This window comes from Chironomus tepperi, unplaced genomic scaffold (genome assembly GCF_022539635.2).
Source record: "Chironomus tepperi strain 1889 unplaced genomic scaffold, CSIRO-AGI_Ctep_v1 contig_68, whole genome shotgun sequence".
Lineage (NCBI taxonomy): Eukaryota > Metazoa > Arthropoda > Insecta > Diptera > Chironomidae > Chironomus > Chironomus tepperi.
The window spans coordinates 156,595-273,640 of NW_027226190.1; the positions used below are offsets into that span (position 1 = coordinate 156,595).

The following is a 117,046-nucleotide window of genomic DNA, read 5'->3' on the forward strand; positions in this document are numbered from 1 at the left end:
TTCCCTGTACTCGATCCCGGATTGTTAAATATTTAGGCCGACACTTTAACGACTGTGTCACTGTTGCTTCTTTGTTGCCTGACATTTAGCATCCAATACAGCGGGAAACAAACTTTACAATCACAAAACCCTTTGCACTTCCTTAATCACCGACGATATTGTGTATTGCCTACATCCAATAAATCAATTGCCATCACTGTGAAATCAATTGCACAAAGACTGAATGAATGAGTAAAAGTGGTTTCCTACAAGCGTCTCAAATCATAACGAGCTGTGACCAAAATCATGGGAATCGAATTTCAGCATAAACTTACAAACATTTTAACATGTATCTTGTATCTCAAACATATTTTCTCATTTAATAATCATCCCCTTAAAGGAATGTTCATGTGGAACAAATTATTGACAACGCTTGCCTCTAATGACGACTGAATATGACACTCGAAAACAAATCTTCCTACTTTCCATTCCATTTCCGTATTTTCACTTCACAGTTTGTCATGATGATCAGTGACTAATAATAATATTGATGACGATGACACAGCATAAACTCTAAAAAGTATCAATTATTTATTTATTTATTTTATCTATCCTTCATAAATCTATTTAGAAGGCATTTGGAATGTAAATTAGACCTCAACATGCGTAATAATTTAAGAATAAATTTGTTATTTTTTTTTCAGCTCGAGAGCTACATAAATATTTCAACAATACGTTTGATGAAGCAGTAATAGTGAAAATTAAATTAAAAATAAACATTTCGAGGCAGTTTGAAGATGAAAACATCAAAAGACCATTCTCTACTCTAATAACTGTGGCAGTTATGGGTACAAAAATTTCTTTTTCACATTTTTAAAGTGATTGAAAATTATTAAAATGAAAAGGAATGGAATGTCCAATGCAAAGAGAAGATTGAATTGTCAATGTTTTCTTTTGCCTACTTTAAAATAAAGTATTATAAATTCAAGTAAGTACATTTGGGTATTATTTTTGGTAACTTGTGAATTTTGACGCATTTTGTTTGGGAATCGTACCTGAGTTTTTAATATATTCTGCATTACTATATTGCCATTTTGTGTCATTACGAACCCTAATGATATTTTGCACGCAGGTGGCCAAATAACTATTGGGAAGAAGCTATTGATTGAGACATTATTGTATATAGTATTAGGAATTGGCAATAGATATTCGTCGATTAAGGGTTCACGAGATCGATATTTCGAAGATTTATCATTGATTGTAATCTCAGTCTCGGTCCTAGTCGGTCTTAGTCTCAGTCTTAGTCTCAGTCTTAGTCTTAGTCTCAGTCTTTTTCATAGTCTCAGTCTCAATCTTGGTCTTAGTCTCAGTCTTGGTCTTAGTCTCAGTCTTGGTCTCAGTCTCAGTCTCAGTCTCAGTCTCAGTATCGGTCTCGATCTAGATCACAGTCTCAGTCTCGATCTCAATCCCGTCCTGGGTACCAGACTCAGTCTTGGTCTCCGTCCCATTTTCGCCCTCAGTCTCAGTCAGAAAATTCGTCGAAACCAAAACTACAGGAAACCCAATCAGCAATAGAACCAATTTCCAACATCACCTAAGAGAGCGAGGTTCAACGAATCATGAATTTGGCCAAAACTGCAGACCTGTGCATCTAAAATACAGGAAATGCAAGTCTTCATTTTTACCAAACACCTTAAGGAAGGCCGTGGATCACAATTGAACTCTACGGACAACAGCATAAGCAAGCAAAGTTTTTTTTTTGCAACATTTGCATTTAAATTTCAGCTCAAAATCAGCCTGACAACAAAACTTTATAGCATTTGATGCTTAATACTTCTCCATTAATATTATGTGCATGCTCATGTTCTCAACAGTCACACAGTTGAGTTTACAGAATTACCATACAATTTGTATTTCAAATATGACAAGAGTGAAATTACACCCATGAGGTTCTATAGAGACAGGTGGTCTTATGGATCATTTTATGCTTCAAACTTTTCAAATTTCATCAATCAGTCGTGACTTTTAATTTTTAGTATATGTCAGGGAATAGTCCTAATAGCGGTGTTTATTGGAAACATTTGACTATTTAGAAATGATACAGAAGAGAACATGAAGTATTGAGACACATGTATATAAGGAAACTTGCTAATTCAAGAAGAAGGATAGGGAATTGTGTTGGAATTGGATTCCGTCAATGGTCTCTCAACGGTATTTCATTGAGAGATGCATAATTTATATATGGCAATTTGCCATATAGTCAAATAGCTCCCGATAGCTCAGTGGTTCGAGCATCCGACCGGAAATCGTAGGACGTGAGTTCGAGTCCCACTCGGGATCCGTTATTCGGAATTATACCTCCTCTGTGAGGATGTCGGTTCGATTCCTCATCTGAAGCCGATTCCTATTAATTGATCGGGAAAAGAGCACATCAGATTCCAGGATCACTGGAACTCCCTACCCGAATAGCACACATTAGCTAATCAATCCAAATTCCGATATAAGGCCAGCGGGACTCTAGAATGGTGCCAAATTCCAAGATTCCAAATCCAAAATCGATTCCAGCACCAAACCAAAGTTATGTCGGTTAATTCTCTCATGTGGATACATCGTGTGTGGGACAACAGGATGCAAGACAAACTGCATCCAGACTCAATTCATCTCAACCCTAAAGAGCTGCATAGAAAAATATCTGATGACAAATTTGTTTTGATGATATTTAATTGAAATAAAAAAAGTAAATTTTTTATCTCTCGAAAATGTGTGCACAGTAAGAAAGTAAAACACTCTGAAATTAAAGCATACAAACAACTTGAAAACGTAAGAAGTGGAAATGAAAAATCACTGTCTTTTTATTTATTTGTTTAAAAATTGCTTTGATAATTATAATATAAAAAAAATAATATATAGAACGACATGAAACATTATCAATGTTTATAATTTCAATTGGATCATATCACTTTACTCAACGTCATTCTGTGTAACTTGATGCATATTTACAGCTAAAATTGTAAGACTAAGAAAAAAGACATATGACACGTAAAAAATTGTTTTATCATAAATATGTCTGCGGTAGGGCATTGCAGTGACGCGCTTGTTTCTTGGTAAGCAGTTTTTTGATCCCGAGCAGTTCAATGTAGTCGGAAAGGAAGCGTGTTGGCGGTAATACATGGAAGTGTGCTGACAGCTGACTAACGACTGTCTTTAGCTCATTTTTAAAGCCGATTAATGAAATTTCGTAAGGAGTCGTTCACATATTACTCAACATTCTTAGATATATGAGGGTGGGGTGGTGTTGCGTGCTGATGCCCAAAGGCACTGATAACTCTGAGTTGACAGTTCTTATCTCACTTTTAAGAATGATTAATGAAATTTGCCAAAGGAGATCGTTCACTAATTAAGGAGCATACTTCGGAGATGAGGAGGAAGGATTGGTGTTGCGTGTTGTTGGCATGGCGTGAAGGTGTCCTAACAGCCTGTCTGATCGCTTTGTGGTTCTGACTGTTTTTAATTCACTTTTAAAGTATGTATAATGAAATTTGCAATAAAGGGTTGTCCACTTACTAAGAACGCTTTTAGATGCCTGAGGGTGTGGGGGGATTAGGGGGATTAGGGGATTGAGGGGATTGAGGGGATTGAGGGGATTGAGGGGATTGAGTGTTGTGTGTTGATGACAATATGTGAAGGCGCTCTGACAGCTTTTGTGGTGGCTATTTTTAGCTCATTTTTAGGGGCAATTAATTAAATTTGACAAATGTGGTCGTTGAGTTATTACGTATCTATCTTTGAAGGTGATAGTGAAATTTTAGTTATGCTACAACCCATGAGCTAGAGTAGGGAAGGAGGTTTCAAAAAGTCAATTTTTCGTGCTACTCGATTAGTGAACATCATCACAACATGCTGTTCGGGAAGTATTTGTAATGTAAAATTCTTGATGAGCAAAACCGGGGGAAGTAAAGGAATAAGCATAAGAAGAAGAAGAAGAAGAAGAAGAAGGATATTTATTATAACAGTGAGGCAAGAAACAAGATAATTTTTATATCATAATGAGAAAGATCTAAATGCAATGTAAATGAATGAAGAAAATGAGAAACAGCAACAGCAAAATCTCGTTGGCATCTTAATTAAGATTGAATGCTGTTTAATAACTTTATGTTGAGTTTTTTTTTGTGGTGTAATAAAAAAAACATCAGAAAAAAATCTTTTTTTTTATATTATTAAAAGGATAATGCTTGAAGAAAATCCCGAAATTGATATTAATGTAGATATTTGGTGCATAAAAATGCTCGTTATCTTTAAACTGATAAATACCATTACCATAATTAAATTGAAATAAAATGAACATCCTAACAACCCCTCGAGTCGAACGGATTCACAGTCATTAATCCCAAATTGTGAAAAATGTGAAGAAGGAACAGCAAAAAAAAAAAAGTTTTGCATCAAATTAAAAATGAGGGAGATGATAAACGAGGAGATGTATAGCAGTAAAAAAATATATATATTTTGAGGGTAATTTTCCGCTATAACACATTTACTGTGTGCTATTCAAAATAAAAATTGTAAAGAATGAATACGAATATCATAAAACATTCGTAAGTAATATGCACATTGTAAATGGGTGATAAAATAAGATCCACACCCACATCTCATTCATCCACAGATTCCTATTTAATTTATTTATGTCTGCTTTGAAATGCATTTTTTTGCTGCTGCTTCTTCTTCTTTTTTTCATATTTTGTGCTTATGAATTCATCACAATTTGTTCGAGGCAGTTATCAATGAATGAGTGAGTGAGTGAGAGAGAGAGATGAGAATTAAAATTATCATTATTGTAAAGCATAATGAATGGCATAATATAAGTGAATTGACACCATATAGAGGATTTTAATTTAGTGCATAATATTATACCTAAAGATAGGAGAATTGCGTCGTTTTGAAAAATTTTCAACCGCATTAGGAGGGTAAACAACTTGGGAAAACAGTTTAGTTATTAAATTGTTAACAGCTTATTTTTAGTTACTTATTTGGTTTATGCAAGGTTTTATGCGATCTGAATAATCCTAAGGGGTGGCAAAAATATATTCGAAAAGAAGTTAAGTCAATTTAAGAAGCAACTCCGAGCAGTACCATAGAAATGAGTCAAAATCAGCCGTCATGGTGACATAAGGGCAACTTGGCTTCTTAACGTTAATAAGGCGAAATACCGGTGCCATAGCGAACACGCTGTTCGGGATCAATTGTTCATAATGTTCATCTAAAGCTGCGTTATGGTGTTTCGCGTTTTATAATTATTTAATAAGTGAGGCACTCTCAACAACGTTTAGTAGACCAACAGCTTGTAGTGAGTATCAAAACAACCCCTTTGATGACATTACTGCCTGTAGCCTACTGGCTATAATTCACGTTTCCACTACATATCAAACGAAGTAGATAATATTTACATTTCCTCCCGTGTCTCGAACCAATGATCGTAGGGTCGGTATTATAATAATTAGGTATCGTAGTACTAACCCATTATGCCACCGGGTCACTGAGATGGACCTTAACTAAATTGTACTCAAACACTTTTGTTAGGTTACATGAACTCGGGTGAATCGCAAAAAGTTTGTGACATGTTCAAATTTACACTTTTTACCTACATTTTTCACAAAAATAGCTTTGATCCCGAACAGTACAACGTGTTTGCTAGGGTACCACTACATTCGCTAGAGTACCGTTTGCAGTGCGAACATGACCTGACGGCATCGTGATGGCTAATACGGAGAATATACAGGCCATCATTGTGTCACAGGTCATCGTTGTATTGCTAGGAGACTGCTAAGATAAGGATTTGAGTCTGCCGCGAATTATTTTTAAATAAATAGAGATAAAAGTGTGTCGCCTGCTGAAAAATTAGAAAAACAACCAACCTAAAGCAACAAAGATATGATTGCCTTGTGACGTTAATTTAATTAAATTTCCAGGATGTAAATATATCATCACAAATAATAAAATCGCAATATAAAATCTGGCTACAATTCAAAATCAAAAGCATTTTCGCCCTAAATTTTTCCCACAATTTCTTAAAACAACATTGAAATAAGCATTTCCAATGAATATCCAAGTAACTAAAAATAACAGAAAAACTTATTGATATTGTAACGTAATCTACAAATTTTTTTTACGTTATTATATATTTCGTGACTTTGTTACAAATCAAGTACTTTCAACGATGATACGACTGATTCTGTCACTTGAGCAAATAATTCAGAATTCTCATCGTCATTATTAATCGATGATTATTGTGAAAGAAGGAAGAGAAATAGCATGAAGAGATATAGAGAATGTAGCATTTTATATGATGTGCATAAGGCAGTGGTGGGCAACTTTTGTGGCGCGGTTACTGGAACCATATTTCGACTTGGAGCCTAGGTTATTGCAAATCCTTGCATCTGACTCTATTGCTGGCCACATCACAAAGCTTGTACTCAAGGTTTTGACATCTAATTGGTATTCCCGCATCAATTCCTGGATTGAATGTGTAGAATGTGCAAGAACGTTTAAATAGAAGATCTTGAAGGATAGAGCCGGCTTAAGACGCTCTCTTCGCATGACAATGGACCCGATTCATATCATTGAGATCAAGAGCTGCGCTAGGGCAGCTCGCGGTTAATGATTGTTTAATGAGTGAGGATGCTCCAGACCACTGCACTCAGTAGACCTACACAGTTAATATTAGAATCAGAACCACTCCCTTGATGACGCTATTGTCAGCTTATTGTCTTTAGACTCCAAAGGGAGGCTTTGAGTCGCGTTTCCACACTCTCCTACCGAGTCTCGAACTCATGACCGCTTAGTCGGTATCACAATAATTAGATACCAAAGTACGAAACCATTCCGCCACCGAGCCACCTCGACTCACCATTTACCGTTTGCCATTTGCAATTTTGATCAAAACTTCCCACCAAGGTGTACCGTGCACAAAAAAGTTTCCCCACCACTGCCATAACGTATTATAAAATGAAATTTCATGATGTGAGATTTATGATGAAGCAGGAAATCGATACCTAAAAGTAAAGTATAAAATAATTTTTATATTATTTGTTTGTAAATATTTTCTAAATGACATTATATTTTCAATGCATCTCATAAATCACAACATCTGTATTAGAGCATGTTTCAATATATCTATATATTGTGTGTAGAATGGAAGTAGACTCTTTTAAAAAACATCCCTCAAACAATAACTGAAAGATTGTAAATAGCAACTTTAAACAACAACAACAACAGCAGTCGATTCAACAATTTTCTGCGAACATGTTCCTTTACCATTTTTAAAATGAATTGCATTTTTTTTTCAATACGAGACATCACAATATTAACATCCTCATGTGACAAAACATATCCTAATTTATTGCTTATTTTTGGGCCACCCATTGTGCCAAAGGACCATCAAGAATTTTAAAGGCCAATATTTTTTTTTTGGGATAATAATTTTCATGTCCCTTTTCTACACCACACATTCCATATTGTTGTAAATGAAATTAAGTATAGAAGATGATTTTTTTATTGTTATTGCCTATCTATTGAGAAGCTGATTGAGCCAATATTGGATTTAATTAAGAAGCTTTTTGAGATTGTAAATCACATGTCATCTTACAGGAGGGTCCAGTCCGTAATATTGTTAACATAAACAATCACACAAAAAAAAAGTAACACAACTATTTATGATGAAAAGGAGCTTCCCTATGGATATCATCTCCATTCATCTCCATTCATTCATTCATTCTACGTTAATATAGATATATCTACATAAAAATCATTGTTATTATTTTCCTATACTTTGTATTATTCCTTCTTTCACTACTTTTTAAATATATATCAATATCGATTATTGAGATGAACTGTGCAGCATAAGCTTGTGCAAGCTGCTTGTCATACAAATATAATTTTATTTTTTTTTTTTCGACTTTTTTTGTCTTCCTTCAGCCTTTCTGAATGGCACAGTAGGTTGCTGATAGCAAATGACTTTATTTCTCCTCTGTCTGTCTCATTCCATACTCTTAATAATGTTTTGGATAAATAAGATACATAAGTATAAATATGGCTCAGTGGTGGGTAACCTGTGTGTTGTGGTACAAAAGAGCTCGAAGTAGAGACGAATGTTGTATGAAAAAATTGACTCAAGTCGACTCGACTCCATATAAAATTCGAGTTGACTTCGAGCTCTGGTGTACCGCGGCGCCAGGTTGTCCACCACTGATTCCGTAGACGACTAGTATGTCACGGCGAAAATTTTTGGAAAGTCATGAACTATATGCCGTGTTCGTATTAGATCCAGACTTACCACGGTGTGAATCGAGGTGGCTCGTTGGCGGAATGGTTTCGAACTTCGGTACCAAATTATTGGGATACCGACCACGCGGTCATGAGTTCGAGACACGGTAAAGGAAAACTTGTTCATCTATCCTTTTTCGAATCATATGCATTAGAAACGCGGTTCACAGCCTCCCTTTTAGGCTAAAATCAATAAACTGATAATAACGTCATCAAAGGAGTGGCTCTGATCCCACTTTAAACTGTAGCTCTACTGAGTCCAAAGTGGTTTGGCGCATCCTCACTCGTTAAACTATCATTAGACGCGAAACGCCCTAGCACAGCTCTGGAACTCAATGAACTGAATAGCTAAATATTGCAAGATGTGTCACGAAGAATAAAAGGTCGCCCACCCCTGTTATAGCTCAAAACTAGCAAAATTGAAATTTAAATTGCTCACATGAGTAAACCCTTCCAAAATGTATATGTATATATATTCTTTCCTAGTTCTTCATATTCACTTCACATAGCATTAAATAACAGCAAAATCCTCTCAATCAATGTTAAAATTAATTTCAGACATGACTTTATAATACCTTAATTTGCATACAAAACCATTCTAGAAAATCTGTCGAAAAATTTTCATTCTCAAGGCGTGCTGAACATCAACAACAAGAACAACAACAACAAAAAAAAATTTGATTTTGATAATTGATTAAGGCACAAAAAGACTCAAATTTGGAATGCTAATAAAATATTTCATTTTAATATATTCTATTTGGAACAAGAAGATTGGAACTACTCTTTTGAATAAAATTCACTGATTATTATCTTTATTGATTTGACTTGTGGATCTCTTTCCATTTCACTCACACACGACATCCCTTTTTGTTGCGTTGCCTTTATACCTTTTTGAATTATGAAAATATATATGAAAAAAATGAAGATTTCAAACTACACAAAATGCGATTTTTCTACATAAATATACCTATATCCAACAGATATGATGCGACCTGTATAAATTTTGTCAACAGTTAAAAATTTATTACCGTCTGAAGTCATGTATACGTACAAATTCTGAAATATATTAAATTCTTGTGTTTTTTTTTCTTCATATTATAAAACATATGTATGCGAATACATCATAGGAATCAATATAAATTGTAATTTATCATGTTATTCTTTGTTTTTTGACATTTTTTTGTTGTATAATAAGATCATAATTTTAATTCTTTGAAAGTCCGCAACATAAATTTCATCATGATGAACAGAATACGGTGGAGGGCATATGCGAAAAAGAATTGGCAATGATATAATAAAAAAAAAGAATCTGATTCTGATATATTTACGATTTTTATGCTCGATAGGCATTTATTTTTCTATATTTTTGATGATTCAATAAATTCATTGACTGCGTGGAGCATTTAACGTATTTTCTGAATTTGAAGTTTTTTATTCTCTCCATGACAATTTGTATGGTGAAATTAAATTTTTATTGAAATTGAATTAATTAGTGATTCTTAAAAGCATCTGAAGTGATCTTTAGATACTGTTTGCTTTATATTATCTTACAAATAGCTTAAAATGAGATAAATGTGTTTATAAATGCAATAAAAACCAAGTTTTTAAATTTCCAAAAATAAAAATATTCCGAGATGACAAAATTTTGAATTCGCCTTATTCACACATTTCAAAATCAAAATGACCGTTATTTTTAGAAACTTGTTTTTAAGTGTTTTATTGCTCTCATTCTCTCATGCATACAAAATAAAAATCGAAAAACCTCAGAACATGACAATAATTGATAATTATACCAAAATTAGAAGCTATTTGAAACAAAAAATACAAAAAATTCTCGTTCAAGCTGTTTTGCTATAAATTTAATTCGACTCACTATTATTGGCGATGATGAAAATGTGATTGAGTTTTTAATTTGCGTTGGAATGTAGATGTTATAATATAGCTAATGAATTTTCTGATACGAATACAAATTTTTGGAAGCACTTTTATTGTACATTTGAATATAAATTTTTCAAGGAAGGAATGTAAGGTGATGAAATATTTTATTTCTTAAAATATAAACAAAACTTTTCCTTTTTGTTTATTAAGTTTCGTTATCCCATATCAAACTGTCATTTTTCCATGTCCATAAATAAATCATTTAAGGTATCTCCCTAATATCAAAAGGTCAATAGTCAAAATGAAATTACATGGAAATACATTTTAAGGAAAAATGCTGAGGAAAAACTGTAAAAAGATGTTCATCTCTTCTTCTTAGAGCATTTTCAAAGAACGGCGCTTATATGTTCACTTTGATTGACTGGCTGGCTGGGTGGTTGGATGAGGCATCAGATCAGATTTGCAGTCTGTGTTTTGTCTTTAAAAAAAACATTGTTTGTGAACAACCAGGCATCGTAAAGAGCTCGGGTTTGAAGCATTAGCTCATTTCTATCGAGTTACTGGCTTATCGCTTGGTTTGCAAGCTTAAAACTGGTTTAATTAATGATTTTTCTGCTTTATTTGCAAATCCCTTTGAGAATTTGCCCTTCGACAACAATTTGAATTTTTTTGGACCGTTAAATTTTAAAAATAATTTAACCGTTACTTTTCATGATATTTATGTTGTGGATTCTACTGATTTGCTAACTATATACTGATTGCTGGGATGCAAAAATGCGCTTAAGTACCTCAAAGATAAGGAACACGAGAACTTTAAACATTCTTCTACTTTTTTAAGTCTTGTACATACAATACATACATTGTAAAGATTGAGAGAGAAAAAAAGGAAGCCAAAAAAAAATGAAACATCAATAATGAATATGGTCATTTATTATGATACTTATACAACATTTTGCAACATTCTGTATTACGAATGTAGCGCAAATAGAGAGATCACAGCTTTTAGGATAGAATATAAAAAATTTAAGGGTATCTAAAAGTCATTTTAATCCCCCATAGGATATTCAAAAAGGGAAGAAGTGAATAAATAGCACAAAAAAAAGACATAAAATCCGAAGATTGTTCAAAGATGTCAATACGTTATACCTCATTTTGTATTTTAATGTTCATGCTACTATAATAAAGGAACAGATTTTAGAATGCTTATTGAATGAATCGAATATATATATTATTAGCATAAAACCATTGTCCAATTAAATTTGATTCAAAGATAAAAAAAGAAGTCCTTACATTTACCTTCATTTCGTTTCCTACCACCTCAATGCAGGCATTCAATTATCTTGGCGCCATCTTAACAATTCTTAGAATGACACATCGTCGCGAAAAACAATGAAAAGCGAAACATGAGAAAAATAAAAGAAAATGTTAAACACCAAATATATATTGTAAAATAATAAAAAAAAACAGTGTGCTGCTAACTGTGCGCTGGCACTTTTTTTTATCTTTTAATACTTTTAACGAGACTTCTCAATATATAATCAATTCTGCTTCTTATTTCTTATTTTTATTTTTTGTTTCTCTCCTCCGTATATTCATGTGAATGCTTTTTTTAATGCAAGCATAATATACACAATAGTACGAATAAGAATGAATTTCGAGCCGTCATCCAAAATAAGAATTGTCGCCTTATTGTGCACCTAAAAAATTCTTATTCTCATTGTATGTTTTTTTTTCAAAATTTTTTATATAATTTTTGTCGATATGATAAGCATAAGAAGAAGTCAAGCAGCACATAAAAGTGGGAATGAAGAAGTAAAATTATGTAAAAGGACATGTGTAAGCAATTTTTAACTAAGACTTAATGAAATCTCTTTTGTAAATCGAATTTCTTATGGCTTTAACATAAGTAATACTAGCAAAGTTTTTTACAAATCATTCTAATATATCTCCTACTTCGTGTAGAAATGAAATGTCAGTGAAGTGAAAAAAAAAAAACATTTATGCAACTTTCGAAATATTAAGTCTGTATGTAGGAACAAATGTTCTTTTCTTTCTTTTTCTTATATGTATGTAATCGCACAAATACATTCAAAGATTTAATTTTTTCCCGCTGCTTTCATTGTGTTAGTGTCGTGGGGCGTGAACCAAACTTTTTTTTAAGACATAGCTAACTTCTTTTTTCGCTCTCACGATATTTTTTGCTTCACTCTCTTGATTTTTATACTCTCATTATGAAGCTTTTTTTTGTTCAGCAACAAATTGGTTAAACTGCTCAACTATAAAAATTTATGAACTTTTAGATGTAAAACGAGAAAAATTTGCCACTGAGTATAGATTTTTTTTTTGTTCAGCAACAAATTGGTTAAACTGCTCAACTATAAAAATTTATGAACTTTTAGATGTAAAACGAGAAAAATTTGCCACATTTTTTTCTGCTACTTGAGCATGAAAATTGAAGAGATAAAGATTCAAGATTTGTTTCGTTTTATGGCTGGGTTACACTTCTCGAGAGATCAGTTATGTTGGAAATAAGACACTAATTTTAAATGATTTTTGAGAAGGATGTCCTGATAAGAATATTGTTGTTACTTGTCATTCTGCAATCTGTACCATTTTACTCATTTAAAATAGTAAGGAATCCAATAAAAACATGTAAAAAAGAAGTAGAAGTGAACAGACCGTCTTTAAAGCATCAATCAGACTACCAAGCAGGATATCAACATAAAATATTCAGAAAAGCTTTCAAAAAAGAAGAAAAGTGTATTGAAAATTTTTCTACTTGGCGACTTACAAGTGCCAAAAATAACAGCATGACTCAATGTTTTGCCTCCTGGCAGCTATGCTTTTATCCTGTTAGGTAGATACTTACTTATTTTTACAGAAATCTCCACGAAATTTTACTTTTTACACGTTCCTGGAAAATAAGAATCAATGGAAAGTTGGTTTCTTATCAGAATCTGTAGATCTGCAGCTTACAGCATAAGCTTTGTGATGGAAATTGTTGAGAATATACCAACGGTTGTTTTATATTTAAATTCTATAGGACTATAAGTAGTTGTTTTTCCCTTTTCTTAGTTGTTAACCCCCTTTTAAAGTTGTTAGTCTCCTCCATATAAGCATTTAGTTGATTTCTGATCTCTGAAGAATAAACATCGTTGTTTTTAAATTAAATCCGTAAGAAGTCTTTAATTAAACTTATTAATAAGTAAGCATTGTTGATTTACACTTCAACAGAAATATTAAAAATGGAAAATTGCAATTTAGTATCCTAGGAGACAATTTGTAGTCAAGTGTAGTCATTTAAATGAGCGTGCTCATAAGTATGCTCAATACTCAATTTTGTAAGCATACTCATGAGCTTGCTATTTGTATATTCGGGGTATTACATACATTACTGTGGAGATCATTTGATAACGATTGATTTGTTCTTGAAACGTATTTTTTAATTTCAAAAACTGCCGGTCACTAATTTTTTTAAATTTTTGTTACTTTTTTCAAAAAATAACGATTTTTCTTAACTATCTTTAGAAAAAGTCAAAATTGTTTCTAAATTGAACAAGAATAGTACGCACCTACAAGCCACAAATCTTGTAACTTTTTCCTTGATGGATGTGTTAAAAATTAATTATCTAGTCAACAAAATTACGCATGCTGCATGTTCAGCCTTCGATACAACATGTTTCAGGCATCAAGAAAATTTAAATTTCATCAAAAAAGAAATTTAAATTTTTGACAAGCATAAAAAAAGTGTCACATTTTAAACCCCTCATGCTAATGATCATACTGCTGACATATTCAAGCCACTCCTGAGATTTTCTTTGCCTGAATTTCAATTAATATGCAATAAATCCAAGAGTTCCTTTTCCCGTTATCAAGCATATAGTTCAGTGAGCATATCTATCAACATAAAAGATATATATGCACAGGCTAAATAATCTGTTAAACTCGGAATTCATCTGCGGTTGAATCCTCTCACATTTTTTTAACTTAATTATATAGAACATGATTTCTCTTTGTTGAACAAGTTGCAACTAACAACTTCATTCAATTTGAAGAATTTAACACTTTAATTTCTTGTATTTCTTCAAGTTTTTTTTTCTTTCTTTTTTTTACAATTTAATTAGTTGTTTTTATGCGAAATTTTATGGGTCTATTTTGTTTCAACAAGATGCAGACTTTCGCACCTTATAATCAAAATGTCAAAAGTTAACATATGTTTTCTTAACCTCTCTCTCTCTTATGTAGCATGTAGCATACACATAATATATAAGCAAAAAAATATTGAACTATTTAACGCGATGATAGTGTGATATTTGAATGTGAAATATACATGCAAAAGTTGAGTAGTTTTCAGTCGTAAGAAGAATACGAATGAGGTAGGGGGATATAGGCTCCGATTTCATTGATTATTTGTCCAATGTTGGTGTTATTGCATATTTGATATTGAACTCAATGTTATGAATTATGTCATACCCAAACTGACAAGAAGCATGCCTACAAATTGAGCATACTCAATTATATTGATTGAAAATACTCATTTTGGTGAGTATGCTAAAGTTTGAAGTCGAATATTGTATGAAAACCCGACTGAAATTGACTCAGCTCCGTATAAAATTATGAGACGAATTTGAATTCTTGAGTATCATCTGCTCATTATCTGTTAAAGGAAGAGTGTGTCCTTTTTGTAGCATAATACAATAGTTGGAGTATATACCAGGAACCGATCTAGGTTGTGAAATATCAAAGCAAAAAATAAAATATTAAAATGTTATCAGACAAAATATCATTCCGAATAACGGAAAGCTTGTGGGACTCGAACCCACGTCCTACGATTTTTGGTCAGATGCTCTAATCACTGAGTTATCTGGGGCTTTTCTAGATTATTGCAAAGCGCCCTAGATATTTAAATTAAAGATTTTTTGCTTCTCATTTACTCCAGAATGTTGACAAGAATCTCATTATAACAAGCAGAGCTTGAAGTCGAGTGAAGTATAGTCGAATCGATTTGGTTCCTTTTCAAAGATGGTTGCACTAAAGTCAACTGAATTTAAGTGTTGTCGAGCCCATTCGGGCTGATTTAACAGTCGACTCTTGTAAATCTTATTTTTTGAATAGGGACCAAAGAATTTCATTCAATCGATTATCTAAATGCAAAGAATATGCTTTCTAGATATCGAAGTCGGAACCGGGAAGAACCTTACAAGATCGGGATTTAAGAAAAGTTTGGTAAAGGATCCTTACAAGTATTAAAGAAAATCTACATCAAGTTTTTTTAACTCCAAAAACTACCTTGTCGTGCTCATAAATTTATGATTTAAAACCATAGACGCTATAAATTAACTCCTATACCTATAATCCATATACATCCGTTTCATACAGAACTAAAAAAATAATAATTTTGATTAAGCAACTTTCCCCCGTAAAGGAGTTAAATAGCATACACAAGTAGGTTGATGTACACATTATTCGTTCCTTTATTTTCAGCAGTAAAATATGAAGTTTAACACAAGTTTTAAGCCGTTAATAACACATTGTTTCATAATTACAAATTATTATTAAAAATATTTATTTTTTTTATTTTCTTTAAAATTTTTGTGAAATAAATTTTAACACAATTATTAAAAGTAAAATGCGAAAGGGTTGGCTGTACTGTACGTCGTTGACTGTTTTAATAATAGCATTAAAAATTGATTTAAAATGTTTTGGCAGACGCGTGAAAAATTGAAACACGTATTTGAAAACAGAAACATTTCATGTTTTAAAATATAAAATAGAGGAACAACAGAAGTAACAATTGTAATATTTTGTCGTTTTCCATGTTAAGCGAACGAAGAAATCCATGAAAAATTTGGCACAACGCACGCCTAATATTTTCTAGTTTTATGTTACATTTTCACAGCAATAAAAATAAATTATTTGAGGAAAATTCCTTACTTTTTTTTGGAAAGCTCCATGAAGAATTCGTTCATTTGATATTAAGGAACAGAAGTCGAGATTACGAGTAAATGTGAACAACATAATCAGTTTTTTGAGCTGTCATGCATTTCTTTTTATTTCAATATTTAATGTTGATGTCTTTCGATTTGTTGTTGGAGGGAAGAAAGTTTTTACGAAAATCTTGAATCATGGCTTTATATTATTGATATAATGGGTTTCAATTATATTGCTTTTAGGGCGTTGATTTTTTACATCAAAAGAATCTGTTTGATTTTGTCATGAGACGTGAAAAGTAGGCAATTTTTTTGGGAAGTAAAGAAGTTCAATCGAGGAAGTAGTATTGATATTTTATGAAATTTTATAGTGTTTCTCAAACTTTTTAAAGTACGTTAAACAATTCCGAGTAGCATAAGATCAGACTAGTTTGAATCTAGAATGGAACCTGACTTAAACCGAATCCAAAAGTTAGTGGTTATGAAGCTAGGAATGTATGCAGCTTAGTAAATTCTTTAAAAAGCACTCTAGTTGGTGTAATCAAGAACATAAGCATTCTGTAAAGATTTTGAGATAATCCTATAGACAAGCCCTATAATATATTCAATTCTGGTTTCGAACCATAATTTGAGAAGCACTGAGTCTGAGACAGATAGGACGCTTCATCAAAGCAAGACTCAGACGCTTTTTGACTGTATAATTGCACAATTTTTACACTTTTCAGATGAGTGCTTGACAGAAGCGTAGCCAGCAAATTGAAGAATCTGACCAGCTTTTGCATGACCGTATCCTGGATGGTTGTTTTACGATCCACATTAAACTCAGTATAGATAGTTCGACAATTGAACAGTGTGAGTATCAAATTGATTTCTTTCAAATACTTAAAACTCACTAGAACTAGGTTGATGTCAAACAAATCTCAAAAAAACACGAATTTTCATTTAATTTTCCAAACATTAATTTGATTCCTCAAACGCCTGCATCTTCAAATGAAACAAAATCCTGGGAAAGATTTTGCCCCTTTTCTCTTCCTTCATCTCAATCTAAATATCATTAAATACAGTACAACATAAAATTCGTCTCAACTTATCCTTGCCTTAGTATCATTTTTTGTATTTGCTCTTGTGATTTTATAATACTTATTGCAATGATGGATAGAAACATTAAAGTCAAAACAGATACGTATTACTTCACACCACACTATCAAAGCTAATATTAAATGAAAATTCTTTGAGAGGTCACGTGTAACAGATTAATAAAAGCAATGTGACTTTTTCTACGTAGATATACATAATTATTCGTTCCACTCGTTCATTTCTATGCTGCATCATAATCCATAGAAAAAATATATATATAAAATTTTTATATCATGGGGTGACTTGTACTTTATTTTGCGTTATGTTCTTTCCTCTCACACAAAAATTTTCCTTTTTCGGGGGTATACAGAACAAAAACAAAAAATGCAAAAACAACCCATCAAATTTGTGTGCGAGTCAAACGTACAATGTAAACACTATAAATATCCTACACATAGTCGTATGCCTCCTTTACGTTAATAATAATATCAATGAGAATGTTCATATTCATTGCAAATCTTGTTTATTTTATGACAATACCGAAGCTTAGTTCTAATACGCGTTCCTATTTGTGCGAAAACATTCGTTCATATCTATATTACATACCTTTTTCTCGTACTGAGTTATGAAAAAAATTTATTAATAAACCAAGTAGACAATAAACTTGATCTCTCTTATTCACTTACGCTGTTTGTCTCTCTTTCTCTCCTTTTAGTGCATTTTTGAAGAAAATGATGCTTATAACTTCACTTTGATCTGCTGGCTGGCTGTAGTGACCTCTGGTTTAAACATTCATTCTGTATCACCGAGTTACTGGATTATCGCTTGATCTGGTAGCTTAAAATTATGGCTTAATACTTTAATTAAAGATTTTTTAATTTTTTGATTCCAAAAATTCACGTGTTTTAGGCCCCTTGAAATTTTAAATTTTTTTTCGACTGTTACTTTTCAAAAAAAAATTGACCGTTATTTTTCATAAAATTTTCAGTTCATTTGCAAATGCTTGTCTATTTGAATTTTATTGTGCTAATTAAATTCTCTTCACTGGACAAAAATGCGCTTAAGTCCCTCGATCAATATCACAAGGACTTTTAACATTTTTTCACTATCCATGCCCATGTACGTCTCTATCTCTGCATAATAAAGTTATTTATTACATTTTCTATCGTAATCTTTTGTTTATATTTCGCACGCTTCTGTGAAAAAAATAATACTTATCAATGGTGTGGATGAAACACAAAAAGTATCTCTAATAACTGACATTATTATGATTCATATTTGACAGTTTTTCGTAAAGCCTTGTGTGCGTTTCGTATGCAATATTTGAATGTAAATTATCATTTTACTTTGTATGTTCATGCAAACCAATTTTTTTTTTCTCTTCTGCTGCAATGTACACAGCACGTAATGTATTAAAATAAATTTAGATTAGATATTATTGTAATCAAACAATATGAAATTCATTATTATTTTTTCTGGATGTAATGAATTCAAGAGTTGGTTTACATTGTACATTGTAAGAGTGGTGCATATTACACGATAAATAAATTTAATTAAGTTTTTCTAAAGCTTATGCAGAAATTTTAATATGTTTAACTTTTGAATCAGGAGGTTTCAAAAGGTACAAGTTTGACTTTAAAACTTAGTGCCACAGCACACATATCGCCCATCACTACATTAGAGCATGGCCATGGCGGTTGAAAATTATTAAAGTACCCTAACTGCCAAAGAAACCGCTTTAAGATACCATAGTGGTATTTCTGTACCATGAAAGCATACTCTTTCCCTGCTAGGGATGCATAATTATACCTAAATGGTTACTCATTATAAGATAAATCAGTTTTGTCCAAACTGTGTTTCGTGGAGAACCCTAGCAAATTGAAGAAATTTGACCCCAAAAAGGGAGGCTGATATTCCCCTGTAATATGATGAAGTGTTAGAGTCGAGTGGAATCTAAAATATCTAGCCATTAATATGCAAATCTAATGATTTTTTTCATTTATTCCCAAAACCCCTCTCCCAGATTACGCCTCTGAGCAACAGACCGGAAATTGGTGGGTTCGATTTAGACCAGAGGGTGATTTTCCAATCATTAATTGTTGTCGATTTGAAATGGCTGTGTAATTTGCAATTATGGAAACAAGGAAAATCGAATTTTCAGAACGCATCTTCCCCTCGTCCACCTTTTTTGATTAGGAAGAACTTCTTTTGTTTAAATCGCAAACTTCCAAAATCTCCCTTTCTAAATCGCATACAAATCAACGCCATTGCATGATGTCCAATTGATAGAGAAAGTAATGTGCTTGATATTCATTACTGGAAAATTGTCATCTTCTTAGTTCAATTGATCTGCATGGTCACTGATTAATTCTTAAACAGGAAGGATTCTCAGAAGCATTTAATCAAAAAATTAGCATCTATATCCTTATACCCCAAAGTCATTAGAATTAAAGATAAGATATCACACAGCAGCGTCAAGCCAACAAAGCCAAAAAAATTCAATTGACTGACATCGTACTTATTCATTGGCTCGATAATTAGTAATTCAATAGCAAAATCTGAATTTACAGAGAGACATTTGTGGATTCAATTAGCGCTGAATATTGAATGTCATTGCCACTGTCTCCTTCAATATAAAGTTTCCGAGTAATTGTGATAAATAATTCTAAGCATTTAACCTATTTTAAGAACCGCTAGGACATTTTTTTGGTTGGAAGTTAAATTCGATGTCAGAAAGTTTTAAAACAGCAAAGGGGTTGTGGAACAAGATCCGCAATACAAGATTCTTAGCATGAATTTTTAATGTAAATCAATTGATGGAAGACATTGAAGCTACAGAACTCAGCACGAGCAGCAAAACGTGTTCGAAAGGTATCTGGATATGCTGTAGTATTAACGACAAGACGCGAAGTTACCCTGTCGACACCGTGACGGCTGATTTTGACCCTTTTTTCACAGCGAAAGATGCAGTTCACCGCGTTGTGGTGTTAGGACAGTCCTTACTTCCTTTATTGTATTGGCTGAAGTCCAAGTAGGTTCATTACCGCGTGGAGAGAATGTCTATAACCGGCTATCCTTCGAGAACTTCTCCCAGTTCGGAATGCTAAAGACTTTAGCGTCCTTTTCTACACATTCAATCCAGTCGACACTCCACAACTAAAAACTCGTGTCTAAAACACTCGCCCATGATGATTTCTATCATAGTTCATAATAAATACAAATAGCACTAATAAAGCATTCAATTAAACGTCCATAAATCAACTGACTTACTGTTGTTGTATCTTTAAATGCAGAACTATTCAAAAATATCCATAAAAATTTAATTTAATATAATAAAAATTAAAATTACTGACAAGACGATAAGTATCAAGAATATGTGCAGCATATCTAACATGCATGTTAAGTATAGGAATATTTACTTTGAGTGTTTAAATGCCTTTAGGACATAAAATAATTACATTGGAACGGTGTTTCTAAATTGGCCAAATTATCTTCGATAATTTTTCAATATTCAACCATAATTGATACTCTAAGCAACACATTATTATAGCCTGAATGTTAAAGGCTTGTGAACAAAAACAAGAAAATCAATTCTTGCACCCCAACCTAAACATGTGTATCACATTTATATCCGAACAGCAACACAAAAAAATTATCTTTTCATCTTTCAATTCTTCGTCTTCTTTATGCAAAAAAAAAACAGCCATACATACAGCACTTTGTGTCTATTTTCAATAGAATCATTTGGATAATAAAAAACAGATTTTTATTTTATAATTAATTTGTAATTTCTTGTTGTCGAAAGCAGGAGGCTGAATATTAATAATTAATGGAAATCGTCATTGTTTACGCGAATGATACTAAAAACATCAACCCCTCGCATTTACTGGATATATCTTAAACTAAACAAAATGATATTTGAACAACGTTGACACTTGTCATTGACACGTGACTTTAGAGCATTGACTTTTTCATTTTATTTGCCATTATAGCTTATGCATTGATAAAATAATGTAAAGAACGTAAAAACATTTGTTTATCATATCCCAACATGATAGAATGGTTTAATAATGTCTTTTTTTTGGGAAAAAAGGGAAATTTTTGGCAAGCAATCACTTTCGGTATGGTTGATGCACGACAATTTGTCGTCGTTACTGTCGTTGATGTTGTTAGTTTATATATTTTCATACTAATATGTATCACATACAATAATCACATGTCAAAATTTATTATTTATTTATTTAGTTCACGATGCGATACTTCTTCCTCCTTCAACTTGATCTTCAATTTCAATTGTTATTGTTAAGTATTATTTTCGGAATCGTGTATTTATTTGTTTATTTTTGAATGCCGGTGATAACTTGTCCTTAGTTTGTGCTAAAATTGACTGATATAAGAAGAACTTGTGAAGAACTTTTCTATTAATTCAACACTTCCGAATTGCACTAGTTGGTTAATCGATCAAAAATCATTCATTGAATTCGGTTTATGTCCGGTATTATGGTTGAGTCACATCGGCCTGTAGTTAAAACCGAATCCAGCACCAAGTCAGAGTTACTTCGACTTGGGACCGTATTTTTGATCAATCAACTGACTTGCTCTATTCAGGACTTATTCCTGATTTTAATGTCACGTCACGTAAGAGCGTTGAATAGCAGGGGATTTGGGGTAAATCCAACCGTCACAATAACACTCATAACACACCTCTTTATAATAACATCCATGACTAGAACTCGAAGTCAATTAAAATTTTGTACAGATCAGTCAAACAGATTTCAAGTCAGACACTGTAAAATTCAATGTATTCTAAAAACTAGTGAATCTAAAAATGTTGTTTCAAAAACCCTTTTGATCTAAACATTTATATAAGAACTATTCAGACTAAACAGTTTAATATTATCGAAGAATTTGCGATAAGTATTTTTGTGCTATGTAATAAATGGATGACCCCAAAAGTTAAAGAGTACTTTAATAGAGTAGTAATTAGGGAACGTTGCTAAATTATGTGACGCTTAAGGGGAAGATGGAGGGTTGCAATTTTGTTACGGAGCACAAATTCTGATTCATGATTTACTGTCACATGTTACAGCGAGAGGGACGTTTGTCCAAAAACGGTATTTTTACCGTTACGTAATTTCTGGATGTTTCCTCATGTTACGTAAAAAAAGCAAATATTTTTATCCACCATCCCTCCCCCACTTGTTGCATCAAATCTTCCAATCAAGAATTCTTATTTAGTTACAAAAGTGCAACAAAATCACAGACCCTCTCTCTTCGCTTAAAAAGCAACCGTAATATGTGAACAAACCCAATCCCTAACTAACTGCATTTTAAATCTAATTTTAAACAAAATTTCCCATTACTTCACCCTTTCTAAAGTGCAAACCGTTTGAAAGAAATGTGTAGCGCTGATAAATGTCGTTAAGCTGCTTATCTTATTCGACCTGAATCTACATACAAAAAATCTTTATCGTGACATAATATTTGATAAATTATATTTTCTTATAGCAACTCCCAAATTGTTAAGAATTGGAATGACCAAACAGATTCACCCCCTAAATATTGAGCATCACAATTGCATAAAGGTCACAACTTCAAAGATAAGTGCTGTTTGTCGTCAAGATTCATCCATGCAAAAATATCCATATCCATAAGTAATCATTCAAAAACCTCTTCAGACATCTCCAAAAACCCTCTTTGTTTTCAAACATGTCAAGGAATATTAATTATGAATGTAGCATAATGTTGTGAGAGCATACATAAAAACAGCTAGAAATTCATGCCAAGTAATACGTCTAAACACTTTTATTAAGTATTGATTTTTTATCCCTTATTGGTTTTTATTTACATAAATCATAGTTTTCAATTCAGATTAGAGGGTAGGAAGGAAGGAGGTTGAAGGAAATATATATTTAATTATCGAAATCCTAAGAAATCCGTTAATCTATCATTAATGAAATCATTTATAGCATCAATGAATGATGTTCTACTCTTTGGTTCCTGTATGATCGTCGTATGATTACTAATATAATCTTCTGATCTAATACAGAAATAGCTTGTTATTGGACTACGACAAATCGGACAACGATCCAGTTTAGCTGTGTAAGAAAAAAATATAAAAAGTCATGTAAATTATAAGATTAAGTAGCCATGACAATTACTCACAGAAACAAATTGCACATAATACAGTATGTCTACAAGGTAATAACGCTCTAGAAAGTGGATAGAAACGACATACAACGCACAATTGGTCGTTATTTTCTGGCATTAATGTGTCGGAGCACAATATTGGTAAGCTATCACTGGAACATGCCACTGGTTCCGCTAATGAAAGTGATCCCGTTTTAGAATATGAATACTCGCCGTCGCTATCAACAGATGACAGATAAAGTTGCTAAAAATAGGAAGAAATAAATATGAATTAATTAACAAACCAGATATAAGTATGAGATTCTCAAGATTATTTACCTTTAAGCATGATAGCTGTCCAGAAGCTTGTTTCAAATATTGAGCAAGCACCTACAGAAGGAATGTAAGAAGTAGCATTTTATACCACTTTATTCTTGTTTAATACTTACACTGGTTGGCAATGGACATTGAGTATCTCGGATATGAATGACGTTCATTAAAAGAACCTATGGAATGTTGATAATTGATAAATTAAATAAAAGAGTCACAGCATGAAGAATCGCAATTTTTAGAGTCTGTTCGCATATTACGTAGTTTGACACTTTATGTCCCACTCAATCAAGTCACTAAGACAATGCAGCATTTTTTAAGTAATGCAAGGTCAAAAGCTACTGAACATTTTGAGATTAAACACAGTCACGGAAGCACTTTTGGTTCTCATTGAACTGACAATCATTTTAAATGTCCGCAAGATTTACATAGCTTATTATGCTAGTTCTCTTAACATTGGAGGCACTAGATATTTCATAATATGCGAACACACATCCAGGTATGCTTACAGTATCGTCTAGATTTTCATTTTCACAGTCAGCTTTAATAAGGAACACCACTAACGGATATGCCTGACGCGGAGCCTTTCCGAGATTTAAGTCTCCCGAAGACTTTATCACAATAGTACGCTCTTCAGCATGTGGTTGTTGGTCACTAAAAATAGACAAATTTAAAATTCTTCAAATTATATGCCATAAATATTTTATAATTACCGCAAGTCAACTGCTAGTTGTTTACAATGTGCTGGATCGATAATGCTTTCATGCCTCGTATGTACGCTCTCTCGAATTTCATTCCAGCTTCTCCACATTGACATGTGTAATTCACGAATTGATACAGTGAAAAAGGCTTGAAGCGTGTACTTAACATTGCTCGATATAACAAACTTCACAGCTGAAACAGGCCAAAATTTTGAGAAGTGTCAAGCTTTAATAATAGACATAAAATTGTTTACTCACCTTCATCGGAATCTCTTTGAGACTCCAAGCGAAATGTGAATGGTATATGAACTTTCGTCATTTTTATTTGAGGAATTTGTACGGTAGCATTTATAGACATTGAAGATTGTCTAATCACGTCACCTTGATTCACTACTCTGTAAGTAAAGGTGAAAGAATTTTTTTGTTATGTCCACTACTTCATTTATTGCCGCGCACACACATATTTCGCGATTTCGATTTCTTACAATTGAACATAAAACTACATTCAAATGATCAGCATGGATGATGATGATGCAAGAGCCTGTTTTATGGTAAATACCTTTTCGCCAAAACTAATAGAATCAAAACAACGGTATTAATGGACGATGATGATGATAGTCCTTGAGAATATGATAATATCCATGATTGTGTCTTATCGTGAAAAGATCGCAGACAAAGAAATTGAATATTATTAAAAAACTCATTGATATATTGATGAAAATTTATATTTTCGCAAAAAGAAAGACCCAAACGGGACCAAGGGGTTTGTCCATCAATGACGTCAATCCAGAACTGGTATTTTTATGTCTTCTAAACTACTGTCACTAAGTGTTGAGTCAGAAGTATGACTCATAGTCAAACATGAAGCTATGTCTAATGCTTTGCAGTCACGGTCTTTAAGATAACAAGAGTTCATCGACTTGTTTACTTCACTGGTCTTACGGATCAATTGTTATCCACGAGCTTCTTTAGATACCAACTGAAGCTGGATCACTTACAGGCCTACTTGACTAAATGGTCACCACTCTGTGTCCATGCAAAAGCTAGTTGCTGGACGTAATTTTTAGACGTCATCACTAGTTTTACATTTTTTTTACCACAACATATGTCTTCTGCATCAATTCATGTGACCTTGATTTTTTTTTTCTTTTTTTTTTTTGTAGTTACAACACTTTATTTTTTTTTTTTTCGTTGAAATACTGACCTTATATTATATGTGTGTGGATTTATGGCAAGAAAATAGATTTTTTCTTTTATTTAATTATACTTACTTGACGAAAAACAGCAATATGAATGCAATTACAGTGATGATGAATGCAACCAAAGGAAATATTGTTGATATAGACGATGTTAATAGCACAGAATTTATCATTTTGGTCACTTGTTGTTTTCTTGTAACACTAAGAAATATTTTTTTTTTGTTTTAAACTGGATCTTAAATGTATTCAAATTCTTAGATGGTGGCTAGATCGTTGAGTCGTTTAATGCATATTAAAAACGGCACACGTTGAAAGCACCGGCAGAGCGATCGATGTCTTTGTGTCTGTCTTGTATTCAATGACGAAAACTCGAAATTTTGAAGGCTGATTAAGTGATATACACATCAATATTATTAATTTTTACAAAAATTTCGAAATGCAATATTTTAATCCGATTTAATCAACGATCGTAATATCATTGACAATTTTCACTACACGACTAAATAATTTAATTAAGGTTTAACATTTAAAATCCTATCTAAATTTAATATTTTTAATTTTTTCGTAAGTCTTTCTCAATCTTTTTTATTCTGGAAAATATTGCTCTGCTTTGTACAGTACAAAACAGACAGCAGGTGACTGACAACTTGACTAAATAGCTTCTTAATATTTTAAATTTTATTCATCAGTTACAAAAATTTTACTTTATCTTACTTCTTAGTACCTTAAATTTACTAACTTTTTTCCCTGTTTTCTCATTTTCATTAATTAATTTCACATCATCTGTTTTCCTTTCAATGACTTCACCGCAAATTAATGGAAATTTAGACAAGGAATCATAAATATCCTCATCAACGTATGCATTACTTTGAAGCTTTGGATTAACATTGTTACTATACTTATAGTTAGTTTCTTTTAGAATTGATTTTTGTTTTGGATGTTCGGAATCGATAGTATTAAGAATCTTAATGAACTCTCCTGGATGCTTAAACTTGACATCATCATCAACTCCATTATAAATGTCTGGATTAAATCTCTCATTAGAATGCTCAAAAGTTATTTGAATTGGTGGAAATGCAGTCTGTCCACTGGTTGCCTCCTCAATGATTTTTACATCTTCTAGTGACGTTGAGAACCTGACTTTCCTTCTAGACTTTTTCTTCTTTGATTCTGAATTTTCGATTGACTGATTCTCTTTATTGTTGTTTAGTTCCTGCTGTTCAACATCCTTAATAATTTCAGGCTTACTTTCTTCCACAGGAATTGCAGCATTTTGTAATTTAATTTCCTCAGATTTAATTTCTGGAACTTTAATTTCACTGGATGCTTTTTTCTCATTCAAATCCACATCATGAGCTACCCTTTTCTTGGATTCTGGTACCTTTTTTTCTCCGCTAATAAACTTTAATAAAGTATCATAATCGTAGTCTTCATTTTGTTCTAGACTTTCCAATTCACCGGTCATTTCTTCTATCAGTTCATACTGATCAAGTAAATCGTTGATTTTATTATCTGCCTGAGTTTTTCGCTCCTCAGCTTCTTCAAGTTTCTGTTTTCTTATGCTTTCTCGATGTCTTTTCCTCCATTCTGCCTCAGCTTCCTCATTATATTCCTCAATAATCTCCTGTTCAGAAAATGCGTCATTTGTTGAAACATCCAGTTTACCTCTGAATGTCAATGATTTTATATTAATTAAATTAGTTTAATATGAAAAATAATTGTCTATCTTACCTGAAAAGATCTTTCTCTGCATCCAGCTCCTTTAATTTCTGTTCACAAATCTTGTTTCTACGCTGTAAGATCTCATTAGCTTGATAATTTGATACTGCCGAAAAATAATTGCTACTATGCGAAACCAATACATCATTTGTGTGCTGAAGAGTTCCTCTGACAAAAGCTTTCTTGCCAAGTGGAACCATTACTTCCATTTTGTATGATTTAACAAATGTATTAACAGTTTTGCGGGTTTCTCCAACAGTTTGCTTGTAATCTTTCCATTTTCCCTCGTTAATTGCATTTTGATCTAATGCCTGCAAATGTGGACATCATAGTTAATATAATTAGGGATCAATCTGATTAGTTAGCTTACCTCTTTAACTTTCTCATTGTAGAAATCCATAATGTTTAACAAAATTAAGACAAAATAAACAAAAAATCGTTTTGCAGACTTGCACAATCTTTTGATCTCGATAAATTGGATCAGTGACAACAGTTCAGAGTTTAAAAGAAATAGCAAAAAATTGATAGAGACAAGATTTTTTGATGATTAGTTCTGCGTGCTTACTAAATGAAATTAAAAATTATTAATGCTTTACATACAACTGCAAAATAATGTTCAAGATTGAGAAGACCTGAAGGGGTGTTAAATTATTTTGATTAAAAATTCAAAAAAATGAAAGCCGTTAAACTCTGGAAATTTAAATACTTTTCGTATTACTCATTAATTTGATTAACAATCAAGTTTAACATACATGCAAACGTCTTTATACAACCTAATGACATTTAAGGTATTATTATTTCACCGATTACTATCGCATTAGCGAATCAAAAAACAGGATTTATGTCGTTAAAATATATTTAGACATCCTATTGTCTTATCCATTCATTTAGGTCTATTGTTAATTCCATCCATTAATGTAAAAGTCATTCGATTAGCATTTCTTTTTAATGATCTCTCGAGAGGATGAGATGAAAAAAAAATCAATTACCTATATCCGAACACAATAAGTCGATGTATAGGAACGACGACAAAAAAATGAGAAAATTTAAATAACAATAAATAATACAATGTAACATTTCTCTCAAGTTTAAGTCTAGTAAGCCTTAAGCCACGCACATAATTATTAATCAATGATCAATTTTTTCAAAGTCTCCTTAAGTCTCTCATCTGATTCCCGCACATACATAGATATATCCCCCATGTACAGTACATAAAACGTGATTTAGAGTAAAGTACATTGTGAAAAAATACATCTTTTTTTTCTTTTTAAATACTGTAGTTTTTGTTTTCTTTCTTTTAATATATGTTGTACATTCAGTTAGTTCGTTGTCTATTCTTTCTGTGGATACAGCGTACAGCGTAGAAAACGCGAATCTGTCAATAAAATATCAATTATTTGACCGTCATTGAATGTGCTTAAGAGACACTTTTTAGTCCAATTAAATTTAAATATTTTTCTCAAAAAAATTAATTAAAATACTTAAAAAGATTTTAAAGACAGTCCAGTTTAAGTCAGATAATCATTACAATTAAAAGGCTAATTTATGGAGACGACATTTCTGGAGAATATAAAAATTGCACATACTATTGTTGAAAATGATACAGTGCCGTCACTCAGGAAAAATATTACAAGCGAGGAACGAGCGAGGATGTTTAGGTAAATTGTCATTAAAACCTGTATTGATATTAAAATTGTGTCAATTGATGTCATATGATTGGTCCATTTATAGTATTTGCACTATATATTCTGTATCACATGTATCGCATGTGTTATGTGTTGCGCTACTTTATTTCAACCGTCAAAATAAATTCAAATAAAAGTTCAAATTTTGAATTTGAAAATTTATGAGACAAAATGAATGAAAGTTCCCCTATTCTAATAATAATAGAATATTACTTAATGATTAATTAAATAAATTAAAGGAATTAGGATTCCAAATGAGATAATTTCTCTTTATTTCAATAGTTTTAATGAGTGAGCATTTATAAAATGCTCATTCTAGTTCAATTGTGATTGTTAATTCCTCGAAAAGTTAATTATTATTGTTTTTTGTCGATTAATTCCTTGTTTTTTGAAAAAATGAATGAAAAGGAAGAACTTACGCCGCTAGAACAGGATTGGTGAGTACAGCGGAATCAATACATATAAATTATTAAAGCTATTCATTCAATCTGTCATGAATATTTGAAGGAAATGTGAAATTAATAGTTTTTAAGTACAATGACATGATACGTCATGTAAGAAAGAATTCCGAGAGTATTTGCGATGTACTGAAATCTGTATATTATTAATATATTTGGTGAGAAAGAAACAAAGTTATATTTTTGGGAGAGATTAACGAGTAAGCCAATATGATAACAGCAGAAATTAGTGTTGGTTATGTAGCTCATAGATTTGATAGTGAGCATTATCATGACTGTTTACATTTGACTGGCTGCTTATTTGTACATTAATTAATCACTGGATCTTAAAAGTCTGTTCAGTAAAACGTAGTTCATCTCAAGTCAGTTCAGTTTATTCAAATTTTCAAAAACCGTTAAATTTTAACATTTTATTAAAAAGCTTAAAAAGTCTTTATACTTAACTTACAAAGCAATTAAAGGCGCCTTAGTCATACAGACGAGATGATTTCCGTATTGTCTGCTCATTTATTTACTTAATGACTATACGAATCATTATAAAATATAGAATCAGTATGTGTGAGAAAGAGAGAAGCTTTATAAAATATTTAACATGCAAGCGTGTATTATCAATTTCATTTTTGAAGAAAAAAAACTACGGCAGGTTACTGTATTATAATTTAAAGTAAATTCCATATTGACACACGGTGGAAAAGAAAGAAAAAAAAATCATTATTCAGTGATCGCGCGACTGTTCATTCAAAACGTTCATTAAATTAAGCTCAGCCACTTTGCGTTTTCTTTGTTAAAGAAATAAGAGATTTTTTTTTTTGGCTGCTTGCTGTTGTGCGATCATCAAAAACAATGAAAGTTTATCGACAAGTGTATACGGATTTTTGTGCTACATAAAAGCTTTACTTTATTGTGCCAGAAATATAAAAAAAAAGTTACTAATATTACGCAAAAAGAGACTCAGCATGTCGATGTTAAATGCAAAAACCTATATTGTGCAAGAGATGTATCTAATTAAAAGTTTTTGATTGGTAGATCACTAAAAAAGAGAGAATTATATTATTATGGAAAATCCATTGGCAATTTTAGCCTTGAATACCATCAAGCATTAATCCGGAACTCCATGATTGATTTTTCAAATTAAAAGATCGTTTCGTTTTCCTGGCAAAAAAATAATAATTTTCGTCGTTTTAACATTAAATATAAGTGAAATAATAAATGCTTATTTAAGTCAGTTGTTAAGTGATAGAATACTCGTTAAGGCAGACAAGCTACCTGACAACAAAAAAAAAAAAATTAATATATAAAGTTTGTCAACACAAGACATGAGTTTATGTTATGCAACAGGTTTTGCATAAATTTATGATATTACAAAATAGTTTTTTTTACGTCTAAAAAAGAGTAAAGAGGACACGCAATGTGCTTAGTTCGTGTGACATTAACAATCCAATGAAACAAACCAAAGTGCAAATTTAATAGAAACGCTTAACATTTTGTGAAACATCTTCAAGGGAATAAGGCACGTTTTTTGCTTAAGATCCATTAGTGATAATTAGGTTGACCATAGTTCAGTGTTAATTTGGTGCTGCTCTTGACTAAAACGAAAGCGAATAATAAAAAAATATATACGTAAGAAATATACAAAATGGCATTCCGCTCCGACATTGATCTCTCAAAATTACACAAAAACAAATTGGATCAAGAGATGTCTTACGGCTTATCATGGCATTATAATAGAATGTTACTCTCACAGCAAAGTAGCATCGATAGGAATAGGAATAAAAATAATGATGATAATAATAATTTGTATACCAAAGCATCGGAACTAAATGACGATCTTTTCAATTGTCTAATGCCACATCGTGGAAAGTCGGGAACCTGGCCGTAAGTTTATCAAAATCCTAACGTACTTACTACTCGTGCGTGCTCTTATTAAAAATCAAAATAATAATAGTAATAAAAAGTTGTGGAGTGTGCTGTTAAGCTGTCTATTTCGGAATTTAAAGTGTCATTAAAATATTTATTCACTTAATTTTAAATTTAAATTTATACATGCCCTAACTATGTGGAGAGTTCACTTAATTATACTTCTATATCGCTTTTAAAAACTTTCGATCACTGTCAATTAAGCTGTACTGCAAGACACTACAATTTTTCGTTTTGTAATTATTACATACTATTTTGTAAAAATCTGCTTACTATTTCATAATTTATTCGTATATTATATATATTTTTAAATAAAATTTACGTATATCTGTAAAGTATAAAGATTTACGTATAGTTGTTTCAAGACATTATCAATATATAAGGTAAATAGACAGAGAAAAAAATTATTAATATATCAGTAGTGTAAAGTGCCTAAAAGACTCACTGTGTCAATGACTAAGGCGCAATGCTAACTGCTCAGTTCTGGAAATTCAAGAAAACTTGTTTTTGGATCATCAAATTTTAACGGTTTTTGAGAATTTGAAATTAACAAATTTAAATGAATTGAACTAGATTACTGAACGACAAATTGAAATTTTAATTAAGATTGATCAATTAACTGGCCTAATTTACTTTATTACACTATAGTTAAATCGTATACTATATTAGTGACTTTCTAATTTACAAAACCACCAGATTTTGTAGGTGAGAAAGTAACGGCTTTTTAAACAATCAAATGAACCCATCTGAATTGAACTGTATTACTGAACGGATTTTTAACGGTGGCAATTTTAACTTTCTCATTTGCAAGTCACGCAAATTTAGATTAGATCTGAATCTAAGCAGCCACGAAAAAAAAGAGCCGTAATGACGAGTCAACAATGTTAAAAATGCGATAAAAAACTGTCTAGTAAAAAAAATATTCGATGTCATTCTGCAACATGACAAATAACCTTAGACAAGTAAAATTAAGAATCATATGTGTGCATACAGACTGCAACTGCTCCATAAACATTCTCTTTTTTTCTTGACGCAAAATTGCAAGCAAAATGTATAAAATTTGTTTGATTCAAATAGAATCACTTTAAAGCAGTTTGAAACGGTGATCGGCATAGAGTACAAAGCGTTCTTGCTGTCAGATTCAAATTACGCTTAAAAATCAATTTTCAATAAAATAAATATTATCAATATAGACTCGAGATAAGAGATAAGCGTATATAGTTATCTCCAAAAAATATAGAAATATATAGGAATAGAATAAATAGAGCAGTTTGGTGTAAAAGGCTATAATAATGAATCAAAGACGAAATATTGTGCAGCATCACCACTTCCTCACACCAAATATTAACATTGAAAGTTCATATAAAGTTGATAGAAATCCACCAAGGCTGTTCGTATTTCTTATTAATCATCATGGCTGTTGTTTTCCGTTTATTTATTTATTTATTTTGAAAATGAATTAATTCACAAAAAATTGTTGATGCTTACGTAATAATTTGATGTCTCTATTTATCTACAGGAGAACGAGAAGCTTAAATGCTCCATCTCCGGTTCAGCAGTTCGGACCATGTGGACGTATAATGAAAAATTCAGCGATGGTTATGCAAATTCAGGTATGTGTGTTATTAATGGATAGGAAATTCGATATTTGACACGATTATTTTCTTTTAGGATCCAGCCAGTCAGCGATTAACATGGTATAAGCCACCACTAGCTGTATTGGTGATTAAGAAAGTTAGAGATTCAACAGTGTTATCGCCGTTTGTACAACTTGTTGATTGGCTGATAAAAGAGAAGCATATGGTCGTTTGGGTGGAATCGGCAGTTCTTGACGATCCTCTTTTAATTCAGGATAAAAAATTCCAGAACATAAAAGACAAGCTTGTTACTTTTAAGTAAGTTCAACCTCATTTATGATTACTTTCCGTGTACTAACAGAGGATCTTAATTTTTAGGGATGGACGAGACGATCTGACAGATCGAATCGACTTTATCATATGCTTGGGAGGCGATGGAACATTACTGTATGCATCACTACTGTTTCAACAATCAGTTCCTCCTGTAATGGCTTTTCATTTAGGGTCATTAGGATTTTTGACTCCATTCCAATTTCAAAATTTCCAAGATCAAGTAACAAATGTACTTGAAGGACATGCTGCGTTAACGTTACGCAGCCGATTACGTTGCATCATTGTGAGAAAGAATTACAAAGATCATAAAAACGAATCTGATAGAAACGATTTAGCTGAATGCGATAGTAGTGGTGTAAATAGTATTAATAATAGCAATACATTGCCGTCAACAAATATTCTCGTGCTCAATGAGGTAATTTCATTCAAAGAAAATCCCCTGCTGTAGACAATATTATATATTATAATATTAAGTAAATTTAAATATTCATCAATCTTATTTATCTTGAAAAAAAAGGCAATTAAGGAAAGAGTTTACCTTAATTGGCCTTAAAATCCATAAACAATTATCGCTTTACATGAATGTAAATATACTCATAATCTATTGTGTACTTTAGGTTGTTATTGATCGTGGACCATCACCTTATTTAAGCAATATTGATTTGTTTTTGGATGGAAGACATATAACATCCGTACAGGGCGATGGATTAATCGTTTCATCCCCAAGTGGTAAGTCTCAAGTTCAGTGATGGGTAACTTTTGTGACGCTAGTGTGGCACCAAAAAAATGTTGCATGTGACATGTGCCGTATGCCCACCACTGCTCTAGCTCAATATTAGTTCCTCAAATATATTATAACACATTATATTGTTATTTCCAGGAAGTACAGCTTATGCGTTAGCAGCTGGTGCCTCAATGGTACATCCAAGTGTACCTGCGATCATGATTACTCCAATTTGCCCTCATTCTCTCAGCTTCCGGCCAATTGTTGTGCCAGCAGGCGTTGAATTGAAAATATCCATTTCTCCGGATAGTCGAAATACATCTTGGGTGTCTTTTGACGGAAGGAATCGTCAGGAATTACTTCACGGTGACAGGTAAAGCTTGCTTATAAAAATTATATTCCTCTGAATCTGACGATTTATTTGTGTATTGTAGTCTCCGTGTAACAACATCGATCTATCCAGTACCAAGTATTTGCTCTCAAGATCAGATATCTGATTGGTTCGACTCTCTTGCTGAATGCTTACATTGGAATGTTAGAAAACGCCAAAAGTGTTTAGATGAACTCAGCGATCTTACAGGAAGCGGCAGTGAAGACACATTAGATGAATTGGACAGTGTTAATCAAATTTAATTTAAAAAGGATGTTTTTTACAACAATATATTAATTACTCTATGACTATGATAATAATTTTAAATGGGACATTCTATCTTTCCTCTGCTGTTGGGTTCACTAAACATTTTTTTTAATTATATTTGCAATCATATGAATAAGTTCACTTAGACATAAAACTGTAAAATGAATCGTTTTTTGTATATTTTTTAATAAAAAAAAACTTTGCCAACTTAGATTTCTTTGTTAATTAATCTCCTTTTTTCCAGCTGCTCATAACTTGCATGTATTTATTTATGTCATGAAATAACGTCATATATTTACAACAGAGTACATTGACTGATGCAAAAATGATTCATTCGATGCTAAACTTTGGAATGCTGATTAACTTTGAGGAATTAGGTACTTAAAAGCTCACAGTGTTACACAATTTCTGTATGACATGAAGGAAATCAAAGTTCAGGAATGTTCTAGTTTTATAGAAACATCCAGTAAAAAATTAATACATTCATTATCGCCTCATTAAATCACATTAAAGTATTAATTTACATTGATATCAAATGGAACTAATTACAGTACTGACTAACGTACAAAATAACTTTAAATAGCTGAATATTTTCCACACTAGAGGTCGCTCGTGGAAAATTTGTTAAAGATTTTTCATCGAGCAGAAAAAATTTAGTAAAACTAATGAACAATTAGAAGATTAATTAAACTTAGTGGTAATATTGACTTAGAACGAACTGTAAATTAGTAGTGATACAAAAAGCAATTGAAAGGAATCACTTAAGACGTAGATTAAAGTTTTCTGGTAAATGCAATAGACTAAAAAATCAATAATAAAAGGCAGAGAAGGAATTTAAGACAAGAGAATAGAAAATTGAAGATCTCAAGACTTTATTTAACTGGATACGCAATAAAAATCATTTAAAATGGCAGTGGTAAGTTACTAACATAATTAAGAAAAGAATGATTCATGATAAGCATAATATTTACAGCGAATGAAAGCAACGAAATGTCCAACAGATGAGTTGTCACTTAAAAACCGTGCAATCGTCTATCCAACTGACTTCAGTGGCAATGAAAACTATATTGATGTATCAACTGGACCTGGACAGCATTTTATATTTGCAATTGAACGAAGCCCAGACGTTCCACCACGTTCTGTTGGATTTTCCTTACTTCAACGAAAATGGGCTACACTGTCAATCAATCAAGTGAGATCATACATATGAATATTTTAAAGCAATACATTTAATGATGTAAATTTTATTCATTAAAGGAAATTGATGTCAAGCCTTTCCGTTTTGAAGGGTCTGGAAATGAACATGTCATCTGCAATGTCGTCTTAGAAGTCGACTTTCTTCAAAAGAAGACGTAAGAATCAATATATTGATTTTTATCACACAACCCAATTAATCCAATGTCATCTATTTTTAGAACTACCACCGAGCCATATGATTCTGATTTAATGGCAAAGGAATTCCTTATGCAATTTGCTGGACTTGCCGTTACGGTTGGTCAGCCATTGGTATTCAGTTTCAATGATAAGAAATTATTGGGATTGAGTATCAAGTCTATTGAAGCCATTGATGCTTCAGCATTCCGTGACAACAAAAATGCCGAGCCAAAGAAGATAGCTTTCGGACGACTTACTGCTAATGCTGTCGTCCAATTTGAGAAATGTGAAAACTCAGCACTAAATTTAGTCGGAAAGGCTAAAGGGTTAGTGTTTATCACCTTTATGGGATCATAAAAAGAAATTATTGATTTTTTTATATTACGTTTTGCAGAAAAGTTGTCAGACAGTCGATTATAAATCCAGACTGGGACTTTGGAAAGATGGGAATCGGTATGGCATGCAGACATTAACTTTTATGAATATTTAATGGCTCATAATTATTTTTATAGGTGGTTTGGACAAGGAATTCAACGCAATCTTTCGACGTGCATTTGCATCTCGAGTTTTTCCACCTGAGGTCATTGAACAACTCGGATGTAAACACGTTAAGGGCATATTACTTTATGGACCACCAGGTATGATTCTAACGTACATTTAACATTCAAACGTGATCAGTTCAAATTAAATTTAAATTTTGAACTTTAAAATCCGTTGAAAACATAAATTAAATAAATTCTGATGATCCTTTAAGGTACTGGTAAAACATTGATGGCACGACAGATTGGTAATATGTTGAATGCAAGAGAACCGAAAATTGTAAATGGTCCACAAATTTTGGACAAATATGTTGGTGAGAGTGAAGCAAATATTCGTAGACTTTTTGCCGATGCTGAGGAAGAAGAAAAGAGATTAGGTCCAAACAGCGGTCTCCATATTATCATATTCGACGAAATCGATGCTATTTGTAAATCTCGAGGTTCTGTGGCTGGAAATTCTGGCGTCCATGATACGGTTGTGAATCAATTATTGGCTAAGATTGACGGTGTTGAGCAATTAAATAATATTTTGGTTATCGGTATGACAAATCGACGTGACATGATTGACGAAGCTTTGATGCGACCTGGTAGATTAGAGGTTCAGATGGAAATTGGCTTGCCAAATGAAGCTGGAAGAGTACAAATTTTGGGCATTCATACGAGACGTATGAGAGAATTTAAGAAGATTAATCCTGATGTTGATTGTGTAGAATTGGCATCGCTCACTAAGAATTTCAGTGGTGCTGAATTGGAAGGTTTAGTACGTGCAGCACAATCTTCAGCTATGAATCGTTTGATTAAGGCAGCATCGAAAGTTGAAGTTGATCCTGAAGCAATGGAAAAGCTTCTCGTTAGTCGTGATGATTTCTTGTATGCATTGGAAAATGATGTCAAGCCAGCATTTGGAGCTGCTGCAGAAATGCTTGATAACTTCTTACAAAGAGGTATCATTAATTGGGGATCTCCAGTCAGTCAAATTTTGGAAGATGGAGCTTTATATACCGAACAAGTCCGAACCTCAGAAACATCAAGTTTAATTTCAATTTTATTGGAAGGTCCACCAAACTCTGGAAAGAGTGCTTTAGCAGCCAAAATTGCCAAGCTCTCAGATTTTCCATTTACAAAGGTTTGCTCACCAGAAGATATGGTTGCATACACTGAATCCGCCAAATGCTTACAAATCCGTAAAATCTTCGATGATGCATATCGTTCAACTTTAAGTTGTATTGTTGTCGACAACATTGAACGTTTATTGGATTATGGTCCAATTGGTCCACGTTATTCAAATATCACACTTCAAGCATTGCTTGTTCTTCTTAAGAAACAACCACCAAAAGGACGAAAATTATTGGTCATTTGTACAAGCAGTCGTCGTCAAGTACTCGAGGATATGGAAATTCTCTCTGCATTTACATCCGTCTTACATGTCTCTAACTTATCAACACCAGAGCATTTAATGTCTGTTTTGGAAGATTCCGATGTTTTTACTAAACAGGAGATTCATTCAATTTCCAAGAAAGTACAAGGATATAAGTAAGTCATTGAATAGTCTGCAAATGACATGCATACTTAACATTTATTTTGTTCAATTACAGGATATTTATCGGAATCAAAAAGTTGTTAGATTTAATTGATATGGCACGCTACACGGAACCGTCTCATCGAGTTATTAAATTTTTGACAAAGATGGAGGATGAGGGAGGTCTCGAACCGATTGCACGACATTAACTTCAAGATGTTATCAATGAATTTCAGCAATTGAAGCCATGCTTAATCGATGAGATATTTTAAATAATTCGTGACTACGCATTCATTATATTGAATATATCAAACAAAATAATACTAAGTCAATTTATTAAAGTTTTCAAAACAGTTAAATGAATAGTAAATTGAAGCACATGCAATTAAATATATGAAGTTTATGCTTAAGTGCTTATGAAATTACGATTAATATAATTTACCGATTTATTGCAATCGTTTACTCTCCGAATAGAAAGGAGATTGTTTTTCTTCTCTATAATAGAAAATATCTCATGTTGAAATCGTAGTTGAAAGATATAGATTAAATGATTCTTGTAACACGTCATTCCTTAATGTATGTAGCTGTTAATTATATTATTCTATGCGTTTTATAAGCGCATTTAAAAAATATATAAAAATATTTATTATTCACTTAAATTTTCAAATATTATGAGACACACCACACTCTGTTATAAAACATGGAATACTCTAGTCTGTTAGGGTTATTAATCAATTTGTTTCTCGCTCCCGAGATAATTATAATTAAAGGAATTTAATTAGTATGGAACTGAATGATATTCAAGATTTTGCTCTCAATGTGCTGAATATATACCCTAATCTCGATATCCTGGCTTCAAAATTTAATAAACTATCCCTAAATCATAAGATTAATTAATCTATTATACTGCTTATAATAGAATAGTACCTTAAATCAGCATAAATATTGTGCAAATCACGAAACATATACCAACGGTTTTTTTAAATTCAAATCATAAAATTTTTGTTGTCAAGTTGATATAACGACATTTTCAAATTTTAAAAAATCAATTACCGATGTCAACTTGTTCAAAAAAAATAATAATTTCAAACAAACTCTTGCAGAATCATAAAAAAATTAATTTAAGCAATCATTAATCATTATTAAAATGGAAATTTACTAAGAATAGAGTTTAAATAAATCGATGGATGTTGTGAAAATACGAAAAATAAGAGATGAATTGAGTTAAATGAGTAAAAGTGTATTGTGCAAAATATGCGTTAGTTTTTTGAATGTGTTTAACGGAATTTTTTTGAAACGTTTTGCAAAAAGGATAAAATATTAATTTAAGAAATTTAACATAATTAAGCGTATTTTAGTGTATTTATCAACATTATTTTTATCATGGAGAATGGTAATTATTCAATTTGCACTTTATTCTATCGTTTTGGCTAATAAAAAGGCCATAATTGCAAATAAATGATCTTTACTTAATGATCCTTAACAATTGACTTCCAGAAACTCAAAAATTAGGTTCTAATAAGGCAATTAATGACATATTAGACATTAAGGAACAACAAATGAAGCGTATATGTTTAGTTGGATCATTAGTTAGTGATGAAAACATTAAGAAAGTGGCTGAATCTTTCAATGTGCCGGTTATTTCATCTGAAACTGGAGTAGAATATTTAACAGACAAAGAAGTAGTCACTTACTTTATTTTAGAGGACTTTGAAGGACCAATTTTCGAAACAATCTCAAAAACAAAGCATAAGTAAGTTAACTGCTTATCATTAAGTCTTTATATCATTACTAAAGTTGACATTTATGATACTCAGGATATTAGGTCCGTTGGCACTTGTTGAATGTGAGAAAAATGGATGTGAATTACCAACTCATAATAGGCCAGTATTTAACTATAGTATGAAAGGAGTTGTGGCAGCATTTTCTGGCGTCAGGAAACGGGATGAGCTTGTAATACCAAAATATGTTTAATTAAATAATTTTGTTTACTAACATGTTTTGTTTGTTTAATAACAGACGGAACTAGTTCATCTTATACATTTTATGGGGGGTTCAATTAGAAAGGAAATGAATCATCGAGCAACTCACTTGATTTGTCCACAAGCATTTGGTGATAAATACAGATATGCATTGACATTTAGATTGAATGTAGTTAGACCGTCATGGGTTTCGGATGCTTGGAAAAAACGTCATGAAGAAGGATTTTCTGCCAAGAATGAGAAATTTTCAATTGATCATCGATTAAAAATCTTTGAGAATTGTCGAGTTGCCTTTATTGGATTTCCAGAACATGAGAGAGTAAACATGTCAAATTTATTACGATCATACAACGGAGTTGAAACAACAAGTGACGATGAAACATGTACACATAAAGTAAGTAACTCTTCCAACTAGACAAGCGTTTTAAGAAGAAATCACTGCGAAGAAGTAGTTTATGGCTAAAAAAATCTTCATATGTTCTACACCTTACTAAAATTTACTTTTATTACTAACATCCTTCATATTGCATCCTCTCATGTCCTAATTCTAACCATTTATTATGTGTTTTTTCGTCATTCTGCACCGCTTAACTTTAACATTTTCAGATTATTGCTGACTGTCCAATTTTCACAAATGAATGTGGTAATGAAAGTTTAGACAGTAGCTTATTGGACGATACCGATTGCGTCGGAAAGCAATTGAATCAGCAGACAATAAATGAGACTATTAATGACTTGCCAACTTTACACGAAGAAGATGAAAATACTAAATCACATCATTTATCAGATTGTAAGGAACTAGATGAGACTGAATTTCAAATTAATAAGAAAGATGGAGTGATATTGAAGAAGGAACAGAATAAAGAATTTTCAAATCTGACACAAATCTCGCCGATTCCAAAAGAATCAATTCGCGAGAATGCCGAAAGGACGGCTTCAAAACGTCAAAGGATTGAAGAAGATACTTTTGATAATATATCAATTGACTCAACATCTATTTCATTATCGACTAAAAAACCTAAATTAATGAGAACAGCATCACTGACTAAAAATTTACGTAAAAGTTTAAGTTTTGGAATCATGAAGACTCCAATCAACAATATGTTTGGAAAATCACGTAGAAATTCTGTTGATCAAGATATTTCTGCATCAGCTTCAATGATAAGCATGGAAAGTACATTTAATGAGACCATCACGAAGCCAATTAAGGATAAATTCCGTCGCATGCGAGATAAAGCTTCACGAATGATGAAAAGAGATCACGACACTCCAAAAAGTCTCAAGAAAGATCGATCATTTCATTTTGGAACTGATACAGCTAATGAGTCAAAAAGTTCTTATTTTATGAATAATTCAGTATCAGGTCATATTATGAAGACACCAGAAAAAGGACAAATGTTGGCTGAGCCTAAAACACCAAGATTTCTATCAGACTTTCAAATTCCAAAAGATAAAAATTTTGCATACGATATGACCGAGAAGAATACGGTAATTTTCATTCTCATACCTAGATAAATTAATCAAAATTAATGCAACTTTATATCATTCTGTCTTCATCATGTGAACTTAACTATAATTATGTCACCGTCATTTATTAGTCAGTAATAGATAAAAACACATAATGTAATGCATAATTTATAAACTTGCACTAATTTTTTTTTACCTAAAATTGCTTCATTCATGGTGATTGGATTACTAGCTTGTGGGAAGGTTTATTTTGAGTCTAAAATTACTGCCATAAGTTAGTAATATTCTTTATTTGTTGGAGAAATTCCTTATTTCTATATCGTTTCTTTTTCTTTGTTCTATTTTCAGGTAGTTGACGATGAACAAGGGAAATGCATGGAAGATACAAAGTTTTTTGTCTTAAAGGCAGAATGGTTTTGGACACGTATTGCTGAAGGTAGATTTGCATTTCTTTAAGAATTTATGCTAATGAGTTTTTTATGCTGCATTTTTATGGTCTATAAGAAATTATGCTTTCGTTTTGACTGGCTGAACAACTGTCATTATTTATTTAAAATTCAGTGTTGTTCAATTTTTGAACTTCAAAATGTGAATTATTTAAAGACGTTAAATTTTTGAATTTCAAAGGCCGTTAAAATCGAAACATAATTTCAATTACGTCCATAAAAGTGCGTCGTGAACACTTATGTTGTAACATTTTCAACCACTTTCATTAACATTTTCTTGTTTCTATTTTATTTGCATTTTCGTATTTATAGGATATGCACCTGAGGATGATTTTCTGTTTAAAGATGTAAGAAGATTATTTTATTTTTATGGCTTTCCATTGCAAAATGAAACTTAAAATTGAATGTTATTTTTAAATTCCAGTATATGAAAAGTATTAAAGATGAACATTGTTCAGAACGGCGTGATTCACTTATTAATAGTAGCTCGAAAGTTCAGAGGAAGCGTAAACGCTTATCGAGGGTTGTATTAGAGAGTACGCCAGGCAGCGCTGGCAAACGAAAATCATCGACATCTGATGCTGGAATTTTATCAGATAGCTTAATTGATTACACAGCAAGTCCTGACAAGAGTGATTGTGGAAAATTAAATGAAAATATATCCACAGAACAATCATGCAAGAAATATTCGATGAGAAGGAACCATTTCATGGATTTCTATCATACAGAATCAAATTATGTGGGTATATTGGAGACGATCATGAACTTGTTCAAGACTCCGCTGGAAAAAATGGCAGATGAAAATCCAGATCATGCTGAGTTATTGAACAAATCGGAACTGAAATCAATCTTTGGCAACTTTTATCCAATTTATGAGATTCATAAAAAGATGCTCACGAGAATCCAACAGATTAATTCAAATTGGACAGAAGAATGTTTAATTGGGGAGATATTAATGGAGAATCGTGATCGTTTGCTGAAGGCATATCCACCTTACATCAATTTCTTCGAACAAATGAAGGCAACTGTAATTCAATGTGCACAAAATAAGCCGCGCTTCCAAGCATTTTTGAAAATTAATCAATCAAAGCCTGAATGTGGTCGTCAAACATTACAAGAACTTATGATCCGTCCAGTTCAACGATTGCCAAGTATTAGTTTGCTTTTGAATGATATTCTTAAGCATACACCGAAGACCAATCCTGATCATTCGTCACTCGTTGAAGCACTTACATCAATTAAGGAAGTAATGACATATATTAATGAAGACAAGAGAAGAACAGAAAGTCAGAAGCAAATGTTTGATATTTTCAACGATATTGAAGGATGTCCACCTATGCTTGTGTCTTCTCATCGCTCACTCATTTCAAAATGTGAAGTCATTGAACTTGAAGCTTCTGATATTCTTAGTGGACGTGGTGATCATTTGATATTATTCTTGTTCTCTGATACGTTGGAAATCTGTAAGAAACGATCAAAGGCAAATAATCTGTCCAAATCTCCAAACAGCACATACACTGGAAAGCATAACGGTCCAAAACCATACAAGCATATTAAACTTATTCCATTATCATTAATTCGAACGGTAGCTGATATATCTGATAGTATGAGAGCATTTGCACTCTCGTATCGCAGCAGTGCTAATATCCATGATTCAAGTAAAGACAAAATTTGTGCTTTTAATATAGCTGACGAAGAAATTGAAAAGACAATGTATATTAAAAACTTTTGCAAGCAAATGGCTGAAAATGCATGTAAAGCAGACTCTGTAAGTCACTTCCTTATTTATATTCATTATCCATTATTAATCTGTCTATTTCTATCTAGAATGAGTTCCGGGTAACTGTGACGAGTGATGAAGTAAATATTGATACATCAGAAGTAAATTTAGGAACTTTATCGAAAGCTTTTAGACTTGCGACGCGTACAAAGCTTAAAGTGAGTAACAATTTAATTTAATTAAAGAATAAATTCTAACTTTTCAGTATATAATCATTCAATTAGGTCGGACGAGCATTTTCTTTTAATAAGACACCGTCCCGAAAACGAAATGTACCGTTATCGCCATTCGGAAGTAACATTTCTCTCACGCCGACAATATCTAATATGCATCAACTGAAGCTACAATCATCCTTGAATTTGAATGTAAGTCATTTATACTAATTTTTAATGTATGTGCTTATTAATAAAATCTGATTTTTCCCATGCAGGATATCGTGCCGTTATCGGAAAATGTGAGAAGAAATCAAAACTCAATGGACTGTGAAGACTAGCAACTTGTTAGGAACAAACGAATAGAAGACAAAATCTCAATTTTTAAACATTAATTGAATGATATTTGTTAATCTACAAATTTTAAAATAATCGAATGCTGCCCAATCAATGTATTTTGAAAGATTTATACCTAATTGTGAAGATGTTGTCTAAAAGAAACTTGTAAAAAACGAGAGAGAGAGAAAATATATATTTAATAACGAAACATATTTTATATTCTATCTGTAATATAAGAAAACTATTTTTTAAAGAAACATAAATAAACTAACTTTTAAGATCAAACGAATCTTGAATGATTGACAAAACAACTCGAAGCCTCTTACTTTATATTCTGGAACTACATTTCATTCACAGGTTGAATCAATTTAAGTCAATGTAGACTAGTGAAACAATTAAATTTGTTCTGAAAAGGAAGGTCATTAACATTTAAGAGTAATTAAGACACTGGATGTTTCTTGGAATAATGACGGATGTTAATCCTTTTCATTTAAAAGACGCATTTTTATTCCTTATTTAATAAAACAATGATGTTCATCATTTACTTTCTCTGTTGTTGCTGTTGACGAGCTGGGAAAGCACGTTGAGGTGGTGTTCTGATTCTTCTTGCTTCACGGCTTCTGTTACGGACGACTTTACTGTGAATTGCGCAAGAAACGCAATAATGTAACTTTGCGTATAATTTCGGCAACACATATGCTGAAAGGAATTAAGAGCCGGTCAGTAACTATCTATTGATCACACATTTAATGTCTACTTACAACTATAGACGCTGGCAACTGTGATATCTCTGACGGCAGCAGCTTCAACAATATTTCTGATGACAAACTTCTTGATTGCCTTATCTTTTGGAACACAACGTGCACAGTTTGTGCAACGGACAGCCTTTACGTGTCCACGGTTGTGCTTGCAGCGTCCTCCATTACGACGTTTCTTGGTCTAAAAAATAGAATTAAGAAAAAACAAATTTTAGTCAATTATCGAACATTGAGGTTAAAACATACAACTGTTAAAATGAAGTTAATTCACAAAGTTTAAGGCACTTAATGTGATTATTATAAATGCAATTTAATTAAGTAACATGATTTACTTAGTGGATTATCATTATCTTTGAGATTTATCATAATTTGCAAAACTTATGAATGGTGGACTCGCGATTTAATGTGATATTCTCTATAAATTATAAACATCTTAATTTTTCACAATAAATATCACTTATAGCCAGTTGTTAACATTTTTAATGCATGTAGATTCATCTTAACTTCATTTTAACATATTGTAATTAATCCTATAATACATTAAAACTATTTAATTTACCATTTTTCTGGATGTTGATTTCTTCAAGCGAAAAAAATTCAAGGAAAAGAACGATCTTAGTTTTGTGCCCTTTAAAATCAATTTCAACGACAGTTTTTTGAATAATTTTTGACCGTTATTTTGTGTTTGGATTTTTCTCGTTTTCTGAAAAATGTTGACACATATTTTAAATTATTTTAAGTTAATTAAATTGTATAATAGTCTGAAAACAGTTCAGTATGGTTGAACAAGAAGTTATTGAGCGAAAAAGCAAGAAGAGGGAAAGTTTTGACAGGTGAAAATTGAGGAAGCATTTTGACAGATCTAGTGACGTTTTGTTGACATTTGAAAGATCGGCTTATATTTTTAGATTTTCGTTTTCTGACGGTTTTAATTGAATTAATCTATTAAAATATCTATATTATGTATCCGTAGAATACCTTAAATATTTTAACAAATTAGGATTTGTTTAGTGCTTATGTTTAGTATAAAAAAATTAGGTAAAAACTATTGTGCAAAGGAATAAATTGAAAAATGTCAAAAACCCAAAACATTACGATAAGTAATCAATCAAGTAAGATATTTATCTACAATGCAACATCACCTGAGCCGATCAAAGATAATGAGAAGAAAAATAAGATGAACGAGACATCATCATTAATTACGATACAGTTTTCAACGCCAGAATATCATATAAGAATTAACAACAATTTTAAGGAGAAGCATTCTGACGAAAAAGACATGAAGAGTAGTGATGTAGAGGAGCATTTAGATCAATCGAATGATTCTATAAAGTCAGGAAATTTTGAAGTGGATGAGGATGTATTAATGGAAGGAACTGATGGCAAATTTTATCTCGGAACTATAATCAACTCAAAATTAGAGGAATACTTGATACGATTCGATGATAATACTGAAAAATGGTCAAATTCCTGTAAATTAAAAAAGCTCACTGCCTCTCCAACGAAAAATGGAGAAGACTCATCGTTATGTGTTATATGTAAAATTTCTAAAGAATTTGATGTTGTTGAAATATGCAGTCAGTGTAGCCGTGGATATCATCGAAATTGTTTTAAGGAACAAAGTATCCATCCATCTCGTTGGAATTGCTCTAAATGTAGTGTTGATGTTATAAGTATTAGCGATTCTGAGGAATTGGAATCAGAATTTGCGGCTGAATTGACGACAGAGGAATTTAATCAAAAACCCACATTAAAACTCCCATATGATGTAAGTTCTGACTGTTGTTATCATCTATTTGCTCAATAATTCTCATAACTTTATTTTCATGTAATCCAGTTAAGTTCACTGAAATGGGATTCAGCTCATCGCTTAAATAAAGAAAATATATACTGTTATTGTGGCCTTATTGGATCTTGGAAAGATAAAATGCTTCAATGTTGCCGTTGTAGACAATGGTTCCATAACAATTGTATTAAAAGTTGGGATGGATATTTATTACACGGTGACACATTTTTTATATTCTGTTGCTCAGTTAGTATATTTACTCATATTATTATGCCTATATAATACATTTATTTTTTTCTCTCGCAATCACATAACAAAAATCATCATATTGTAATTATTCTTTTTAGGTATGCAATGATGGAAATGAATTTATTCGGCGCTTGCAAATCACTTGGAGAGATATCATTCATTTGATATTCTATGAATTGACAATCGTTCGCTCACAAAAGTACCATAGTATTTCAAAGGATATTGTACCTTTTATTTTGCAGAATTCAGATAACTTTTATTTACCTCCAGAGGTATGTCTATAAACATGATCACATGATGATTGACTTCTCATGAAGTTTATGATCATTTAGTTTATTTATGTCCAGAAACTTATGTTTACTTTTCCATTCTCAGGTTTCAAAATTCCTAACAAAAGAATCATTAGAGAAGAAAATTTTACAAACTGTTAGAAAGATAGATATTTTTAAATGTATTAATGCAAACAAGAAGAAAGCTTGTTTATTTGGCTTGAGAAAGAAAATGCCACCACTTCATAATCACCTGCAAAAAGTCATCATTCCACCATCTGAACCTTTTTCGGATGATCTTATCAAGAAGCTGAAAATCAAGTATGTTGAATCTATACAAATTAAGGGAAAATCAAAGGAAGAACTAGACATGAAACATCCAAATATACTAACATCAACGACGACGACAACGTCAACAACTGTAATTGATGCGGAAATGTGCGATTCTTCAGATGAGACATCAAGTAAAAGTACATTGGATTTGATAATTCCACCGCCAATTAATTTTAAAGGATTTAATAATCCATTTCATATTAATTATAAATCGGATATGAAAATGAAAGTCAATGATAAATTGAATGGCTTAAAACGGAATCAAGTTTTGAACAAATTTTCTGAAGTCAGGATTGTCCGTACGATTAAGAGACGTTTAAGTGCGAAGGATCTTCTTGTTGGACCGAATCAAGAAGTAAAAAGACGTAAAATCACAAAACGTCGAAAGTCATCGGATGTTGAAGTTATAAGTGAAATAATTCAACCAATTACCTATCCATTACCTCCTCATTTTTCATATCGTCCAGATAATAATACAAATTTCATTCGATCGTCAAATAATGTTGTTCCTCTAACCAAAAATGAAAGTCAAAAGAAGCCCCAAGTAGCTAATAATAAAAAGGATGATAATATTAAAAATATATCATCCGTATCATCGCCGTCTGTCAACATTAATCTTAATGATACAGTCCTTAATTCGCCAGTTAAGAATAATTCTATAAATCTGTACTTCGGTGCCATGCATCGAATCGAGAATGGTGAAAAATTTACTATTGTCGCTAAAAGAGTTACATTCGATGGAAACGAACAATATCTCTTGGAATGGGATGGAAAAAATGAATCTGTAGTTTAAAAAATATTAAATATTATACAAATATACAAATGTCACCTGAAAATTGAACCTTTAGAATGCATTTTTGCCTGCAAACAATCAGTAAATTAATTCATTTGACTTTTTTAAAACCAAAATTTAACGAATTCTATAAATTCAAAATTTCAACGACCTTTCTAGATTTAAAATTTTAACGAATTTTTAAAGTTCAAAATTTGAACTGGAATGTATTGAACTGATTTTTTAACTGAACAACATGAGATGAACTGAAATGAACAATGGTTTACTGAACTGAAAGAAAATGAATCTAAACTAGTAAAGTCAACAACTAGCGTGGCTTGTTTGAGGGCAAAAATGCACTGATTTAGAACTGAAAGATTTTTTTTAAAATTATAAAAATCACGTCAAGAGAATGTTAAAGAAAATACATAGTAGTTTAACTTCTTTTAAATTTAAATTGAAATCTAAAATGATTTTAATTGGTTTTATTATTTATTTACAAAATATTCAACAGTTGATTAATCTGTATCTTCAAATTATTATTATTATTTTATGATTTTTTTTTTCTCCTTCGATACACATTAAATAATTTCATAGTTTTTTTTTCTTCATTTAACAATTAATTTTCTTATTCTGGAAAATAAAAATCTTAGGAAATTTTTTTGAACAAGAAAAATCTTTTGTGTTTTATTTTTTTATTTCTTTTTTTTTTCATTTATTAATTAAATTATTTTACCTGTCTAATTTGAATGTTGATAACTGCTAGATTCCTTATAATCGGATGAATTATAATGCTTGGAGCTCTTCGACTTGGACTTTTCGCGATCCTTTTCTTTATCTTTATCTTTATCCTTTTTACTCTTATGATGATGGTGACTCGATGATGAGGATGACGATGAATTATTATTATTATTATTGTTATTATTTAAATTAGTGAAGCTTCCAAACTTTTCCTTCGATATTTTTAATTTAATAGGCGCTGGCTGCGATGATTGTGATTGATTCACTTCAATTTTGCCAGCATCTTTATTGATGGGAATTTTAATTTTTAATCCACCACCATAACTTTCCGGAGAGCTTTTTGTGTCAGCTTTACTCTCCTTTGAGAAGATTATTTTAAGTGATGATGAGTCACTCTTATTATCTTCACGATCTGAAGATTTATGCTTCTTTTTATGCTTATGCTTTTCCTTCTTCTTTTTCGACTTTTTCTTATCTTTTCTACTACTCTCACCAGCAGATGAGTCCATCTTATCATCCTTAATATCTAATAAATCGTCTAATGATTCATGCTTTGTCATATTCATACTTGTTTGTTGTTGTTGTTGTTGCTGCTGCTGTGGCATAATTTGTGTCGATTGTGGTTGATTAATTTTTTGTTGTGATTTTGATGGAACTGATGATGTTGGTGTGGTAGCAAAAAGCTCATCTGGTAGCTCAGGATTCATAATATCTAATGGACTATCATACAAGTCAAATTTATTGTTTGATGAAAAGCATTCAGCAAGAAGGGATTTTACAACATCTGGATTTGTTTCAAGTGGTTGCTTTGTTGGAACCGGCATTGGCATGTCAAGCTTAACACCTCCATAAATTGAGGGTGGCTGTGACAATGATTGTGATGGAGCTTTTGATGATTGAGATGGTGTTGCTGGTAAGCTTGATGGAGCATTTGATTCCCCTTTTACCGGATCAACCTTTCTAATCTTATTCTCACGGTTATGTGTCGTATCCAATGAATCTTTAATCGATGAATATGATCGCTTCTTAATCTGAGCGTCCATCATCATTTGATCTGCCGATGATAATTGTGGAACCGACGCATTTACATTGTCAATTTTAGAGAACTTTTTACTGTCCATTTGATTTGATGTTGGTAATGGAGGATTAAGCTGCTTCTGATTTGAACCTGATTGATTTCCTAGTATACTTTTATCACGTTTCGTTGGTGTCGATTTCTTTTCCTCTTTTGGACTGTCAACTGCACTGTCATTACTTCTCTTTAAACTTCCAGTCATCATCATATATTTTGCCTTTTCATTGTTATCATGCTCGGGACTTGGTGAGAACAATGATTGTCCACGAGGAGGTGTCATCGTTTTATTGGACATTTCATTAATTTTGTCACTAAACCAAAAGTCATTTTGTGATAAGTTTTGCTGTTGTTGTTGTTGCTGCTGTTGCTGTTGTTTAGATGAATTTGATGACATTTCATTGTAAGCAGAAGATTTACTAGAAGATGTATTAAGCAGATTGGAAGCACTTTGATCTAAAATGTTTGCAGAATTTGGTATTTGTTGAAGATTCTTTTGTAAATGCGGATATTGTTTGTCTTGATTATGAGATGTTTGTAATTGTTGTTGCTGTTGTTGTTGTTGTTGGGACATAGAAGATGAAGAAGATTGTTGCTGCGGCCAAGTCGGTTTCTTTTGAGGATTATTTGGTATTTGTTGATTTAACTGTGGATTGTTTCTATTATGATAATCCGCCGAGCTTTGCTTAATATTCTTCTGATGCATATCCATGTTTTGACCAGGATAAGGTGGAGCTTGTTTTGAATTATTAACCATCATATTATGTTGTTTCTGGTCATTCATGCTATTTAGCTTCATATAGGGTTGTTGTTGCTGCTGTTGCGAAGGTGGTAAAGGTGGATTTTGTTGAGGAGGTGGTGGAGGAGGAGCTGAATTAGAACTCGTCATGTTTCGATGCTTTGAATGATCAGACATCCTTTGACTCGACGATGATGAAGAGTTATAAAATGAACCGTCTTGATGAACTAATCGTTGTTGCTGCTGATGTGATCGTTCATCCATTAGTGGAGGTTTTGGCTGATTACTATTACTACTTGCATAAGGTTGTGACTGGCTACTACTCGATGATGGTCTTTGACGATGCATATTATGATTTGAGGAGGCTGTAGGTGGTAAAGGCGGTTGAATCGACGATGACGAGTTCATTCCACTCTGAGAAGAAGGAACTTGCTTATATTGTGATGATGATGATGATGATGATGATGACGATGAATTGGGCATTTGATGCATTTGAGCTTTTGCTGATGAACTTGATGATGAGGACCTGCTGTTTCCATTCGCATTTACATTCATACTTGAACTAGCAGCACCGGCACTACTACTTGACATGCTAGCATTTTTATGATGATGATGATGATGATGTTTATCATGATGCTGATTGTTCTTATGATGCGATGTGGATGGACCGTCTGTGACACTTGGTGACTGATTCACCTGGAAAGATTTTTTCATGAGCTATGCAAAGGTTTGATCAGAAAAGGTCTCAAAATCATAATAAATAATAATAAAAATAAATGATAATAATACATACTGCAGCTTGTCCGTTGGATGTAATTGCTTTCATCTTGCTCTTGAATTTTGATGGACTACGTTCTAGTATTTGTAAGTATTCTTCAGTCAATTGTTTTAAAGTGTCTAAAGTCACTGTGTCATCAACATAACTATACCAAGCTTTTCCCTCACTTGAGTCGGGTATCTAAGAGAGAATCAAAATTTTGACAAAATTAATCATCTGTAAGTAATTTTGATAATTCTAAACATACCTCCCAACGAGACCACTTGCATGCTATATATATACAGAAGGCAGCAACAACAGTTGGACGATATTTGAGACACATAGTTGTCAAATGTAAACTATTTGAGGCCATAAAATAACAAGTTTGTCTTAATTCTCTAGAAACTATAAATGAAAGAAGAGTAGATCGTCAGCACTCTGGAATCTCGTACAATGAAGTTAGACGTTACCTGTTACAATATTAAAAAGTTGACAGGCTTTTACTACGTGGGTATGTGGATGATCAATAGCAACATCAAATCCGAGTGTTTGAAGTAATATGTTTTCATTTAACACCAATTCTTGTGCCTGCTCAGCATATGAATCTCGATTCATGTCATTCTTTTCTAAGCATATATTCAAAATTTTGATGACATGCTCCAACTTCCTAGGTTGTTCTTCCACCTTCAATAAAATTGAAAAAGAGAAATGGAACAATATAAGTCGTTATTGTTTTTAAAAATACTCGGAATCTATCTATATTCTATACATAGGTATACATTCTATAGATAGATGAATCATCCTCCTTATTTTTTTTCATTGGACATACCTTTGCAGCCAGAAAAAACGATGCAGCCGCTATACTATTTCGATGGAACATTGTGAATGAATGAAATGCATAAAATCTATGCATATAAACTATTGCAGTATTGATACATAATTGTGATCTACAAAGAAATTAATAAAAAATTGAAAATGTAAGCAAAAATCATCGTACATAAGAGGAAGTTTGTATTTTTTTCAATATGGCGATTTCATCACATAACATAATCTTGCAATCTTTGATAATTATTAAGCATAATATTCAACCGAAGAGCATTAGGAACACCTTCAATACATTAAATATATGACAATAAACTTAATGTATACTGTAGAAATGCCATAAAACTTGGTTTAATCGATAATTTGAGGATCAATATTTGCTTCGAAATCCCAATTAATTCATGAAATTTTTATCAAATTTTCATCATATTTACAGCATTATTTGCCTTATTTACGATGCATTACCATGAAATATACATTAAATAGGTATTAATTAACATACACTTGGAGTCGCTGGCCCATTTCTTGAATGAGATTTGCAGCTCTTTGTCTATACGATAATTCTAATTCTGCGTTTATTCCACATTTTCGACTTGGTGAGTTTGCAAGCTGTTCTTCCGTAAAGTACCATCTTGGATCACTCATATTCTGTTACTACTAGTAGGTTATTTGATGTTTAAAACGTATATAAAATACAAATTAATTAAATTTAAAAAAAAAACCTATTTTCATTTGAACTTCGGAAACTACACACACGATTTTACGTTCACAAATTTAAAACTTATTTAACCGTTATTTCTTGATTTTTTAAAAATTATCTAACTTTTTCAGTTTAACTTAGTATACTGTGATTTTATCTTATTTAAAATGGTCCTTATATAGAAAAAAAGAGTTTTATTGTATTTAAAACTTCTGCAGGTATATCTAGACATGAGATTTTTACAGTAGTTTAATTAATAAATAAAAATATTCTCAATTTCAGAACATTTTTCTACCTACTATTTTCTGCCTGCTTCGCTATAATTTCTTATTAAACTTATGAAGTTTAATTAATATCATGATGTAAATTTCTGTTTTCAAATATTTTCATAAGATCCAGTTGAAAGAAATACTATAATTAATGAATTTTGTTGTCTTTAGTTACAGCACAAACAAAACATTCAATTATCAGCTGAACTGATTAATCTTTCTGATGAAAATTCAAGTATTATGAACTACTCATGTCCTCAGCTAGACGTTATTGTATCACGCAGCTCTTGCGTGCAGCTCATTTCAGAATTTTAAGTCATAAATTCTATTTTCAATGTGTACCATGATTTTGGCGCTCTTTTCAAGCATGCTTTTTTGGTACATTAGAAGTGAGTCTTTTATGGTTTATTTCAGGTAAATTTTAAAATTATTTACGTTCAGAGAAGAGACTGAAATTCAAGCTATTAGCGAGAGCATTTTTCATGTCCTCATTCTTTGAATTTCAAATGTATAATGAAGAAAAATTAATATTTCACGTGTAGTCCTTATCAAAAGTACAAGTCACGCCATCTATGAATAAACGAATGTAACAGATTCTTTCTATTCTTCCGTTTCTTAGGAGATTAGTCTATATTTAAGGCGCGAAATTACTTTAATAATAAATACCATCAGTAAAGGATAATCTAAACTTAACATTATGACTTAAAAGTATGAAAATAGTTAGTGAGCTTTTCATGACACTACGAATCGGTCAATGATTTTAATTTCATAAATATTTCATGCACCATCAACGCAGTACTACACGAATGTAAATTAATTCAATCAACAATAAAGTATAGAATAAGAAAGAAGAAATTTTAAGGAAGTTAAGGAATGATTTAGGACATATTAAAAGTTTTAAAATGTAGCATGACAAATGACATCCTTTTTCTTCTTCTTCCTGAAACTTAAAATCACACACAAAAATACGAGAAAAAAAAAATATAAAAGAATCTAGTACATTCACAAGGATGCATTCATTTATCATCATTTTTCTCGTATGATATTTATTTCATTTTCACCTTACATTTGAAGTTTTGGTGTCATAAGAAACAGACAAACGCTTTCTATGTGATTGATAAAAGTGAAAATTTGCATAATTAAGAGAAATTATCAAGTGTGGATGATAATTTATATGCTATAGTTGCTTGAAATGTGCTAAAATATCGAATTGAAATAGTAAATAGTGCATAATAATTGCAATTAAAAGTTTTTTAAACGATGGGCGTAAAATCTCACTATCTACTTCCGCAGAAAAAATGAAAAATGATTTTATTGAGTGGTCGTCATCAATTTATGGTGATAATTTACGCAATTCCATCCTAATTCTTGCATAATTTTACATCTGAGTGAGTGAATGCGGACTTTTTTGTATGTTTGCAGATGATAATGATAAGAAGATATAATAACGAGGCAATTTATACCTTGCGAATTTTAATTAGATAATTATTAAATTTTTCCTCTTTAAAGAGAGGAAATCAGGTAGTCAAGCTTATTGGATAATTTATGATTTAATTCTTTTTTATTATGTTCTAATGCTTATCTACACTGCATTCCATAACGTAAAATAAATTATGAATAATATGGTATAAATATGCTCAATATATTTATTTTATATTCAGTGTGTAACGAATATAATGTATATGTGCTTTTGCAGAATTGAGACATTCATAAAATATTAAATTTTATGTTCATATATATTCAAATGAATATTTAACTCTCTCTCTCTCTTCTCCTCCTCCATCCATACCAACTCCTCGTATTTGGGAAATATGTGCCAGATATGTGCTAAAAAATAATATAATGTGTGTGTCCTTTAAAGTGGTTATTACGAGAGAGAGATTGAATGAATGAGAGAAAGCCAGCAAAATAGCTTTAAAAAGGTTCAACAAAACGGAAATAATTATCCTTGTGCAATAATTTCATTTGTGATTATTTTCCTGCTTCCAAACGACTTTTTAAAAGTGTTATTAAGCTTTTATAAATTTTTGAGAATGGCAAGAGTTTAGAAACAAGTACCAAACAGGCCATGATTGGAATACTAATTTAATCAACGAACGAGACAAAAAACAGAGGAATAAGGAATTAATCAAGCATCAATTGTTGAAAGTTTAACTTTTTTTTAAAAAAAAAAATATAAAGCATCAAGTAATAATCAATGAGCGAAGCTATAGCTTCGGATAAATCGAACAAAGTTTAACAAACTGAAAGAACTTTAAATTAATTTTTAAATAATTAATTAATTAATCACATAAAATGAGATATTTTGTCGGTGACACCAGAATAATTAATGAGCGCTTAGCAGCTTTTTTTACATTACAAATTACATGGCTTCTTGTCGGTAAGTGAACATACATTTAATTATGGGCTGATTGTGAATGATGTCCGTCATAATTTGAGATTCTCTAATCCATTATCCTTAATATGTGCTCCGAGTGACACAATACGGCGAATTGGAATTTCTGCCTTAAAAATGAGCAGAACTCGAATTCGACTCGACTTTTTACAAAATTCAAAGTTGACTTCGATTTTTGATAATTTGTTGAAATCAATTGTCAATCTAAGCTTTGAAAGATTCCCAAGATCCAGACATTCTAGGATATAATCATATATCCTATCCGTAATTTTTTTGAGTCAAATTAAATTTAAAACTTTTCAAATTAAATTTATAACTTTTCAAATCAAATTCAAAACTTTGCAAAATGGTGATTTAATTTTTGATCAAAACATTATTAAACCCCTTGGGGAATGCAATTATTATCTTCAGGGGATGTCAAGGGAACAAAAAAAAATATGATTTTAATAATAAATGTTCTAAAAATTCTTTTATTCAGTTTTGTAAAAAGTTTGCTATTTTATATTGTTCCCGAGTGGACACATCAAGTTAATGTCCATGCAAAACAACTTACTATTTGACTTGTAGAATACTACTAGACAGTGGAACTAGATTTTTGTATCGTGCATATATTTATTTATGTGACACAATCCGAAGATGTCATTGGCCTATCGTAGTTCAATTTGTAAAAGCTAGTTATCCCAGGCCGACGTGATTCTGACTTGATACCGGATTTGATTTGAATCTGGCACCATGCCAGAATCACATCGCGCTGCTGCTGATAAACAAGTAAATTTCTAGTCACTAACTAATAAACTATCTATTCCTAATAATATGTATAAATAAACGGCCTTGCCGTTCCAAATAACAAAACCTCACTTCCTCATCCTCCATAAAACGGACATCATTTAGTAAACAACCCAATATTACATCCATTTAGAAAGCAAATAATGTAAAAATTTAATCGCCTTAATCCTAATTGCTTTGAAGCAACGGAAAAATATTGAATTTACGAATTAGACAGTCAGCAGAGCATTGCAAATGAGAGTAAGCCAAAAGTTTTCACAAGCGCATAATTAAAATATGTATTCCTTTCTCCGAAAAAACACAAAATGTGGTACATGAACTTCATAAGTACATATTTTCCCAACACTTTCCTTCATTACTTTCATTTTCATTCTCGAGTGAGCGGCGGAGTGAAGGCAAAAATAAGAAAAGAAAGGAACGAAAAAAAAATGTATAGCACAGCATACCTTCTTCTTTCCTTTTTAGCGCGAAACGTTCCTCACATACATTTTCTTTCTCTTTGCTTGCTCGACTGAACTCAACGACTCCCTTCATGCTTTCTCCTCCCCTCTACTCATTTTCTTATGTCTTACGCTTAATGTGCTTTCCTTTCAACTTAATAACTTATATGATGTGAAATGTAACACGTCGCATCTTTTAAATTAATTGAAAATAATCACATGCTGTAACTTTTGATGTGTTAAGTGAGAAAAGAGATTATAACTATTTCGTTTGATTTTAGCATCTAAATATTCATACAATCTTAGTCATCGTTGTCGTCTTCCTTTTAGCTGCTTGCTTAATGTGTCTTCCTCATCCTTCTAATATTATTATTATCATTTCTCTCTCAAGTTTATTAAATGAGTTTAATTGCTATACTAAGAACACAACCAAGTAGCTAAAAGCAATTTAAATCTGCGATAGAAGATGTATGTCTGAAGTGGAGGTATTTTTGGTTTATGCCTGTGTAATTAAAAGAAGCTTTAACAGGTGAAAAATATACGGCTGTGATATGATAAGAGATTTTGTAAACTTTTATTGTATACATTATCATTTAATTACATGTTGAGTATCTTTCAAGGTTTAGATTTTTAATAAATGAAATTTAAAACATTACGAAGAGTTCCAACGAATCTACTTAATTATTAATAACAATTGTTTAACATGGAATTGACGCGTTGTAAACGAATATAATGTATACATGAATATAATAATACACTGGAGCTCAAAATGCTGTCAGTCATTGTGGATGTGAAGTTGTTGGAAAATTAGAACATGACATTTTTAAATTAATGAATACGGATTTCGAAGCAATTTGTTTTAATAGAATTACTTATGCATACGGTATCAAAATGTCATGCTTTCTGCCATTAATGAAATCTTTTTTATTTTCCTTTCTTATCATACCGTCAATCACAATTTTAAAGGCTTTACAAATGGATATACCGAGCATGATCGTGGTCCCTCATTTGTTATGGAACCGCCATCAAAATTAGAATTTTCAAATTCATCGGGTGGCTTCCTTGACTGCTCAGCGTCGGGAAATCCTCAGCCTACAATTGATTGGTTATCTATTGATGGAACATCGATTGGTGATGTCGGTGGCATTAGGAAAATATTACGAAACGGAACACTTGTACTTCAACAATTTCCTGCTGCTGCATACCGACAAGATATTCATAATACAGTTTATAGATGTGTAGCATCAAATCGCGTGGGAAGAATAATTTCAAGAGATGTTCAAATTAGAGCTGGTGAGAATTATTTTCCCTTTTGCGTATTTTTTTCATTTTCATTCTTCTTTCATATTATAATCATCATAAATAATGTTATTATGCTACCTGTGCTACATACAGGCATGCTTGGGATGTATCTAGGATGATGTTTATTGTGATCCCATACAATAAACATCGCTCATTCAAAACAAACCCGAAAACCATAAGAAATACACATCCTGGATACACTCCTGCCTAAAAACATGTTAAACGGAAAATTAAATTCCTTTTCATACATTTTGCATCTAGTTGTTGCTCAATCATATAAAGTAGAGGTTGAAACTTTGGCAGCTCCAAGAGGATGTACCGCAATTTTACGTTGCGTTATTCCAACCTTCGTCAAAGAATATGTGAGAGTTGTATCATGGGTACAAGAACCTGCATTTTTCATCTATCCATCGTTGCAAGGAGGTATGCACATATTTTATACATGAGTGAATTTACATGATTATATTCATGATATTATTACGGGGTGCTAAATAAATTGAAATTTTCTTACCTTACTTACACCTTTACACCTTACAATGTCTGCTGATGTTACTATGTAGATGGAAAATATCATTTGCTACCTAATGGCGACTTACTAATTCACAATTTAGAGCATAATGATAGATTTGCATCTTATCGATGTCGGACAATGCATAAATTAACACGCCTAGTTGTCATTAGCAATCCATCAAAAATCAGTATAAATGGTGAGAGGAAATGTGAGACTCTAATGTACACAATTATTCATTTTAATAGAATCCTTTACATACAATAGATCATAGAGGTATTGTGTCACCAAGCATTGTTGAATATACATCTTCAGTGACTGTTTCACAAGATGAGGGTGCTGTTTTAATGTGTGTTGCGCAAGGCTGTCCTTCAGTTGAGTATCGATGGTATTCAAATATTGGAGCCGAACCGTTGCCATTATTGCCAGGTCCTCGAGTACGATTAATGGGTCCCATTCTTGCTATTGAAGCCGTAACAACGGAGGATGCCGGAACTTATAAATGTATCGCATCTAATACGGGAGGCGAAGCGAGTACAGAATTAAAACTTGTCGTGACAACATCAATTCAAGTTGAAGTATCTCCAAATGTTATTAGCGTTAATATGGGACAACCAAATGAATTTACATGCCTAGTAACTTCTAATGGAATTCCAATACAAACACAACAAATTTCATGGTTTAAGGATGGAAGACAGCTAACGACTATAGGACGAAATGAGAATATTTTACGAATCTCGGCTGTCGGACGAGAAGATAAAGGAATGTATCAGTGTATTGTGCGACGGAAAGAAGGCGATACATTTCAAGCTTCTGCGGAACTTTTATTGGGAGGTATATGAAGCATATACACTGTGGATGAATATATTTTAATTTCACATAAATTTCTATTTTAAAATTTACAGATGCACCGCCTGTCTTACTTTACAGTTTTATTGAGCAAACATTACAACCCGGACCAGCCGTTTCATTAAAATGTTCTGCAACTGGAAATCCAACTCCCGAGGTAAAAAACTTTTATGATTGTTTCAAATTCAATTTTATTATGTAATTCCTTACAAAATCCAATTAAAAATAGGTATCATGGAAACTTGATGGTTTTCCACTTCCCTCAAATGGCAGGTAATGAATAAATTTATTACTTTAATTACATATATTGTATGCAATACTCAAATGATTAATAGATTCCTGATTGGGCAATATGTTACTGCACATGGAGACGTCATTTCTCATGTTAACATAACTCATGTGATGATTGAAGATGGCGGTGAATATTCATGCATTATCGAAAATCGAGCAGGTAAGCATAGATTAATATGACTTGGAATTTCTTATTAAAAAATCGTGCAAAAATGTATAGGAAAACTGGTTCATTCAGCAAGGCTCAATGTTTATGGTCTACCGTATATAAGGTTGATTCCAAAAGTGTAAGTTGTGAGATTTCCTCCTTAATTTATGAGAATAATAAAAGTCAACTTCCCTTACCTTCAATAATGTTCAGGATAATATCAGAGGGAAAACAACTTACAATCAAATGTCCAGTAGCAGGTAAATGAGGAAGAAAAAATAAAATAATCATGTTAATTTAATTTGTGTGTAAAAATTATGGTGTAATTAGGCTATCCGATTGAGGAGATTCATTGGGAGAAGGGTGGACGAGAATTGCCTGAAGATATTCGACAAAAAGTAGATGGCGATGGAACTTTGACAATTTATCCTGTACAGAAGAATGAAGACTCGGGTGTTTATACATGTTGGGCTAAAAATAAGCAAGGATTAAGTGCTAGACGAAGTGGTGAAGTCAAAGTAATCGGTAAGTCTTAAGTTACACCTTAATAATTTTTGTGTATAAAATATTTTTTTAAATGACATTGAGGTTTCAAATTTTACAAGTAATATTTTAATGGTATACACAGGCATATTAAATTTCCAAGGATGTATTTTCATCTCTTTAAGACTGCATTCAGTACAGCAGATCTAAATTTTTTTATTGATGAACTTAAAAAAATTTATAACCAAATTTTGTATTTCAGTACCTCCAAAATTAAATCCATTTCATTCACCAATTTTATCTTTAAATGTCGGAGATCGAGCTTCAATTCCATGCTCTGTAGTTAAAGGTGATCTCCCAATTTCATTAAAATGGTTAAAAAATAAGAATGCAATAGATCCTGGACTAGGGATTACTATAACCCAAGTAGATCATTATAATTCAATACTTGTTATCGAACATTTGACAGCATCGCATTCTGCAAATTATTCATGTGTTGTTAGCAATCCTGCCGCATCGATGGAAAGTACACAGATGCTATTAGTGAACGGTAAAAACGAGTTTATCGATGAACTTGCGGCGTAGTATAAAGGGAGCAAAAATAGTCTATACGTGAAAATCACATACAAGTAAAACTTTTTGTTTGGATACCTTTAAGATACTCTTAAGAACCTCAAAAAAAAAATATTCGACATTAAATTCTCTATCTCTTATACCTTCTATATCTTGATTAAATTTTTTTCAATATACTAACATTATTTTTACTTTTTAATTGTTTCATTTTCCTATATATTTGTATTAAAACTATAAAAAAAAAAATATCATACACAACACAAAATGTACATGACAATGACCAAAAAAAAAATAATAATAAATCTAAAGTTCCGCCCGTCATTGAGCCATTTTCATTTCAAACTGACTTGGCTGAAAATATGCGAACGCGTACGGTTTGTGGAGTCTCACAAGGCGACTTGCCTCTACGTTTGACATGGTTAAAAGATAATGAAAACTTATTGCCATCATTAGGAGTTAATATTTCATATCTTGACCAATATACTTCAATTCTTAGTATTACTTCCCTTTTGCAAATGCATAGTGGAAATTACACTTGTGTGGCAAGTAATCAAGCCGACGAAGTTAAATTTACTGCCACATTGCTGGTAAAAGGTAATGTAAACAAAAGCAAAGATTCATTAAGTTTGTAATTATTTATTGCTACTTACTACCTCAATATATATATTCAGTTTGCGTCAAAAATACATTTAGTAATCTCAACTTAATTTTTTGCTATATACATATTATATTATTAATCAATATATATTGTAAATGTTATGTATGCATCCGTATACATAAACCCTATCCAACTCCTGCTTATATCTTATATGTAGAACGCAGTGGGTTTGCGGCTGATTGTCAAATATAAAGTATCTATCCATATAAATATAGTTTGCAAGGTAAATTTTTTTCATTTTATCAATGCAATAGTGTTTGATTCCTCTATAAACCATCTGTATGATTTAGTTTATGGACTTTTTATTGAGTATATCATACAAATGATTCTAGATCATTAAATATTCTATATCTGACACATTCAAATTCATTCTCACTCTAGATAACTCAAAAAAATATAAATTAATATCTGATCTAAGGACTAGCCAATCTTCATGCGAATTCTAGCTAGCATATAATTAAATAGACTACAAAATTTATCGTAGACCCACAGCGGGTCTCGTATGTGCTTAATCAAATGTGTATATTTTTTAGCTTATCAAAAATATAAAATATAATGAAGAAATAATAATCCCGCATGATACATCTATAAAATTACATAAACATCATTTATTTCGAGATCAGATCTTAATAGCATTTTTGCTTTCCAATGAACTTTATTCCCAACCATTTTATAAAGTTTTCTGTATACATATATAAAGTGAGATGTCTTAATAATTTCTTGTTTAGATAGCTTATTGCTTTAAAAAATTGATTATATTTTTATATCCACCTTAAAAAGAGTAAATAAAAAACATGTATATCCAAAACGCATATTGTGAACATTTTTGAGCGCTTTCAAAGCATATCCAACATTACATTATTTTATTTTTGTTTTCGTAACTTATTTTTGTTCTGTTTTTATTTATATCTCTTTATTTATCTTTTTTACTTGTCACAAGCTTTTTAATACCCTGACGTTTTTCACACTATACTTATTATTCAGTAACCTAACCTCAATTAATAAATATATATATTTAACATAATTATCAAGAAGTGATGTATAGTATTACATATTATATATAATTAATACCTATATATTTTACACAGCTTTTATTCCGCTAAAATCCAAATGCTTTTCAAATGTACATACCTTTAAAGTTTTTTAATCCAAATGCTCCCTAGCAATACCCGCAAGAATTATTTTGTAACATATTTTCTCATTTATTACACAATCGTATTACCAAAGTTCCATTTCGGTCAAACCAAAAAGTATAAAAACAGAGACATTTTTATTATTCTCTATACCAGTGGTGCACAACCTGTGTGCTGCGACACACTAGTGTGCCGTTAAGTCATTTTGAAAATGTCATGAATCTTACATTTTTAATCGTGGCTTATCATCAATGTGGACCACAAAAAATAAAAGGTTGTCCACCACTGCCTTATACATTTTCATTTTCCACAACCTTGAAATTTTATAGTCGAAAAAAACAGTAATGACGAAATAAAACCTAAAATGAATCTCTCTTACTTAATTAAATATAGCAAGAAGAAATGTCCATTTTTTTGAAAAATTGCCTTCATCTATTTGCTTTACATTCTCTCTGGAGAAATGTTGTAGATCTGTAGATTTTATGCCATACACATTTTTTAATGCTGAGCTATGTGTGTTTTAATGTCTTAGTGACGCAGTGGTTCATTATTTTTGGAACCTTTGCATAAAGCTCTAAACAATGTTTTGTGACACAAAACTCCTTTTAGTAGACTTTAGGAAGCCAAACCCGAACAGCACAACTTGTTTGCTAGGATATCGCTACGTCACCGTATAAACCAAAGCTCGTAGGCGACTCCAATTCTTCATTCATACAAAATCCGAGTCGACTTCGAGCTTTGGTATTGACGGTAAGACGTAAAGTTGTCATGAAGGCACCGTGATGGCTGATAACAATCCATTTTGCGGCGAAAACTACGAACCCGATTAGGATAAATGGCAGTCAAATCACTGCCAAATGGCGTCTAAGTGACAATTTTTATGTTAAATGCCATAAAACTTGCAACTTGGGTGCCGCTAGCAGGGATTGTGCTGCTTGAAACACAAAATTCAGAGTCCTTTAAGATTTCAACTCCTACATTGTGTTGCTCATTAATGAACTTAGTTCGAACTCCCCATGGACTATTTAATCACATCCATTAAAGATACAGTAAACAATCTCATTCTGTAGACTTGATTGATGTCTAAGGAGTCAATGTGATCTATTGAAAATGGCAGGTCTAGATTTGAGAGTTAAGTTAGAACTCAACAAAATCTCATATTTCAAACCTTAAAAAATTCTCAGTTTTCATTTACTTAAAATATTCAGTGCGAAACGTAAAACTTTGGTATAGCGACTGTATCGACCAAAAACATCTCCAAGAAGTTTGCTTAGCTTGATTTCCGCTTAGCTTTACTTCTTTGATTTCAAAAATTATAATATTGTGACTGAATTACTAAACAAAATCTTTTACACATCCAAATCAGTTCCACCGAAATGGAAATTAGAGCCAATAGATACGAGTGTTGAGCGTAATAAACACGTATTACTTCACTGTCAAGCTGATGGAGTGCCAACACCAACTGTCATTTGGAAGAAGGCATTAGGTATGCAATACAGTCGACACGTTATCAATACTCACATTGATGTTGACGTAATAACCTTGATATACATAAAATAAATACATACTTTTTATTTTCTATGTCGATAAAAAGGTTCCAAATCAAGTGAATATGAGGAAATGCAAGAAAAGCTTTATACGAAAATTTTCCCAAACGGTACATTATTATTACAAAACGTTAAGGAAGATCGAGAGGGATTTTACATGTGTCAAGCAAATAATGGTATTGGAAATGGATTGGGAAAAGTAATTCAATTGAAAGTTAATTGTATGTGAAAGCTCTTGAATTTGTTGAAAATTTTTCATTCCTTATTGAAAAATCTTTTTCTTTAATACTATTATAGCACCGCCTTATTTTGTGGCTCCGTCGAAAATTGTAAATGTAGGTCTATATAATTTTGTTTTCTCTGTTTATGCTTCAATTTTACTGACACCGAATGTTTCTGTTTTTGAAATGTAATAAAATTTAATAGGTGAAGAAAGGCGATACAGCTATATTACATTGTGAAGTAAATGGTGATAAGCCAATCAACGTCATTTGGTTGTTGCGTGGAAAGTATGAATTGAATCCATCCTCAAACTATCGTGTATCAATTAAGCAAGACACAACGCCTGAAGGAATTCTAGCTGAAATACAGATAATGAATGTTGAAAGTTCTGATAATGGACAATACTTCTGTCAAGCTAGTAATTTATATGGACGTGATCAACAATTAGTTCAATTACTTGTTCAAGAGCCTCCACAATCACCTTCATCATTAGAAACAACAATAGTGTCAAGTCGATCTGTCAATTTAAGGTGGCACCCAAGAGGTAAATCTGGAATTACTTTTTTGATTCTTTTTTGGAGATTAAATTTAATTTTAAAGCTTATCTCGGATTAATTTAAAGATTACAAGTCTTATCATAATCATTTTGTCTCCATATAGATATCGATGCTACCGAAATTACTAAGTATATTGTGGAATACTGCTGTGAAAGTGACCAGCAATGGAAGTATTTGGACATTTCTGACCCACCACAATATAACGCTCTAATTGAGAATTTAAAACCGGCTACTAAATATATTTTCCGAGTTATTGCGGAAGGACCAACAGGAAGAAGTGCACCAAGTCAGGAACTAACAGTTAAAACTGAACCACAACGACCTAATGCACCGCCAATTAATCTATCGGCTCGTCCAGTATCGTCCACTGAAATTTTAGTGACTTGGTCACCACCACTTTACGAATTCCGTAATGGAGAAATTCAGGGCTTTAATATTGGATATAAAATTGCGTCACTTCAGTCTGTAAGCTACAATTTCACATCAGTTTCTGGCGATGGAGAAGATGGAACTGGAGAAATAATTTTATCAAATCTTATGAAATATACAAGATATTCTATAGTCGCTCAGGCTTTTAATCAAATTGGAGTTGGACCTTTATCCGAACCAGTTTCAACTCAAACTATGGAAGATGGTAAGTTTTAGACATTCACAAAATAATTGCTTTCATCCTTTATTGTCACGAAGTGTTCATGCAAATTTAAAGTGTCTCACACTTCTTTGCTTCAAATGTCATAAGTGTACAACTCCATGTCCAGAATTGTTTTCTAACAATGTCGTTTTTGTTTTTGATATCTCTATAGTGCCAAGCTCATCGCCTGAAGACATAAGATGTGCTCCACTCACTTCAACTTCATTGCAAGTATCATGGCAACCTCCTCATGAAAATTATCAAAACGGACTACTTCAAGGCTATAAAATTAATTTTGAGCCTATAGTTGATTATACAGGTATAACATAACCTCAAAAATGACTTAATTTACTTATGCTATATCTTAATTTATTCTCGCACTTAAAAGTATTCGATAATGAAGAACCTGACGTGAAAAAGACAACAGCATTAACAACAGTTTTGACATCGTTGAGAAAATTTACAAATTACAGCATTCAAATTTTGGCGTACACGAGGATGGGTGATGGTGTTTTATCGGCACCAAAATTTTGTCACACAGAAGAAGATGGTAAGATTAATAACTTAATAATTTAGATTCCGACAAGAAAGAAAAAAGTAATTTTTTTTTCCACAACAGTCCCAGAAGCACCAAACGACATCAAAGTAGTTGTAAGCTCATCAACTTCCCTCTATGTCTCATGGCTCACTCCGCAATTTACTAACGGTGTCATAATAAAGTACAATCTTTATACACGTCAAGTTAATGGAAGAGAAGAACTAAATAATGATAAGAAGAGCATTGGATCTCAACAAACTTACTATGAAGCTATGAATTTGATGCCACATGTTGAGTATCAATTTTGGGTTAGTGCATCAACAAGAGTTGGCGAAGGAAAAAGTTCGAAAGTTGTTTCGCTTTCAACATCAAATCGTGTACCTGCTAAAATAATATCTTTTGGTATATCCATAATAAAACCTTGGAAGAGTACAGTACAATTTGCTTGCATGGCAACGGGTCAACCACGACGAGAATGGTTTAAAAATGACAATTCAATAAACTCGTTTTTCAATGGACAGGTCCTTGAAAATGGAGAGTTGTCACTTTACAACATACAATCGTCTGATTCCGGCAACTATACATGTCAAGTTGACAATGGAATTGGTGTTGATAAAATTGTTTATAATTTAATTGTTCAATTGCCACCATCTCAGCCGATGCTGTATGTGACAAGTGCAACCTCTACATCAATTCTTATGCATTGGAAAAATTCGGGAAATGGAAATGCAAAAATTACATCATATACTTTACATTACAAACGATTTAATGGAAATGTAGATGAAATAAATTTATCCAAGCATGCAACCTCATTTGAATTGAAGAATTTGGTTTGTGGAAGTACATACAACATTTATTTAATTGCTCAAAATAAAATAGGATCAAGTCCACCAAGTACAACACTTCATGTCAAAACTCAAGGTAAATTCTGCCAAGTCAAGTCACTTGTTTGAACATTAAGTTCATTTTTTTCAAATCATGTTTAGGTCAAGCTCCTGGAATTCCACTTCCTGTGCAATTAATCACACCAAATTCAACATCGGTTGTTTTGCATTTACAAGCATGGCCACATAACGGATGTAATATTCAGTACTTCACGGTTCAATATAGGCCTTTGTCAACAGACAGCGACCGAGACAGATGGACATTAGTATCTAATGCATTGAAACCGCATCGACGATTCATAATATCGAATTTACAGCCATCAACATTATATCAGTTAAAAGTTGAAGCACACAACAGTGCAGGGTCAACAACTGCAGATTTCAGTTTTGTGACATTGACGATTAATGGAGGTGATTGTTATTTACACTTGATAATGATAATTTTTAAAAACAAGTTCAATTTACAGACACACCATCTATAGATTTGGACTATAAGAATTCCAAAACTCGAATATTTTATTATGATGTGCGGTTCATTACGTTGGGAATAGTTTTAATAACAATCTTAATCTGCACGATTGCTATTATGATAATATGCCTTAAATGTCGACAAAGAAGAATCCAGAAAAAGAATTCCATCGAGACATCAACAAAAAGTTCAGAAATCAAGCGTGACCGGTTTTATGGAACCATCCACAAGACACCTTTGCAAATAAGCGATAAAATTCCAGGTATTTAAAAAATGCACATAATAATCTCAATCTGATTCTATTAACTTTTGACATTAAAAATTAATATAGAGTCGTCAGAAGACATCAGTCCATATGCTACATTCCAATTAGCAGAATCAAATGCAATGATTCAATCACATCCGGGAGCTGCCAATACATTATTACATTCATTTATGTATCATGAAAGGGCTATGACTGAAGGCTGTGCATCTCCCAATCCCGCTCCAATGCTTAGAAAATTACAGTCACCATATTATAATATTGTGAGTGCATATGACATCTGGCATATCCAGAAAAATAGTTTTAAGGGCTAAAATGCCACTTCCCATGACCTTTTAAGTTCCTATGACTAATTAAATTATTTCTTTTTAAAATAGAATCCACAAAATAAGCAACGATTCTCAAAAAAGAATCATGAAAGCGAGGAGTCAGATTCTGATGACTTGGACCAATTAACATCAAGCAGGACGGATACATCAAATCAAATGGATGCTAAAGCAAAACATGGTAAGTGCCAATTATCCTTCATGAATTTAATTACATGACATTAAAAATAAAATACATTAATTCATTGGAATTAGAAGTAATTCCACCAAATGCCATTTATCATGGACAATCGTCAACATCATCTGACTTATCTCCGCCTATGTCAGATCAACATCAAAAGTCCTTATCTCGATGCATTAAGTCAAGATATCACCAGCATTTTCATAATTTAAATCTCAACACGACGCCGAGACATAAAAGCGATTCGACAAACAGCTCATTAACAACATCGCGGACTATAAATCTTCAAGATGAGACGAGCGATAGAATTTTATCGTCGCAATTTCGACCAATTCACACAACATCTTCAAGAACTATTAATTTATCAAAGGCCAATTTAAATTAAATCGCAAACAGAAATCAATTACAGAACCAATACAACACAAAAAAGAATGGAAATGCTGCAGAGGCTATTACCATCAGAATTTTTTTTCGGATGTTTTAACACAAAGGAATTTTTAAAAACTTTTCCATTACAATTGCCAATTATATATAGCATATAGTAAAATATGAACAGAACGGAAGGGATGAAAACAAAAAAAGTATTCATACACTCAAAAAATAGAACAGACGAATTTATTAATTTACAGAACATATAAATGGTAGATTTTTGTTAAAAGGTAAATTTTTAAAAAATATAAAACCTATAAAAAATGAAATAATAAGTGTGAAATATTCCATTAAGAATGGAATCGACATAAAATGTTAAAATTACGTATCAACAAAAAAAAAGTGACACAAAAATGATACATACTTTAAATGAATGAATGAGTACAGTAATAATGAATAGATAGGTGACCATCCCGAACAGACAATGAGTATGCTACTACAATTGAGTATACTGCATGCTCTATTAAGTATACTCTCAAAATTAGGCATACTCGATTGAGTATACTTACAAAATTAAGCATACTTGATTGAGTATACTAACAAATTTGAGCATGCTCAATTAAGTATACTCATGCATACCCTATTGAGCATGCTCAATTAAGTATACTCATGCATACCCTATAGAGTATGCTCAATTGAGTATACTCATGCATACCCTGTAGAGTTTGCTCAGTTAGAGTATACTCATGCATACTCTTCAGAGCATGCTTAATTGAGTATGCTCATCCATACTCTATAAAGTATGCACAATTTAGTATACTCATGCATACTTTGTAGAGCATGCTCAATTGAGTATACTCATGTATACCCTGTAGAGCATGCTCAATTGAGTATACTCATGCATACCCTATAGAGCATGCTCAATTGAGTATACTCATGCATACCCTGTAGAGCATGCTCAATTGAGTATACTCATGCATACCCTATAGAGCATGCTCAATTGAGTATACTCATGTATACCCTATAGAGTATGCTAATGTATACCCTATTGAGTATACTCATGCATACCCTATAAAGCATGCTCAATTAAGTATACTGGAGATGTATTAGTATACATGAGAGTATGCTCAAGTATTCTACGAGATGCTATGCGAGTATACAATTAAGTGAGTATGCTCATTGTCTGTTAGGGCATTAGTGTATAACTTTAATCAAAATTCTTCAGTGCTTGTAACTAATTGTCTAAGCCTTGTTTAATAAGTCAAAAAAAGGTACCACAATAAAAAAAACGTTAATGCTACCTGCATAAAAATGATGTGGTTCATAATTTTAAGAGATATAGTCAAAGCAATTTTTTTAATAAAAAAAGTTTGTTTTTTTACAAAAAAAAAAAAAATATTGAAATTGCTTAAAAAAAAGATGAAAAGTTTTCGAAAAACCTTTTTCTATTCAAATTTTAAAGCTTTCTAATTTTTTAATAAAAAGACAAAAAAAAAGGTTTAACATTTTAGAGACACAAAAAAAAAAATTGAGAATGAACTGATTTTTGAAAAAAATTAAAAAAAAAAAATTAAGCTTAGAAACATTTCTTCCAAAAAAAACTTCTTATGTCCACCATTTAATTCACCAGTTGATTCCAGCTCACCAATTTTTATATAAGTAACTGCCAAATTTACAAATTTAAATTTTGAGGTTAGGCTCGTTGAAGTGGATTTGACTTTAATCCTACATATTGAAAATAAAGTCAATGGAAAGATTGAAGTTAATCCTCTTTCATTGAATGACAACCTTAAAGACATAATAAGAATTGAAAGCTTTTATAAGAGATTTAGAAACATTTTTACAGTTATTTTCTGCGACATGTAAAGCTTACTAATTTTCATATCTTCCTTTTTAAAAGAATCTAGTAAAGTAAAGAAAAACTGAATGTTGATGATGTGTAGAATAGTTATTTCAAAAAAAAAGAAAAAATCATAAGAATTTAAGATTTAAAAGACCCTGAGTAGTTGATTATTCCCAAGTTTGCAGCCATTGATGGGAAAATTTTCGCAAAATTGTTTGACTTTAAAGTTTATCTGGCACTAAATAAAGAATTATCAAAGTTTTTTATGGACTGGAATAGAAGTCAAAAGTGAAATTTATAGAGTAATGTTGACTGCAACCCTAACTTTTTTTTGGGAAGGTTTACAAGTGCTTAAAGTTGTCAGAATGGCTTTCAAATTGTGTGCAAAATGAAAATTGTTTAGACTTTGAACAAAAGTAAAAGTTTTGCATGCTGTTGATTTTATATGAACTAGAGCAGTTCTGTGCAGTCTTTATTATGCCACGGCAAACCTTGGAATGGCATCAGTGACCTAAATGGTAGAGCATTTGCCTTACGTGCCAAAGGTTCTGGGTTCAATCCTAGGTCATATCTAATTTTCGAAGCTCTTTTTATATTTCACCGTTCTAGTTATGAAGCTCGGTTTGTGTGTTGAGTGCCGTTTTGAGGTCTTTGGCACATAATGTGTCTCCACTGCTAGGTATACAAGGATATACTAGTATTTGGATGACTTTCTTTACGAAATCTTGCGCACACGAATTGTAACTAGGTACATTGCAGGGTACATCAGGTCTTGTGACATACTCGTGTCTTTGCAATGTCCAGAGCTTGCACACAGGTTATCCACTACTGAACTAGAAAGATACCCAACCAAGCATGATTGGAGAATTTCAATTCAACAGTTACTTGGGCTTCTTTGGATATTTAAATGTAACTGTAAATTTCAAAATTGAAATAAAGACTGAATATCTGAGATTTTCAATACTTTTTAAGAGCCATATATAAGAACAAATCTCAAAAAATTTCACAATCCTGGTGTGCGAAATGATTTATTAATGGAAATTTGGTATTTTTGAAAAGGAAGCGGAGCTTCAAAAAAGCAAAATGACAATATGACAACTGACCTAAATTTTGTCACTGACAACTGATCCTATTGTATGCTAGGGTGCTTTGTATGCTGCATACAAAGAGCGTGCTCTCAAGCAAAAATGTGTACAAGCTTTCGATTTAAGGTGGAAATGCTCTTTTGATCATAAATTGTACATCGAATTTGGTCATAAACAGCAATGAAAAATGAATTTCTTAAAAAATTTATAGCTATTCAGATCATGTAAAATTCAGAGCTGCTCGTTTTGCGGCTAATGATACTTTAAATAGTACGGGTTCGCCATTCCACCGCACTCGAATTGATATTCTTTAGGAACGTTAATATAATACACAGAGCTCGAAGTCGAGTCGAGTCGAATTAAGTCGTCTATGAAAAGTCGAGTCGATTTCAAGTCGAGGACATTTGAGTCGAGTCGAGTCGACTTCAACCATATCGATTTCGAGTTCTAATAATCCATATAGAACATTTTAGTTCCATGGGCAACAGTTTATAATGAGATCTAAACTACCTCATTGTGTGAGGAGAGAGGATGAAGAATTTCTTTCAAAAAAAGGAGGAAGGAAAGGTGTTGACCCCTAAAATCTCTTCTGAATACGCTCTTTATCTATCATCACCTTTGTGGATAGCTTGTTTCAATTCGGTGATTTTTAATAATCGGGTTATTTGCCTCAATTTGGGTTTGAAAACTTTGTGGAGTGTATTACAGATTTCAATTGAGTAGGGAGAGATTGAGTTATAGTGAATAACAAAGAACAGTCTTACTTCTCAAGCAGGAACAACAAACAAATTTTGGATGTAATTCCCGATAAAATTTGAATCAAATCATACAATTCTGCAATATTTTCTCTTCAAAATGGTAGCAAACATTGATTTTTTCATATTTTTATTTACCTTAATTATAGCAACTAATCAAAAGAATTATATTTCTTAAAGAAAATCATTTTTCATATACTTATAACTTAATAATGAAGGTAGACAATTTGTTTATTTACAACAAAAACAATTTTCAATGATTCTTAATGTAATTTATGCAGACACACACACAAAACTCGTCCAATCTTATATCAATGAATCAAAAACCTAGCATCAAAAATAATAGAATGGTAAAAATAATGATTTTTAAAAGCTATATCTGAGACGAAGAATCTTTTTGTCAATTTTATTAATTAATTCAAGTAGATAGTTAGTTAAACCTACATACCTTAGAAATGATCGCATACCAAAGATATGTCAAAATCCGTAGAACTTTTTGAAGATTGTAGATGTGAAGGAAGTGATAAAAGAAAAATTCTTTGGCTCTTGTATTAATTATTATTCGTATAAGCAGGCTCTATATGAGTCATCAATATATAATTTTTTTCCCCAATAGCACCAAATATACACAACTACATATAAAAATTAATTAAAAAATTGCTCAATAATTAAATATGATGAAAAAAAGAAGCATGAAACGTGTCAATGTTTTCAAAACAGAAACGTCAAAGAATTTGTTAAATTTAGCAATATTTTAAAAAAGAAATTTTAATTATAATAGGATTTTTCCACACACCGGTACAACTAGTCTTCTCATGTGAGGTACTAAACAATATTAAAAGAAGATGAAGGAAGGAAAAATGCCATAATTTATACAATTCGACATGATTTTTATTAGAGATTATGCATTAGCTAATAAACTCAATTAATTAAAATTATACATCATATACAGTAAGAAGATTCCTTTTATTATGTGTAAAGTACAACAAAATAATATATTAAAAAAATGAGAAAAACATAAAAAAGTTTAGAGACAAAAGCAATTGATATTTAAAAAAACAAACAAAAAAGTGAGACACAAAAAAAATTATACATATATCTTGGGGACGTTCACTTGTTAGGTAACCTGGAAAATCAACAGAACTTCCTCCCCCTTTCCATAAAAAATATAAAATTTCTGTCAATTGAAGCATTGCCAATTCTAAACAACCTGCCTTTCTCCCATTCCCCAACTATACACATACTTTGGGGACGTCAACCCAAAAATTCGCTCCCCCTACATTTTTATTGATACTCATCCCTTTTCCATAACAAAAGTTCTGTCAATAGAGTCGTAATCAAATCTAAACAACCCCTTTCCCTCCTCCCCCCAATTATACACGTATCTTGGTGGGCATTCACTTGTTAGGTAACGCAAAAAGGACCCCCTCTCCTCCCTTACTCTTTTTTTGACATCCACTTCTTTTCCATAAAATTTCCTTTAATTGATAAAATCCTTTCTTTTCCACACATACCTTTTGAAGAATCGATTTTCTCTTTTGAACACCCTGCTCACCTTTGTAACAAAACTTTCATTAATTGAGGCATCACAAAATCTAAACCACAACCCCCTCCCAAACCAATTCTTACTCTCATACTAAGAATGTTACGTAACAAATGAACGCTCCCCAACTTGACAAAGATACAAAAAACAAAAAAACAAGTACATGCTCTACTCGGAAAAACAAAAAGAAAATGAATTATTAAACAAAACTGATAAAAATTTCACTGAATAACGTCAGAATATGTTTCCTTTTGATTTATTTCCTCCTATGTTCAAGTGGTTTTTCATAATAAAAGTTTAATTTTTATGACAATATCGCAGCCATACACAAATGAGCGTAAAATATATATATATATGAATCCTTGTTACCAACATTCTGTCACAGTTTTTACTGTTGCGGTGGAAAATTTACTTACCCCAAAAAAAGTTTTCACCCTGATTAGATATGAATAAGCCACATTATAGGGATTCTGAAGATGAGGATGCAAAAACAAAACATGAAGCAGTGCCAACAGTTTAAAGTTGGTTTATGTTTCAATTGATTTCGACAGTAAAGCACGCTGCCATTCTGCAGCATTCTTACCCCGTTCCAAAGCATATTTGCAGCATGTCTTTCTATAGTTTTATAAAAAAAAACTTTTTATAAGAAATATTTATGGAAGCAATCGAGGAACAAGTTTACTTGTTGAATGACTCTATAAAATAATGTCTTCTTATATTAGAATGAATTATTGTGAAAGTTCAATTTGTTGCTCTTAGCGCAATTCTTACAGATTCATGAACGAGGAAGTTTGAGTGGGATTGGCGGAGGATTTAGGAATGAGAATTTCTCGCAGGTGGTGAAGTTGCTTTATGAATATTCATGGAGATTGAGTTAAAAGGAAGTGAATTTTAAACTGTGCATCGCAGGTGTGAAGCAAAAAAAAAATCATTTTGTGAATGACTTGTTCTAGTCCACAAAGGACTAGATTTGAGGGTGATAATTACAGCTTTATGTTAATTAAAAGTCATTGTTTCTGGATCTATTAAAAGCAAAGTTTGATAGACAATGAGCATGCTTACATGGAACATCATAATTTCCTCATTATCTATTCAGGGAAAAGTCAACCCGATTAAAAATAGAATTATTTTTGAAATCATACGAAAAGCCGTTATTTTTCAAAATTTGAACTTTTCAAAGGGACTGAATTCGCTTCAAATTCTCAATTTGCGCAAACTAAAACTCAAATCTGAGAAGACTGTTGAAAACTCTAAATTCAAATTTTGAACTTTTTAAAGGGACTGAATTTGCTTCAAATTTTCAATTCGCCCAAGTTTGAAAAAAAAAACATTGAAAAACGATAAATTCAAATTTTGAACTCCAAGTTCTCAATTCGCTCAAATTTGAATTAAAATCTGTAAAAACCGTTAAAAACGATAAATTCAAATTTTGAACTTTTCAAAGGTTTGCAATTTTTTGAACTTTTCAATTTGTTCAAATTAGAATTCAAATCTGATAAAACCGTTAGAAAACGATATAATAATCCTGAATCCCTAAAATGTGGCTTTTTCACCACATTATAAAAATGAAAAAAATAATTCCAATAAAATATTAATGAGAAAAATGAAATTGTTTCCGATTAGTTGCAGCAAAATACAAAAAAAGTGTTCATTTGAACAGGTTTATCAGCATTTCTTTTATTATAAACTCACAATTTTTATGAATCTTTAAAAACAAGACAAAAAAGAAAATTCTTTAAATTTAATCTGTTAATTATATAAATGAATAGCCAAAATAGTTTTTAGTATGAAAAAAATAATAATTGAAAAAAAAAAAAAATGGAAAAAAAGTTCTATTCTACTTAAATTCTTTAAATGTCGATATTTTGTACGTTATCTGATAATTTTAATAATTAAGAAGAATAAAAATTACAAAGACTGGTATAATAATAATAATAATGACACTATAAAATTCAAATTAATTAAAATTGATTGAAATCTATGAATAATAAATAAAGTATGAACATGATACTATAAAATCTATGACAAAGTTCTTTGAACTAATTAGCAACATGTGGTTATATTAATTTCAATTTCAAAAAGTCTCTCTGATTTTCTACACTTTAAGTAACAAAATAAAATTAAAAAAAAAAAGTGTATCTGAAAAGAGAAACTTTTTGCCACAGTCAGTCTACGAGTCTACAGTGCTGCGAGGCACTCACTCACAAAAAAAAACAAGAACGAACGAAAAGAAAAAGTTTTATTTGTAACTTTTTTTTTCTATGGCACCGAACATGGAGCATGGTGAATGAGAGAAAAAAAAATTACAAATTTAAAATTTTTTTTTTCCCTACAAAAAGAGGTAAGTGGGCATGAAAAATCCAGCAGCTTTAATTCACAGCAGAGTTGTCATCTATCGATTTTGTATTAAAGGAAAATAATCTGTCACAGACATTACCTATAAAAAGGCAAAACAATTTGTCTTCTTGTAGGCTTGTCTAGCAGTAACAAAGGCAGAGCTTGAAATCGACTCGAATTTTTAATGAAGTCAAGTTGACTCAAGTTAATTTTTGCATACAAAATTCGACTAAACTTCGAGCTCTGGTAAAAGGCAATACCTAGGCAAAGGGAGTGTCTAGCCAAAGGCAATAACTCTTTTCTTTGCCTAAGTACTGCCGATAACCGACATTCCTTTTCTTATGCAAACCTAATATAGATTTAAGTAAGTACTAGATTTTTTTTTCTAATTTATACAAAAAGTAATGGGTATCTACTCGGGATAGATTAATATATTGGGTTTGCTTAAAACAAATAGGCACTGCAATCGGTGATCTGTAGTTCCGTCCCAAAGCCTCTACAGAATGCGTATGTCTTTGATGAATCCAGTGATGTCTAAATAGCGCTGTTTACGTATATCTTCAACAACAATGAAGTCCTTTTCAAAGTGTTTAACCCGGAGCATACAAAACAACCTTTATCTCCTAGATTTGCCCAGGTAAAGGCTAGATGTCCACTGCCTTCGACACTGCCTTCTAGACACCAGAGCTCAGAGTAGGCTCGAATTTTATAGCAATCAGGTCAAATTGAGACGACTTTTTCATACAAAATCCGAATCGACTTCATACTCTGAGAGAAACTATTGCCTTTGGCTACTTACTTACTTACTTTGCTGGTCGTACAGATCAATTGAGATCCCCGACTTCCCATAAATGCCGTTTAAAACTAGATCTATCGCTAAATACTGCTTTTAAATACCAGATTCCAAGTGCAATACTGTTTCTATAGACAGCTTCTTTAAATGAGTTCTTAAGACGACCTTTGGATGGCTAGAAAATCCTAAGTTAAGACCAATATGTCACCTTTTCCAAAGGTAACGCCTAGACAAAGATAAAAGCTACCAAGATACAGCTAAGTATGTACCTTTCCATAGTCACTAATCTGACAACTCTGTGAATTTCACAGAGAAGTATTCATAATACTTAAAATAAAATGAGAGATAAAAATAACTAGAGTTGCAAATAAAAATAAATAAATGAACCCCCAAACATTTTTCAGTTGCATAAAAAACATGAAAAGGACTCTTTTTTTTATTTATATTCAAATATATATGCACAATATTTTTTTTTTATGTATATATATCCAGAGGCAGACAGAAGATGAAAAAAAAAAAAAAAAAATTAAAGCAAGAAAGAAATGCAAATCACTGCGTCTGTATTTATAAATGCAATGGGAACCTATCATAGGGAGAGAGGAGGATATAAAAAAAATCGATAAACTGTCGAGCATTTGACTTTTTTTGCTGCAAAATAATTGCGATATCAAAAGATGTTCCGCTTTCATTTGCGAATGAGGAATAAAAACGAGGAGCACAAAAGAGAGAAATGGAAAGAGGGGAAATGTTATAATTTTAAAGGCTTTTAAGGATGAGTTTCCGCAGAAAATTCATAATTATCGAAGAGTACTTCAACGTACGTCCCTATGATGATCTATATATTCCCTTTCTTTATCGAGATTTTTTCCAGTTATCTTCATCTTTAGCATGCTTTTTGAATGTACAATTCTAATTGTCATAGACAGCTTCTTTTTGTCCTATTGGATGTATAGATGATGACATAGAAAGATAGGAACTATGGCTTTAGATATGCAGTAAAATGTTGTGCAAAACTACTGTTATTGCTTTTAGTGGCTGTCAAATTATTTTAAAGCTTTAGATTAGTTCTCACTGGATGTTTTTTAAACATGGAATATGTTGATGAAACCTGAATGGACAAGTTGTATACTCATGAGTAGGCTCATTTAGGTGAGTATACTCATTGTCTGTTAGGGTAATCAACAGAGAAACCGTACAAGAGTAGCTGTAATATCAAGAACAGATACCTCAACCGCTTTCATAATGCCTTAAAATTCAAAAAAGATCCAATACCCGAACAGCATGTATTGAAATTTTATCACGGGTTAACACTAAGATAGTGAGGCGACAATAAACTCAGATCAAAAGGCTGTCAATTGGCTAATTTGGATTTTTTTCGTCAAGTAGTTGCCACTTGATTCTAAGTAAATTGTCGCTTCGTTATCATAGTGATAACATTTGAATATGTGCCAATTGAGACAGGAAATGAATTTTAATTGATGTCCCTTTGTATTTAAATGGCTATTAGATGATTTTTATTGCTATGAACATCCAGTTGTTTTGATTTTTTTGTCTGTAAAACAAGATTGATTCACAAATTTGAACAATTGCATGACTTGAGTTCTATCGGCATAGTGCGGCAAGCCACATTTTTCTAAATCAGCCATTACGATGCCGTTAGGGCAACCTTTCGTCTTACGGTTAATACGATGGCTTAGTGGATCCCTAGCGTATACGTTGTGCAATTCTGGTTTTCTGTTGATTCACGTTTAACCTTTAATGCAAAAAAAACTAATCTCAATGATTAGCACATTGAGCAGGGTTGGCAAAATCGTATTCGAATATATTCGAATACAAATATTAAAAAATATATAAAGGATTTTTGATCAACTTTTGTATGAAATTACATACTTCACAAATGCGAATAGAAATTACCCTTTGAAGAAACCAAATGCAACGGAATTTTTTTAAATAATGCATATTCGAATATGATTCGAATATTTTTTTCAATATATATATATGTGGTCATACAAAAAAGTGACCGTTAAATTTTGAAAATTCCCAACACTATTATATGTATTTTACACGGAGAACAATGGAAAATTGTGATAGTGTTAGATTTGTTTGGGGCGATTTTGGGGCGAAGTTTGTCTGTGTGACCACATATATAAATATTGATTTTTTTGTTCATATGCGAATATATTCGAATATATTCGAATATTAGCACATTGAGCTAAGCATCCTATGCTATAGATATAGATAGAGTAGCTTATAATATCAATCGATGACAACTTTAATGAATGAAATAAATCAGCGAAAAAAAAAAATTAATATATATGCACCAAATGTTGTGCCTTTTTTTTATCTCGTTTAATGTCAATGCTAAACGGAATATCCGACAGATTAGCTATCATAGAGCACAAAGTCGTCTACAAACCAGTTTTCTTAATGACAAGCTTTTTTTGCATAAAAATAATAGAATGCAGTATTTTTTTCATTGCTATCAAATCCGCATCGATCATAAAGCTTTGAATTAGTTAAAATTCCGATTTATTTCTGGATAAATTTGAATTTGATTTGAATATGCAAATGCCACGTGAGTGCACCTTATATCTTCTTCGATAGGTCATTGTATTTTGTATGAATAATTTAAGATTTAGGCATGTGAATCTTTAAAGAAGATACATGAAGTCTTGTTTTTTGATGCTGTAAAATGGATAGTCTTTTGAGAATTTTTAGATCGATGACATTTGCTTCTTTAATTTTGGATTATCTACAGTTAGAACAGGATTAGTTTGGAAGTTCTAATTTCAGATTAATTGTAGCTTGTTCACCTTAAATATACTAAATGAGCTTACTAATGAGCCTTGATCTTGGCCTACTCTGCTCTTGCATTGAGAACATGCTCTTTGCGTGGTAGGGTCATAACCACCTTTACTACTTTAATTCCTTATTTAGCCATTTCACATCACTGCTTATTACATTGTAATCATCCGCTTCCAACTTTTAACTTCAACAGAAGCTTGAAACTATTACATTACAAGTGATGTCCTATAAAAGAAATACGCTCTTATTTAGCATTATTGGAAGTATCTCTTACTCCTTTTTAATTAAAACGAGTTTCATAAAAATTTATTACTTTTTTTTATTCTCTTTTTTTTAAATATATCATAACATACTAGAGCAGAAATCTGAAATAACCAGGGAAGAAAAAAAAATATTTCATATCTTTTTTTAAAGTAACTTATTAACCAAAAAAGTAGGTATATAGAAGAAAACAATAAGGTTGCTGTAAATTAATTAAAAATTTTCCTAGTCTCATTGCTTCACGCGATATTTCCTATTTTCCTCCTCTTCTGTGGTTGTACCTGTCTGTTCTGGAGGATTTGACGAAGATGATGCACTAGTTGAGCGATGGATGTAAATTGGTGATGATCCCATAACACATTCTTCTGTTATATGAACACCCTTAATTTCTGATCCGGGAACTTCAAACATTGGGTCAAGAAGCAACGATTCCTGTTGAAGAAATGTATATCGTTATTATTTGGTTCAATTTGAGCCAGTTCAAAATATTTTGAACTTTATTCTTAGGTTCAAAATGTTTGAATATTTTTTGTCCGTTATTTTTCAAATATTTTTCAACCGTTATCAACTTACCATAATTGCTCGTAAACCTCGGGCACCTGTTTGTCGTTCCATAGCTTGTTTTGCGATTGCTTTCAAAGCTTCGGATGAGAATGTGAGCTCAACTTGATCCATACCAAGCAAAGCACGGTATTGCGATACGAGAGCATTTTTCGGCTCCGTTAAAATCCTTACTAACATATCAATATCTAATGAATGAAATGGAACTAAAACAGGAAAACGTCCAACGAATTCCTAACAAGCACACAGAGAGAAACAGCAATTAAACACTTTTGTTTAAAATTAAATCAATTATAAAAACTTTTCTTACGGGTATCATTCCGAATTCAACCAAATCTCTTGCTTGAACTTTTTTTAAATTCGCATCACGTTCGACTTGATCATTATCCATTGGAGCGGCACTTGCTTGTGCTGCACGACGTCCCTCAGATGATGTTGCTGGCATTCCGAATCCCAAGTACTATACACAAAAAAAAAATAGAAACAACAATTAATGTAATTAAATTCATATAATACGCTTAATTAAAGAATGATTTATGGCATGATTTGTGTGATTGTGGGAAAGTGTGAGCTTGAATCGGATTGTAATTGTCTGTAAGACTAGATAAATTTAATTTTAGAGCTAAAAAGACACTGGTTAATGGAAATTTATTGTTCTACCCAAAAGCTTCTTTTTTAAGTCCATTATTCTCTCATGATAATGTTATTAAGTGCTAGTAGCTTGATATGAACCATTCCTATACACTTCAGGTATAACTTTTATACTTTTAGCTTTCAAGATACTTAGAAGCTGCTTTAGATAGATAGGAAAAGTGGATTCCACTCTAAACAGTCAGCTATCAGCTATCTTCATAGTTTGTCTTTCATTTCTCCTCAAGATTTTCAAAAAACCCAAGATAAAAATACAGTCAAGTGCATTGTCTGTACTTTGTGTACAGATAAATTCATTTTCTACTAGATTAGAATTTAATATTCAATTTTGCAACTTAATGCCAAAATAATAAATTTATCAACAAAATGAGTTTTATTCATAGCTACTCAAATACGCAGTTGAATGACCCATGACGAAAATAATCAAAAAAATTACAAAAGTCCTCGTGTTATTGATCGAGGGACTTAAGCGCATTTTTCGATCAGTAATTGATTACAGATATTAATCGGTATCAATTTTCCTAACAAAAAACAGATCCATAACTTACTCACAAAATTCAGTAATTTTTCCAGACACCCAAAAACAAATCCAAGGATCCATACAACTTCCAGACCCAAAAACAAGATCCATCCAAGTCACTTATCCAGTTAATTCCAAGTTACCATAATAAAAATTTAGCATTTCATCATTTAACGGATTTTAATAATTTAAACCACATCGGTAAAAAAATTCAAAGTTCAGTTAACACTGTTAAAACATCGAAAAACATTGAAAAACACTGTAAAACAATGAAAAAACGTGTTGTTGTTTTTGTTGTTGTTGTATATGAAAATGAAAAATTGTTAATTATAGTATTTATGCGTTGATCTGAAACACTTTATTGATCTTTTAAAACCATTCCGAACGATGTCTAGAATAGCGTCAGCCGAACGCCCGAACAGCCGAACGAAAACCGAAAACAAAGTGATTTAATAAGCTACCTTTTTGAAAAAAATTTCAAAAATGCGCTAAAAACTCTTGTCAATAATTACTTTAAGGCACAAAAAAAATATTTCTGCTTTTATCAAAATATACATGATATGTTACTATTATTAGCTCTACAGTCATCAACAAACAAAATCAGACACTTGTAAGGAATAAAAACAAAACAGTAAATTTACCTTCTCATTCAGACGTCTAGCAACGAGACGATCCAGTCCTGTATAAGCACCAGATGCGACAAAAAGAATATTTGTTGTATCAACCTGTACAGACTCGCCACGCAATTTACGTGGTGAATTTCTCTCGGGAACATTAACGATGGTTCCTTCAAGCATTTTGAGCATTCCTTGTTGAACACCTTCACCGCCAACATCACGTAATTGATGAATTCCTGGCACGGCACCGATCTTATCGACCTCGTCAAGAAAAACTATTCCGGTTTGAGCTCTTTCGACACTAAAATAAGAGAGATAAAATAGAACGTAGAAAGTTATGTAATGAAGACGTCAATTCTGATGCAAATTTGTAATAATTTATTTACCTATAATTAGCATCTTGAAGTAATTTTGCGATAACGCTTTCAATATCTTCGCCAACATAACCAGCTTGTGTCAATGTAGTACAGTCACAAATGGCAAAAGGGACATCCAAACATTTGGCTATTGTTTGTGCTAATAAAGTCTTTCCTGAACCAGTTGGACCTAACATCAATATATTACTCTTTTCCAATTTTAAAGAATGATTCTTTTCGTCCAATAACTCAGATCCTGGATGATGTTGTTGTGGCGGTGATAGTGGTGGTCTTGGAACTTCCGTTGGTGCTGAACTCATCATTGTATGTCCAATGCCAGAAATGTGCAATAAATCATTTCCTCTACCAATTGAATCAATAGATTGAGATGAATTATTGCTGGATGCTGGTGGTGGTAAATTATGATAGATTCGTTTGTAGTGATTGTAAACAGCCACTGAAAGGACTTTTTTAGCAAGCTCTTGTCCCACAACATGTCGATCAAGATATTCCATTATCTTTTTCGGTGGTGGTGGGGGCTTCTTCGTTCCTTTAATTGACTCCTCCTTGACTGTCTTCTTAGAATCCATTTCACTTAGCACCACAAAGAAATGATGACATTTCTCACATTTTACAAATCTTGTTGCATTCACGAATGTTTCAACATGAGTGCATGGATCACCGCATTTTGGACATGACAATGTATTCTTTTTGTCTTTGCCATTTCCCTTATCACCGCCATTGTTGCTGCTTGAACCATTCGTTGGTGTATTTGATGAATTTTTATCGTTTCCATTTGTGGGATCCTTTGTCGAAGACTTATCACAGACATGTGTTAAATGAAAATATCGAACATTTGTTAGGCTTATTGAGTTTCCTTGATGTAAGCAGCTATAGATATTATTACTATTATTATTGTTGTGTAGTTGCTGTGATGCCACTAAACACAAGTACGCTGTAAATAAATGGATGGGAAAAAATATTATTAATAAACATAAATATGACGAAATTACTACTGTGGGAAACAAACAGCAATGCTAATCCAATTTTAAATCCTAGGATTTAATTAAATCTCGAGATTTATTTTAATTCAAGGATGCAGCCCTTGAACTTGTTTGATCACGATTTTAGGGATTTAAACTAATACACAAGTCAAGGATAGTCTACCAAAACGAGAGACTCGGCGCAATCAAGTCACAATTTTGCGCTTAAAAAAATATACAAAATTGTACGCATGTGACGTATATGAAAATAATTAACGTATTAAGGCAGGCATTGATTGTATGCTATCTCGTCGAATATAAAAAAAAAATTCTGTATTTTCATTATAAAAGTCATTCACTGGTAGGTAGCATTGAGATTTTTTCTTGCTTTATTAAGTATATATTCTTTGCTCTCGCTCAAATAAAGTATATTTTTCTTTTCTTTAAATAAAGAACAGTTATAAACAAGACTGAACTATGGTTGATTTTTTTTTTCTTATATTTCTTATAGGTATATTCACTTTTACGAAATTCTTTAACAGACCTGACTTTATAAAAATTTAACATGACCTAGATAAAACAATAACATTAAACGAAGCATTCTCTTAAATTAACATCCTTAAATGCTCGCTATATAGGCAGGTCGAGATATGTTGCAATCAACTCAATATTTTTTTATTATTATTCGTTAAAGAAAAGAAACTTTACACGTAATAATAGAAAAAAAAACCTAATATTATTTATTACCACACAGTATAATTTTTTTTTCTACTGCTGTTTGCTGCTATACACTACTCACTCGCTAAGCTACATTACCTGTTCGATTTTTTGGAGATGTTGCAAATTTGTGAAGACTTATGGAATTTCTTATGCCTCTCATGATCTTGTTACGCTTGTTTCTGTTGCTTTATATATCAGTTCTAGTACAATTCACAAAATTTTTCACTTTTCTCACTGGATCTTTAATTCTCACTTTAATAATTTTGTTATTCTTTTTCCTTTGTCAGTAATATATTAGCTAAAAAAATGATGAGGAAAAAAAGGTATGAAGAGAAGAGAGAGAGACGACGGAATGGATGAAAATGTAAAAAAAAATAATATATTAAAATAGATTTACAGAAATTACAAATAAACAAGACTTGAAGGAAATTGCAAAATCGCAATAAGCAAATTAGTATTAAAATATTAAATTTTCGGAGTTATTGACACACTACGTAATATTATTTTCAAAATACCTAGACACTTTTTTTTCTATAGCTTAAACTCTTTCAAAATTAATTAAAAAATTACAATGTTTTTCAATGTCAATTCTCCGTCCATCAACTACTCTTTCTTACTTACGAACTACATTAAATGTAAAGTAAATTATTGTTATTACGTTTATTTAAAAGAATTATCCACTAACTATGTATAAACTATTTAATTTTGATGATAACTTATTATTGTGTGATTTTTGCTGATTTTCGATATTTAGCACATTTTTTCTAATGTGAAAAGTTGAGGTTTTTTACATTTTGTCTGTCTGTCTGTCATCTTAACTACTCTACCTGCTACTACTTCAATTTGAGAGTTTTTGATGTTGTTTCCTGCTTACAATGTGCGAAATGGGTCAGAGAACGGAATGATGAGAAATCTTTATAATTGGCAAAGTAGAAGCTGAATTATATTAACTTTTTCAAAATTTTCTTACGTTTTACGTACGTAATTATTACGTAGAACTTAAAAAGTTGAATTCAAAAAATCTCAAAATTAACTGTTTTATCATAGCATGCGCACATTTTGATTTAATTAGCTAAAATCTAACATAAACATTCAATTTGAGATTGGGAACATGCGCTCTTGTCTTAAGTTCCACATTCATTTCTATCAGTTTTTAAAAAAAATATTGGGGGTCTTTGGTTTATAATTTTGAAATTTAATTAAAAAAACAGATGAATTTGTGAAAATCGAAACCTGTGAATACAATTTAATTATTTTGAAAAAATAAATTACGTTAATTTTTAGCCACGGTTAAAATTAATGTTTTTAAAAATTCCTCATTATTAATCTTAGGAGATACATCCGTCTGATTCCTTTATACAGTCTCGTTGTTAGCTATATAGGCAACTTTTGGATGATCTTAAGAACAGTTGGAAATTTATGTTTTCAGAAGGAAATAAATTCTTATCAACCAAAAAGGGATAATATGTACATGGTTGGTATTACCTTTCTACCTTAATTCACAAATTGCGTAGAACGTGGCTGGTTTGTTATCAATTTTATAATGATTAAAGCCAAAATTCTGAAAAGCAATCAAGTAATCATTGAGAAAGATTCAGAACTGGATGATTGAAAAGATCCAGTGATAGCAGCAATGGAATCATGATAATCAATATAAAGTCCAGACATTTTACAAGTCTTTTGAATTGATTCAATTATGCAAAAATATCAAGAATTTAAGGTATAGACTAAAAATCTCATTGATCTTTTCAAGACATATTATGTTGTCTGCAATTGCAACCAACTCATAAAACGCAATGAAAGTGCTATTACCTAAATAAATTAAAACTCTATTTTGCATCAATAACAGTTTAACTAAATAATCCAGCTTTAAAATAACATAAATAAAGCACAACACCTGAAAAATGAAGCACTAGACACAACAATGATGAATGAGATTAAGATCTTCATGCTGTTATTTTTTTTGTTGACAAATTAATATTTATTCAATATTATTCAGTAACTACTTTAGAAGAAGTAGCCCAAAATCTTTCCTCCCAAGTGTTTTCTACGAGCTTCCTCGTGATCCATAATACCACCGCTAGTCGTAAGAACAACATATCTAAAATGGGCAATAAATTCTCATTAATAAATTGTATTGATGAGTCAGAATTGCTAGAACTTACCCAAACTGACGGGATGGAAGGAGCGTATTTGTCCACTTTTCAATGTCGAGAATTGGAACGTCAAATCTTGGTGAAATAATTCCAGCCTTGTTAAGACGGCCAGTAAGATTAACTACTACTTTTCCGGCGCGGTGATCATCGACAATCTCGAATTCTCCGATATAGCCATGCTTCATCATTACTGTAAGGAATTTGATGACAACTTTTGAGTTGGGGCGAATGAGAACTTGACGTTTTCCTCGTTTTTCTGCATTGTTAATGCATTTCAAAGCATCTGCCAATACGCTTACACGAACCACTAAAATGAGAAGAACAAATAAATATATTAATAAATTTATGTCTGGTTTGTTTACAGGTTGAGGTTAGTCGATAATTTTTGTCAATATTAATTCACCACTTTAATTAAATAGCATTTTGGGAGTAGATAAATTATCATCATGGTCAACACAATGTTTTAAGTTGTTGGATCAATAGGATACACTAATTATGACACAATTTAACTGCATTTTGAAAATGATGAAAATTTCACAAAAATATTTTTCATGTTCTAGGTCATTTAAACTAAGTTTTTCACAGAATTTTCATATTTATCCACTGCTTATCCAACTTATCTCAAAGTTTATGCTTTAATTAAAGTGAAATCTGTCTGTTAAAACATTAAAAACACTTACTTTTGAAAAATCAAGTATTGCTCTTTACAGCAATTTTTTTCGAAAAGAGCGAGAAAAGGGGTTCAAACTATGAAATTGCGTGAAACTGAAAAATTCAAAAAATTAAATGACCGTTACAGGAAATGTGAATTTAAAAATTGAAAAGCCGTTACACATTAGACTTTTCTTTTATATAGTTATTAATAACAGATGACTATCATAATAATTCACATTAATATTCCTATAAATAATTCTATCTGAAATCATTTATATCTGATTTGATTTACTATGATATACAGAAGAAAAGTTAATGCTATTTTTACACGCTCAAATACATTGTCATCTTGTCTCTAAACTTTTTCTCTTTGGATAGCACAGAAACCAGTTTGTATTTCTCTTTAGTTATAATTTTATTGTCAGCTGTTTAACTTCTTATAGTTTTTAATTAAAATATAAAATTGATTTGTCTATTAATCGTATTTATTAATTTATACAAATTGTTAGCCAAATAAGGATAGAAATGTCAAGAATGTCAGAAACACCGATCACAATTGATCATCAATCAAATCATTCCCGAAATGATGCTGCTAGTCTCAATTGGATTCAGTTTAACTTTGACTATTTTAAAACGAATGACGGCATCCTGAAAGTCATACAGATGGTAAGTACAGTTTTAATGAGCTTAGTCACTTGATTCGTGCTAAATTTCGCAGATTTTGTTGCATTGTGAAAAAATGTTAAGAATTTTAACACCTACAAGATTTAAGAGTTACACCTTCAAACTTTTTTTCATTTTCATTCAAACGTTCCAGTTTCACACACTTAAAATGTATTTTCGTATTATGTGCAAACAGAATCGTGAAACTGAAAGCGGAGAGAAGAAAATGTTGAGACTTGCATTTCTGATTTATTTTTTCTTGTTGTTGTTGTTTGCTATTCGAGAAGCATGATCAGCTTTGTTTTTGTTTGTAGGTACTCTCCATAATTTGCATGGCTCTTGCTGCTCCGGCTTTCTTAAATGCGACACATTTCTTCTTATTTGCCGTTGTCATTACTTTTATTGGAGTCGTGCTGTGGTCATTTGCGTACTTTTTGGGAATCAAAGATGTTCTCAGTTTGCCTATCAATTGGACGCTAAGTGTGAGTATTTTTTGTATAATTTCTATGTACCTTTTATGGATATTCTTTTTTGAAATGCGGATTTAATTTATGGATTTTAAAAATCACAGCATTGTTAAAGATGACATCAAACGAAAATTGGAGTGTCCATCTTCTATTTTCTCTTTGCTAAAAAATACATGTTAAGTAGTGTTAATTTTTTTTTTGTTTAGAAAAACGCGCGTTACTTCTTAATGCCTTTTGAATTTTATTTCCTGTGCTCAGATTTCATGCAAGTTCGTTATGAGACTACGCGTATTATCTACAAAAATTATGCGCATTATATGTAATCATTAGCTAAAGTTTGCAAAAATACGTACAATAAACGAAAAATTCTTGCACTATATGTAAAATGTGCGCATTATGTGTAAAATATGCGTACTATCTAAACGTTTTTAAATAATTAGGATTTTGAAACCTCAGATGTTTTGATTGCCTTTAAATTCATATTCTGTCCATAAACTCAATCCTTGTTTATAAAACAATCAAAAATATTTTAAACAATAGATCATACTAATTTAATGTTTATTTTAGGAATTTGTGAACTACGTGATCGCCACAATGCTTTTGTTCCTTGGATCCATCATTCAACTCTCATCATGGCTTGGAGTGGATCTCGTGTATCAAGCAAGAAATATTGCAGCTGCATTTGTTGGCATTCTAGACACAATTGCTTTTGGACTTTCTGCACGCATGCTGTATCTTCAATACAAATTTGACAGAAGTACTTAGGAGGTATACGGAATTATTGTTAGGGGTGTGTCTAGAAAATTTAAGGACGATTTCAAATTGTTCTATGTTATTGACACGGAAACCCGCTTAAATACACCACTAATTGCACAGCATCGTTCCAAAGTGTCATAAGTCAAAAAAATGTTAAAGCTACTAATGCAAGATGTTTTGTTTTTTATTATACATGTATTTTATTAACGTTAATAAATGTGTATTATTGTTATACATAAAATAAATTAATTAACAAAATCAATAAAAAAATGAAAAAATGAAAACAACTTTTTACTTTAAAAAGCTCACAAAAAAAACCAAGAATTGAAAATTTTAGTTCTGCAGCAATTAAATTGGTCCTTAATGCTGCTATGAGTAGTACGAGATTAAATGAATATTTGGAAGATCCAGTTCAGATTTGGAAGATCCAGTTCAGATTTGGAAGATCCAGTTCGGATTTAAAAGATCCAGTTCGGATTTGGAAGATCCAGTTTGGATTTGAAAGATCCAGTTCGGATTTGGAAGATCCAGTTCGGATTTGGAAGATCCAGTTCAGATTTGGAAGTTCATTCGAGTTCTAATCTCTTAAGTAAAAATTTCCGATTCCTTAAAAATATGACACGACTGTTAGTTTCCTATAAAATTACTGGTAAGCGAGATTATTAACGATGAGTACGGAAGTTCCTAAAATATCAAAAGCGAGGAGAACACATCGATAAATTAATATTTGTTCACTCGATCTCCGTCACGTCCGAAAGATTTCAACCTTTTTAGATTCCTCTGTATGAACGTTGAGCATAAAAGGTGCTCACTAAGTACAATGCCGAATTGATAAGACCGAGTATCTAAAGACATAAAAAAATTAATTAATGAGTATAATAATTAAATTTATGAAAACAAGATACTTACCGAAGCAATCATGAATGGATGCGAACTTGAAAGACGATAGTCCGAGGCCTTCATCATTAATAATATGGAAGCAATTAAGTATAAAATGAATGCAATTGAATGATAGATGAGTTCATAAATGGTCTTGGAAATGATTCCTGCAAATATTACAATTGTGATTGATGCTGTTTGTCATGAATAAAAAGCGACAAATGTACCTCCAGTGGATAGGGAAACTAAGCATGATAATAATAGACAAAACGTCCCTATAAAGAACGCAACTGCCATGCATAGGAAGAAGAGTTCTGTATTTCTTGTATAAGCAGACCAAAAGTTCCAACTGAGAAAGAAAATGCAAAAGCCACCAATAATCTACAAATGGACGTGGATTGAGTGGATTGATTTAAATTTCAATACACAACAAGTTACCAATTGGGCAAGCTTTAAGAGACCGGGAATAGTCTTCATATAGCCAGAATTAATAATGATAGCCGAAGTGGTTGATGAATGGGTTGTGGTGGTACGGGTAATCGTGACTGCGTGACTCATGATTGAGGTAGAAAATTGCTAACTAATGTGCAAAATATTAGGAATTCAATAAAAATAATTAAAAAATTGTGCAAAAGTAGCCAAACAGGAATTTTGTTATCTAAAATGTTGTGTAAATAGATATGACACAAAACTTATCAAGAATTGACATTGCAAGTATTTTTTATCAGAATGCATGACGTGATTTTCTTTTACAAGCCTACACCCTAGGCCTAGGCTTAAAATAGGGGACAGGCTTATAAAGGAAAAATGTCCACATTTTCAAAAATTTCTTCAATTCAAATTTTCATGAATCTTTTGACACATGAACCTTCAAGTTCACAATACGTGATTCATCACATGCAGCACACACTACACAATGCATCATGAAAAATAAAATTTTTCTCATTTAAATCAAAAAAATTGTGTCAACATTTTTATTACTTTTTCAAACCTTGGAAAATTTACATCAAGCAGCACGAAGGAGACGATGTTATTTTTATGGAAAGAAACTTATAAGAACAAACAATAAAGTATTGAATGAATAAATGCTACAGGGATTGAGTATCGACGACTGTTTATGAAATATTATTGATTTTGCTAATAAGAGTTGATTGAACTGAAATGGAAGCTACAGACTGTAATGATTAGTTCCAACATATCAAAATGACATGAGTAAATGACCTCAAATTATTGCATTGCAAGCATAAATATAGAAACGTAATTTCCGATACCACACCCTTGTAAGACGACATGAAGTCATCATCAAATGCCGCAAGAATGTCAAACAGCTTGCTGTATGACGAATGTCTACAGCCGACTGATAATAATATTTTTATGTATAGCAATTACAGCAGGAAACTCATTAAATTCAACAAGTTTAGAAATAATCAAATCTAATGTTTATGATATCATTTTACGCGAAAGGAAAAGTGAATATAATTATGAATCATCATATTGGTCACTATTGTGCATATACACTGAGTATTTCTTGCGAATGTATGTGAATTCACTTTAGGAACACTCTCATACAATTCACATTAAATGAAATAAATGTTCTTAAAATAGCACTCAAAACTCATATTTTGATACTTGATGTAATTTTTTTTTTTCTGCGTATATACACTTGCAATACTTCCATTTCCAATTAATCACATACCTTTTCCGTAAATTAATTATTTTTGAACAGACTTAAGTTGTTTACCGGACTAGACCTTAATTGTGTCTACTTTGCGCTTAATATGGTAACTGACTTTTGTATGTCTCGGTAAAATAAAAACACTTGCTGCTTGTAGCTTGAAAGCACTGGCATTAAAAAATTTTCTTTACTATCCGCGGCTTATTTTTTATGGACTTATTTGAAAAACTTAAATTTATTATTAATCCTTGGATTTATTTTTCAATGTTAATTAAGAGTCCATATTAAAACAACGATTTTCAGAAATTCGAAACATCATTTTTACGAAACATTTTATGCCGCGAATGGAAAAATTTCTCTTCATACAAATTCAATATAAATTTCAAATTTAGAAAAACCGTTGGTCCAAAACGCATTCTGATTGATAAAAAAGAAAAACAAAAATGAGTTTTTATTAAATTTATGTGAGAATGTCATACTAGTTCATTTTTGAACTTTTTTACTGCGAAATTTATCAAAAAAATTTTGCTAAATTAACGGTTTTTCAAAATTTGAAATTTATTCAAAATTTAGATGAATGAAGAACAAAATTTTTCGTAAAAATGAGTCATTCGCAAAAATGAGTACTTTAAAAATGAGGTTTCGAATTTCTGAAAATCGTTATTTTAATATGGACTCGTTAATTAATTCCATAAAAATTTTTTTATTGCGTATTGCTTAATTATGATAGAATTTGTAAAATACCAAAAAGTTCGTTATTTACAATTTTGAAAAAAGTTGGGTATTATTTAGGTAGAAAAAATTGTTTATTAAAATTCGCATGACCTGCATCAGAATTATCACATACTGAATCTCATAAACCAATAATATAAAAATTTATTAATTTACTAAGTAAATCATTCGCAAAATTGAATTAATTCAGTAAAGATCCAACTTCAATCATCAACCGTCACGAAAAATTCAAAATTAAATTTGTTACAAGGTGAAGTTATCGTAACGGTCGTTTATTATTCCAATTTTTATTTTCGTAAAAAACTAACGGACAAAACATCATACAGCTTCAGTAAATAAATTTTAATGGATAAATTAACAAGTTTTTAACAAAAATAAACATAAAGACTGGCATAATTAATTAAATAGGTAAGAACAAAAGATAGTTTAGTTAAATATTTATCAGAAGTTAATGAAAAATCACGTGAAAAAGACATAAAAAGTAAAAATTCAGACATCCAGTGAATTTTTCCGTTTATTTTTTTTTGTTAGAAAGATAATTAGTGTAAGGAATTGGATATTTGAAGGGAATTAGCTCCATTTGTGGATCATAAAATTGTTTTAAGTAATTAAAGAATCATATCAAGCATTGCAAATAATTAAAGTTAAATTTTTTTGAGATTGTTTTCTTTGGCGCTCATCATAAACTTATTTTCTTACCTGTATTCAAACGAAGTATATCCTTAAAGAAAAAGATAATGTTATATATGTAGGACAATAAGCAAAATGTGCATGTGTTCTTTTTTATAAGAAAGGGGATGATTTCTTCAGTTGGCTTTTCGGGATCTTTATGTACAATACTTTTTCACATCTTTTTTCCTTATGTATTCAATAAACTATATTGCAAGGAATAAGTAGCAATATTTCGGTAGTGAACGTAATGAGATTTTAACGTTCAATTTTTTTCCACATTTTTCTTCCCAGGAACATCAAACAAACAAATATTTTATATATGAATACGGATTATTGACAGTTTTCAAGTTATTGACTACTGACTAGTCCAAATTATAGTATAAATTAAAATTATAATAATAAGAAGAACGAACATATATTGAGATTAAAATAGAAATTCAAATGGCCACAACAAGAGCATCACTTAAATTGCCGACAAATACAAAACATCAGCAAGGAATTACAGCGTAAGTTATTAATCGTGACTAATTAAATTGTGTGCAATTCTTTATACCCAAAAAATATCTGTTCTCATACAATTAAATAGAAAAAGAAAAGCTGAAGCCAGTCCTGGAAAGAATGAACGGATCAAAAGATGTGCATTAACAAATCTTACAAATAATTTGATCCGTAATGACAGCGATGAGAATTTAAAGAAAGTAACAGTACTTGGAAATAAGGATGATAATGTAAATCAAGCAAATGTACAGCCAATAAGTTATCGAACACGAGCATCAGTCGCTGCTTTAAATGTGCAACCAATACAAATCAAGCCTCAAATTAAAGTTCCAAAAAAAGTTAAAAATGATCATAAAATTGACGTAGAAAATATAATTTTAAAGGATAAGGAAGTGAAAAATAAGGCAAACGCAAATGTTACTGTAGACAAATCAAAAAAGTCAATAAGCACGCGTCGAATTTCTAATGAATTTGAAAAGACTGAAGAGAGCCTTTACGTCTCCGCACTTGAAGATATTTCATCGGATGGATCTAGACTCTCATATAATAGAACTAAAATTTTACCAAGTAGTGCCAGTAGCTTAAACTCAACAGTTACCTCATCTCAGGCATCAATCTTTACGACAGCATCTGATACCTCAGTCGATACAGATATTTTTGAAGATGCTGTTAGTCGGAAATTACCAAAAGGTGTTCAGCACTTTGACCGTGAAAACTGGAATGATGTTTTCCAAGTTTCACATTACGCAATGGATATCTTTGAATATCTTAAGCATCAGGAAGCCAAATATCAAATTAAGGATTACATGAGTCAACAGCCAGAAATTACAAAATGGATGCGTTGTTTGCTAATTGACTGGATGGTCGAAGTCCAAGAAAGCTTTGAATTAAACCATGAAACACTATATCTTGCAATTAAAATTGTTGATACATATCTTGGACATGAACGAGTATCTAAAGACTCTTTGCAATTACTTGGTGCTGCTGCTTTGTTAATTGCTTGTAAATATGATGTAAGTTACTCATTTGTTATGATTTTAAGGCTATGAACTAATAATTTTTTTCTTTTTATGCAGGAACGTACACCTCCACTTGTTGATGACTTTTTGTTTATATGTGATGGAGCTTATAAAAGAAATCAATTGCTTAAAATGGAAACGAACGTATTTCGGGCCATACATTATGATTTAGGATTTCCGCTCTCATACAGATTCCTTCGTCGTTACGCTAGGGTATGTTATAGCATAAATTCATAACTAATCTCATTGAGCTTATAAATAAATTTATTATATTTTGCAGTGCGGAAAGGTATCAATGGTGACATTAACGCTTGCTAGATATATCCTCGAATTCTCGCTAATGGATTATTCAACTATTCAATTGTCGGATACAAAAATGGCGTGTGCCGCTTTATTCATGTCTCTCCGCATGAATAATTGCGAAGGATGGAATGAAATTTTAGAATATTACTCAGGTATGTCATGTGTGGATTTATTCTTAATCCTAAAGATTATTAGCACATTTTTCATAAAAAATCTACTGCTTGACTGTTGTCCTTGTGTCAAGAAGTTTCAATGCTACTTTTGACTTAATACAAAAAATGCTTCATCATCTTTTATGAATAATGGCATAGGCATAAAATAATTATAATCCTTATTAACGTCACTTCTCTTTTCATTTTCTCTAAAACAATAGGTTATCGACTAATGGATTTTGCTCCAATTGTTGTGCTATTAAATACAATTTTACACAAGAAACCAAAGGAAACAATAAGTACTGTAAGGAACAAATACTCTCATAAGATATTTCATCAAGTCACCAAAATTCCACTATTGGACATCAATAAGTTATTTGAAAATTATCCAGACGTAACGCAGAATTTTACGCTTACGAATCTCACATATCAGTCTGTTATTGCATCGTGCTCATCGTCAACGTCGAGTAATGAAAATAGCAAGGAATCAGCATTGTATAGGAAGGCGAAGGAACAAAAGATAGAAACAAAATCAATACCATTGCCACAAATTCGCTGAAATTTGTTGAGCTAATGTTGTATTATTAATAATATTATATTTTTTAAGATGTTTTTATACAATAATGTGTTTCGTTGTTTCCTCTTTATTTTTTTTACAAGAGACTTTAACTTCATTTAATTTTTCATTCCTTTATTTCTTACGAAAACAGATTCTGTTTATTTAATTATTATTATTTTTTTCATTTTAATTAATCCATAAATCAAGAAAAGTATGCAAAAAAAAACTATTGACAAATTGAAAGTTAATTTCTGTTGTTGTGAAACTCAAGTACTTTTTTTTAATCACTTTACTATCTTTAATGCTACATTCAACTCCGATTTATAGTATGATAGATATTAGCATGTTAATAAACATAATAATTTCAAGTTTTCTCGTTCAAGAGAAAATGCGAAAAAGTGAGACTTTCATATGATCTCAGAAATGTAGACACTTTACAATGCAGTCAGTGAAAAACAATGTTCAATGGAAGCGCATTTTTTAAGCAAGCAATACTAGAAAAATTTAGATTTAAGTAAAAATTTCGGAAGAAATGTTAACGGCTTTCTGAAATTCAAAAAAATAACGGAAGTTCAAAATTTGAAAATTGTAACGGATTTCTGAAATTTAAAAGAGATTAGAAGTTCAAAATTTAAAAATTGTAAAAAATAACGATTTTTGAACTGAAATTGACGAGTCACACGAAAAACATTTGTGGCAATTTAGTGAAGCTTATTTTAGAGTACAAAAAGTGTTAAGTAGTTAGCTTAGAATAGAAATTCAAAGAGAATAGCTCAAGACTTGCAAAGAAATGCGCTTGAATTTGTAGAGGAAGTAAAAAATCAACTCCAATTAAATTATGAATATAAAGAAATGTAAATATGATTCCTAAACTTGCATTGTAAAGTTGTAATCTTTTGACGAATTGAATAATATATTTGAGGGAAAATTTGCATAGAAAATAGAAAATGTCATGTTTCGTGAAATAATTCTTCATTTTTTTTTTATTTAATTTAGGCAGTGTTTTTAATTTAATTACATTAATGTACGTTCAGCATATTTACAAATCTTTTTCATTATTATTAATTTTCTCGATAAAAACCTATAATAAAAAGTTTTTAATTCATAAATTCTTTTTTTTTATTTCATCATTTTTTTCATTCGTTTAACTATTTTTTTTTCGGTTTTCCTCAAGGCTTGCTCATCATAATCCTCATAATCTCTACGTACAAAGGTTATAATCTGCAGCCTCGGTTTTCTTATTTTTTAGTTTTCATAACTTTTTTTTTTTGTTAAAGATAAAACTTTTGTGAATTGTCGCCTAAACAATCTCCAAACGTGCAAAATGTATTATTTCTTTTTTCTAACGTCATCATCATTATGAAGTGACTGTGTCCTTGACATGAGACACAGGCAAGATGTTAAAATTCTCGGCTATTCTCAAAAAACAATCAATTTTTTTTTTTCATTTTTTTTTTGTTAATTTCATTTCAACATCTTTATTTATACACATTAAATATACTTTCATATTTTTTTTCATTACTTTTTTTTTAAGAAAACAAGGCACAAATTTTAAAAACAAATTTAATTGGAATTTCTCATCATCTTTTTGTGTGGCTTTATATGTTTTTAAAATTACAATTCTGCTGTAAATCAAATGCATATCTTCTTTTTACTTACAATTTTTTATTGCATTATTTGGGGGAGCATTAAAACATAGTTTATAAAGGACAGATAATTGCCAATGTCTTGAAAATGACTGCAATGTGATAAAACTGATGGAAAATTCAGGTGACTTAAAATGAATAAATATTAGGTATTTATGTGCTTTATTAGATGAATCATGATTGTACGTGCATTTTACACGTAAACTGACCTGCTAAAAAGTTTCTTTAATGATAATTTCTTTTTTTTGGGGGGAGTTACGTAGAGGATGATTTTTTTTTTGTTAAAATGGATTATTTTGATCCTGAATTTTGGATTTTGCGCATTTACATCGTCCTTGATCTTTATTTGATCGATTGGAATTTTCTCTCAGATTTTTTGCAACCATTTCAATTTTTTTCAATTTTATTTTTTAAAAAATAACGGTCAAAAATTTTTCAAACGATTTGATGAACCGGTTCAATTCAAATATTTTTTGACCGTTATTAAGTAAAATTTTGAAATTTTGAACGTTACGAATAAATTTGTTTAGACAGGTGTAAACCCACAGGATATAAACAATTTCATAGAATTTGATTTAGTCCTGATTCAATTTGACTGCACGAAAATCCACTTAGCAAATCAACTCATCCATTTTAACACAATAAAACCCTCTCACATATAAATATTATTTTTTTTTTTTAAATTCAACTCACACAGAATAAAGGTACAAAAGATTTTCTGTCGGATATACTGTATACGTGTTGCTTGTTAATTTAATACTATAAATTACAGATTGAAAATTCAATTAATTTAAATTCAACTCATGCAGTTTTAACACCATTGCATAAAAATTGATATCGCACGTATCAATGTGTATGACTAGATTAAAAAAATTAATACTTTTCAGTAACTTATGTCAAAAATCATCATTTCTCTTTATTCCTTCTTCTTTCTTTTTTTTGTTTGTTAAAATTAAGGAAAACAATTAATTCACTTATTTTTTTGTCTTTTTTTCATATAGAAAAAAATTCTGTTATGAGCATTTTTATATTGACAAGCACATGTGGATCCAACGTGTGTGCTTCCTATTAAGTACTTTATATCTTGGCACGTTACCGTTCAGTTGTAAAAATCAAATGAAAATCGCGGTTTTTTTTATGATTACATATTTTCACGAGCTTAATTTAATACTATTTCCTATTTTTTTTCATCATTACGTTTGGGTTAGTGCATTTCATATTTTTTTTTGTTTACTGATGCTAAAGATTTAGAATTTTCATTGGATTTCTTTTATACACAAGGTTCATTTTTTTTCTTTGTTTATTTCGATCTTAATTTATTAATTAAATTATTTAACGACGTCAATCAGACAGAAAGTACATTTTTTTTTGTAAGTACAAAATCATCATTTTTATGGATGAAGGGAAAATTGGGACAGAAATAAAATTAATCCTTAAATTTAACAAAGTGACTGTATTGTTTATTAATATTATCTATCATTCACTATTATTAAGTAGCTTCTGGTATTAAAAACTAATCACATTTTGCAACGGAAATTTTGAATTTAAAATTTATTTTGAACGATTTTTTGATGCGCATTATACACACAACAAATTATTTACAAATACAATAGTTTGTTATGTATATAACACGCATCGAATTTTTAAATTTATCATAACTATTATTTATTTTCGTGTACATAATACGCATTAACACTAATATAATGCGTGAGCACAATCTTAATAACATTTTTCTAAAGTTTCAAAAACATTTAAATTCAAAATTTCCGTTACAATTTTATTTTTTTCACTAAATTACATTCCGTGTCTGTGTATATGTGTGTTTGGGGGTGGCTTAATTCTGAAGAAGGTATTTGTCATCCATGCTTAATAATTATAATCAATTCAAATTAGACACATGTGATGCATTGCAGTATATAATACCTGTTTGTGTGACTGTACGTGTTGGATATATATTTATATTGTTTTTCATCATGTCTTGTGTGCTATTATCAATAAAATTTATTATTTCATCAATTTTTTTTTTTGAGGAATAAAATCAATTTGCAACTTCATTTATCTTCAATGTTCTTGAGCGTGTGTGTATATATACTGTATAATACTGATTTCTTTGTTCATCTGTCCCCATAAAAAAGACAAAAGCATAAAAACTTCCATTTTTTCTTTTGAATGAGTCTTGTTATATTGTTGGAGTCGTTTTTTTTGAGATAAAGAGATAGAGAGTGAGTGAGTGAGATTACTCATTTAATTAAGTAATTAATTCTTTTTCAAATTTTGTGTTAATTAAATTTTAACTCGTTGAGTAACTATCAGTGCTTATATTCTGGATATCGTCCTGTATTCTCCTGATGTGGTCCTCCGCTTACGTCGATTCCTCGTCTCTGTGTTAACATCACACTTCCGCTGCTTTCTGTTTCCGTCGTCGATGGCGGTGATGGATAATAGTCTGTCCGGGAAACTCCTACACCTAACCCATTGATAATGAGAGGCGTCGGTTGAGGCATTTGTGTGGAAAGGTGGGGGATGATGTTTTGAGTTACGGTTACTGGCGATGGAACGACTGCGGACGAATCTGACTCCATGACCACCACGGAAACGACATCTTCACTAGCCCATCGGGCTAATTGTTGTTGAGCTTGAATAAAGTCATCACTAAAAAATAATATGTTTGGGAATGCAATAATTGCAATCGACATACAAATTATTTAGTCTAATTTTATTTTTTTGGGTCATTTAATTAAGCAAAGTTCCAAATTCAAACCTACTAAATGCCACTAATGTTCATTCAATAATTATCAATAAATTAGACAGTAATTTGCATGTTTCTTAACAATTTGCTAAGATCCTTACCTTTCACTATCATTAGCGTCTCTTAAGTCTATTGCATTACGTTCACGTGGATCGGCACTCTCATAAATACCTTCCTCATCTTGGTGTAAGTGCGTATGTGACGAATGATGCGATGAATGACCATGCGATGAAAGGTGTGCGTGACTATGATGTATATGATTAAAGGAATGTGGTGAATTAGGCTGATGATGTTGGTGTCGATTTGAACGTTGCTGATAACGTCCATAGCTCATAAATCGATTTTCGTCATCTGATGAACGCTGTCGACAACGGCTACTATAAACATAATTATTGAGATATAAAAAAGGAATTTATGAGCAATGGGGTGCAATATGAGAGTCTTTTTTTTTGCTGTGCTATTGCGCAATTTTTGTTCTTGTACTGATTATGAATAGTTAGCGAATATCTTAATGGAACTGAATGAAAACAAACGCGATATAAAAGATAGTAAAAAGGAAGAAATGTTACCCATGAGATGATTCACTGCATGCAGCTGAACTTTCTAATCTATAATGTCTATCAGCCTCCGTTTCGGACATACTGTGATGTATTGGAATATAATTAAGATAAATTGATGAATGATGTGTATAGATATGGACAAAACAAATGAATAAACAGGAATATTTACTTACCCATAACTATTGTTAATGTCTTCTGAGGCTGTTGGACTCATATGACGTGAAGAATGATGCTCCAATTGTCTTATTAAATCTTCTAAATTACGTATTCTTAATGGACCAACCTCGTCGTCAGGATTCATTGATTGCTGACCTGGTTGTTGCATAGATTGCTGTGGATTTGCTACTGGTGCTTGTTGAGGTTGATGTAATTGTTGCTGTGATCGATGATGAAATAACATTGCTGAAGCACCATCATTTAAAATTGGATTTAATTGTGTATTATTTTCACAAATATTTTCTCTAGAACTATTTCTTGAGCTACCGCGACCATATCCTAATGTGCCAGCCGCACATTCCTGTAGTGTTTTTCTTAATATTTCTTCACTAATACTTCCTGATGGAGTATTTCCTGAACTTCTTTGCTGTACTGCATTCTTTAAAGCTTCCAATATATCTTCATGGTAACCATTTAAAGTCTTTAATGTATGTTCAACATCCGATACTGCATTGGCTCCTATATATGATAATTTATGAAATATTAGTCATATGATATATGGTCAATTATTCATCATCTTATTAACCTGAATGCATTGGCTCTTCTTCTGCACCCGTACCTGTCATCCTTCGAATTTGTAACTTTTGAGTTCTGTGAAAATTTATTCAAAATTTTAATTAATTGCTCATGCATCATCCCATCCCATTAGTTTATAATTATTATTATTATTATGTCTATAAATCATACCCAAATTGATTTTGATTATTGAACATTTGATTATTGTATTTATTGGTTGGATCTAAGGACATTTCCTCTATTGTGTGATGGTTGGCATTAGAATTTGATGCTACATATTTTGCCATCGGCTTTTTAGCATATGGTGGATCATATTTCAATCTAGTCGTTTTTCGTCTAAATGTTTAAAGAATGAAGTGTATTACACTAATTAGTTTTCTGTGTGACATGAGATTATGCGTGTACTTTTCATATTATTTTCTTCTTTTTTCTTCTGATTAAATTTTTAAGAGGTAATGGAGCGCAAAATGTAAGATATCTCTCATGCTATATAGTTTTATTTTTTCTTCACCAAATGAAAATTATAATGACAATAATATTACAATTTATCAAGATATATAGATGCTTACTATGTAAATTAAGTGCTCAGGCCATAGACCTGATGTTATGTATCTAATGTCAATATTCTTACTTAACAAGAGAGATTTGTTCCTTAAAATAATATTCTGGAGGAATCCAATGGTCTGTTTTGTTGTTTTTTTGATACAAATTTTCTTTCTAGAAAATTTAAAGGAAATGCCCTTGAGAATTCACATCGTTATATCTTGAAATTGATCTAAAAATCTAATATGTTGGCATCTTTCTTAGGCATAGGTTTTGTTTTATAAAGCTTTGAACTGAATTGCTCTGAATTCAATCAAATTGCACTTAATTTAGCTGAATTGTGCTGAATTTAGTCAAATTGTATTTGGTTTATCTGAATTCAGCTGAATCCAGTCAAATTGAACTAAAACTAGCTAAAATTATTCAGCCGACTTACGCTGAATTTAGTCAAATTGCACCTAGTTTAGCTGAATATTGCTAAATTACATTAACTTAAGCTGAATTCAGATAAATAGAAAATAGTTCAGTTTGGTAATTCAGAAAAGCTCTGAATTTAGCCAATTTCTTATAAATTTAAGTAAATATTGTTGAATTACACTGAACTTTGCTGAATAACACTGAATTCAGTCAAATTGAACTAAATTTACTTAAATAATGCTAAATTTGGTTGAATTGAGCTGAATTTATTCAAATCGCAAGACATTTAGCTGAATTTAACTAAATATTGCTGAATTCAACCTATATACTTTAATCAAATTGTATTTAGTTTTGTTGAATTCAGTTGAATTGTGTTATAAATCTGCACAATTCGACTTCAGAAATGCACTGAATTCAGTTTAAATTGCGCTGAATAAACAAAATTTAAATTTCAAAATACCGTTAATTATTCAATTTTTCATTTACAGCCAGAAAGATGCCAACATATTATAACTAACTACAGTTTTTTGATCATTGTCACCATAGTATAGCAAAATAAAAACATTATTACTGTACATGTGTAACGAAAATGAATGTGTAGGCAATGATGTAACTTTACAGTAAGTTTCATAGCAACTACATCGTGTATTAATTTTTATGTAAAGTATGAATTGTTAACTAGCTAGCAAATCTAAGATATAAAAAAATTGTTAAATCATAAAGAAGAAAAACTCATGCTTAATTAAATTAATGAATGATACTAAAATTCGACTAAGCTAAATGATATTTTGTGCATGCATCAACTATATTGTATTTTAGAAATTTTTTTAATTGTTTCACTTTTTTTTGTGGCTAATTTAGGGAAAATTGATTGGATCGATTTATAAAAATTTTACAAAATTATTATTGTTTTTTTTTCTATAATTTGTGATTTGATATTAATTATCAATTGTTTTTTTTTTTATTATAAACTAACCTTAAGCATAAGGCGATGTTTTTGTGTACTACAACTGACCTGTAGCACAAAGCGACTAAAGCAAATGTTATGAAAACACCGCTGACAACCGAAACTAGAACTGCGACTAAAAACCCTGTATTTGAACCATGATAATTCTCTGCAAAATACACAGTTCAATAGTCATGAGCATTAGATTGTTCACATGAATTCATATTTCATATTATTATGTATTTTTTTTTGTATGTTTTGTTTTGGTGATGTTGCATCAAAAGATGATAATCTTTTATGACTTCATCCAATCAAAGTTATGACAATGGTAACAATAAGAGTAAAATATATCCAATCACCTGATTATGATTGTATCTAATATAAAAGGCACATTATTATTATTTTTATTACTATTATTAATATATATCTTCTTATCGAAGTGCGAAAAACCTTTCAGAAATTACGTTTAATGGAATGTACGTATGTTCATCCTTTACATATATTTGCGAATAGAGAAATAAGGGAGAAGATGATGGCTGATGGTGATAATGAGTTTCGGTTGAATATAACGGCTTGTAAGTCATAAGGATTTATATATTATTTTTTATCTTGAAATATATTGTTATGGAATATAAAGGATAATGAGTTTCAGGAAGGGATCGATCCAGATCTAATGAATTTTCATTCGCTTATATTTAGCATTAAGTTGTGTAACAAAACATAAGATAATTTAAGGTGGCAAAATTTTTTGGATGATTTCTTGTGTTTGATGTCATCAACATTTGGTTTTTTTGAGCTTTAATCAAGTTATGTCTAAAAGTTTATTTCAAATAGCAGTCGTAGCAAAAAGGAATTTTGAGTATTGAGCCATTTTTAGGCGAATCTGTAAGTGACATGCAAGGAAATCAGCTATTTGTTAGGACTTAAGTTCGATTCCTAATATTTAGAGATCAATCTTCCCAATCGTTATACAGATTGTTTTGACTATGCCAACGATTCTCGGATAATGTTCAAGACATTGCTGGACGTAATTTGTTTAAGACGAAGACATTAAACCATGTGAAGGAATAAATTTAATGGATAATAGAGGAGGCTTCATTAACGCCCTACGATTCACAGTGTATCAAAAGGAACTAATTATCATCATATAGGAATACAAAAATGAAAGTTCAGTGTTAAGATTCAATAGTGACCAAAACTATAAATATAGCGCCCGAACAGCACACCCTGTTCGATAGAGCACTAGTTAGTCATGGTATTAATAGTAAGACACAAAGGAGCATTACCGACACAATGAAAGCTGATTTCAACTCATTTTCCTCGAAGCCCTCTGTGCCTTACATTGTAGCAAATAATGTAACCAAAAATCGTAAAGCGTGCTCAATTATTGGGTATAGTTCTGGGTAAATTTAACTGCTTGATATTCAATTCGAGCTCTTCAATTATCGAGCAAACAGATTCTAGACAAAGAGTTGAATTTGGAATCGCCAATTTTCAAGCAATGGTCAGCAATATAGCCAGATTCACGCTTCTACGGAGGGAAAACATTGATCACATTTGATCTGTACGGGAGTCGAAAGAATTTCATTAAGTATCATGAAGTAAGTAGAAGGAGTGTAGTAATTGGCTTGGAAGGTGGACTGTTAATTATGGGGTCCAATCCCCACCCTAATTTGGAAAAAATTTCCAACTTGCTAGAGTTTTCGTGAAAAAATCCCAAAGTCCATTTGACGATCCGTAAAAAATTCGAAACACCCCTCCAACCCCAAAAATTTCTGGCTACGCCTCTAGAGACTATTAAAGATTACTTAATTTAACGACACACTTTGTATTTCTTAAATACATACTTGAAATTGTAGTTTTTAGTTGTTCCTTAATGGTTTAATAATTAATGAGAAATAATAACTCAATTAACAGCTCTAAACTCAATTTGATGGCATCAAATTTGAAATGTTTCCACAAAAAACAATTTTCCCACCTTAAGTAATAAGATAGACGTAGAATTATGATTATAAGATAGATACACACTCTGAACTCCCAAAATCAATATAATTATAGTTGGTTATGTTATATATCTTTCCACAGAAAATACATTTAAATACATACAGTTCAATCAAAGCACAAATAAAATATCGCGTCCTGGTAATTCTTTATAATTATATAAGAATCAGTATTAATTATATTATTATATATTTTTTTTGCTGAACATTTATGCAAATACACTCAACAAAAATGCACATTAATGCTTCACTCTTTTAAAATTTTGTTGAGAAATTGAGATTTTTGTTTGATTTTTTTTTTTATTATTGTGTACACACCTGTAGCATACTGCCATACATGTGAAAAATATGAAGAACAAGAAGACAACTACCACTAAAGTGAGCACCATCGATAATGTGCTGAACTTATCTGTATTATTTGTGTCTGTAAAATTTTGTATGAAAATCCATTAAAAATTTTGGTTTTAAGGTCCAACTTTGTATTAATCTCTGATTTTTTTTTTGGAACGAACATTAACATTACCATTGTCATAAAATTTTTGTTTTTTTGATCAATTCACTTCTTCAAATTTTTCAAAAAAGATCTTTAAAAAATCTGTCAAAAAGCATCTTTTCTTTGATGGACTATCAAAAAACAATCAACTATATCCAATAAAATATCATTCAACATACCGTATGGTGTTTCTTTTCTTTCCATTTTGATGACGCCAGAGTCAGGAACTGGTGTTGTTGCTGATGCTATTGTTGTTGTTATGGCTAATGCTGTTGAACAATCGGTTCCTGCCCAGCCGAATTCACAATGGCATTTATTTGTATTTGTACAGACCTAAGTTTTGGGTATAGTGAAGGATCTTAGGAACTAGCAATCAAATATCATTATCAGAGTGTGACTGTCTCAAATTCGAGACTGTCGAAAAATTCGAAAAGCACGAACTTAACTTATTATAAAATAGAAATTTACGTTACGAAGAAAAGTAAAAGTAACGGTCAAAAAAAATTTGAATATTAACGAAAAAAATTTGAATATTATTTTTGAAAAAATTTAACGGTCGTTTTTGAGACAGCCACACTCTGATCATTACCAATAACAGGCAAAGTGACTGCTTTTAGGCTTCTTTCCATAGTAGGCAAAGAGCGTGCTTAAGACCCTGCTCATCTAGTATATTTAAGGTGAGCAAGCTCTCATGACCATGTAATTTGCCTGTTAGGATCTATGTATATCATAAAGCAGGCACCTCGTCTGTTAGGGTAAAGTATGTAAAATGTCATAACTTACGCCATTTCCTGAACACTCCTGGTTGTTGTGACTCACAGGACATTTTGATGTGTCTATGTAGGGAAATATACTAACACATGTTTGATTTACACACACTAAGTTCTCGCCACATGGCGTACCATCACGTACTAAGCCATGTTCTGGGAAATCATATAGCTCATTTAGAGTTCCACTTGTGGATCTATTTCGAGGAGATGTTAGGAAATTTCTTTGAATTAACAGTTGACTACAATTTGACTTATTAATATTATTCTCTGACTTACTTGCACTCATACTCTACGCCTCTAATTGAAATTATTGTTCTAGAATACAATTGATCCATGCCCTCAATTATTGGAGTTGAATCACCATCCTTACATTGTAAAGATCCACATTGTACATTTCTGTAAGAATCAGTCGTTAAAAAGGCATAACTTTTGGGGATATATAGTCATGATCTTACTCTGGTTCACATTTAATGTAACGACCTGTTTGATCCATTCCGCAATGGCCATTCATTGAACCTTTGGAATTAAATTGTTCATAACATTGCTTTTCAGCAGCTGCTCCACCATAACCCCAAATTTTTTCACATTGTACACCCAACGTTGGACACATGCCATTAAAACAATAACCTGTTGGGGTAGGAATTATACTCATATTATTTGTACAGTCGTTATTGGACATATATGTTAATGGACGTAAAAATTTATTTTTTCATAATCTGAACAGCTTACCTGATGATTTTTCAATGTTTGTTGCTCCACATGGACTACCATTTTTCTTATATACATCTACTGGACATTGACCTGATTCTCCCGTACACATTTCGGGTAAATCACATTCATTATGAGCCTCACGACATATGGATCCAGGTGTTTTAAGCTGTTTTATTAAATAATTTTATATATATTTTGTGGATTAACTTATCATGTTACATACCTGGCAATTTTCACAACATGGACCACTTGCACATTCAGCTTCCTTTACAAGCTTACATGTTATCGGATCACAACATGGATCACGTTTGCTACAGTCATCAAATGATCCACAATCACACTCTTCGCCATCCTCAATAAGGCCATTGCCACAATTTCGTCGTGAACCGAGCTATTATTAAATGAAGATGTGATTTATAAATAGATATAAGTGATATTTTTAAGGAATTAATTCACTTACTCCAACTTCATTAGGTTTATTTAATAAACACAAGCCATGACCAATACGGAGTGCATCAATGTAATCTGAGCGACTGCACTCTGAAAACTTGTATGGTTGAACATTTTCTAAACCGATAATTGATTGTGCCATTATGCATCCATGCCAGTCTCTACAGTAACACTCATCTCCTATGATGGGGGATGGGATTCGAGGGGAAGAAAGGAAAAGTTTGCAACAGTTGGTTAATTAAGTTGACTTTTTTTTGTGCCTGTTCTCGTTCTGCTTCGTGCTCTTATGCAGAACAAAAAAGAAGACATTTTATTTATTTTTAAAAATACGTACGGTTGTCGTCATGACCCATGCCAATATTATGACCAATCATGTGTGCCATCGTACCAGCTAATAAATGCGGCTCATATGTATTAATATCAACACTTATTCCAACAGCTTTTGGCGTACAAACAGTCTCGGGAACTGACATTCCAGCCTCACCGCCGACAAACATTTCACCCCTATATGTGTATTGGATATAAAATTGTATGTTATGGCTATTCAAATTAACATTTATTGTGTGGCTGCTTACGTTAACAATTGTGTTGTGTCTTTATCGATAGAATGCAACTTTCTTGTTGTATAGTCATTAAAATTACTAACAGCTTTACTAATATCCTTACTACCGTCAATTTGTGCTTGGTTTTGACCTTGCCATGTCTCAATGTACACTACAGATACTCGGGTATTTAACGTTCGGAAGTACTGATTAATGAGAAGTTTAACAAACAAAAATTTTAATAAGTAAGCATGTGGAATAGACTAAGTTAGATAATAACGTACAAGATCTGCAATGTTGGCAACTTGAATTGCATCATGAACAACTTCTGCTCGCGTACTTCCGTTTCTCTTATCAAACATTGCTTTATCTATAATTATAGCCGTTTCAATATATTTTGTAGCATCACGAACATCACGTTTAAATCGTCCAGCTCCATTCCTATCAGGCTTATCCATAAATCCAGTAAAATGTTGTTGTCGTCGTGGAACGCGCCATTCTAAATTGCCAGAATTAGCACATCCTTTGTTTTGTTTTGTGCGAGCCTCAAATATAACATGTGGATGTTTCTGTTGGAACAAAATTGAAATAATGCAGTCACAAATTTTCGTAGTAAATTGTGTCACAACAACACAAGACATAATAATTTAATAAATGACAGACATCAAGGAATAAGAATGAGTATGATGAGGAAGAAAAACAACAAGTTGGAAAGTGGCCAGTTGGTGATTGGCTAGAGCACTTTTTTGTTGATTTTGCTAATTATTTTATAATTTATTGCTAATGAAATTAATGAGTTGATTTTAACGTATCAAAAATATTCAAATTTTAACGGTTTTTTGAAGTTCAAATTAATTGAACTTTGTAAAGTCGCATTCACAATATTTTGTTACTGAACGTTCTTTAAATGAATTTTTGTGAAAAAGAAGACAAATTTGTGAAAATTTTAAATTAAATTAGCTTTTCTGAGGGAAATAAAGCTGAAGTTATATAATTTAGAAAATGGTGAGTGTTTCAGTCTTAATTCAATGGTATTTAGGCTTCGAAAAGCTTAGTTTTCCACAAAATTTTCATTTTCAAAAATATAGTCTAAAGTCAAGCAAACTTAATTAAATTCAGCACGAAAATAATCCTTAAACTACTCAAAAAGTAACATTAAAACCCAGAAAATTCTATCAACAGTCTACCAGACAAAACAACTTCATATTTTATGCCCAATAAATCGTATGCCGAAAAATCATGTAAATATTTTGTTGTGTCTGACATTCATGATGAATGTAAATCACGTAACTAAGACATTAGCTATAATTCGTACGATAACCGCATTCGTGAAAAGTTAAAGACTTGTACTCACCGATAAATCTCCACCATAAAACGGATGAATAACGAATGTTTCATTTCCAACGTGTATGACACCACTAACTCCATTGCACGTATGAAATGCAGCAGTTGCACCAGGGTAATCTGTAAAATATAGTATATAGGGAATAAATTTCAAGATTTATAAATCCAATTTTGATGATGAAATTTTTTTTTTCTCATTAATTTTCTCGCTTCTTACCTTTAACTGTGCCATGATAGTAGCAGTGTTCAATTTCCTTTAATATATGAAAAGATGGAAAAATTGTTACAAATTGCAAATTACAAGAAATTTTTCATTTTATTTCGATAAAATATAGAGCATAAGATAGCAAAATGACTTACTCGATGTGAGTCTTGAGGATATCCGCTTGGCAGAATATGCTTTTGTTGTATATTAGGTGCTAATAGTTGTCTATAATAAATACATCACAGATATCGTGAGAATCTCAATGATTGCTTAATAGAAAATAATGACTTACGTGTTTAACTCAAGATCTAGACGGAATTTATGATTAAATGCTTTAATTAAAAGAGAAGTACGATGAAAATGCTTTCCCGTCTGTGAAAAATAAAATATATATATTTTATTACTGACATGGAATGAGTTAAATAAACATTAATCTTACCCTCGTTCGACCTCTTCCTGAATAGCCACTGTTTGCACCCTATAAAAGGCATAAAAAGGAGTATAATTAAAATTTGAAATTGTTTTGTTCTGATTTTGAATGGCAGTTAATGAAAAAATTTACAAAAATAAGGAACATGACAATGAAAACACAATGATGATAATAATGGTTGATGATGACATACCGTTGAATTCATAATATTTCGTTTTCCTAAAGAAGACCATACCTTTGATCCTCCTACTTCACGTGTTGAAATACCCATTTTTTCATGGTGTCTTAATTGTACTGGATAGATTATTTGGTAAAAATTCCCTCCGATTTTTCGCACCAATTCTTGGTTTTGTCTATATTCTTTCAACAGTCGCTCTACTTCCCCTGCAAAATTTATTGATATAAAAAATGGAAATTGTCAAAATTTTGGATAGACTTTTTTGGGTATCGTTCACTAATGATGGTTCAATTGAGTGTCTAGGGATTGATACTTGATCGATTTTCTAGAGCAGCACAGCGTCATCATTAACGTTAAGCCGCGAGGTTGCCTTTGACGATTCTCAGATTGTGCTTCTCGGTTTTTCCAATCTAAAGTATCAATCCCTGAAAGCAGAACTCGAATTCAATTCGATTTGGTATGGGAAAGTCAACTTGAGTCGACTCGATTCGACTTCGAGCTCTGCCTGATAGTATCACATACCCTCAAAATATTACACATCATAAATGAACGATTCCTTAACAAAAATAAGCAATGACTTTTTGATAAAATTGAATTTTTGGATTTTTCAAAGTGAAAATAGCCATTTTAAAGACAAATTGAGCAATAAGGAAAGAATTTTTCACCTAAATAATCGCCTGATAGATTTGATAGGTTTCCTGAGCATAAGAGAGGAAGAAAAAAACATAATTAATTTTTTTAAACATCCTAGCAAATACATCTTTTAAGCATTCTTCCTGATTTTATTACACAACATTCACTTTCAATTTTTTAAGGTTATGACATGCTAAGTCACCATTATCTCATTCCCACAAATATTTCTGTAGAGCAGAATGGAGCAGAACAAATCGATTTAATCCCCAGCAAAAAAATCGCGCGCACTATAGCTAGTTCCCGAGCGACACATTCCAAAAGTCAATTCTATTTAGTAACCATACGGATGCCATTAGGGTTTTCAATATCCGAATTGGATTGTTTGTATTATCGGGATCAATCTAGAGATCCAGTTTTTTAGTGTTGTCCAAAGCTATTGCATACCACTGCACACCTTTTTGGTAAGCAATGACCGAAACCGTGCACGGAATGCAAAGACACACAGTTTGTACAACACTGCAATACATTTTAATTCCGAGAATGAAAACCCTAGATGCCATTCTGAGGAGGCTTCCATTTAGAACTAACAAAAGAGCTTTGCGGGAGCTCCGAACTCTAACAGACAATGAGCATACTCATCCAATCATTCAATATACTTGAGCATGCTCGATATTCATAAGTATGCATCATATCTGTTCAGGATAGCGAGCAGCTTCTACATTTGTGTCGCTCGGGATCGTCATATATTAAAACTTTATCTTTTGGTTGAATTTAAACAAGCTAGCTTAAGTTAAATCTTATTGACGTAACATTGGTTTGTTACTAGGTATTAAGGGCTTAAATTTCAGTTAACGTATTCGGAACGGAACCTCAACGGCATAAGGATTTTTTTTAAATAAATCGATTTTTTTAGAGATAAAAGGATTGAAAATGCAGAATGTAATACCACTTGATAAGAGCCTTGTTTCTCGCGTAAAATGTATCAAGTGATATCGATTTCATCTAGCTGCATAACAAAAAAATATTAAGGCTGAATAATTGAGATTTTCTGGAAGTTTCCAAATTGATGTTTTCCGTTTTTAAAACGCAATTAGATTCAGTTCCAAGGAAATCATTAGGTGGCACACCTTGAACTTTTGAGCATTAAATTAAATTAAATTAAAATCCTCAAATGAAGATTTATCAACTCAAATGGATATATCTTGAGCCATAAATGAACCGTCTAACCAATAAACCCAAAAATTCAATTAAAAATCAGCAGAAGTAGGAATTAAAAAAAAAAAGTCAATTAATTTTCATTTGATTCCTTACCAACTGGACTCTCTTCATTCCAAAATGAATCATCTAACGTATAGTCAGCTTCTGTAAGTACAATGACGTGAGATAAAAGGTAGATATAGATGCTGTAGTAGATAATAATGATGCGCAACATTAAAGGAAGTCAGAAGAAGAAAAAAAAGCACTTCGATAATTGGACGATTGGCTGTTGTTGTTGATTGATTTATTTTGTTTCAGAATCCAAACGCTTTGCCATAATTTGTAAGCCACAGTGGATATGCATAAAGGTAAAGCGTAGGAATTCTAAATCAAAACGAAATCACTTTGTAATATCTTAATTGCCATCTTCTTTTTTTTTTCGTGTGCACCTCCCCCGCTGAAAGCCCCTCTCATTCTCTCATGTAGAGTGAGTTAATGTTTGCACAGAAGTAGGAGAAAGAAACAGCATAAAAAAAACGCTCACCTGAAAGTGAAAAACAAGGAAAGAGAATATTTTTTTTTGTAGAATCGGATTTTCCAGCATCATTGAAATTATAAGGTGTGAGTGTGTATGCGTATTGATGGAACTTGTGTATAAAAATGTATTTTTTATTGAATATATATCTAATTATTATACAGGCATAGAATTGAATATTTACGCACGTTGTTGTTTTCTGATATCATTAATATTTTTTTTTTCATTTCTTTGTAATTCTACTTCTTCCTTCTTTTTTTTTTTCGTTTCCTTTTTTGTGCTGCTCATGAGATAATTTTTTTTTTGCTTCTTTTTTGTTCATGATAAAAGAGAAATGGCGCAGTCGCCGTTCATGCAAAAATTTTCATTTCCCAGGGTTGTGAGGGTTATAAGAACCTCAAGGATATACATCCAGGGAATATGGAAATGTATGAGTGTTTTTTAAGAGCTTTTTTTTTCTTGATGAGTGAAAATTTTTTTTGATAAATTTTAAAATAAAATCACTTGAAAAGAGATTTATCATCAAAATTGTGATGTAATGACGCCTAGCCTGATAATTTTACACATTTTTGCACAATTATTGTGCCATTTTGTGTGGAGATGATTTTTTTTGTGGGGGTTGATGAAAAAATTTTTTTTTTTTCACTTACCTCGCTTATTAAAATGTATATGTACTCCATCTAACGTTATTACGGAACAAATTTGAAGAAGTATTGCAAAAATTATCATTTTGAATGATTTTGGTTCACTTTGAAGACTCATTTTTAATTCTTTTAATTTATATCCAGCATAAAATGTACAATTTTTTTATGGGTAAAATGTTTTAGTTTGATTTCTTTGCTTCTATAGAAGTTGTTGTAGATGCTAATTAAAAATTTTCACTAAATTGCATTTTTTTTTGATTCATTAAGAATGCTAAAGGACACATTAGGCATTTAAAATATACAGTTTTGCATATATTATGGATATCATCTTAACAAATATGACATATTAATAAATCCTCTTACAAGAAATTTCACACACCCATGTTGAAACAACAACAGTATGCACAAATTTACTTATTCTTATTTAGCTCATTAAATTCACTTTTTTTAATGTTTTTTCATCAGCACTCAATCATTATAATGCTTATGGTTAGGTTTAAAACTAAATTAAATCCTTTTTCTTTTTCATTGTAACTTATTACACTTTTATTAACTTTGCAGAAAATATTTTCATCTTGCAAGATGGAATGATAAAAAAGCTCTACTGAACAAGGAACTTTTCATTTGAAATCTAGTACTATATCCAAAAGGAAAATTCTCATTCTCTCCATCTATAATCCTCTCATTCCTTCCTCTCCGTTCCGCTCACTCGCAGATTCAACTTTTTTTTTTACAATTTTTTTTTCTTTTTTTTGCATTACTTTTTCATGCGTTAATTGTGTTGCACTTTAAACTTTATAGATTTTTATAAATGAATCCAGCTATGCTCTATGCTCCTCTCAAATTACATAAACCTTTTTTCTCTCTCTAATGTGACTTTTTTTTGTACAAACTTCATTCCTTATTCACAAGTAAAATTGACTTATTACTATGAGAAAATTTTTCACTGTCTTCACAACCATTAATGGGTATATCCAGTTGAGATTATGTATTCACGTTTGAGAACTTTTTTGCTTTTTTTTGAATTAATAAAACTTAATTTTTTTGTAGCTTTTTTCTTTTTGTGTCTTAATTCACATCTTTGAACTTTGATTGCATTGAAACTACTGACACATATCGCAGGAAGGAATGAAGGAAGAAAATCTGGAAAAAGATATATCGCTGGAAGGTCATGCGCTTACTCACAAGGATGAAAATTACTTTCCATTTACATTCCATAGATGGAGTTGCTGACTCGAGCATGTTTTTTGAATTTTATCTAACGAGTTTTTATTTGTGTACAGCATAAAAGTCAGTCATTGAATATTTAATGTGGGAAATTATTAAAATTGAACAATCATTTCCGCAAACTTTATGGGGTTCTTGAGCGTTAAGGATGGTAAAATTAGCAACAGATTTATGACATGACAATGCAGAAATCAAAACAGGTTTTCAACCCCTTCCAATTTCATCCTCACATGTTGAATATTCTATTAACTTTGTTCCTTCACATACATTCCAAGAGGTTGCTTTATTGAATCAGGATCGGATCTTGTACATATGTAATTCTTATTCACTTGATTAAATATGTTATGCAATTTATAACGGAAATTGAAGGGTAGTTACTGTCCATAAGGTAATATAAGAATGTTTTGGTAAGGTACGTAATGTTCTTAGTCGTTCTTAGATAATAGAATCCGTAGAAAAATTCTTATGATTTTATTAAGGTTAGGTTTGTAAGAAAAGTGAATTTAATGACGATTTTGTGACCTAAATAATTTAATCAAAGTTTAATGCAGTTGTTGTCAACCTGTGTTTAGCGGCACTCTAGTGTGATACCAAAAATGTGTGAAAGTGCCATGAACCGTATGTAGTGTGCGATTTCTTTCGAGGCTTATCACCAAGGTGTGCCGAGAAAATAAAAGATTGTCTAGCACTGGTCTAAATTTTTGCGGAACAGCATATCGAAAAAAGTTTACAGCACAACAATGTAGTTATAATATTAGTAGTACAACAATATTATATTAATCCAGTTTAAACCTTGAAATTTAGCCTTGAAATCTCAATAATGTAACTACACTCGACATTTATGCTGATATTAAGCGGAAAAAATACATTCCTTATCAAATCTGGGAATTTCCGAATGTCTAATACATTCTAAAAGATCGTCGACACATATGTTGTGTTTGGAATCTCAATAAAAGTCTCAAGAGAAAAAAATCTTTAAATCTCGCGAGATTTTTTTTCGGAAAAATCTCAAAAAAGATTTTTTGGTCTCAAGTATGATTATTATGACGTCACAAAGCAATTTTTTTTGGAAAAATTTTGTATGAAATTTGAAGATTTTTTTTTCTTGCGAAATTTTTATTGAGATTTCAAACAGATTTCAGTACACGGTTCCAATGTGAAATTGCCGTTTTGTAAAAAAATTAAATACTTTTGTTCAGGCTGACTTGTTTCACAATTTAAAAACTTCGCGGGTAGTTTCTTACACTGTTGAACTACTACTACTTAATTTGCATAAAAAACTTAATTTATAATTGACAATTAACTACTCAAAATTCTATGAGAGAACATTCTCTCTCAAAGCCTCGCAGTTCGATTGTTATCGCCGTTATACATACATTCATAACAACGGATGATGGTAACATAATAACAGAGACTAGTAAAATTGAGTATAAGGCTTTTTGTGTTTATTCTGTTTACATAATCAAAAGCCACAAAAGGTAAAAAGAATAGCGCAAGGACAATGAATACTGAAAAATTCATGGATTGGTTATGAAGACAAGGACGCAAAAGTTAAAAATAATACGAATTGACATAAAAGTTTCAATGACCATTTGACCTGCAATGAAAGTAGTGAAAATAATTTTGGATGGTGCCCGAAGGTGCCAATGACAAAGTGCTGAAACAAATCTCTTTTCAAGTTACCAATTTAAGCATCTATTACGACATACTGATCGAGACCGACTATTATACGCCTTTCATCAAATCGTACCAATTACTGAATATCTTAAATTAAAAATTCTTTTAATTATATCCTCTGGTAATAAATTACATATGCTATTACAAGTTTTGATTGATACATTTGACTTTAGACTAACTTAAGCACGGCAATGTGTCCACATGCGATTTAACCAAGGAAGTAATTAAGTAAATAATGATGCATACCAGAATTAAGGTTCTAGAATAAATATTACATTTCACAACAGAATAGTTCGAGTGGGACTTGAACTAACGCCCTCTTAATTTCATGTCTCAAGTTGTGTTACCTATTGAGCTATCGGGGGTTGCTAGTAAGCGTGACACAATGCACACTTA

The 117,046-nt window shown here is 31.5% G+C and overlaps 15 protein-coding genes and 1 long non-coding RNA gene across 47 annotated transcripts; 7 read left to right on the top strand and 9 right to left on the bottom strand.

Moving 5' to 3' along the window:
* Positions 1–22,956: 22,956 nt before the first annotated feature.
* On the bottom strand, positions 22,957–26,077 carry LOC139100831 (cell growth regulator with RING finger domain protein 1-like). The gene is made up of 8 exons (XM_070653583.1): positions 25,612–26,077; positions 24,599–24,735; positions 24,353–24,533; positions 24,149–24,293; positions 23,759–23,815; positions 23,649–23,699; positions 23,346–23,574; positions 22,957–23,278 (listed from the first exon to the last, which is right to left on the bottom strand). The coding sequence occupies exons 1-8, from the start codon at positions 25,710–25,712 to the stop codon at positions 23,097–23,099; spliced, it is 1,083 nt and encodes a 360-aa protein (XP_070509684.1). The 5' UTR covers positions 25,713–26,077; the 3' UTR covers positions 22,957–23,096.
* A 122-nt stretch (positions 26,078–26,199) lies between these two features.
* Positions 26,200–27,738, bottom strand: uri (unconventional prefoldin RPB5 interactor). Its single transcript, XM_070653582.1, has 3 exons — positions 27,629–27,738; positions 27,271–27,569; positions 26,200–27,206 (listed from the first exon to the last, which is right to left on the bottom strand). The coding sequence occupies exons 1-3, from the start codon at positions 27,656–27,658 to the stop codon at positions 26,240–26,242; spliced, it is 1,296 nt and encodes a 431-aa protein (XP_070509683.1). The 5' UTR covers positions 27,659–27,738; the 3' UTR covers positions 26,200–26,239.
* Positions 27,739–28,603: 865 nt separating this feature from the next.
* Positions 28,604–34,800, top strand: LOC139100766 (NAD kinase-like). 6 transcript variants are annotated; one of them, XM_070653484.1, is made up of 7 exons: positions 28,604–28,916; positions 32,838–32,931; positions 32,990–33,213; positions 33,274–33,643; positions 33,846–33,957; positions 34,109–34,325; positions 34,387–34,800. In XM_070653484.1, the coding sequence occupies exons 1-7, from the start codon at positions 28,804–28,806 to the stop codon at positions 34,583–34,585; spliced, it is 1,329 nt and encodes a 442-aa protein (XP_070509585.1). In that variant the 5' UTR covers positions 28,604–28,803; the 3' UTR covers positions 34,586–34,800. The 6 variants fall into 6 exon arrangements, with proteins under 6 accessions (XP_070509585.1, XP_070509588.1, XP_070509584.1 ...); XM_070653487.1 differs by lacking the exon at positions 28,604–28,916 and adding an exon at positions 29,166–29,380; XM_070653483.1 differs by lacking the exon at positions 28,604–28,916 and adding an exon at positions 29,999–31,276.
* On the bottom strand, positions 30,274–31,517 carry LOC139100767 (uncharacterized). Of its 2 annotated transcripts, none has more exons than XR_011545466.1 (2): positions 31,205–31,517; positions 30,274–30,987 (listed from the first exon to the last, which is right to left on the bottom strand). It is a non-coding gene; the product is annotated as an uncharacterized lncRNA (long non-coding RNA). The 2 variants fall into 2 exon arrangements; XR_011545465.1 differs by having other exon boundaries at positions 31,107–31,517.
* A 399-nt stretch (positions 34,801–35,199) lies between the features above and the next one.
* Positions 35,200–38,908, top strand: LOC139100716 (vesicle-fusing ATPase 1-like). The gene is made up of 8 exons (XM_070653413.1): positions 35,200–35,505; positions 35,563–35,781; positions 35,847–35,941; positions 36,005–36,289; positions 36,358–36,416; positions 36,476–36,601; positions 36,718–38,035; positions 38,098–38,908. Exons 1-8 carry the CDS (start codon positions 35,497–35,499, stop codon positions 38,228–38,230), a joined length of 2,244 nt encoding a protein of 747 aa, XP_070509514.1. The 5' UTR covers positions 35,200–35,496; the 3' UTR covers positions 38,231–38,908.
* A 221-nt stretch (positions 38,909–39,129) lies between these two features.
* pbl (epithelial cell transforming 2 pebble) lies at positions 39,130–44,395 on the top strand. Its single transcript, XM_070653412.1, has 11 exons — positions 39,130–39,414; positions 39,519–39,774; positions 39,839–39,974; positions 40,041–40,397; positions 40,610–41,491; positions 41,819–41,906; positions 42,229–42,263; positions 42,341–43,684; positions 43,744–43,854; positions 43,921–44,061; positions 44,127–44,395. Exons 1-11 carry the CDS (start codon positions 39,405–39,407, stop codon positions 44,187–44,189), a joined length of 3,423 nt encoding a protein of 1,140 aa, XP_070509513.1. The 5' UTR covers positions 39,130–39,404; the 3' UTR covers positions 44,190–44,395.
* Positions 44,396–44,641: 246 nt separating this feature from the next.
* Positions 44,642–45,580, bottom strand: RpS26 (ribosomal protein S26). The gene is made up of 3 exons (XM_070653458.1): positions 45,505–45,580; positions 44,949–45,126; positions 44,642–44,886 (listed from the first exon to the last, which is right to left on the bottom strand). Exons 1-3 carry the CDS (start codon positions 45,505–45,507, stop codon positions 44,729–44,731), a joined length of 339 nt encoding a protein of 112 aa, XP_070509559.1. The 5' UTR covers positions 45,508–45,580; the 3' UTR covers positions 44,642–44,728.
* A 242-nt stretch (positions 45,581–45,822) lies between these two features.
* Pcl (polycomb protein Pcl) lies at positions 45,823–48,946 on the top strand. Its single transcript, XM_070653394.1, has 4 exons — positions 45,823–46,713; positions 46,783–46,977; positions 47,079–47,252; positions 47,356–48,946. Exons 1-4 carry the CDS (start codon positions 46,018–46,020, stop codon positions 48,373–48,375), a joined length of 2,085 nt encoding a protein of 694 aa, XP_070509495.1. The 5' UTR covers positions 45,823–46,017; the 3' UTR covers positions 48,376–48,946.
* CycT (Cyclin T) lies at positions 48,906–53,228 on the bottom strand. Of its 2 annotated transcripts, none has more exons than XM_070653392.1 (6): positions 52,988–53,228; positions 52,493–52,610; positions 52,134–52,347; positions 51,932–52,068; positions 51,700–51,864; positions 48,906–51,602 (listed from the first exon to the last, which is right to left on the bottom strand). In XM_070653392.1, the coding sequence occupies exons 1-6, from the start codon at positions 53,128–53,130 to the stop codon at positions 49,095–49,097; spliced, it is 3,285 nt and encodes a 1,094-aa protein (XP_070509493.1). In that variant the 5' UTR covers positions 53,131–53,228; the 3' UTR covers positions 48,906–49,094. The 2 variants fall into 2 exon arrangements, with proteins under 2 accessions (XP_070509493.1, XP_070509492.1); XM_070653391.1 differs by having other exon boundaries at positions 48,906–51,623.
* Positions 53,229–54,533: 1,305 nt separating this feature from the next.
* On the top strand, positions 54,534–69,678 carry Dscam2 (Down syndrome cell adhesion molecule 2). 10 transcript variants are annotated; one of them, XM_070653495.1, is made up of 26 exons: positions 54,534–54,864; positions 55,151–55,834; positions 58,042–58,368; positions 58,639–58,800; positions 58,938–59,084; positions 59,153–59,719; positions 59,791–59,891; positions 59,964–60,007; positions 60,070–60,185; positions 60,246–60,312; positions 60,387–60,433; positions 60,504–60,698; positions 60,919–61,206; positions 64,387–64,506; positions 64,615–64,788; positions 64,865–64,902; positions 64,994–65,333; positions 65,450–65,980; positions 66,150–66,296; positions 66,366–66,527; positions 66,597–67,436; positions 67,502–67,810; positions 67,867–68,130; positions 68,200–68,393; positions 68,508–68,637; positions 68,712–69,678. In XM_070653495.1, exons 2-26 carry the CDS (start codon positions 55,750–55,752, stop codon positions 69,020–69,022), a joined length of 5,706 nt encoding a protein of 1,901 aa, XP_070509596.1. In that variant the 5' UTR covers positions 54,534–54,864; positions 55,151–55,749; the 3' UTR covers positions 69,023–69,678. The 10 variants fall into 10 exon arrangements, with proteins under 10 accessions (XP_070509596.1, XP_070509595.1, XP_070509604.1 ...); XM_070653494.1 differs by having other exon boundaries at positions 54,534–54,842; XM_070653503.1 differs by having other exon boundaries at positions 54,534–54,842; positions 68,715–69,678.
* Positions 69,679–80,461: 10,783 nt separating this feature from the next.
* LOC139100775 (ATP-dependent Clp protease ATP-binding subunit clpX-like, mitochondrial) lies at positions 80,462–85,652 on the bottom strand. Of its 4 annotated transcripts, none has more exons than XM_070653509.1 (7): positions 85,522–85,652; positions 84,933–85,134; positions 83,164–84,088; positions 82,802–83,078; positions 81,300–81,449; positions 81,002–81,223; positions 80,462–80,860 (listed from the first exon to the last, which is right to left on the bottom strand). In XM_070653509.1, exons 2-7 carry the CDS (start codon positions 84,994–84,996, stop codon positions 80,660–80,662), a joined length of 1,839 nt encoding a protein of 612 aa, XP_070509610.1. In that variant the 5' UTR covers positions 84,997–85,134; positions 85,522–85,652; the 3' UTR covers positions 80,462–80,659. The 4 variants fall into 4 exon arrangements, with proteins under 4 accessions (XP_070509610.1, XP_070509607.1, XP_070509608.1 ...); XM_070653506.1 differs by having other exon boundaries at positions 85,495–85,639; XM_070653507.1 differs by having other exon boundaries at positions 85,458–85,604.
* A 1,138-nt stretch (positions 85,653–86,790) lies between these two features.
* On the bottom strand, positions 86,791–87,763 carry LOC139100743 (small ribosomal subunit protein uS8A). Its single transcript, XM_070653454.1, has 3 exons — positions 87,673–87,763; positions 87,002–87,299; positions 86,791–86,937 (listed from the first exon to the last, which is right to left on the bottom strand). Coding segments are annotated over exons 1-3 (393 nt in total). The 5' UTR covers positions 87,674–87,763; the 3' UTR covers positions 86,791–86,843.
* A 294-nt stretch (positions 87,764–88,057) lies between these two features.
* On the top strand, positions 88,058–89,768 carry LOC139100804 (CKLF-like MARVEL transmembrane domain-containing protein 7). Its single transcript, XM_070653549.1, has 3 exons — positions 88,058–88,312; positions 88,624–88,791; positions 89,344–89,768. The coding sequence occupies exons 1-3, from the start codon at positions 88,172–88,174 to the stop codon at positions 89,539–89,541; spliced, it is 507 nt and encodes a 168-aa protein (XP_070509650.1). The 5' UTR covers positions 88,058–88,171; the 3' UTR covers positions 89,542–89,768.
* Positions 89,708–92,350, bottom strand: LOC139100803 (uncharacterized). Its single transcript, XM_070653548.1, has 5 exons — positions 92,108–92,350; positions 90,850–90,991; positions 90,639–90,792; positions 90,442–90,578; positions 89,708–90,377 (listed from the first exon to the last, which is right to left on the bottom strand). The coding sequence occupies exons 2-5, from the start codon at positions 90,967–90,969 to the stop codon at positions 90,303–90,305; spliced, it is 486 nt and encodes a 161-aa protein (XP_070509649.1). The 5' UTR covers positions 90,970–90,991; positions 92,108–92,350; the 3' UTR covers positions 89,708–90,302.
* A 776-nt stretch (positions 92,351–93,126) lies between these two features.
* CycB3 (cyclin B3) lies at positions 93,127–96,120 on the top strand. The gene is made up of 6 exons (XM_070653550.1): positions 93,127–93,226; positions 93,782–93,996; positions 94,077–95,001; positions 95,065–95,220; positions 95,288–95,462; positions 95,684–96,120. Exons 2-6 carry the CDS (start codon positions 93,932–93,934, stop codon positions 96,019–96,021), a joined length of 1,659 nt encoding a protein of 552 aa, XP_070509651.1. The 5' UTR covers positions 93,127–93,226; positions 93,782–93,931; the 3' UTR covers positions 96,022–96,120.
* A 3,369-nt stretch (positions 96,121–99,489) lies between these two features.
* On the bottom strand, positions 99,490–114,891 carry mmd (disintegrin and metalloproteinase domain-containing protein mind-meld). 13 transcript variants are annotated; one of them, XM_070653532.1, is made up of 26 exons: positions 113,753–114,891; positions 112,682–112,732; positions 111,403–111,435; positions 110,753–110,943; positions 110,569–110,607; positions 110,422–110,501; positions 110,285–110,354; positions 110,142–110,178; positions 109,935–110,044; positions 108,865–109,149; positions 108,614–108,786; positions 108,373–108,542; positions 108,049–108,218; positions 107,812–107,979; positions 107,607–107,754; positions 107,333–107,504; positions 107,154–107,273; positions 106,891–107,098; positions 106,287–106,440; positions 105,933–106,038; positions 101,880–102,044; positions 101,719–101,783; positions 101,150–101,651; positions 100,986–101,057; positions 100,518–100,793; positions 99,490–100,319 (listed from the first exon to the last, which is right to left on the bottom strand). In XM_070653532.1, exons 1-26 carry the CDS (start codon positions 113,862–113,864, stop codon positions 99,977–99,979), a joined length of 4,020 nt encoding a protein of 1,339 aa, XP_070509633.1. In that variant the 5' UTR covers positions 113,865–114,891; the 3' UTR covers positions 99,490–99,976. The 13 variants fall into 13 exon arrangements, with proteins under 13 accessions (XP_070509633.1, XP_070509635.1, XP_070509630.1 ...); XM_070653534.1 differs by having other exon boundaries at positions 106,891–107,071; positions 113,753–114,890; XM_070653529.1 differs by lacking the exon at positions 105,933–106,038 and adding an exon at positions 103,645–103,783 and having other exon boundaries at positions 100,518–100,790; positions 113,753–114,890.
* Between the last annotated feature and the right edge of the window lie 2,155 nt (positions 114,892–117,046).

Excerpts from the sequence above, each read along its gene's own strand:
- mmd (XM_070653528.1), bottom strand. The coding sequence starts at position 113,864 with ATGAGTCTTCAAAGTGAACCAAAATCATTCAAAATGATAATTTTTGCA. Across the intron at positions 107,099-107,153 it reads GGCGTAGAGTATGAGTGCAA|AAATTTCCTAACATCTCCTC; the intron begins GTAAGTCAGAGA and ends GTTAATTCAAAG. Across the intron at positions 102,045-103,644 it reads AACATCGCCTTATGCTTAAG|ACGAAAAACGACTAGATTGA; the intron begins GTTAGTTTATAA and ends TTAAACATTTAG.
- uri (XM_070653582.1), bottom strand. The coding sequence starts at position 27,658 with ATGGATTTCTACAATGAGAAAGTTAAAGAG. Across the intron at positions 27,570-27,628 it reads ACAATGAGAAAGTTAAAGAG|GCATTAGATCAAAATGCAAT; the intron begins GTAAGCTAACTA and ends CCACATTTGCAG. Across the intron at positions 27,207-27,270 it reads GCAGAGAAAGATCTTTTCAG|AGGTAAACTGGATGTTTCAA; the intron begins GTAAGATAGACA and ends ATTGACATTCAG.
- LOC139100831 (XM_070653583.1), bottom strand. The coding sequence starts at position 25,712 with ATGATAAATTCTGTGCTATTAACATCGTCTATATCAACAATATTTCCT. Across the intron at positions 23,700-23,758 it reads AATGTCCATTGCCAACCAGT|GTGCTTGCTCAATATTTGAA; the intron begins GTAAGTATTAAA and ends TTCCTTCTGTAG. Across the intron at positions 23,279-23,345 it reads ATTATGTGCAATTTGTTTCT|CTAAACTGGATCGTTGTCCG; the intron begins GTGAGTAATTGT and ends TTTCTTACACAG.
- LOC139100775 (XM_070653509.1), bottom strand. The coding sequence starts at position 84,996 with ATGAGAGGCATAAGAAATTCCATAAGTCTTCACAAATTTGCAACATCT. Across the intron at positions 83,079-83,163 it reads CTTCAAGATGCTAATTATAG|TGTCGAAAGAGCTCAAACCG; the intron begins GTAAATAAATTA and ends CTCTTATTTTAG. Across the intron at positions 80,861-81,001 it reads GAGGTTTACGAGCAATTATG|GAATCGTTGCTTCTTGACCC; the intron begins GTAAGTTGATAA and ends TTTCTTCAACAG.
- Pcl (XM_070653394.1), top strand. The coding sequence starts at position 46,018 with ATGTCAAAAACCCAAAACATTACGATAAGTAATCAATCAAGTAAGATA. Across the intron at positions 46,978-47,078 it reads TTTTTATATTCTGTTGCTCA|GTATGCAATGATGGAAATGA; the intron begins GTTAGTATATTT and ends TATTCTTTTTAG. Across the intron at positions 47,253-47,355 it reads ACTTTTATTTACCTCCAGAG|GTTTCAAAATTCCTAACAAA; the intron begins GTATGTCTATAA and ends TTCCATTCTCAG.
- CycB3 (XM_070653550.1), top strand. The coding sequence starts at position 93,932 with ATGGCCACAACAAGAGCATCACTTAAATTGCCGACAAATACAAAACAT. Across the intron at positions 93,997-94,076 it reads CATCAGCAAGGAATTACAGC|AAAAAGAAAAGCTGAAGCCA; the intron begins GTAAGTTATTAA and ends ACAATTAAATAG. Across the intron at positions 95,463-95,683 it reads AATTTTAGAATATTACTCAG|GTTATCGACTAATGGATTTT; the intron begins GTATGTCATGTG and ends CTAAAACAATAG.
- pbl (XM_070653412.1), top strand. Across the intron at positions 39,975-40,040 it reads TCAGGAAACGGGATGAGCTT|ACGGAACTAGTTCATCTTAT; the intron begins GTAATACCAAAA and ends GTTTAATAACAG. Across the intron at positions 43,855-43,920 it reads CGACGCGTACAAAGCTTAAA|GTCGGACGAGCATTTTCTTT; the intron begins GTGAGTAACAAT and ends TCATTCAATTAG.
- LOC139100803 (XM_070653548.1), bottom strand. The coding sequence starts at position 90,969 with ATGAGTCACGCAGTCACGATTACCCGTACCACCACAACCCATTCATCA. Across the intron at positions 90,793-90,849 it reads TCTTAAAGCTTGCCCAATTG|ATTATTGGTGGCTTTTGCAT; the intron begins GTAACTTGTTGT and ends GTCCATTTGTAG. Across the intron at positions 90,378-90,441 it reads ATCCATTCATGATTGCTTCG|ATACTCGGTCTTATCAATTC; the intron begins GTAAGTATCTTG and ends TTATGTCTTTAG.
- LOC139100743 (XM_070653454.1), bottom strand. Across the intron at positions 86,938-87,001 it reads CTTCCATCCCGTCAGTTTGG|ATATGTTGTTCTTACGACTA; the intron begins GTAAGTTCTAGC and ends TGCCCATTTTAG.
- CycT (XM_070653391.1), bottom strand. The coding sequence starts at position 53,130 with ATGAGTGATCCAAGATGGTACTTTACGGAAGAACAGCTTGCAAACTCA. Across the intron at positions 52,069-52,133 it reads ACTTTTTAATATTGTAACAG|TTTCTAGAGAATTAAGACAA; the intron begins GTAACGTCTAAC and ends TTTCATTTATAG. Across the intron at positions 51,624-51,699 it reads CATCCAACGGACAAGCTGCA|CTCATGAAAAAATCTTTCCA; the intron begins GTATGTATTATT and ends ACCTTTGCATAG.
- LOC139100716 (XM_070653413.1), top strand. Across the intron at positions 35,782-35,846 it reads CTACACTGTCAATCAATCAA|GAAATTGATGTCAAGCCTTT; the intron begins GTGAGATCATAC and ends TATTCATTAAAG. Across the intron at positions 36,417-36,475 it reads CTTTGGAAAGATGGGAATCG|GTGGTTTGGACAAGGAATTC; the intron begins GTATGGCATGCA and ends TTATTTTTATAG.
- LOC139100804 (XM_070653549.1), top strand. The coding sequence starts at position 88,172 with ATGTCAAGAATGTCAGAAACACCGATCACAATTGATCATCAATCAAAT. Across the intron at positions 88,313-88,623 it reads TCCTGAAAGTCATACAGATG|GTACTCTCCATAATTTGCAT; the intron begins GTAAGTACAGTT and ends TTTTGTTTGTAG. Across the intron at positions 88,792-89,343 it reads CTATCAATTGGACGCTAAGT|GAATTTGTGAACTACGTGAT; the intron begins GTGAGTATTTTT and ends TGTTTATTTTAG.
- Dscam2 (XM_070653495.1), top strand. The coding sequence starts at position 55,750 with ATGAGATATTTTGTCGGTGACACCAGAATAATTAATGAGCGCTTAGCA. Across the intron at positions 55,835-58,041 it reads AATTACATGGCTTCTTGTCG|GCTTTACAAATGGATATACC; the intron begins GTAAGTGAACAT and ends ACAATTTTAAAG. Across the intron at positions 67,437-67,501 it reads ACTTCATGTCAAAACTCAAG|GTCAAGCTCCTGGAATTCCA; the intron begins GTAAATTCTGCC and ends AATCATGTTTAG.
- LOC139100766 (XM_070653483.1), top strand. The coding sequence starts at position 31,038 with ATGGCATTCCGCTCCGACATTGATCTCTCAAAATTACACAAAAACAAA. Across the intron at positions 32,932-32,989 it reads CGATGGTTATGCAAATTCAG|GATCCAGCCAGTCAGCGATT; the intron begins GTATGTGTGTTA and ends ATTTTCTTTTAG. Across the intron at positions 34,326-34,386 it reads GAATTACTTCACGGTGACAG|TCTCCGTGTAACAACATCGA; the intron begins GTAAAGCTTGCT and ends TGTGTATTGTAG.
- RpS26 (XM_070653458.1), bottom strand. Across the intron at positions 44,887-44,948 it reads AGTTGCCAGCGTCTATAGTT|CATATGTGTTGCCGAAATTA; the intron begins GTAAGTAGACAT and ends AATTCCTTTCAG.